Consider the following 144179-nt stretch of genomic DNA (forward strand, 5'->3'; position numbering starts at 1 on the left):
GTGGGGGTAGTTGTGGTAATAGTGGGGTAGTAGTGGTAATAGTGGGGGTAGTAGTGGTAATAGTGGGGGTAGTAGTGGTAATAGTGGGGGTAGTTGTGGTAATAGTGGGGTAATAGTGGTAATAGTGGGGTAGTAGTGGTAATAGTGGGGGTAGTAGTGGTAATAGTGGGGGTAGTTGTGGTAATAGTGGGGGGTAGTAGTGGTAATAGTGGGGGTAGTAGTGGTAATAGTGGTAATAGTGGGGTAGTTGTGGTAATAGTGGGGGTAATAGTGGGGGTAGTAGTGGTAATAGTGGGGTAGTAGTGGTAATAGTGGGGGTGGTAGTGGTAATCGTGGGGGTAGTTGTGGTAATAGTGGGGGTAGTAGTGGTAATAGTGGGGGTAGTAGTGGTAATAGTGGTAATAGTGGGGTAGTTGTGGTAATAGTGGGGGTAATAGTGGGGGTAGTAGTGGTAATAGTGGGGGTAGTAGTGGTAATAGTGGGGGTAGTAGTGGTAATAGTGGGGGTAGTTGTGGTAATAGTGGGGGTAGTAGTGGTAATAGTGGGGGTAGTAGTGGTAATAGTGGGGGTAGTTGTGGTAATAGTGGGGGTAGTTGTGGTAATAGTGGGGGTAGTAGTGGTAATAGTGGGGGTAGTAGTGGTAATAGTGGTAATAGTGGGGTAGTTGTGGTAATAGTGGGGGTAATAGTGGTAATAGTGGGGTAGTAGTGGTAATAGTGGGGGTAGTAGTGGTAATAGTGGGGGTAGTAGTGGTAATAGTGGTAATAGTGGGGTAGTTGTGGTAATAGTGGGGGTAATAGTGGGGGTAGTAGTGGTAATAGTGGGGGTAGTAGTGGTAATAGTGGGGGTAGTTGTGGTAATAGTGGGGGTAGTAGTGGTAATAGTGGGGTAGTAGTGGTAATAGTGGGGGTAGTAGTGGTGATAGTGGGGGTAGTAGTGGTGATAGTGGGGGTAGTAGTGGTAATAGTGGGGGTAGTAGTGGTAATAGTGGGGTAGTTGTGGTAATAGTGGGGGTAGTAGTGGTAATAGTGGGGGTAGTAGTGGTAATAGTGGGGGTAGTAGTGGTAATAGTGGGGGTAGTTGTGGTAATAGTGGGGGTAGTAGTGGTAATAGTGGGGGTAGTAGTGGTAATAGTGGGGTAGTTGTGGTAATAGTGGGGGTAACAGTGGGGGTAGTAGTGGTAATAGTGGGGTAGTTGTGATAGTGGGGGTAGTAGTGGTAATAGTGGGGGTAGTAGTGGTAATAGTGGGGGTAGTAGTGGTAATAGTGGGGGTAGTAGTGGTAATAGTGGGGGTAGTTGTGGTAATAGTGGGGTAGTAGTGGTAATAGTGGGGGTAGTAGTGGTAATAGTGGGGGTAGTTGTGGTAATAGTGGGGTAGTAGTGGTAATAGTGGGGGTAGTAGTGGTAATAGTGGGGGTAGTTGTGGTAATAGTGGGGTAGTAGTGGTAATAGTGGGGGTAGTAGTGGTAATAGTGGGGGTAGTTGTGGTAATAGTGGGGTAGTAGTGGTAATAGTGGGGGTAGTAGTGGTAATAGTGGGGGTAGTTGTGGTAATAGTGGGGTAGTAGTGGTAATAGTGGGGTAGTTGTGGTGATAGTGGGGGTAGTAGTGGTAATAGTGGGGGTAGTAGTGGTAATAGTGGGGTAGTAGTGGTAATAGTGGGGTAGTTGTGGTAATAGTGGGGGTAGTAGTGGTAATAGTGGGGTAGTAGTGGTAATAGTGGGGTAGTTGTGGTAATAGTGGGGGTAGTAGTGGTAATAGTGGGGGTAGTTGTGGTGATAGTGGGGGTAGTTGTGGTGATAGTGGGGGTAGATGTGGTAATAGTGGGGGTAGTTGTGGTGATAGTGGGGGTAGTTGTGGTGATAGTGGGGGTAGATGTGGTAATAGTGGGGGTAGTAGTGGTAATAGTGGGGTAGTAGTGGTAATAGTGGGGTAGTTGTGGTAATAGTGGGGGTAGTAGTGGTAATAGTGGGGGTAGTAGTGGTAACAGTGGGGGTAGTTGTGGGGGTAGATGTGGTAATAGTGGGGGTAGTAGTGGTAATAGTGGGGGTAGTAGTGGTAATAGTGGGGGTAGTTGTGGTAATAGTGGGGGTAGTAGTGGTAATAGTGGGGTAGTTGTGGTAATAGTGGGGGTAATAGTGGTAATAGTGGGGTAGTAGTGGTAATAGTGGGGTAGTAGTGGTAATAGTGGGGGTAGTTGTGGTAATAGTGGGGTAGTTGTGGTAATAGTGGGGGTAGTAGTGGTAATAGTGGGGTAGTTGTGGTAATAGTGGGGGTAGTAGTGGGGTAGTAGTGGTAATAGTGGGGGTAGTTGTGGTGATAGTGGGGTAGTTGTGGTAATAGTGGGGTAGTTGTGGTGATAGTGGGGGTAGTAGTGGTAATAGTGGGGGTAGTAGTGGTAATAGTGGGGGTAGTTGTGGTAATAGTGGGGGTAGTAGTGGTAATAGTGGGGGTAGTTGTGGTAATAGTGGGGGTAGTTGTGGTAATAGTGGGGGTAGTTGTGGTGATAGTGGGGTAGTAGTGGTAATAGTGGGGGTAGTAGTGGTAATAGTGGGGGTAGTAGTGGTAATAGTGGGGTAGTTGTGGTAATAGTGGGGTAGTAGTGGTAATAGTGGGGGTAGTAGTGGTAATAGTGGGGGTAGTAGTGGTAATAGTGGGGGTAGTAGTGGTAATAGTGGGGGTAGTTGTGGTGATAGTGGGGGTAGTAGTGGTAATAGTGGGGTAGTAGTGGTAATAGTGGGGGTAGTAGTGGTAATAGTGGGGGTAGTAGTGGTAATAGTGGGGGTAGTAGTGGTAATAGTGGGGTAGTTGTGGTAATAGTGGGGTAGTAGTGGTAATAGTGGGGGTAGTAGTGGTAATAGTGGGGGTAGTAGTGGGGTAGTAGTGGTAATAGTGGGGGTAGTTGTGGTAATAGTGGGGTAGTTGTGGTAATAGTGGGGTAGTAGTGGTAATAGTGGGGGTAGTAGTGGTAATAGTGAGGGTAGTAGTGGGGTAGTAGTGGTAATAGTGGGGGTAGTAGTGGGGTAGTAGTGGTAATAGTGGGGGTAGTAGTGGTAATAGTGAGGGTAGTTGTGGTAATAGTGGGGTAGTTGTGGTAATAGTGGGGGTAGTAGTGGGGTAGTAGTGGTGCTCTGCTGTGATGGGGGCGATGCTGTGCAATGATGGGGGCGATGCTCTGCAGTGATGGGGGCGATGCTCTGCTCTGTTGGGGGTGATGCTCTGCAGTGATGGGGGTGATGCTCTGCAGTGATGGGGTGATGCTCTGCAGTGATGGGGTGATGCTTTGCAGTGATGGGGGCGATGTTCTGCTCTGTTGGGGGTGATGCTCTGCAGTGATGGGGGCGATGCTCTGCAGTGATGGGGTGATACTCTGTTGGGGGCGATGCTCTGCAGTGATGGGGGCAATGCTCTGCAGTGATGGGGGCAATGCTCTGCAGTGATGGGGGCGATGCTCTGCAGTGATTGGGGCGATGCTCTGCAGTGTTGGGGGTGATGCTCTGCAGTGATGGGGGCGATGCTCTGCAGTGTTGGGGGCGATGCTCTGCAGTGTTGGGGGCGATGCTCTGCAGTGTTGGGGGCGATGCTCTGCAGTGATGGGGCGATGCTCTGCAGGGATGGGGGGCGATGCTCTGCAGGGATTGGGGGCGATGCTCTGCAGGGATGGGGGGCGATGCTCTGCAGTGATGGGGTGATGCTCTGCAGGGATTGGGGGCGATGCTCTGCAGGGATGGGGGGCGATGCTCTGCAGGGATGGGGGCGATGCTCTGCAGTGTTGGGGGCGATGCTCTGCAGGGATGGGGGCGATGCTCTGCAGTGATGGGGGCGATGCTCTGCAGGGATGGGGGCGATGCTCTGCAGTGTTGGGGGCGATGCTCTGCAGTGATGGGGTGATGCTCTGCAGGGATGGGGGCGATGCTCTGCAGTGATGGGGGCGATGCTCTGCAGGGATGGGGGCGATGCTCTGCAGTGATAGGGGGGCGATGCTCTGCAGGGATGGGGGCGATGCTCTGCAGGGATGGGGGCGATGCTCTGCAGTGTTGGGGGCGATGCTCTGCAGGGAGGGGGGCGATGCTCTGCAGGGATGGGGGCGATGCTCTGCAGGGATGGGGGCGATGCTCTGCAGGGATGGGGGCGATGCTCTGCAGTGTTGGGGGCGATGCTCTGCAGTGATTGGGGGCGATGCTCTGCAGTGTTGGGGGCGATGCTCTGCAGGGATGGGGCGATGCTCTGCAGGGATGGGGGCGATGCTCTGCAGTGTTGGGGGCGATGCTCTGCAGTGATGGGGGCGATGCTCTGCAGGGATTGGGGGCGATGCTCTGCAGGGATGGGGGCGATGCTCTGCAGTGATGGGGGCGATGCTCTGCAGGGATTGGGGCGATGCTCTGCAGTGTTGGGGGCGATGCTCTGCAGGGATGGGGGCGATGCTCTGCAGGGATGGGGGTGATGCTCTGCAGTGATAGGGGGGCGATGCTCTGCAGGGATGGGGGCGATGCTCTGCAGGGATGGGGGCGATGCTCTGCAGTGATAGGGGGGCGATGCTCTGCAGTGATAGGGGGCGATGCTCTGCAGGGATGGGGGCGATGCTCTGCAGTGTTGGGGGCGATGCTCTGCAGTGATTGGGGGCGATGCTCTGCAGGGATGGGGGCGATGCTCTGCAGGGATGGGGGCGATGCTCTGCAGTGATTGGGGGCGATGCTCTGCAGTGATGGGGGCGATGCTCTGCAGTGATGGGGGCGATGCTCTGCAGTGTTGGGGGCGATGCTCTGCAGTGATGGGGGCGATGCTCTGCAGTGTTGGGGGCGATGCTCTGCAGTGTTGGGGGCGATGCTCTGCAGTGTTGGGGGCGATGCTCTGCAGTGATGGGGCGATGCTCTGCAGTGTTGGGGGTGATGCTCTGCAGTGATGGGGGCGATGCTCTGCAGTGATAGGGGGCGATGCTCTGTAGTGTTGGGGGCGATGCTCTGCAGTGATGGGGGCGATGCTCTGCAGTGTTGGGGGCGATGCTCTGCAGTGTTGGGGGCGATGCTCTGCAGTGTTGGGGGCGATGCTCTGCAGTGATGGGGGTGATGCTCTGCAGGGATGGGGGCGATGCTCTGCAGTGATAGGGGGCGATGCTCTGTAGTGTTGGGGGCGATGCTCTGCAGTGATGGGGGTGATGCTCTGCAGTGATGGGGGTGATGCTCTGCAGTGATGGGGGCGATGCTCTGTAGTGTTGGGGGCGATGCTCTGCAGTGATGGGGGCGATGCTCTGCAGTGATGGGGGCGATGCTCTGCAGGGATGGGGGCGATGCTCTGCAGTGATAGGGGGCGATGCTCTGTAGTGTTGGGGGCGATGCTCTGCAGGGATGGGGGCGATGCTCTGCAGGGATGGGGGCGATGCTCTGCAGGGATGGGGGCGATGCTCTGCAGGGATTGGGGGCGATGCTCTGCAGGGATTGGGGGCGATGCTCTGCAGGGATTGGGGGCGATGCTCTGCAGGGATGGGGGCGATGCTCTGCAGTGATGGGGGCGATGCTCTGCAGGGATGGGGGCGATGCTCTGCAGGGATGGGGGCGATGCTCTGCAGGGATTGGGGCGATGCTCTGCAGTGTTGGGGGCGATGCTCTGCAGGGATTGGGGGCGATGCTCTGCAGTGTTGGGGGCGATGCTCTGCAGGGATGGGGGCGATGCTCTGCAGGGATGGGGGCGATGCTCTGCAGGGATGGGGGCGATGCTCTGCAGTGATGGGGGCGATGCTCTGCAGTGATGGGGGCGATGCTCTGCAGGGATGGGGGCGATGCTCTGCAGGGATGGGGGCGATGCTCTGCAGTGTTGGGGGCGATGCTCTGCAGTGATAGGGGCGATGCTCTGCAGGGATGGGGGCGATGCTCTGCAGTGTTGGGGGCGATGCTCTGCAGGGATGGGGGCGATGCTCTGCAGGGATTGGGGGCGATGCTCTGCAGTGTTGGGGGCGATGCTCTGCAGGGATGGGGGCGATGCTCTGCAGGGATGGGGGCGATGCTCTGCAGGGATGGGGGCGATGCTCTGCAGGGATGGGGGCGATGCTCTGCAGGGATGGGGGCGATGCTCTGCAGTGATGGGGGCGATGCTCTGCAGTGATTGGGGGCGATGCTCTGCAGTGATGGGGGCGATGCTGTGCAGGGATTGGGGGCGATGCTCTGCAGTGATAGGGGGGCGATGCTCTGCAGGGATGGGGGCGATGCTCTGCAGTGTTGGGGGCGATGCTCTGCAGTGTTGGGGGCGATGCTCTGCAGGGATTGGGGGCGATGCTCTGCAGTGTTGGGGGCGATGCTCTGCAGGGATGGGGGCGATGCTCTGCAGTGTTGGGGGCGATGCTCTGCAGTGATTGGGGGCGATGCTCTGCAGTGATAGGGGGGCGATGCTCTGCAGGGATGGGGGCGATGCTCTGCAGGGATGGGGGCGATGCTCTGCAGTGTTGGGGGCGATGCTCTGCAGTGTTGGGGGCGATGCTCTGCAGGGATGGGGGCGATGCTCTGCAGGGATGGGGGCGATGCTCTGCAGTGTTGGGGGCGATGCTCTGCAGTGATGGGGGCGATGCTCTGCAGGGATGGGGGCGATGCTCTGCAGTGTTGGGGGCGATGCTCTGCAGTGATAGGGGGGCGATGCTCTGCAGGGATGGGGGCGATGCTCTGCAGGGATTGGGGGGCGATGCTCTGCAGGGATGGGGGCGATGCTCTGCAGTGTTGGGGGCGATGCTCTGCAGTGATAGGGGGGCGATGCTCTGCAGGGATGGGGGCGATGCTCTGCAGTGTTGGGGGCGATGCTCTGCAGTGATAGGGGGGCGATGCTCTGCAGGGATGGGGGCGATGCTCTGCAGTGATAGGGGGGCGATGCTCTGCAGGGATGGGGGCGATGCTCTGCAGTGTTGGGGGCGATGCTCTGCAGTGTTGGGGGCGATGCTCTGCAGGGATGGGGGCGATGCTCTGCAGTGTTGGGGGCGATGCTCTGCAGTGATAGGGGGGCGATGCTCTGCAGGGATGGGGGCGATGCTCTGCAGTGTTGGGGGCGATGCTCTGCAGTGATAGGGGGGCGATGCTCTGCAGGGATGGGGGCGATGCTCTGCAGTGATAGGGGGGCGATGCTCTGCAGGGATGGGGGCGATGCTCTGCAGTGTTGGGGGCGATGCTCTGCAGTGTTGGGGGCGATGCTCTGCAGGGATGGGGGCGATGCTCTGCAGGGATGGGGGCGATGCTCTGCAGTGTTGGGGGCGATGCTCTGCAGGGATTGGGGGGCGATGCTCTGCAGGGATGGGGGCGATGCTCTGCAGTGTTGGGGGCGATGCTCTGCAGGGATGGGGGCGATGCTCTGCAGTGTTGGGGGCGATGCTCTGCAGTGATTGGGGGCGATGCTCTGCAGTGTTGGGGGCGATGCTCTGCAGTGTTGGGGGCGATGCTCTGCAGTGTTGGGGGCGATGCTCTGTAGATCCCTCCTCGGGCTCCGCCGCAGCCTCGGTGCTGGCTCCGCACATGCGCGGTGCGGCCGGTGATGAGGAGCTGCTCTCCCCGGCCTCCTCTTCCTCCTCCCGGCATGGCCTCCTCCTCCTGTCCCCAGTGCTCGGGCTCCGGGATGGGCCGGCACCTGCTGGAGGAGGGCGGGGCCGCGCTCACCTGTCCCAGGTATAGTCCGGAGCCCCCCGCCCCTCTCCCTCCGGAGCCGCCGCTCGTGTCCCCGGGGAACATGGGGGGGAAGCGGCTGCAGCGACTCCTGCACAACGTGCGCCGCCTGCCCCATAGATACCACCTGCTGGGGGGCAGCGAGCTGAAGGCGGAGGTGAGTGCGAGGAGGCTTCACCTGGGGGGTCACACCGGCACTGGTCACACCTGGGGGGTAGACACCGGCACTGGTCACACCTGGGGGGTACACACCGGCACTGGTCACACCTGGGGGGTACACACCGGGCACTGGTCACACCTGGGGGGTAGACACCGGCACTGGTCACACCTGGGGGGTAGACACCGGCACTGGTCACACCTGGGGGGTAGACACCGGCACTGGTCACACCTGGGGGGTACACACCGGCACTGGTCACACCTGGGGGGTAGACACCGGCACTGGTCACACCTGGGGGGTACACACCGGCACTGGTCACACCTGGGGGGTAGACACCGGCACTGGTCACACCTGGGGGGTCACACCGGCACTGGTCACACCTGGGGGGTAGACACCGGCACTGGTCACACCTGGGGGGTACACACCGGCACTGGTCACACCTGGGGGGTAGACACCGGCACTGGTCACACCTGGGGGGTAGACACCGGCACTGGTCACACCTGGGGGGTAGACACCGGCACTGGTCACACCTGGGGGGTACACACCGGCACTGGTCACACCTGGGGGGTAGACACCGGGCACTGGTCACACCTGGGGGGTAGACACCGGGCACTGGTCACACCTGGGGGGTAGACACCGGGCACTGGTCACACCTGGGGGGTAGACACCGGGCACTGGTCACACCTGGGGGGTAGACACCGGGCACTGGTCACACCTGGGGGGTAGACACCGGGCACTGGTCACACCTGGGGGGTACACACCGGCACTGGTCACACCTGGGGGGTACACACCGGCACTGGTCACACCTGGGGGGTACACACCGGCACTGGTCACACCTGGGGGGTACACACCGGCACTGGTCACACCTGGGGGGTACACACCGGCACTGGTCACACCTGGGGGGTACACACCGGCACTGGTCACACCTGGGGGGTAGACACCGGCACTGGTCACACCTGGGGGGTAGACACCGGCACTGGTCACACCTGGGGGGTAGACACCGGCACTGGTCACACCTGGGGGGTAGACACCGGCACTGGTCACACCTGGGGGGTAGACACCGGCACTGGTCACACCTGGGGGGTAGACACCGGCACTGGTCACACCTGGGGGGTAGACACCGGCACTGGTCACACCTGGGGGGTAGACACCGGCACTGGTCACACCTGGGGGGTAGACACCGGCACTGGTCACACCTGGGGGGTAGACACCGGCACTGGTCACACCTGGGGGGTAGACACCGGCACTGGTCACACCTGGGGGGTAGACACCGGCACTGGTCACACCTGGGGGGTAGACACCGGCACTGGTCACACCTGGGGGGTAGACACCGGGCACTGGTCACACCTGGGGGGTACACACCGGGCACTGGTCACACCTGGGGGGTACACACCGGCACTGATCACACCTGGGGGGTACACACCGGCACTGGTCACACCTGGGGGGTACACACCGGGCACTGGTCACACCTGGGGGGTACACACCGGCACTGGTCACACCTGGGGGGTACACACCGGCACTGGTCACACCTGGGGGGTACACACCGGGCACTGGTCACACCTGGGGGGTACACACCGGGCACTGGTCACACCTGGGGGGTACACACCGGGCACTGGTCACACCTGGGGGGTACACACCGGCACTGATCACACCTGGGGGGTACACACCGGCACTGGTCACACCTGGGGGGTACACACCGGGCACTGGTCACACCTGGGGGGTACACACCGGCACTGGTCACACCTGGGGGGTACACACCGGGCACTGGTCACACCTGGGGGGTACACACCGGCACTGGTCACACCTGGGGGGTACACACCGGCACTGATCACACCTATTACATACAGGACATGATGGTGATGCGTGGTATATGAGCAGGGTGTGTATATACACGTGTGTGTTGTGTTTGCGGCCCCCGATCTTGGCTCCACCCTCACCTGGGGGGATTGTATCATGTATAGTGAATGCAGTGCGTCCTGGGGCCGATCATAGAGACGAGGGGTCGGGGGGTCCTCATGGATGGCGGGGGGGGTCATCGGTGGATTATTTTTATTACACCCCATGATGATAAAGGATGTGAGTGTTGTTCATCCACCCAGCGCTTCACAGCACTGTCTTCACAGGGTCCGGGTAGTCTGCGCTGCCCCTCGCCCCCTGCGTCGTCGGCCCCAGAGTTGCCGGTGTTGCGTGCTGGTGGTTTGAGGTGTTTGGTGCCTCACTTCTCAGTGTGAGGAGCTGCTCAGCTGTCATGGTCAGTGGCTCGCTGGCAGGCAGCAGCAATTGTCAGGCTGTCATGTCCGCGGGCGCCAGCTGCGCTGTGTACATCTGCTGGATAATGAGATGTGGCAGGTGCTGCGTCCCCCCAGACCTCCCTGATTGGGTGTAAGTGGGGTGCAGTGTCCTCGTGGTTTGTCCTGCGGAGCGCTGCCATCACATGTGTTGGTGATATTACAGGGAGACGCGCAGCCGTGATGACCGGCACGAGCGCCACTTAGTCTCTGCGCAGTTCGCACCCAACAGATGGAGCCACCAGTCAGCGGCTCTGTGGTTTGTGCCACATCCGCTGCGAGTCTCTGCCCTCGGATAGCGCTTCTGTACAGGTGATGGATCTAATGTTACCTGTAATTACCTACTCATGTGAGGGTCCATTCATCCTGACCACTGAACCCCCCTCCTTCCATCTTGTGGCCCCGATCTAACGAGGTCAGATATCACAGGTCGTCCTGCTGCTGAATCTCAGACAATCACAGTACTGGAGTCACCAACTTCTGGCGAGCCCCGTATTTTCAGCAGGATATTTGTCCGAACCATGAGTCATTCTCTCATGCTTAGAAAGTCGGGCGACTGGGCCCCCCCCCCCGCTGGCCGGTGGAGTCGGGCGACTGGGCTCCCCCCCCCCCCCCCGCTGGCCGGTGGAGTCGGGCGACTGGGCTCCCCCCCCCCCCCACCGCTGGCCGGTGGAGTCGGGCGACTGGGCCCCCCCCCCCGCTGGCCGGTGGAGTCGGGCGACTGGGCCCCCCCCCCCGCTGGCCGGTGGAGTCGGGCGACTGGGCCCCCCCCCGCTGGCCGGTGGAGTCGGGCGGCTAGGCCTCTCTGGTGATGTTTTCATGCTACTGTGCTACAATGTGGGGCAGGCATGGATGGTTTGGCGCCGTATTCAGGGTAAGGGTCCTTGGCATGCAGAGGTTCTGTCCGGGGCACTGGTCTCCTCATTAGCAATCACACAGGTCACAGGCGTGGTGTCATGGGTTTGGGGTGATTGACACTTCTTCCCGGCTACGTATGACGGTTGCCGCTGTGTTTCGGCCTCGGTGGCGGAGCTTTTCTGGACGCCTCCTGCTCCTCCAGATAAACCTGTTCTTAAACATATAATCCAGCGAGATAAGTGAGCAGTCAGAGCACCGCGTCCGTCCTAGAAGCTTCTTGGTTGTGTCGTGTGGTCTGGGCGCCAGATAAGGGCCGACCCGGGGTCTGATAATATGGTGGAGTCTGGGCCCCTAGGTCCAATATCCTGATCGTCTGTCTGGAGGAGCCGGCGCGTCCTGCGTTGTACTGACCATTGAGATTAGTCCTCGTTACCCTTGATGCCCGCTGCCAGGTCGCCCCATGATTACAGCTGATCTTATGGGGCACAATCAGCCTGTGCAGCCCCCATACAGTATGTGACTGCACAGCTCGGGGGTCTTACTGTGTGGGGTCACCATCCTCCATCATGTGCTCCTGACCCTTTTAAAGCGAAGCCTTCGTGTAGAGAGCTTGCCGTGACCGGGGTGATTTTCAGGGGGGACAGTGCATTAGTGCAGCACTATGAGTTCAGCTCTGTATAAGTTAATGCTGCACCCGGAGAACCCGTGCCCGGACCGTGTCTAATTCTACATTGTGGTTTTGTGTTTTTGTGTTTGACTTCTGGGCGTTCAGATTCTGAGAATCGCCATCGTCCCACAGAACAATAGATTATTCTGACTGCGTGTCAGGGAAAGCAAATATCGGATTCTGTGTGAATGGACCGAACAGGAATACAGCCGCGAGAGCTCGGGCCGGCACTGTTACCGCTCACCATAGACCTCACAGGCTGTCACTAGACTTCGTCCTGGCGCCCTTATGCCCCCGGGCCTGTGTCCTGGCGCCCTTATGCCCCCGGGCCTGTGTCCTGGCGCCCTTATGCCCCCGGGCCTGTGTCCCGGCGCCCTTATGCCCCCGGGCCTGTGTCCCGGCGCCCTTATGCCCCCGGGCCTGTGTCCCGGCGCCCTTATGCCCCCGGGCCTGTGTCCCGGCGCCCTTATGCCCCCGGGCCTGTGTCCCGGCGCCCTTATGCCCCCGGGCCTGTGTCCCGGCGCCCTTATGCCCCCGGGCCTGTGTCCCGGCGCCCTTATGCCCCCGGGCCTGTGTCCCGGCGCCCTTATGCCCCCGGGCCTGTGTCCCGGCGCCCTTATGCCCCCGGGCCTGTGTCCTGGCGCCCTTATGCCCCCGGGCCTGTGTCCTGGCGCCCTTATGCCCCCGGGCCTGTGTCCTGGCGCCCTTATGCCCCCGGGCCTGTGTCCTGGCGCCCTTATGCCCCCGGGCCTGTGTCCTGGCGCCCTTATGCCCCCGGGCCTGTGTCCTGGCGCCCTTATGCCCCCGGGCCTGTGTCCTGGCGCCCTTATGCCCCCGGGCCTGTGTCCTGGCGCCCTTATGCCCCCGGGCCTGTGTCCTGGCGCCCTTATGCCCCCGGGCCTGTGTCCTGGCGCCCTTATGCCCCCGGGCCTGTGTCCTGGCGCCCTTATGCCCCCGGGCCTGTGTCCTGGCGCCCTTATGCCCCCGGGCCTGTGTCCTGGCGCCCTTATGCCCCCGGGCCTGTGTCCTGGCGCCCTTATGCCCCCCAACAGATGGCAGGCCTTTATCTTGGTTCTGTATACAGCCGTGTCCTCCCTGTATCCTGTTTCTACGCACCCAGTTCACCATACCCACCCACGCCCACTGACACCCATGTTGACCAGTTTTATGGCCCCTCATGTTGAAGTGATTATGCGGCTTTTATTATCTGTGTCAATACTGAGGATCCGGCCAGCTGAGTGATGGGTCCCTAGGACCAGAGTCGCGTCAGTGTTGTCATGTGCCCGTTGTAGAAGCACAGTGAATTCCCTTGGTGTGAGGCTGCGGTGAGTGGATGGAGCCCTGGTCGCTGCCCCGACATGGCGGATGGACCGACTCCTACATGACGCGCTGCTAGGGCCCGGCCATCAGATGGCCACCTCTCGTCATTACATGAGGGCCATGATTTGGGGTCCGCGCCTTCTCCTATCTTGTGGCCTGCCGCTGCCGTCTCGGGGGTCTTCAGCTTATCACAATGCTGTGAATGGGCTGCATTAAGGGTTAAGCCCATAATCCTCCTGTGCCAGGTCCAGGAGCTGCAGGAACAATGCCCGGTGTGTACCTGTGCCGCCACATTGGGGGAAGCGGTTATCCGCCTCAGCTGCTCACTGTTCCCCTTTTTTTCGGGAAAGTGAAGATTCCAGGTAGCAATGAATAGAGTGGCCGCGCTGGCTCCCCGCTGCTGGATTCTGGCAGAACTAGGTCACCGGGAGGAGGAGGCGGGTGATGGAAGCCGGACGGCTCATCGTCAGCCGCTGATGTCGAGCTGTACGGTCTCCATCTTTGTGGGATGTTAGGCCTGCTTCAAACTTCAGTCTTTTTGCATCAATCACAATCCGTTGCTGGATCCGTTTTTTTCTCATTGACTTGTATTAGCGAAGGATTGTGACGGATCCGTCGGAAAATCTGTGTCCATCGGCCAGAGACAACGTCCATAGGAACGTTTTTTGTCTCCGTTGAAAAGTCAGACAGCGACGGATCCGTCGTCTGCTAGAATGGACACCTATGGGTGACGGATCCATTGCCGTCCGTCATATGATGGAATCCAGCGACGGATTCCGTTTTTTCCATTCATTTATATTAACCCCAAAATCCTTTCTGCCACTGAAATCCAATCCAATCCTTTCCTTTCCTTTCCTTTCCTTTCCTTTCCTTTCCTTTCCTTTCCTTTCCTTTCCTTTCCTTTCCTTTCCTTTCCTTTCCTTTCCTTTCCTTTCCTTTCCTTTCCTTTCCTTTCCTTTCCTTTCCTTTCCTTTCCTTTCCTTTCCTTTCCTTTCCTTTCCTCTGGATCTGTCTTTTCACGGATTGTGACTGATGGCAAAGAGACAGAAGTGTGGAACAGGCCTTAGTAGATGCTTTTTCCAGTCCGGCATCCGCCATTTCAGCAGACAGTAGCGCGGCACTGCTGCATTCTGTGCGGCATTATTATCTGCATGTAGTAATGTGCAGGAATCAGTACACAGCTCAGCCTCCGACTGGACAGGAGGATGATTCCAATCACTCCAGCAAGCAGAGATGAGTAACTGACAGACAGAGGAGGACGGAGCGGAACGTCTCGCCATACACCAGGGACTGCGCCTGTATGAGGAATTGCTGGCAGATGGGGTGTGGGAGGACAAGTCCCAGCATTTCCCGTCATCCTGTGCTGACTCTTATCCCCCAGGATTGTAACTGTACGTGTGGCGCCGCTGATGGCTGACATCTGAGGCCTTGTCACCTGCAGGATGGAGCGGTCACTCTCTGCTGTCACTGGAGCTGTCGCTCAGGTGCGGCACATTGTGCTGTCACTGGAGCTGTCGCTCAGGTGCGGCACATTGTGCTGTCACTGGAGCGGTCGCTCAGGTGCGGCACATTCTGCTGTCACTGGAGCTGTCGCTCAGGTGCGGCACATTCTGCTGTCACTGGAGCTGTCGCTCAGGTGCGGCACATTCTGCTGTCACTGGAGCTGTCGCTCAGGTGCGGCACATTCTGCTGTCTCTGGAGCTGTCGCTCAGGTGCGGCACATTCTGCTGTCACTGGAGCTGTCGCTCAGGTGCGGCACATTCTGCTGTCACTGGAGCTGTCGCTCAGGTGCGGCACATTCTGCTGTCACTGGAGCTGTCGCTCAGGTGCGGCACATTCTGCTGTCACTGGAGCTGTCGCTCAGGTGCGGCACATTCTGCTGTCTCTGGAGCTGTCGCTCAGGTGCGGCACATTCTGCTGTCTCTGGAGCTGTCGCTCAGGTGCGGCACATTCTGCTGTCACTGGAGCTGTCGCTCAGGTGCGGCACATTCTGCTGTCACTGGAGCTGTCGCTCAGGTGCGGCACATTCTGCTGTCTCTGGAGCTGTCGCTCAGGTGCGGCACATTCTGCTGTCACTGGAGCTGTCGCTCAGGGGCGGCACATTCTGCTGTCACTGGAGCTGTCGCTCAGGGGCGGCACATTCTGCTGTCTCTGGAGCTGTCGCTCAGGTGCGGCACATTCTGCTGTCTCTGGAGCTGTCGCTCAGGTGCGGCACATTCTGCTGTCACTGGAGCTGTCGCTCAGGTGCGGCACATTCTGCTGTCTCTGGAGCTGTCGCTCAGGTGCGGCACATTCTGCTGTCTCTGGAGCTGTCGCTCAGGTGCGGCACATTCTGCTGTCTCTGGAGCTGTCGCTCAGGGGCGGCACATTCTGCTGTCTCTGGAGCTGTCGCTCAGGTGCGGCACATTCTGCTGTCACTGGAGCTGTCGCTCAGGTGCGGCACATTCTGCTGTCTCTGGAGCTGTCGCTCAGGGGCGGCACATTCTGCTGTCTCTGGAGCTGTCGCTCAGGTGCGGCACATTCTGCTGTCTCTGGAGCTGTCGCTCAGGTGCGGCACATTCTGCTGTCTCTGGAGCTGTCGCTCAGGGGCGGCACATTCTGCTGTCTCTGGAGCTGTCGCTCAGGTGCGGCACATTCTGCTGTCTCTGGAGCTGTCGCTCAGGTGCGGCACATTCTGCTGTCACTGGAGCTGTCGCTCAGGGGCGGCACATTCTGCTGTCACTGGAGCTGTCGCTCAGGGGCGGCACATTCTGCTGTCACTGGAGCTGTCGCTCAGGGGCGGCACATTCTGCTGTCACTGGAGCTGTCGCTCAGGTGCGGCACATTCTGCTGTCACTGGAGCTGTCGCTCAGGTGCGGCACATTCTGCTGTCACTGGAGCTGTCGCTCAGGTGCGGCACATTCTGCTGTCACTGGAGCTGTCGCTCAGGGGCGGCACATTCTGCTGTCACTGGAGCTGTCGCTCAGGGGCGGCACATTCTGCTGTCTCTGGAGCTGTCGCTCAGGTGCGGCACATTCTGCTGTCTCTGGAGCTGTCGCTCAGGTGCGGCACATTCTGCTGTCTCTGGAGCTGTCGCTCAGGTGCGGCACATTCTGCTGTCACTGGAGCTGTCGCTCAGGGGCGGCACATTCTGCTGTCACTGGAGCTGTCGCTCAGGGGCGGCACATTCTGCTGTCACTGGAGCTGTCGCTCAGGGGCGGCACATTCTGCTGTCACTGGAGCTGTCGCTCAGGGGCGGCACATTCTGCTGTCACTGGAGCTGTCGCTCAGGGGCGGCACATTCTGCTGTCACTTGTATTGCCATCTGGGCATTTCCTCTTAAAGGCACAGTACACCTATATCTTTCTCCTGATAGTCCTTGTGAGGGGCAGTACAGCATCAGTGGTCATTGCTGACATAGAGGTACCTCTGGTGGGTTCTTCAGTCTCCCCACCAAGACTGAATGGTCGCACCTTGTGGATTGTGCGCTGATTACTGTAGGGAAACTGAATGAGCCGTCCAACTTTCTCTGTTAGATCCCCGCTTTCTGTGAGTGATGGGATCCTTGCTGATCTCTAGAGGATGAGGACACATCTGCTTCTGAAGGGTGGTGACCATGCGGCAGAGGTGTGTGCCCTGAGGATCACCATCCACGGCTGCATGATCCGGTGGTGTCCTCGCCTCTGGATAGAATCACTTCTGGTCCTGATGATCCGACTTCAGTGACTGACCCCAGCACAGCGGCAGACCCCTCGCTCTGTGCCCATTATCCAGCTGGAGACCACCCGGCCCCTCACAGCTGCACCCTCCCTGCCTTTCTTGCTTGTCAGGTTCCTCCCCTACTTCAGTTCTTTATATAAACCTTTCACATTCCTGCATCACCTGAGATCTGACACCATTGATCCGCGCATGTCGTGACCTCAATGGAGGATTAATCACATATAGCTCAGAGCGCGTCACTACCTAAGGTGGGGCAGCACTGCGGCGGGCAACTAGGGCAGTCGCCCACAGCCCGAGGAAGAGGAGCCATGTAAGAAACTGCAGGAGCCAACAGATCTCTGGTCACTGTCCAGGATTCTGATACATTGTAACAACTGTGACATTTACATAGGATTAGAGCATTCTGTACTGGGAGTGGCGCTAATGAGAAGAACTACCATTCATGAACCTGTCAGGTGGCAACAATGACCTATATACACCCTGCAAGTACATGGACCCTACCCTCATAAAAAACACAAACCTATCAACTAAATATAACTACTATAATACTGCCCCATACACAAGAATATAACTACTATAATACTGCTCCCTATGTACAAGAATATAACTACTATAATACTGCTCCTATGTACAAGAATATAACTACTATAATACTGCCCCCTATGTACAAGAATATAACTACTATAATACTGCCCCCTATGTACAAGAATATAACTACTATAATACTGCTCCTATGTACAAGAATATAACTACTATAATACTGCTCCTATGTACAAGAATATAACTACTATAATACTGCTCCTATGTACAAGAATATAACTACTATAATACTGCCCCCTATGTACAAGAATATAACTACTATAATACTGCCTCCTATGTACAAGAATATAACCACTATAATACTGACCCCTATGTACAAGAATATAACTACTATAATACTGCCCCCTATGTACAAGAATATAACTACTATAATACTGCCCCCTATGTACAAGAATATAACTACTATAATACTGCCCCTATGTACAAGAATATAACTACTATAATACTGCTCCTATATACAAGAATATAACTACTATAATACTGCCCCTATGTACAAGAATATAACTACTATAATACTGCTCCTATATACAAGAATATAACTACTATAATACTGCCCCCTATGTACAAGAATATAACTACTATAATACTGCTCCTATGTACAAGAATATAACTACTATAATACTGCCCCTATGTACAAGAATATAACTACTATAATACTGCTCCTATGTACAAGAATATAACTACTATAATACTGCCCCCTATGTACAAGAATATAACTACTATAATACTGCTCCTATGTACAAGAATATAACTACTATAATACTGCTCCTATACACAAGAATATAACTACTATAATACTGCTCCTATACACAAGAATATAACTACTATAATACTGCTCCTATACACAAGAATATAACTACTATAATACTGCTCCTATGTACAAGAATATAACTACTATAATACTGCTCCTATACACAAGAATATAACTACTATAATACTGCTCCTATACACAAGAATATAACTACTATAATACTGCTCCTATACACAAGAATATAACTACTATAATACTGCTCCTATACACAAGAATATAACTACTATAATACTGCCCCTATACACAAGAATATAACTACTATAATACTGCCCCCTATGTACAAGAATATAACTACTATAATACTGCCCCCTATGTACAAGAATATAACTACTATAATACTGCTCCTATGTACAAGAATATAACTACTATAATACTGCCCCTATGTACAAGAATATATCTACTATAATACTGCCCCTATGTACAAGAATATAACTACTATAATACTGCCCCTATGTACAAGAATATAACTACTATAATACTGCCCCTATGTACAAGAATATAACTACTATAATACTGCCCCTATGTACAAGAATATAACTACTATAATACTGCCCCTATACACAAGAATATAACTACTATAATACTGCTCCTATACACAAGAATATAACTACTATAATACTGCCCCTATACACAAGAATATAACTACTATAATACTGCCCCCTATGTACAAGAATATAACTACTATAATACTGCCCCCTATGTACAAGAATATAACTACTATAATACTGCTCCTATGTACAAGAATATAACTACTATAATACTGCCCCTATGTACAAGAATATATCTACTATAATACTGCCCCTATGTACAAGAATATAACTACTATAATACTTCTCCTATGTACAAGAATATAACTACTATAATACTTCTCCTATGTACAAGAATATAACTACTATAATACTTCTCCTATGTACAAGAATATAACTACTATAATACTGCCCCTATGTACAAGAATATAACTACTATAATACTTCTCCTATGTACAAGAATATAACTACTATAATACTGCCCCCCATGTACAAGAATATAACTACTATAATACTGCTCCTATGTACAAGAATATAACTACTATAATACTGCCCCTATGTACAAGAATATAACTACTATAATACTGCTCCTATGTACAAGAATATAACTACTATAATACTGCTCCTATGTACAAGAATATAACTACTATAATACTGCCCCCCATGTACAAGAATATAACTACTATAATACTGCCCCCCATGTACAAGAATATAACTACTATAATACTGCTCCTATGTACAAGAATATAACTACTATAATACTGCTCCTATGTACAAGAATATAACTACTATAATACTGCCCCTATGTACAAGAATATAACTACTATAATACTGCTCCTATGTACAAGAATATAACTACTATAATACTGCTCCTATGTACAAGAATATAACTACTATAATACTGGTATGTACAAGAATATAACTACTATAATACTGCCCCCCATGTACAAGAATATAACTACTATAATACTGCTCCTATGTACAAGAATATAACTACTATAATACTGCTCCTATGTACAAGAATATAACTACTATAATACTGCTCCTATGTACAAGAATATAACTACTATAATACTGCTCCTATGTACAAGAATATAACTACTATAATACTGCTCCTATGTACAAGAATATAACTACTATAATACTGCTCCTATGTACAAGAATATAACTACTATAATACTGCCCCCCATGTACAAGAATATAACTACTATAATACTGCCCCTATGTACAAGAATATAACTACTATAATACTGCCCCTATGTACAAGAATATAACTACTATAATACTGCCCCTATGTACAAGAATATAACTACTATAATACTGCCCCTATGTACAAGAATATAACTACTATAATACTGCCCCTATACACAAGAATATAACTACTATAATACTGCTCCTATACACAAGAATATAACTACTATAATACTGCCCCTATACACAAGAATATAACTACTATAATACTGCCCCCTATGTACAAGAATATAACTACTATAATACTGCCCCCTATGTACAAGAATATAACTACTATAATACTGCTCCTATGTACAAGAATATAACTACTATAATACTGCCCCTATGTACAAGAATATATCTACTATAATACTGCCCCTATGTACAAGAATATAACTACTATAATACTTCTCCTATGTACAAGAATATAACTACTATAATACTTCTCCTATGTACAAGAATATAACTACTATAATACTTCTCCTATGTACAAGAATATAACTACTATAATACTGCCCCTATGTACAAGAATATAACTACTATAATACTTCTCCTATGTACAAGAATATAACTACTATAATACTGCCCCCCATGTACAAGAATATAACTACTATAATACTGCTCCTATGTACAAGAATATAACTACTATAATACTGCCCCTATGTACAAGAATATAACTACTATAATACTGCTCCTATGTACAAGAATATAACTACTATAATACTGCTCCTATGTACAAGAATATAACTACTATAATACTGCCCCCCATGTACAAGAATATAACTACTATAATACTGCCCCCCATGTACAAGAATATAACTACTATAATACTGCTCCTATGTACAAGAATATAACTACTATAATACTGCTCCTATGTACAAGAATATAACTACTATAATACTGCCCCTATGTACAAGAATATAACTACTATAATACTGCTCCTATGTACAAGAATATAACTACTATAATACTGCTCCTATGTACAAGAATATAACTACTATAATACTGGTATGTACAAGAATATATCTACTATAATACTGCCCCCCATGTACAAGAATATAACTACTATAATACTGCTCCTATGTACAAGAATATAACTACTATAATACTGCTCCTATGTACAAGAATATAACTACTATAATACTGCTCCTATGTACAAGAATATAACTACTATAATACTGCTCCTATGTACAAGAATATAACTACTATAATACTGCTCCTATGTACAAGAATATAACTACTATAATACTGCTCCTATGTACAAGAATATAACTACTATAATACTGCCCCCCATGTACAAGAATATAACTACTATAATACTGCCCCTATGTACAAGAATATAACTACTATAATACTGCTCCTATGTACAAGAATATAACTACTATAATACTGCTCCTATGTACAAGAATATAACTACTATAATACTGCTCCTATGTACAAGAATATAACTACTATAATACTGCCTCCTATGTACAAGAATATAACTACTATAATACTGCCTCTATGTACAAGAATATAACTACTATAATACTGCCCCTATGTACAAGAATATAACTACTATAATACTGCCTCTATGTACAAGAATATAACTACTATAATACTGCCCCCTATGTACAAGAATATAACTACTATAATACTGCCCCCTATGTACAAGAATATAACTACTATAATACTGCTCCTATGTACAAGAATATAACAACTATAATACTGCCCCCTATGTATAAGAATATAACTACTATAATACTGCCCCCATGTACAAGAATATAACTACTATAATACTGCTCCTATGTACAAGAATATAACAACTATAATACTGCCCCCTATGTACAAGAATATAACTACTATAATACTGCCCCCTATGTACAAGAATATATCTACTATAATACTGCCCCTATGTACAAGAATATATCTACTATAATACTGCTCCTATGTACAAGAATATAACTACTATAATACTGCTCCTATGTACAAGAATATAACTACTATAATACTGCCCCCTATGTACAAGAATATAACTAGTATAATACTGCTCCTATGTACAAGAATATAACTACTATAATACTGCCCCCTATGTACAAGAATATAACTACTATAATACTGCTCCTATGTACAAGAATATAACTACTATAATACTGACCCCTATGTACAAGAATATAACTACTATAATATTGCCCCTATGTACAAGAATATAACTACTATAATACTGACCCCTATGTACAAGAATATAACTACTATAATACTGACCCCTATGTACAAGAATATAACTACTATAATACTGCTCCTATATACAAGAATATAACTACTATAATACTGCCCCTATGTACAAGAATATAACTACTATAATACTGCTCCTATGTACAAGAATATAACTACTATAATACTGATCCTATGTACAAGAATATAACTACTATAATACTGACCCCTATGTACAAGAATATAACTACTATAATACTGCCCCTATGGACGTTTATGTTGGGGGCTTTAGCTGCGCGCTCTTCAGTGTGTCGTATGTTGGGGTTTGGCATTACTTTTCTCAGCTCGGGTAGGCGCTGAGCTCCCGATTGACATATATTAATGATGTCTTATTTCTGCAGGCGGATGATCAGTGTGAGCTAAAATCTGTGGGCCTGGAGGATGAAGTCATCCCGTTACCTGCAAAAGAAGCAAGTCGGCTGGAAGAGAGCGAGCTGCTGAAATATTTGCATGTGAGCGTTTCCTTCACGTTTTGGCGTCTGACCTCCTCTGATTTGCGTTTCCTGGAGCTGTTTATCCTGTTAGATATATTGTTCCATCTTGTCAGTTTTGTGTCCAATGTGACTGGAGCGTTACATAATGTATATGTGTACTAGTGTATATCATGTGCTCATGTTACACATAGAAACCAGAATGATGGCCTCTATTCTTTACACTGCAGGCGGTATCAACAAAACAAAGAAAAATGGAAAGGTTTATGTCATTGTTGCTTTATGACAATGGCTTAAACTGTGACAAGAATGAGGGCTATTAGTGATCGAGAGACTAAAGAAGTTCCTGTCAGCAGTCCCCACATTGCACTTGACCCTGTGCGCAGCCCCCTCTGGCACTCCTGGCGTGCAGTCGTCCCTGTGCGCAGCCCCCTCTGGCACTCCTGGCGTGCAGTCGTCCCTGTGCGCAGCCCCCTCTGGCACTCCTGGCGTGCAGTCGTCCCTGTGCGCAGCCCCCTCTGGCACTCCTGGCGTGCAGTCGTCCCTGTGCGCAGCCCCCTCTGGCACTCCTGGCGTGCAGTCGTCCCTGTGCGCAGCCCCCTCTGGCACTCCTGGCGTGCAGTCGTCCCTGTGCGCAGCCCCCTCTGGCACTCCTGGCGTGCAGTCGTCCCTGTGCGCAGCCCCCTCTGGCACTCCTGGCGTGCAGTCGTCCCTGTGCGCAGCCCCCTCTGGCACTCCTGGCGTGCAGTCGTCCCTGTGCGCAGCCCCCTCTGGCACTCCTGGCGTGCAGTCGGTCTCTGCATGCAGTGCCCTCTGGCAGTCCTTGCGTGCAGCGCCTCTGGCAGTCTGTGTTTCCTTGACTTTTCCGTGACATTTTGTTGCAGGCCGTGTTACCTGAGCGTCCCCGCGCCCTCCCTCTGTACCCGGCACATTCTTCTCGCTATTGTCTTTGTTGTGTGGGAATGTGTCTCGTCCGTGGGGCGTCTTCACCTCCACCATTGTGTTATCGGACTTTACAGCTATCAGCTGTTAGGAACAAGATATAGAGGCGGGGGGCCCCGGACGTGACCCCGTAATGGCTGGATGTTCTAACCCGCTCTAATGTTCCTCTCCCGCCAGGTGGATGTGGACTCCGGGCTGTCCGAATGCGCCGTGCTCCAGCGCCGCCACCGACATGGCTGGAATGAGTTTCAGGTGGAAAATTCAGATCCCATCTGGAAGAAATACCTGGGACAGGTACGAGCCTCCTACCTAGTGTCACCCTGGTACGGTCTGGCTGAGCGGTATGCCAGCCTTTGTTCCCTGTTATCAGCCGCTCCAGTACATGGTCTCCTGTACTGATCGGCTTGTCACACCATACTGATGGAAATGTTGGTGTCTTTTTTACATTTGTGGTACCCCAGTTCACAAACCCCCTCATCCTGCTGCTGCTGGGCTCCGCTCTGGTCAGTGTTGCAACCAAGGAATACGAGGACGCTGTCAGCATCACCGTGGTAAGATACAGGGCGGAGGATGCCACGCCGCGGGCTGTGATAGTGTCTGGTTCTTTAAATGTCTGATTTCATATCCCCGCAGGCGATTTTAATCGTGGTGACCGTGGCTTTCGTGCAGGTAGGAACTGTCAGCCGTCACCTGAGGGTGGGGAAGCAATGAAGGGCACCGCCAGCTATTGACACCGCCATCCTAGCACACACTGTCCTACTATCTCGTGCCAGCACGTTGTAGATTACGCCACAAACCCTTGTCACTCCTCCCTGGGGTGTCCTGCACCTTGTGCCCTACTCAGGGGCCCACAGAGCCAAATCATCCCCCGGGCCCTCCATCTCTTCACCCCACAGACCCCAGCGTCCCTGATGAGCACCCTGTAATAATATTACTGGTTACTGAGAAGCTGATGACCTCAGAACCTACGTAATGATGACCTCATAACCCACCCTGCTGAAGAGTGAAAGTCAGAAAAGATACCTGTGCATTACTCATTTGGGGGATAACTGCAGAGCACGGTTGTGGTGAATGGGCCATGGGTGCAGGAGATTGTGGGGGTGAATGGGCCATGGGTGCAGGAGATTGTGGGGGTGAATGGGCCTCAGGTGCAGGAGATTGTGGGGGTGAATGGGCCTCAGGTGCAGGAGATTGTGGGGGTGAATGGGCCTCAGGTGCAGGAGATTGTGGGGGTGAATGGGCTTCAGGTGCAGGAGATTGTGGGGGTGAATGGGCCTCAGGTGCAGGAGATTGTGGGGGTGTATGGGCCTCAGGTGCAGGAGATTGTGGGGGTGTATGGGCCTCAGGTGCAGGAGATTGTGGGGGTGAACGGGCCTCAGGTGCAGGAGATTGTGGGGGTGAACGGGCCTCAGGTGCAGGAGATTGTGGGGGTGAACGGGCCTCAGGTGCAGGAGATTGTGGGGGTGTACGGGCCTCAGGTGCAGGAGATTGTGGGGGTGTACGGGCCTCAGGTGCAGGAGATTGTGGGGGTGAACGGGCCTCAGGTGCAGGAGATTGTGGGGGTGAACGGGCCTCAGGTGCAGGAGATTGTGGGGGTGAACGGGCCTCAGGTGCAGGAGATTGTGGGGGTGAACGGGCCTCAGGTGCAGGAGATTGTGGGGGTGAACGGGCCTCAGGTGCAGGAGATTGTGGGGGTGAACGGGCCTCAGGTGCAGGAGATTGTGGGGGTGAACGGGCCTCAGGTGCAGGAGATTGTGGGGGTGAACGGGCCTCAGGTGCAGGAGATTGTGGGGGTGAACGGGCCTCAGGTGCAGGAGATTGTGGGGGTGAACGGGCCTCAGGTGCAGGAGATTGTGGGGGTGAATGGGCCTCAGGTGCAGGAGATTGTGGGGGTGAATGGGCCTCAGGTGCAGGGGATTGCGGCGGGCCGTCGGTGCACCGGATTGCAGCGGATCATTTGCCGTAGCTGCAGATCTAATCCTGATCTCATTCTTTTATATCTTCAGGAATATCGCTCAGAAAAATCTCTCGAGGAGTTAAATAAACTGGTTCCCCCTGAATGTAACTGGTGAGTAATCCAATAATCCTGACAAAAACCCTAAATTCTCTCTGTGGTCATGTGACCGGGTCCATTGTGTTTTGTTTTATGAGCGGTCATAGATACATGTGTAGATATTAACAAGATCACCGCTTGCTGCCTGTGAACGAGCGTAGAGGTTGAAGCCCGAGTACTTGCAGACTCCTGTGCTGTGCTCTGCGGCGGTCCTGTGCACGGCGCCTTTGCTCTGCGGCGGTCCTGTGCACGGCGCCTTTGCTCTGCGGCGGTCCTGTGCACGGCGCCTTTGCTCTGCGACGGTCCTGTGCACGGCGCCTTTGCTCTGCGACGGTCCTGTGCACGGCGCCTTTGCTCTGCGACGGTCCTGTGCACGGCGCCTTTGCTCTGCGACGGTCCTGTGCACGGCGCCTTTGCTCTGCGGCGGTCCTGTGCACGGCGCCTTTGCTCTGCGGCGGTCCTGTGCACGGCGCCTTTGCTCTGCGGCGGTCCTGTGCACGGCGCCTTTGCTCTGCGGCGGTCCTGTGCACGGCGCCTTTGCTCTGCGGCGGTCCTGTGCACGGCGCCTTTGCTCTGCGGCGGTCCTGTGCACGGCGCCTTTGCTCTGCGGCGGTCCTGTGCACGGCGCCTTTGCTCTGCGGCGGTCCTGTGCACGGCGCCTTTGCTCTGCGGCGGTCCTGTGCACGGCGCCTTTGTGCGCAAGATATTGCTTCTGCGACACATTCACCCTTGTTTCATCGTTTGCAGTGTCCGTGATGGGAAGCTTCAGCACCTTCTTGCTCGAGATCTGGTCCCTGGAGACGTGGTTTGCCTGACGGTCGGTGACCGGGTCCCTGCCGACATCAGACTGATAGAGGTAGTTGTCAGTGTGCAGCGATACATGGTATTAAAGAGGTTCTGCAGCAGTGTGACAATAAGGGAACAGGGTGCTGGTATAATGCCCATGTCCTGATGCCCCGGTGGATTTTCCTCTTGGCTAGGAGACTTGTGAGAAGAGTCACCTATACTTGCCACCCCCACAGCCAAACCCAGTCATCTCTAAACTGGTTCCCAGCAGGTTTCCACCAGTGCCGCTGACCATCCCCCGGTAGAGGAGCAGTATTGTGTGCATTGTTCCTGGTATGACAGTGACGTGTAATCGCAGACAGCAGCGTCCGGGTCGTGTGACGGGGTGCTCCTGTACCCCGTCAGCTGCTGATGTAATAGGTGGCCCTGTGCAGTCACTCTTCCACCGCTACTATTCGCTGGGTGGAGCAGCGTGGCGCGGCCTGTTGAGTATTGTGCTCACTACATCCCTTATGTAATGGCCTTCACATGATCAGGGTGGTAGTCATCACCCCCCATCCTGCACATGATCAGGGTGGTAGTCATCACCCCCCATCCTGCACATGATCAGGGTGGTAGTCATCACCCCCGTCCTGCACATGATCAGGGTGGTAGTCATCACCCCCCGTCCTGCACATGATCAGGGTGGTAGTCATCACCCCCCGTCCTGCACATGATCAGGGTGGTAGTCATCACCCCCCGTCCTGCACATGATCAGGGTGGTAGTCATCACCCCCCGTCCTGCACATGATCAGGGTGGTAGTCATCACCCCCCGTCCTGCACATGATCAGGGTGGTAGTCATCACCCCCCGTCCTGCACATGATCAGGGTGGTAGTCATCACCCCCCGTCCTGCACATGATCAGGGTGGTAGTCATCACCCCCCGTCCTGCACTTGATCAGGGTGGTAGTCATCACCCCCCCGTCCTGCACATGATCAGGGTGGTAGTCATCACCCCCCAATGTGGCTGAGTCTACAAGCGAACAGCAGACAGCTTTACCCGTGTGTTATCCCCACATACTGGCGAACCGCAAGTCCCAGCGATGCTTGAAGCATGTCAGCTGCTAATAGTTATTCTCTGGGCCCGACACACCTGCTATCAGGCTTTATCAGGACGTCAGAGGCAGTGGGAGAGCTGCAGAGGACAGGGGCAGAGGACAGGGACAGCTCAGGAGGAGCCTGAGAGCTCCGAGGACAGGGGCAGCTCAGGAGGAGTGGGAGAGCTCCAGAGGACGGGGACAGCTCAGGAGGAGCCGGAGAGCTCCAGAGGACGGGGACAGCTCAGGAGGAGCCGGAGAGCTCCAGAGGACGGGGACAGCTCAGGAGGAGCCGGAGAGCTCCAGAGGACGGGGACAGCTCAGGAGGAGCCGGAGAGCTCCAGAGGACGGGGACAGCTCAGGAGGAGCCGGAGAGCTCCAGAGGACGGGGACAGCTCAGGAGGAGCCGGAGAGCTTCAGAGGACGGGGACAGCTCAGGAGGAGCCGGAGAGCTCCAGAGGACGGGGACAGCTCAAGAGGAGCCGGAGAGCTCCAGAGGACGGGGACAGCTCAGGAGGAGTGGGAGAGCTCCAGAGGACAGGGGCAGCTCAGGAGGAGCCGGAGAGCTTCAGAGGAAGGGGAGCCGGGGACAGCTCAGGATGAGTGGGAGAGCTCCAGAGGACAGGGACAGCTCAGGATGAGTGGGAGAGCTCCAGAGGACAGGGGCAGCTCAGGAGGAGTGGGAGAGCTCCAGAGGACAGGGGCAGCTCAGGAGGAGCCGGAGAGCTCCAGAGGACGGGGACAGCTCAGGAGGAGCCGGAGAGCTCCAGAGGACGGGGACAGCTCAGGAGGAGCCGGAGAGCTCCAGAGGACGGGGACAGCTCAGGAGGAGCCGGAGAGCTCCAGAGGACGGGGACAGCTCAGGAGGAGCCGGAGAGCTCCAGAGGACGGGGACAGCTCAGGAGGAGCCGGAGAGCTCCAGAGGACGGGGACAGCTCAGGAGGAGCCGGAGAGCTCCAGAGGACGGGGACAGCTCAGGAGGAGCCGGAGAGCTCCAGAGGACGGGGACAGCTCAGGAGGAGCCGGAGAGCTCCAGAGGACGGGGACAGCTCAGGAGGAGCCGGAGAGCTCCAGAGGACGGGGACAGCTCAGGAGGAGCCGGAGAGCTCCAGAGGACGGGGACAGCTCAGGAGGAGCCGGAGAGCTCCAGAGGACGGGGACAGCTCAGGAGGAGCCGGAGAGCTCCAGAGGACGGGGACAGCTCAGGAGGAGCCGGAGAGCTCCAGAGGACGGGGACAGCTCAGGAGGAGCCGGAGAGCTCCAGAGGACGGGGACAGCTCAGGAGGAGCCGGAGAGCTCCAGAGGACGGGGACAGCTCAGGAGGAGCCGGAGAGCTCCAGAGGACGGGGACAGCTCAGGAGGAGCCGGAGAGCTCCAGAGGACAGGGGACAGCTCAGGAGGAGCCGGAGAGCTCCAGAGGACAGGGGGCAGCTCAAGAGGAGCGGGAGAGCTCCAGAGGACAGGGGGCAGCTCAAGAGGAGCGGGAGAGCTCCAGAGGACAGGGGGCAGCTCAAGAGGAGTGGGAGAGCTCCAGAGGACAGGGGGCAGCTCAAGAGGAGTGGGAGAGCTGCAGAGGACGGGGGGGCAGCTCGGAAGAAGCTGGAGAGCTCCAGAGGAGGGGGGGGTATAGATTGGGAGAAGCTGGAGAGGCTGGGGGGGGGGAGGTGGGGTGGTAGCTCAGGAGGAGCGAGAGAGCTGCAGAGGACGGGGCACCTAGTGAGGAGTCCTGTGATCATATATGGAGGTGTATATAAAGCCACTGACGCCATCACAAGACTCATCAGATCTTTATCTCATTATTACATGGTGTCCTGTTAGCCCGGGACGTTGTATTACAGTACAGGACATTATATTTTTTCTGATTGGCCCAATGATCCCAACCCCAGAGTTCTGTAATGGTTGCCTGTTCTGGCCGCCACGTTCAGGACGCACGTGGTCAAGGTCATGGCTGTTTGCGTCCGCCCGAGTCTCGGTGCCACATGAAGGTATTTGTAGCCGTCCCTCCCCCCGTGTCAATAAGGGAAAGCAAATAATAGAACATAAATTGAGTTTTACCTGCAGTGTGAGCGGAGAGCGGAAGCTCCCGGACTGTCGCCATCTGCCCTCTCCCCGCAGCGCTGGTTTGCTGAAGTCAGGACATCCTAGCGGTTATCAGCACCTCAGTCCCCAATCATCATAATAAACTGTACAGAATCCGACCTCATAATCCTGATCAGAACTGCAGCCTTGTGGAATGGGGGGGACTACAAAGCCCACAATAACCCGACCTGCGACCCCCCCATGCTGCAGACTTTTAACACTTCCTTTCTCTCATCAGACGACTGATCTTCTAGTGGATGAATCCAGTTTTACTGGCGAGACAGAACCATGCAGCAAAACGCACGGATCCGTGGACGTAGCGAGCGGCCTCAGCACCCTGAGCAACATCGTCTTCATGGGCACGCTGGTCCGATACGGGAAAGGGAAGGTAAGAGTGTCATGAAATGGGGTTTGAGGTTGCCCCCTAGTTGTCAGGGATTTATTATATCCCACTTTGTAGTTCCGATTTCAGAACTTGCTGCTCTCTGGCGCCCCCCCCTTACCCTCAGGTCAGTCTGGGAACTACACCTAGGATAAGTAGTCACCAGAAAGGCTGCCTTGCCGTGTACTGGCTATTGGGCCCTCTCCAGTGAGGGTGGTATGTATGTCCCCAGACCCAGGGCGGGTAACACACACACAAAACCTCCTTTCCCTTCACTGCCAGACTCTCCCAAATCCCCACAACATTTTGCTGCGATCAGCTCCTCATTCTAGAGTAAAATCAATATTGGGTCAGGAGCCAACCCAAATGGTAGCGTAAATTTAGCACGGAGGACGTGACTGTACGTTACAGAGCAAGGAAAACGAAACTAGTAAATTTTTACAGATTTACTCCAGAAAATATAGGCAGTGTTTACAAAAATATAAAAGATGTTACAAACGACACAAGATACAGTATATACAAATAATTAGAAAATAACATGGATTAAAATATGAAACTTACAGATCTCAGTCAATGGCATGCCATGTGGAGGAGGGGGCAGGGGCACCTTCCCCAAGGGAAAATGGTCTATCCGCACAGCTTCCTAGCTGGCACCCCGGGCAAATGACACCGCTTTGTCTGGGTCTACGAGCTTTATACCTTTTGCCCAAAACTAAGGGTCTTCTGTTATGATTCGGTCACCGAGGAGGATTACTGGGGAATTGGCTAAGCAACCAGGAAACCAGAAAGGTTGGCAACTGAGCGGATTGCAGACCCCTAAACCTGACAACACAACTAGCATTAGCCGTGGGATGTGCCTATGATGCCCTAGACGCCTCGACACAACCAAAGAGTTAACTAAGCCTAAAGCAAGAAAAGGGAAAGCTAAACTGCCCCGGAGTAGAACCCCAAAGGAATAGATAGCCCCCAAAAATATATTGCTGGTGAGACAAGAAGAGGCACAAACACAGGCAGAAAATAGAGTAAGCAAATGATGGGGCCCACACTGTCTAGACAGGATAGGAAAGGAAAGACAATGTCTGCAATCACGCAAAAACCCTAAAAAATCCAACATGTCTGATAAACAAAAAAAACACTGAGGTCTCACGACCTCTCCCCCACTAGATCAGCATTCTGGTGTGAACTGGAAGCAAAACAAAAGATACTGATATAACAGGGAATTAGCAATACTGAACAGAATGACATAAGCTGTGACATATGAGCGGGGTCCAGCACAAATCCCAGCATGGAATAATGCTGAACCCACACAGCAAAGCAGAAAGCAGAGAAAGGCAAAAGATTCCAGCAAAGAAATAACTTATCTGAAAGATGCAAGACCAAGGAGGGGAAAAAGCAGACTTCTCGATTCACAGGAAGACAAACAAATCACCAGCAGCAACTGAAGTAAGCTTACTCACTTAAATCCTCCCAGTCTGTAACCCCTGACTTCCAATCATCGTCTTCAGGTGATAGATTTCCATCAACACGGCCAGCTCCAGTACCCACAGCGACCACCAGAGGGAGCCCCGACTCAGAAGTCAGATAAAGAGAGTTCACAACAGTCTTCACCCTGGTTACGCCCCTTTTAGAAAGTTATTAAGAAACTACTATTTGTCATAACTCTGGGTGGAAACCTCGCAAATGAGACGACAGGGTTATTTTTCTTAGTGCAAAATTACCTTTCTTTTGACACCAAACATGGCATATCTATGTATCACTGGGAGACAGGTACCCGTTTCTTAGATTCTGGTGAGCGTGGAGAATAGCTTTAATGATGTAGATCTCAAAAAATATAAGATTCCTGCTTCAACGATTATTCTGTGTTATTATATTCGTGTTTGAATAGACAAAGGAAAATGTGCTTCTAACCTTGTACTTCCGGCTTGAGCTGGTCATACCAGGGTCTCACGTTACACAAAGCTGGAGTAGCTAGAGTGAGAGGGTGAAGAGAGTGCAGCTGCGAGAAGAGAGTGCAGCATGAGGGGTTCAGTGTTAACTGCACAACCTAATGGGGGATGGGGCAGCATGTCAAACCCAGTAGATGCAGCGGAAAGTCCTGGAGGGGTAATCGAAACCATGGAAAATGGTTCATAATTTCCTGACAAAGAGGCAACCACACTACCCCTTCACCAGAGATCAGCGGTGACATCACTGAGAATGCCTCCTATCCATCACCAGAGATCAGCAGTGACATCACTGAGAATGTCTCCTATCCATCATCAGAGATCAGAGGTGACATCACTGAGAATATCTCCTATCCATCACCAGAGATCAGAGGTGACATCACTGAGAATGCCTCCTCTCCATCACTAGAGATCAGCAGTGACATCACTGAGAATGTCTCCTATCCATCACCAGAGATCAGAGGTGACATCACTGAGAATGTCTCCTATCCATCACCAGAGATCAGAGGTGACATCACTGAGAATGTCTCCTATCCATCACTAGAGATCAGAGGTGACATCACTGAGAATGCCTCCTATCCATCACCAGAGATCAGAGGTGACATCACTGAGAATGTCTCCTATCCATCACCAGAGATCAGAGGTGACATCACTGAGAATGTCTCCTATCCATCACTAGAGATCAGAGGTGACATCACTGAGAATGCCTCCTATCACTAGAGGTCAGCGGTGACATCACTGAGAATGTCTCCTCTCCATCACTAGAGATCAGCAGTGACATCACTGAGAATGTCTCCTATCCATCACCAGAGATCAGAGGTGACATCACTGAGAATGTCTCCTATCCATCACCAGAGATCAGAGGTGACATCACTGAGAATGTCTCCTATCCATCACTAGAGATCAGAGGTGACATCACTGAGAATGCCTCCTATCACTAGAGGTCAGCGGTGACATCACTGAGAATGCCTCCTATCCATCACTAGAGATCAGCGGTGACATCACTGAGAATGCCTCCTATCCATCACTAGAGATCAGAGGTGACATCACTGAGAATGCCTCCTATCCATCACTAGAGATCAGCGGTGACATCACTGAGAATGTCTCCTATCACTAGAGGTCAGCGGTGACATCACTGAGAATGCCTCCTATCCATCACTAGAGATCAGAGGTGACATCACTGAGAATGTCTCCTATCCATCACTAGAGATCAGCGGTGACATCAGAGAATGTCTCCTATCCATCACTAGAGATCAGCGGTGACATCAGAGAATGCCTCCTATCCATCACTAGAGATCAGCGGTGACATCACTGAGAATGCCTCCTATCCATCACTAGAGATCAGAGGTGACATCACTGAGAATGCCTCCTATCCATCACCAGAGATCAGAGGTGACATCACTGAGAATGCCTCCTATCCATCACTAGAGATCAGAGGTGACATCACTGAGAATGTCTCTTATCACTAGAGATCAGCGGTGACATCAGAGAATGCCTCCTATCCATCACTAGAGATCAGAGGTGACATCACTGAGAATGTCTCCTATCCATCACTAGAGATCAGAGGTGACATCACTGAGAATGTCTCCTATCCATCACCAGAGATCAGAGGTGACATCACTGAGAATGTCTCCTATCACTAGAGATCAGAGGTGACATCACTGAGAATGTCTCCTATCCATCACTAGAGATCAGAGGTGACATCACTGAGAATGCCTCCTATCCATCACTAGAGATCAGAGGTGACATCACTGAGAATGCCTCCTATCCATCACTAGAGATCAGAGGTGACATCACTGAGAATGTCTCCTATCACTAGAGATCAGCGGTGACATCACTGAGAATGCCTCCTATCCATCACTAGAGATCAGAGGTGACATCACTGAGAATGTCTCCTATCCATCACTAGAGATCAGAGGTGACATCACTGAGAATGCCTCCTATCCATCACTAGAGATCAGAGGTGACATCACTGAGAATGCCTCCTATCCATCACTAGAGATCAGAGGTGACATCACTGAGAATGTCTCCTATCACTAGAGATCAGCGGTGACATCACTGAGAATGCCTCCTATCCATCACTAGAGATCAGCGGTGACATCACTGAGAATGTCTCCTATCCATCACTAGAGATCAGAGGTGACATCACTGAGAATGCCTCCTATCCATCACTAGAGATCAGCGGTGACATCACTGAGAATGCCTCCTATCCATCACCAGAGATCAGAGGTGACATCACTGAGAATGTCTCCTATCCATCACCAGAGATCAGAGGTGACATCACTGAGAATGTCTCCTATCCATCACTAGAGATCAGAGGTGACATCACTGAGAATGCCTCCTATCACTAGAGGTCAGCGGTGACATCACTGAGAATGCCTCCTCTCCATCACTAGAGATCAGCAGTGACATCACTGAGAATGTCTCCTATCCATCACCAGAGATCAGAGGTGACATCACTGAGAATGTCTCCTATCCATCACCAGAGATCAGAGGTGACATCACTGAGAATGTCTCCTATCCATCACTAGAGATCAGAGGTGACATCACTGAGAATGCCTCCTATCCATCACCAGAGATCAGAGGTGACATCACTGAGAATGTCTCCTATCCATCACCAGAGATCAGAGGTGACATCACTGAGAATGTCTCCTATCCATCACTAGAGATCAGAGGTGACATCACTGAGAATGCCTCCTATCACTAGAGGTCAGCGGTGACATCACTGAGAATGTCTCCTCTCCATCACTAGAGATCAGCAGTGACATCACTGAGAATGTCTCCTATCCATCACCAGAGATCAGAGGTGACATCACTGAGAATGTCTCCTATCCATCACCAGAGATCAGAGGTGACATCACTGAGAATGTCTCCTATCCATCACTAGAGATCAGAGGTGACATCACTGAGAATGCCTCCTATCACTAGAGGTCAGCGGTGACATCACTGAGAATGCCTCCTATCCATCACTAGAGATCAGCGGTGACATCACTGAGAATGCCTCCTATCCATCACTAGAGATCAGAGGTGACATCACTGAGAATGCCTCCTATCCATCACTAGAGATCAGCGGTGACATCACTGAGAATGTCTCCTATCACTAGAGGTCAGCGGTGACATCACTGAGAATGCCTCCTATCCATCACTAGAGATCAGAGGTGACATCACTGAGAATGTCTCCTATCCATCACTAGAGATCAGCGGTGACATCAGAGAATGTCTCCTATCCATCACTAGAGATCAGCGGTGACATCAGAGAATGCCTCCTATCCATCACTAGAGATCAGCGGTGACATCACTGAGAATGCCTCCTATCCATCACTAGAGATCAGAGGTGACATCACTGAGAATGCCTCCTATCCATCACCAGAGATCAGAGGTGACATCACTGAGAATGCCTCCTATCCATCACTAGAGATCAGAGGTGACATCACTGAGAATGTCTCTTATCACTAGAGATCAGCGGTGACATCAGAGAATGCCTCCTATCCATCACTAGAGATCAGAGGTGACATCACTGAGAATGTCTCCTATCCATCACTAGAGATCAGAGGTGACATCACTGAGAATGTCTCCTATCCATCACCAGAGATCAGAGGTGACATCACTGAGAATGTCTCCTATCACTAGAGATCAGCGGTGACATCACTGAGAATGTCTCCTATCCATCACTAGAGATCAGAGGTGACATCACTGAGAATGTCTCCTATCCATCACTAGAGATCAGAGGTGACATCACTGAGAATGTCTCCTATCACTAGAGATCAGCGGTGACATCACTGAGAATGCCTCCTATCCATCACTAGAGATCAGAGGTGACATCACTGAGAATGTCTCCTATCCATCACTAGAGATCAGAGGTGACATCACTGAGAATGCCTCCTATCCATCACTAGAGATCAGAGGTGACATCACTGAGAATGCCTCCTATCCATCACTAGAGATCAGAGGTGACATCACTGAGAATGTCTCCTATCCATCACTAGAGATCAGAGGTGACATCACTGAGAATGTCTCCTATCACTAGAGATCAGAGGTGACATCACTGAGAATGTCTCCTATCCATCACTAGAGATCAGAGGTGACATCACTGAGAATGTCTCCTATCCATCACTAGAGATCAGAGGTGACATCACTGAGAATGCCTCCTATCCATCACTAGAGATCAGAGGTGACATCACTGAGAATGCCTCCTATCCATCACTAGAGATCAGAGGTGACATCACTGAGAATGTCTCCTATCACTAGAGATCAGCGGTGACATCACTGAGAATGTCTCCTATCCATCACTAGAGATCAGAGGTGACATCACTGAGAATGCCTCCTATCCATCACTAGAGATCAGCGGTGACATCACTGAGAATGTCTCCTATCCATCACTAGAGATCAGAGGTGACATCACTGAGAGTGCCTCCTATCCATCACCAGAGATCAGAGGTGACATCACTGAGAATGCCTCCTATCCATCACTAGAGATCAGAGGTGACATCACTGAGAATGCCTCCTATCCATCACTAGAGATCAGAGGTGACATCACTGAGAATGTCTCCTATCCATCACTAGAGATCAGCGGTGACATCACTGAGAATGCCTCCTATCCATCACTAGAGATCAGAGGTGACATCACTGAGAATGCCTCCTATCCATCACTAGAGATCAGAGGTGACATCACTGAGAATGCCTCCTATCCATCACTAGAGATCAGAGGTGACATCACTGAGAATGTCTCCTATCCATCACCAGAGATCAGAGGTGACATCACTGAGAATGCCTCCTATCCATCACTAGAGATCAGAGGTGACATCACTGAGAATGCCTCCTATCCATCACTAGAGATCAGCGGTGACATCACTGAGAATGCCTCCTATCCATCACTAGAGATCAGAGGTGACATCACTGAGAATGCCTCCTATCCATCACTAGAGATCAGAGGTGACATCACTGAGAATGCCTCCTATCCATCACTAGAGATCAGCGGTGACATCACTGAGAATGTCTCCTATCCATCACTAGAGATCAGAGGTGACATCACTGAGAATGCCTCCTATCCATCACTAGAGATCAGCGGTGACATCACTGAGAATGTCTCCTATCCATCACTAGAGATCAGAGGTGACATCACTGAGAATGCCTCCTATCCATCACTAGAGATCAGAGGTGACATCACTGAGAATGTCTCCTATCCATCACTAGAGATCAGCGGTGACATCACTGAGAATGCCTCCTATCCATCACTAGAGATCAGAGGTGACATCACTGAGAATGCCTCCTATCCATCACTAGAGATCAGAGGTGACATCACTGAGAATGCCTCCTATCCATCACTAGAGATCAGAGGTGACATCACTGAGAATGTCTCCTATCCATCACCAGAGATCAGAGGTGACATCACTGAGAATGCCTCCTATCCATCACTAGAGATCAGAGGTGACATCACTGAGAATGCCTCCTATCCATCACCAGAGGTGACATCACTGAGAATGTCTCCTATCCATCACTAGAGATCAGCGGTGACATCACTGAGAATGTCTCCTATCCATCACTAGAGATCAGAGGTGACATCACTGAGAATGCCTCCTATCCATCACTAGAGATCAGAGGTGACATCACTGAGAATGCCTCCTATCCATCTCCAGAGATCAGAGGTGACATCACTGAGAATGCCTCCTATCCATCACTAGAGATCAGCGGTGACATCACTGAGAATGCCTCCTATCCATCACTAGAGATCAGAGGTGACATCACTGAGAATGTCTCCTATCCATCACTAGAGATCAGCGGTGACATCACTGAGAATGTCTCCTATCCATCACTAGAGATCAGAGGTGACATCACTGAGAATGCCTCCTATCCATCACTAGAGATCAGCGGTGACATCACTGAGAATGTCTCCTATCCATCACTAGAGATCAGAGGTGACATCACTGAGAATGCCTCCTATCCATCACTAGAGATCAGCGGTGACATCACTGAGAATGTCTCCTATCCATCACTAGAGATCAGAGGTGACATCACTGAGAATGCCTCCTATCCATCACTAGAGATCAGAGGTGACATCACTGAGAATGCCTCCTATCCATCACTAGAGATCAGAGGTGACATCACTGAGAATGTCTCCTATCCATCACTAGAGATCAGAGGTGACATCACTGAGAATGCCTCCTATCCATCACCAGAGATCAGCGGTGACATCACTGAGAATGTCTCCTATCCATCACTAGAGATCAGAGGTGACATCACTGAGAATGTCTCCTATCCATCACCAGAGATCAGAGGTGACATCACTGAGAATGCCTCCTATCCATCACTAGAGATCAGAGGTGACATCACTGAGAATGTCTCCTATCCATCACCAGAGATCAGAGGTGACATCACTGAGAATGCCTCCTATCCATCACTAGAGATCAGAGGTGACATCACTGAGAATGTCTCCTATCCATCACCAGAGATCAGAGGTGACATCACTGAGAATGCCTCCTATCCATCACTAGAGATCAGAGGTGACATCACTGAGAATGCCTCCTATCCATCACCAGAGATCAGAGGTGACATCACTGAGAATGCCTCCTATCCTTCACCAGAGATCAGAGGTGACATCACTGAGAATGCCTCCTATCCATCACTAGAGATCAGAGGTGACATCACTGAGAATGCCTCCTATCCATCACTAGAGATCAGCGGTGACATCACTGAGAATGTCTCCTATCCATCACTAGAGATCAGAGGTGACATCACTGAGAATGTCTCCTATCCATCACTAGAGATCAGAGGTGACATCACTGAGAATGCCTCCTATCCATCACTAGAGATCAGAGGTGACATCACTGAGAATGCCTCCTATCCATCACTAGAGATCAGAGGTGACATCACTGAGAATGTCTCCTATCCATCACCAGAGATCAGAGGTGACATCACTGAGAATGCCTCCTATCCATCACTAGAGATCAGAGGTGACATCACTGAGAATGCCTCCTATCCATCACCAGAGATCAGAGGTGACATCACTGAGAATGCCTCCTATCCTTCACCAGAGATCAGAGGTGACATCACTGAGAATGCCTCCTATCCATCACTAGAGATCAGAGGTGACATCACTGAGAATGCCTCCTATCCATCACTAGAGATCAGCGGTGACATCACTGAGAATGTCTCCTATCCATCACTAGAGATCAGAGGTGACATCACTGAGAATGTCTCCTATCCATCACTAGAGATCAGAGGTGACATCACTGAGAATGCCTCCTATCCATCACTAGAGATCAGCGGTGACATCACTGAGAATGTCTCCTATCCATCACTAGAGATCAGAGGTGACATCACTGAGAATGCCTCCTATCCATCACCAGAGATCAGCGGTGACATCACTGAGAATGTCTCCTATCCATCACTAGAGATCAGAGGTGACATCACTGAGAATGTCTCCTATCCATCATTAGAGATCAGAGGTGACATCACTGAGAATGCCTCCTAGCCATCATTAGAGATCAGAGGTGACATCACTGAGAATGCCTCCTAGCCATCACCAGAGATCAGAGGTGACATCACTGAGAATGCCTCCTAGCCATCACCAGAGATCAGAGGTGACATCACTGAGAATGCCTCCTAGCCATCACTAGAGATCAGAGGTGACATCACTGAGAATGTCTCCTATCCATCATTAGAGATCAGAGGTGACATCACTGAGAATGTCTCCTATCCATCATTAGAGATCAGAGGTGACATCACTGAGAATGCCTCCTAGCCATCACCAGAGATCAGAGGTGACATCACTGAGAATGCCTCCTAGCCATCACCAGAGATCAGAGGTGACATCACTGAGAATGCCTCCTAGCCATCACTAGAGATCAGAGGTGACATCGTGGATATTAATGTCGGATCTTCGTAGATTTCTCACTTTTCTCATTTCTTGATCTTCCTTTTCAGGGAATCGTCATTTGTGTCGGGGAGAAGTCTCAGTTCGGTGAAGTGTTTAAGATGATGCAGGCGGAGGAGGTTTGTGCAGATTTTCTTGCTTCTTAATGCCTTTTAAGAATACAGGGATTCCTGAGATATGATGCAGGAACAGACAATCTCGCAGCAGAGCTTGTGCCGTAGTGTGGGGTATGTAGTGAACCGTTTGTGGCTGCACATAATGTTGCGCCTGTGCTGTAGGTGTCTCATGTATTGTTGTCCCCCTGTAGTACCTGACGTTCACCATGTATTGGGGAAGATGGTCGGGGTACACCTGGCTCCTCCAGGTTTCCTTATCTCGGGGTTCGATCATCCCGCTGTCTGGTTGCAGATAACACTGTAACAATGTTTTGCCTGATACAAGTCTCATCGTTTATTGTCGATGTCTCGTACTCTCCATTCTACCGTCCCGTCATTGTTCCAGGCTGACGGTCTGCTCAGTACATGGTAGATGTCAGGTACTACGAGGGACACATTGTTACCTACAGCGCAGTCACGCCATTATGTGCAGCCACAAGCTGCACACCACATACCCCCCCTTTCGGCACAAGCTCTGCGCCGTCTGTTCCTCCGGCTTCTCTGTAGTTATTACTGTTTTTATGTCTTTTAGTCAATAAATCTTGAGCGTATAATCTTTGTTTCTTGGAGGATCCTCTTCTTCTGTAGGTCTCTCTACAATCACGGTCCTCCGTGTTACTCTTTAGGGCATTTTATGATGTCATCTGATTATTGCACCCGTGACATCATCATTAACCCTTCACGTAGCAGCTGCCCCTCAGTGCTGCTAGTGATCAGTGTTGTGGGGGTTTATGTTCATCCTCTACTCCAGGATCCCGGGGGGACGTTCCTCCTTGTGAAGCCTGACATGCCGAGGTGAGGAGACTTTTATGCCGCAATGCTCCTCTGGGAAATATACAAATTGTCTCTTTAGAGAGGAAGAAACTAGAACTCCAGCGCCCCCTATTGGAAGTGGCAATGCTAAAAGTCAATATCAGCCCTCTAACGATAGGACTGCGGGTAAAAGCCAAAACCAAAATTTCAATTTGCAAACACTGAAATTAAGATTTTGGTTTTGGAGTTTATCCTATGATTTCTGCCTCTAGGGCATATGACCTGATGTAACAGCAGAATAGTGACTGCAGCTCTGGAGGTGACTGGAGGGTAAGACACGATGTAACAGCAGAATAGTGACTGCAGCTCTGGAGGTGACTGGAGGGTAAGACACAATGTAACAGCAGAATAGTGACTGCAGCTCTGGAGGTGACTGGAGGGTAAGACACAATGTAACAGCAGAATAGTGACTGCAGCTCTGGAGGTGACTGGAGGGTAAGACACAATGTAACAGCAGAATAGTGACTGCAGCTCTGGAGGTGACTGGAGGGTAAGACACAATGTAACAGCAGAATAGTGAGTGCAGCTCTGGAGGTGACTGGAGGATAAGACACGATGTAACAACAGAATAGTGACTGCAGCTCTGGAGGTGACTGGAGGATAAGACATGTAACAGGAGAATAGTGAGTGCAGCTGTGGAGGTGACTGGAGGATGAGACACAATGTAACAGCAGAATAGTGAGTGCAGCTCTGGAGGTGACTGGAGGATAAGACACGATGTAACAGCAGAATAGCGACTGCAGATCTGGAGGTGACTGGAGGATAAGACACGATGTAACAGCAGAATAGTGAGTGCAGCTCTGGAGGTGACTGGAGGATAAGACATGATGTAACAGGAGAATAGTGAGTGCAGCTGTGGAGGTGACTGGAGGATGAGACACAATGTAACAGAATAGTGAGTGCAGCTCTGGAGGTGACTGGAGGATAAGACATGATGTAACAGGAGAATAGTGAGTGCAGCTGTGGAGGTGACTGGATGATAAGACATGATGTAACAGGAGAACAGTGACTAAAGCTCTGGAGGTGACTGGAGGATAAGACAATGTAACAGCAGAATAGTGAGTGCAGCTCTGGAGGTGACTGGAGGATAAGACACGATGTAACAGCAGAATAGTGAGTGCAGCTCTGGAGGTGACTGGAGGGTAAGACACGATGTAACAGCAGAATAGTGACTGCAGCTCTGGAGGTGACTGGAGGATGAGACACGATGTAACAGGAGAATAGTGACTGCAGCTCTGGAGGTGACTGGAGGGTAAGACACAATGTAACAGCAGAATAGTGACTGCAGCTCTGGAGGTGACTGGAGGGTAAGACACAATGTAACAGCAGAATAGTGACTGCAGCTCTGGAGGTGACTGGAGGGTAAGACACAATGTAACAGCAGAGTAGTGAGTGCAGCTCTGGAGGTGACTGGAGGGTAAGACACAATGTAACAGCAGAATAGTGAGTGCAGCTCTGGAGGTGACTGGAGGATAAGACATGATGTAACAGGAGAACAGTGACTAAAGCTCTGGAGGTGACTGGAGGATAAGACAATGTAACAGCAGAATAGTGAGTGCAGCTCTGGAGGTGACTGGAGGATAAGACGATGTAACAGCAGAATAGTGAGTGCAGCTCTGGAGGTGACTGGAGGGTAAGACACGATGTAACAGCAGAATAGTGACTGCAGCTCTGGAGGTGACTGGAGGATGAGACACGATGTAACAGCAGAATAGTGAGTGCAGCTCTGGAGGTGACTGGAGGATAAGACACGATGTAACAGCAGAATAGTGACTGCAGCTCTGGAGGTGACTGGAGGATAAGACGATGTAACAGCAGAATAGTGACTGCAGCTCTGGAGGTGACTGGAGGATAAGACGATGTAACAGCAGAATAGCGAGTGCAGCTCTGGAGGTGACTGGAGGATAAGACACGATGTAACAGCAGAATAGTGACTGCAACTCTGGAGGTGACTGGAGGATAAGACACGATGTAACAGCAGAATAGCGACTGCAGATCTGGAGGTGACTGGAGAATGAGACATGATGTAACAGGAGAATAGTGAGTGCAGCTCTGGAGGATGAGACAATGTAACAGGAGAATAGTGAGTGCAGCTGTGGAGGTGACTGGAGGATGAGACACAATGTAACAGGAGGATAGGGAGTGCAGCTCTGGAGGTGACTGGAGGATGAGACACGATGTAACAGCAGAATAGTGACTGCAGCTCTGGAGGTGACTGGAGGATGAGACACGATGCAACAGCAGAATAGCGACTGCAGCTCTGGAGGTGACTGGAGGATAAGACACAATGTAACAGCAGAATAGCGACTGCAGATCTGGAGGTGACTGGAGGATAAGACACGATGTAACAGCAGAATAGTGAGTGCAGCTCTGGAGGTGACTGGAGGATAAGACATGATGTAACAGGAGAATAGTGAGTGCAGCTGTGGAGGTGACTGGAGGATGAGACACAATGTAACAGAATAGTGAGTGCAGCTCTGGAGGTGACTGGAGGATGAGACGCAATGTAACAGGAGGATAGTGAGTGTAGCTGTGGAGGTGACTGGAGGATGAGACACAATGTAACAGAATAGTGAGTGCAGCTGTGGAGGTGACTGGAGGATGACACACAATGTAACAGCAGAATAGCGACTGCAGATCTGGAGGTTACTGGAGGATATTAAATTAGAAAATGGTAGCACACCAAATATGAAATAGGAATAGCAAAATGGCTTTAGTAATCTAGAAAAACATATGAGATACTTAGCACAAAATTTGGCCAAAAGATGTGATCCCATTCACCAGCGACAAGGTGATCTCAGATTGAATGGGTCCCTATACTGACTGCCTGGTGTGAACGGACCTCTGGCTATAAAGCCTGTGTATATAGGACGATAGGAACCAAACATGTGATTGAAGGCTTTATCATGTTACTAGCCAGAGGTCCGTTCACACCAGGCAGTCAGCATAGGGACCCATTCAATCTGAGATCACCTTGTCGCTGGTGAATGGGATCACATCTTTTGGCCAAATTTTGTGCTAAGTATCTCGTATGTTTTTCTAGATTACTAAAGCCATTTTGCTATTCCTATTTCATATTTGGTGTGCTACCATTTTCTAATTTAATATGTAAGTTGCCTTTTGGTATGCACCTATTCAGACTAGTTCTAGATGTGCCGTCAGTTTTTTCTATAACTTGGTTACTGGATGATGACACACAATGTAACAGGAGAATAGTGACTGCAGCTCTGGAGGTGACTGGAGAATAAGACATGATGTAACAGGAGAATAGTGACTGCAGCTCTGGAGGTGACTGGAGAATAAGACATGATGTAACAGGAGAATAGTGACTGCAGCTCTGGAGGTGACTGGAGGATAAGACATGATGTAACAGGAGAATAGTGACTGCAGCTCTGGAGGTGACTGGAGAATAAGACATGATGTAACAGGAGAATAGTGACTGCAGTGGTCGTTTTTACAGCACAGGTGGAATTCCTGATGTGGGGGCTCAGTGCTGGGAGCATCACACCAAACCCCCCCGATCTGATTCCTGCTTGTGCCCCTAAAGTCAAACCTCTCCCAGTATAGCCCAGTGATAAAATGGTCGCCTGCTGGGAGCCGACCTCCCCAGGTTTATCACCTGTCACCAGGACGTTGGGTGGTGGTGGCGCTGGCGCCGTTTCTTACCGCTCCCAGACGCCATTTCTCATCACTTTCTCTTGTATTTCAGACGCCTAAAACGCCTCTACAGAAAAGTATGGACAGGCTGGGGAAGCAGCTGTCCCTCTGCTCATTCGGGATAATCGGTGAGCCCATCCGCAATATCAACCATCCCCCCGATCACAGACGCTCTGTCGTCACGGCCAGAAAAAATAGTGGGGTGCTGTGGCGTATCAGGGGTATGGTGGGGGCGGCGTGTGTGGGGTATGATGGGGTTTGTGTGGAGTAAGATAAGGTCTGTGTGGAGTAAGATAAGGTCTGTGTGGAGTAAGTTGGGGTCTGTGTGGGGTACAGCGGGGGCAGCATGTGTGGAGTAAGATGGGGTCTGTGTGGGGTATGGCGGGGGCGGCATCTGTGGAGTAAGATGGGGTTTGTGTGGTGTGTCACTATTTTGGATGCTGCTGGTTCTCTTGGGGGTACAAAGAGTACATAGATCATGAGGCACTGCTCTTATTGGAGAGGGGCTGTCTCCCCCGACCTTCTGACCTTTGCCCATCTCGCCCCGTCCTTCTGACCGTTGCCCGTCTCGCCCCGTCCTTCTGACCGTTGCCCGTCTCGCCCCGTCCTTCTGACCGTTGCCCGTCTCGCCCCGTCCTTCTGACCGTTGCCCGTCTCGCCCCGTCCTTCTGACCATTGCCCGTCTCGCCCCGTCCTTCTGACCGTTGTCTATCTCTCCCTCACAGGGCTCATCATGCTGATTGGCTGGCTCCAGGGGAAGCCTCTGCTCAGTATGTTCACCATCGGAGTCAGGTAAGTTCCTCAGATCTCGGATGATGGGGGTTTCCCACCTCAGGTCCTGAGCTCTCGTCTTTGCTTTCAGTTTGGCCGTTGCCGCTATTCCTGAAGGTCTGCCCATCGTGGTCACAGTAACGCTGGCGCTCGGGGTGATGAGAATGGCCAACAAGCGGGTGATTGTCAAGAAGCTGCCAATCGTAGAGACGCTGGGTGAGTGTGAGCGCCAGCTGACCAGGGTGGAAAGTGCCAGCATTGCCAATGCCAACCTCACCCACAGCCCTTCAACAACGCCAACCTGGCTCACAGCCCCTCAACAACGTCAACCTTGCCCAGATCCCCTCAACAAAGCCAACCTTGCCCAGGTCCCCTCAACAAAGCCAACCTTGCCCAGGTCCCCTCAACAAAGCCAACCTTGCCCAGGTCCCCTCAACAACGCCAACCTTGCCCAGATCCCCTCAACAACGCCAACCTTGCCCAGATCCCCTCAAAAACGCCAACCTTGCCCAGATCCCCTCAACAAAGCCAACCTTGCCCAGATCCCCTCAACAAAGCCAACCTTGCCCAGGTCCCCTCAACAAAGCCAACCTTGCCCAGGTCCCCTCAACAAAGCCAACCTTGCCCAGATCCCCTCAACAACGCCAACCTTGCCCAGATCCCCTCAAAAACGCCAACCTTGCCCAGATCCCCTCAAAAACGCCAACCTTGCCCAGATCCCTTCAACAAAGCCATCCTTGCCCAGATCCCTTCAACAAAGCCATCCTTGCCCAGATCCCTTCAACAAAGCCATCCTTGCCCAGATCCCTTCAACAAAGCCATCCTTGCCCAGATCCCTTCAACAAAGCCATCCTTGCCCAGATCCCTTCAACAAAGCCATCCTTGCCCAGATCCCTTCAACAAAGCCATCCTTGCCCAGATCCCTTCAACAAAGCCATCCTTGCCCAGATCCCTTCAACAAAGCCATCCTTGCCCAGATCCCTTCAACAAAGCCATCCTTGCCCAGATCCCTTCAACAAAGCCATCCTTGCCCAGATCCCTTCAACAAAGCCATCCTTGCCCAGATCCCTTCAACAAAGCCATCCTTGCCCAGATCCCCGCAACAGCGCCAACCTTGCCCAGATCCCCGCAACAGCGCCAACCTTGCCCAGATCCCCGCAACAGCGCCAACCTTGCCCAGATCCCCGCAACAGCGCCAACCTTGCCCAGATCCCCGCAACAGCGCCAACCTTGCCCAGATCCCCGCAACAGCGCCAACCTTGCCCAGATCCCCGCAACAGCGCCAACCTTGCCCAGAGTCCTGACAACACCGCATTTTATTTCCCAGCTTTCAGTTGTCATTGTGGTGTGGGGGCCACAGAGGCCCCTCCAGTCACTGACCTGTGTCACCATGTCACTGCAGCGGCTCACTAACTCTTGCTTGTTCTTCGCTGTCAGGTTGCTGTAACGTCATCTGCTCCGATAAGACCGGCACTCTGACCGCCAATGAGATGACGGCCACCAGATTAGTGACGTCGGACGGGCTGCACGCAGAGGTAACGAGCTGCCATTCCTATATAATGACCCATCAAGCTCCCCCTCTGCTTCTTTTTATATTTCCCTCTGCTCCCTCAGGTCACCGGCGTCGGCTACGATGGGAAAGGATCCGTCAACTTACTGCCAGCAAATGAGGCGGTGCGGGAATTCTCCAACATCTCCGTAGGAAAACTGGTGGAGGTGAGACATCCGAGGGAGAGCGGCCAACAGCAGCACAGAGTATTACAGCTCTTTAGGTTATTCAGCATTTGTACATTGGGAGGATCCTGGTGAATTCCCCCAGCAGCACAGAGTATTTTTTGGGAGGGTTCCTCTGATGTCATTGATCCGCTCTCTTGTCTGCTTAGGCCGGCTGTGTCGCCAACAATGCCATCATCCGGGGGGACACGCTCATGGGTCAGCCAACAGAGGGCGCCCTACTGGTCCTGGCGAAAAAGGTAAGAGGTTAGTGGTCACAGACCAGAGATGGAGGGTCGCCAGACATGAAGCGGTTAACGTGCACCAGATACATGTCACACAAACCAGTTTGCTGCTTGTTAGTGGAAACAGTCAGCAAGATTGAAGACGATGCCCCACAGCTTAGCCTGGCACTGTAATGTGGGGGGGATTCTCCTCCATCAGAGGCTGGTATAAAGAGGACACTTCCCAGAATGCAATTCATCAAACCATGTTCTGTGCAGCAGTATGAGTGCAGCTCTGGAGTTGCCTGTGAGCTGTATAATCTGTGCCCTCCCTACCCCATAGCAATATCATGTAGGCTGGGGGTCTGCACGCACCGCTGTGAGCGTGGAATGTAGAACAAGAGACTGCAGTCTATTACTCCCTGTTATCAGACATTTCAGTCACTACTTTCCCACAATTCCCTGTAGTACGTGTTGGAGGATAGCATAGGATTGGCGCCGTGCTTGTGCCGCACCTTCACTCAGGACCCTTTCGTCTGATAAGTGATCCTACGCGGCCGTTATCTGCACTGTATATTACAGACACCTGTTCTCGTAGTGGCGCTGTACGCGGTGATCCCCATTCTCGTAGTGGCGCTGTACGCGGTGATCCCCATTCCCGTACTGGCGCTATACGTGGTGATCCCCGTTCTCGTAGTGGCGCTGTACGTGGTGATCCCCGTTCTCGTAGTGGCGCTGTACGTGGTGATCCTCGTTCTCGTAGTGGCTCTGTACGTGGTGATCCCCATTCTCGTAGTGGCGCTGTACGCGGTGATCCCCGTTCTCGTAGTGGCGCTGTACGCGGTGATCCCCGTTCTCGTAGAGGCGCTGTACACGGTGATCTCCGTTCTCGTAGAGGCGCTGTACGTGGTGATCGCTGTTCTCGTAGTGGCGCTGTACGTGGTGATCCCCGTTCTCGTAGTGGCGCTATACGTGGTGATCCCCGTTCTCGTAGTGGCGCTGTACGTGGTGATCCCCGTTCTCGTAGTGGCGCTGTACGTGGTGATCCCCGTTCTCGTAGTGGCGCTGTACGTGGTGATCCCCGTTCTCGTAGTGGCGCTGTACGTGGTGATCCCCGTTCTCGTAGTGGCGCTGTACGTGGTGATCCCCGTTCTCGTAGTGGCTCTGGAAGTGGTGATCCCCGTTCTCGTAGTGGCGCTGTACGCGGTGATCCCCGTTCTCGTAGTGGCGCTGTACGCGGTGATCCCCGTTCTCGTAGTGGCGCTGTACGCGGTGATCTCCGTTCTCGTAGAGGCGCTGTACGCGGTGATCTCCGTTCTCGTAGAGGCGCTGTACGCGGTGATCTCCGTTCTCGTAGAGGCGCTGTACGTGGTGATCGCTGTTCTCGTAGTGGCGCTGTACGCGGTGATCCCCGTTCTCGTAGAGGCGCTGTACGTGGTGATCGCTGTTCTCGTAGTGGCGCTGTACGTGGTGATCCCCATTCTCGTAGTGGCGCTGTGCACTGTGGTCTCCGGATGCCTGTTGTCGCAGTGGCGCCGTACACAGTAGTCTCCGGACGCCACTTGTTGTAGTGGCCCCGTACACGGTGGTCTCCGGACTCCTGTTGTCGCAATGGCGCCGTACACGGTGGTCTCCGGATGCCTGTTGTTGTAGTGGCACCGTACACGGTGGTCTCCGGACGCTTGTTGTTGTAGTGGCACCGTACACGGTGGTCTCCGGACGCCTGTTGTTGTAGTGGCACCGTATACGGTGGTCTCCGGACGCTTGTTGTAGTGGCGCCGTACACGGTGGTCTCTGGACGCCTGCTGTTGTAGTGGCACCGTACACGGTGGTGTCCGGACGCCTGTTGTTGTAGTGGCCCCGTACACGGTGGTCTCCGGACGCCTGTTGTCGTAGTGGCCCCGTACACGGTCTCCGGACGCCTGTTGTTGTGACCCCGTATACGGCGGTCGTCTGCGGACGCCTGTTGTCTCAGTGGCACGTATCTGCTGTTCTTCTTTGCGCCGTTCACTTTATTCTCCATTTCCAGATGGGCCTCGGAAACGCCGGCGAGAATTACATCCGCAAGAAGGAGATTCCCTTCAGCTCGGAGCAGCGGTGGATGGCCGTGAAGTGCGCAGACAAGATGGAGGTAAAGTACGCTGCCTCCCCAGCTAATCCTCTCCCCCCCCCCCCCCCTGGTGATTGGCCGCCCACACATCCCCCTCCCCCAGCTAATTGTCGTCCGCCTCGCCCCAGGTGATCGGTCGTCCACCCCCCCCCCCCCCCCCGTAGCTGACCGTCCACCCCCTTCCCCAGCTGTTCGGCCGCCATCCGTTACTGACGCGCTTTCTTCCAGGGCCGGGAGGAGGAGTACTTCATGAAGGGCGCGTACGAGGAGGTGGTCCAGTACTGCACCACCTATAACAGCGGCGGGATGGCCCTGCCTCTGACCCCACAGCAGAGGGCGCTGTACCTGCAGGAGGAGAAGACCATGGGGAGTCAGGGCCTGAGAGGTACAAGCCCCCCAACCCGGGATCCGATCACCACTGACACATTGTAACAGACCTCCAGCACAGGAGGCAGACTGATGCCGCGGGGAATGATGGGAGTTGTAGTGCTATAATGGCATCTCCCATCTTCCAGTCTTGGCTTTGGCCTCCGGTGCGGAGCTGGGGAAGCTCACCTTCCTGGGACTGATCGGGATCATAGACCCCCCACGTAGCGGAGTGAGCGACGCCGTGCAGACCCTGCTGGACTCTGGGGTCGCAGTGAAGATGATCACAGGGGATGCGCTGGAGACAGCACAGGCCATCGGTGAGCTGCGGACCCCCAGAATGGCCGACTATAAACTGCACCTCCATGGAGTCACAAATCCAACGCTCCAGTCACATCCAGAGCTGCAACCAAACCTCTGCTGGTCTACTGTTATCAGACTGCAGGAGTACAATTCAGTACGGGCACAGCAGAATAGTGAGTGCAGCTCTGGAGGTAACTGGAGGATAAGACACGATGTAACAGCAGAATAGTGACTGCAGCTCTGGAGATGACTGGAGGATGAGACATGATGTAACAGCAGAATAGTGAGTGCAGCTCTGGAGGATAAGACATGATGTAACAGCAGAATAGTGACTGCAGCTCTGGAGGATAAGCTATGATGTAACAGCAGAATAGTGAGTGCAGCTCTGGAGGATAAGACACGATGTAACAGCAGAATAGTGACTGCAGCTCTGGAGGTGACGAGGATAAGACACGATGTAACAGCAGAATAGTGACTGCAGCTCTGGAGGTGACTGGAGGATAAGCTATGATGTAACAGCAGAATAGTGAGTGCAGCTCTGGAGGATAAGACACGATGTAACAGCAGAATAGTGACTGCAGCTCTGGAGGTGACGAGGATAAGACACGATGTAACAGCAGAATAGTGACTGCAGCTCTGGAGGTGACTGGAGGATAAGCTATGATGTAACAGCAGAATAGTGAGTGCAGCTCTGGAGGATAAGACACGATGTAACAGCAGAATAGTGACTGCAGCTCTGGAGGTGATTGGAGGATAAGACACGATGTAGCAGCAGAATAGTGACTGCAGCTCTGGAGGTGACTGGAGGATAAGCTATGATGTAACAGCAGAATAGTGAGTGCAGCTCTGGAGGATAAGACACGATGTAACAGCAGAATAGTGACTGCAGCTCTGGAGGTGACTGGAGGATAAGACACGATGTAACAGCAGAATAGTGACTGCTCTGGAGGTGATTGGAGGTTAGCAGTGAGGGCTCCCCCTGGGTAGAGTGCCCCTCTAGACTGCCCCCCGCACTCACGCCCCGTGTCTCTCAGGCAGGAGCATCGGTCTGACTAACGGACACCTGACGGCGATCTCTGGGGAGGAGCTGGACGCCCTGGAGGAGTTGGCGCTGCCGTCGGTGGTCACTAAGGTCCGCTTCTGTCTTCTTTCGGGGGGGCTGTGGCCGGTGGGGGATTCGGGTTCTGACCTCTGGTTTTGGATCTTCTAGGTGTCCGTGTTCTACAGAACCAGCCCCAAGCACAAGCTGAAGATCATCAAGGTAACGCGGCTCCTGCGCTGACCCTCTGGGGGCCGCGGTCACCCCCATCTGTCCGTCTGTGTAGTAACTCTGCTGCTTGTCCCTGGCGCACCCCTCCAGGCCCTGCAGCGCACCGGAGCCATTGTGGGGATGACGGGGGACGGTGTCAATGACGCAGTCGCTCTCAAGTCGGCCGACATTGGCGTTGCGATGGGAAAAACCGGCACGGACGTCAGTAAGGAGGCGGCGGACATGATCCTGGTGGACGACGACTTCTCTACTATCATGTGAGTAGATAACCCAGGAGCCTGACACATTGTCACAACACTTCAGCTCTGAACATAGGATGGCGTTCAGTCTATCACTGACAGCAAGCAGAGATCTGGAGACCAACTCCGTGAAGTCCATGAAAAGCTTCAGAACTTTCCAGATTCTGCTGATCACTTTCCGTATAAGAGGGGCCTGGCCCTATAGTCAGAGATGATGGGGGTAGTCATCCTGCAGTGATTGCTGTCAGCGCCTGACACTTGTAACGTTTCTGCACCATTAGGCCACATTAGTGGCAGCAGCGGATGTGTGTAGCGGGTGACTGAGCGCAGCGCCCCCCACGTCCCGCGCTGCCAAGTCTGTATGTACAGAGATAACGAGCGGATCCTGCTGTCTCCTGGCAAATAGCCGCCGGTCACAGGTGACATTACCGCTGCCCCGGCCCCCTGCCACCCTGTGTGTCACCGGATCCTTCACCACCACCAGTCCAGCTCCACTGCAAAGGTGTCTGAGCCAGCTGACCTGCAGTGTAAAGCATGGAGGACAGAGCCGCAGCCTGATAGGGCAGAAGCATCACACTCCACAGATGAGTAGTAACAAAGCAGAACCGGGTGCACAATGTACGGCGTCACGGAGAGGGGTGCATTGCATGACACATAGCGTAGACCGAGCCGTGGGTGCACTGCGCAGGGCAAACTGAGCTGTGGGTGCGGGGCGCGCTGTGCAGGGTAGATGGGTCAGGGTCTCTGTCCTGCCACATTCAAGGTCTTTGCCCTGCTGCTGCCACGTTCAGGGTCTCTGCCCCACCGCCGCCTTGTTCAGGGTCTCTGCCCCACCGCCGCCTCATTCAGGGTCTCTGACCCGCCACGTTCAGGGTCTCTGCCCCGCCGCCTCGTTCAGGGTGTCTGCCCCGCCGCCGCCTCGTTCAGGGTCTCTGCCCTACCGCCATCATGTTCAGGGTCTCTGCCCCGCCGCCGCCTCGTTCACGGTCTCTGCCCCGCCGCCGCCGCGTTCACGGTCTCTGCCCCGCCGCCGCCTCGTTCAGGGTCTCTGCCCCGCCGCCGCCTCGTTCAGGGTCTCTGCCCCGCCGCCGCCTCGTTCAGGGTCTCTGCCCCGCCGCCGCCTCGTTCAGGGTCTCTGCCCCGCCGCCGCCTCGTTCAGGGTCTCTGCCCCGCCGCCGCCTCGTTCACGGTCTCTGCCCCGCCGCCGCCTCGTTCTGGGTCTCTGCCCCGCCGCCGCCTCGTTCTGGGTCTCTGCCCCGCCGCCGCCTCGTTCTGGGTCTCTGCCCCGCCGCCGCATTGTACAGGGTCTCTGCCCCGCCGCCTCGTTCAGGGTGTCTGCCCCGCCGCCGCCTCGTTCAGGGTCTCTGCCCTACCGCCATCATGTTCAGGGTCTCTGCCCCGCCGCCGCCTCGTTCACGGTCTCTGCCCCGCCGCCGCCTCGTTCTGGGTCTCTGCCCCGCCGCCGCCTCGTTCACGGTTTCTGCCCCGCCGCCGCCTCGTTCTGGGTCTCTGCCCCGCCGCCGCATTGTACAGGGTCTCTGCCCCGCCGCCTCGTTCAGGGTGTCTGCCCCGCCGCCGCCTCGTTCAGGGTCTCTGCCCTACCGCCATCATGTTCAGGGTCTCTGCCCCGCCGCCGCCTCGTTCACGGTCTCTGCCCCGCCGCCGCCTCGTTCTGGGTCTCTGCCCCGCCGCCGCCTCGTTCACGGTTTCTGCCCCGCCGCCGCCTCGTTCTGGGTCTCTGCCCCGCCGCCGCCTCGTTCTGGGTCTCTGCCCCGCCGCCGCATTGTACAGGGTCTCTGCCCCGCCGCCTCGTTCAGGGTGTCTGCCCCGCCGCCGCCTCGTTCAGGGTCTCTGCCCTACCGCCATCATGTTCAGGGTCTCTGCCCCGCCGCCGCCTCGTTCACGGTCTCTGCCCCGCCGCCGCCTCGTTCAGGGTCTCTGCCCCGCCGCCGCCTCGTTCAGGGTCTCTGCCCCGCCGCCGCCTCGTTCAGGGTCTCTGCCCCGCCGCCGCCTCGTTCAGGGTCTCTGCCCCGCCGCCGCCTCGTTCAGGGTCTCTGCCCCGCCGCCGCCTCGTTCACGGTCTCTGCCCCGCCGCCGCCTCGTTCACGGTCTCTGCCCCGCCGCCGCCTCGTTCTGGGTCTCTGCCCCGCCGCCGCCTCGTTCTGGGTCTCTGCCCCGCCGCCGCCTAGTTCACGGTCTGTGCCCCGCCGCCGCCTCGTTCAGGGTCTCTGCCCCGCCGCCGCCTCGTTCAGGGTCTCTGCCCCGCCGCCGCCTCGTTCACGGTCTCTGCCCCGCCGCCGCCTCGTTCAGGGTCTCTGCCCCGCCGCCGCCTCGTTCAGGGTCTCTGCCCCGCCGCCGCCTCGTTCAGGGTCTCTGCCCCGCTGCCGCCTCGTTCAGGGTCTCTGCCCCGCCGCCGCCTCGTTCAGGGTCTCTGCCCCGCCGCCGCCTCGTTCAGGGTCTCTGCCCCGCCGCCGCCTCGTTCAGGGTCTCTGCCCCGCCGCCGCCTCGTTCAGGGTCTGTGCCCCGCCGCCGCCTCGTTCAGGGTCTGTGCCCCGCCGCCGCCTCGTTCAGGGTCTGTGCCCCGCCGCCGCCTCGTTCAGGGTCTCTGCCCCGCCGCCGCCTCGTTCAGGGTCTCTGCCCCGCCGCCGCCTCGTTCAGGGTCTCTGCCCCGCCGCCGCCTCGTTCAGGGTCTCTGCCCCGCCGCCGCCTCGTTCAGGGTCTCTGCCCCGCCGCCGCCTCGTTCAGGGTCTCTGCCCCGCCGCCGCCTCGTTCAGGGTCTCTGCCCCGCCGCCGCCTCGTTCAGGGTCTCTGCCCCGCCGCCGCCTCGTTCAGGGTCTCTGCCCCGCCGCCGCCTCGTTCAGGGTCTCTGCCCCGCCGCCGCCTCGTTCAGGGTCTCTGCTGTCCATAGACTGATATTTCCGTGTCTTTCAGGAACGCCATCGAGGAGGGGAAAGGAATCTTCTACAACATCAAGAACTTCGTCCGCTTCCAGCTCAGCACGTAGGTGTCAGCGTTGTCGCCCGCCGACGCTTCTAAGCTTAACGTGCGTCGGCCGCCATATTGCCACAGGGCTGTGACGCCGCTCAGAGTCCTGTTATAGACATGTGCAGCATCATATCTCTTACTCCAGTCACACCCAGAGCTGCAGACCAGGGCAGCGCCACCAGCCCTCGCTGGGCTCCTGTCATGTGCGGCACTCGACAGCATTGCATTGTGGGAGAGATGGTATTTACAGAAGATTGAAACCACATCTCCCACAATGCTCTGTGGCAGATCACGCTCCGACCCTGAGCAAGCGCCAGCACAATGCCAGCCTGGATGTAGGTGCAGCTCTAGGTGTGACTGGAGGAATCCCGCAGAGATGATGGGGGTCATCCTGTTTGCTCCTGATCTCTTGTTGTATTATCCGCGCAGCCTTTCTTAGTAATCCCCCGGTGTATTGAGCGTTTATAGTCGGGGGAAACGTACGTCTGACCGCTGCGTCCTCCCCCCAGGAGCATCTCCGCCCTGAGTCTCATCACATTGTCCACCATCATGAATCTCCCCAACCCCCTGAACGCCATGCAGATACTGTGGATCAACATCATCATGGACGGACCCCCAGCCCAGAGGTAACGCCACCAGCAGAACAGTGAGTGCAGCTCTGGAGGAAAATGAATGTACACAGTGACTGCACCAGCAGAATAGTGAGTGCAGCTCTGGAGTATAATACAGGATGTAACTCAGGGTCAGTAATGTAATGTATGTACACAGTGACTGCACCAGCAGAATAGTGAGTGCAGCTCTGGAGTATAATACAGGATGTAACTCAGGATCAGTAATGTAATGTATGTACACAGTGACTGCACGAGCAGAATAGTGAGTGCAGCTCTGGAGTATAATACAGGATGTAACTCAGGGTCAGTAATGTAATGTATGTACACAGTGACTGCACCAGCAGAATAGTGAGTGCAGCTCTGAAGTATAATACAGGAGGTAACTCAGGATCAGTAATGTAATGTATGTACACAGTGACTGCACCAGCAGAATAGTGAGTGCAGCTCTGGAGTATAATACAGGAGGTAACTCAGGATCAGTAATGTAATGTATGTACACAGTGACTGCACTAGCAGAATAGTGAGTGCAGCTCTGGGGTATAATACAGGATGTAACTCAGGATCAGTAATGTAATGTATGTACACAGTAACTGCACCAGCAGAATAGTGAGTGCAGCTCTGGAGTATAATACCGGATGTAACTCAGGATCAGTAATGTAATGTATGTACACAGTGACTGCACCAGCAGAATAGTGAGTGCAGCTCTGGGGTATAATACAGGATGTAACTCAGGATCAGTAATGTAATGTATGTACACAGTGACTGCACCAGCAGAATAGTGAGTGCAGCTCTGGAGTATAATACAGGAGGTAACTCAGGATCAGTAATGTAATGTATGTACACAGTGACTGCACCAGCAGAATAGTGAGTGCAGCTCTGGAGTATAATACAGGAGGTAACTCAGGATCAGTAATGTATGTAAACAGTGACTGCACCAGCAGAATAGTGAGTGCAGCTCTGGAGTATAATACAGGATGTAACTCAGGATCAGTAATGTAATGTATGTACACAGTGACTGCACCAGCAGAATAGTGAGTGCAGCTCCGGGGTATAATACAGGATGTAACTCAGGATCAGTAATGTAATGTATGTACACAGTGACTGCACCAGCAGAATAGTGAGTGCAGCTCTGGAGTATAATACAGGATGTAACTCAGGATCAGTAATGTAATGTATGTACACAGTGACTGCACCAGCAGAATAGTGAGTGCAGCTCTGGAGTATAATACAGGAGGTAACTCAGGATCAGTAATGTAATGTATGTACACAGTGACTGCACCAGCAGAATAGTGAGTGCAGCTCTGGAGTATAATACAGGAGGTAACTCAGGATCAGTAATGTAATGTATGTACACAGTGACTGCACCAGCAGAATAGTGAGTGCAGCTCTGGAGTATAATACAGGAGGTAACTCAGGATCAGTAATGTAATGTATGTACACAGTGACTGCACCAGCAGAATAGTGAGTGCAGCTCTGGAGTATAATAGAGGATGTAACTCAGGATCAGTAATGTAATGTATGTACACAGTGACTGCACCAGCAGAATAGTGAGTGCAGCTCTGGAGTATAATACAGGAGGTAACTCAGGATCAGTAATGTAATGTATGTACACAGTGACTGCACCAGCAGAATAGTGAGTGCAGCTCTGGAGTATAATAGAGGATGTAACTCAGGATCAGTAATGTAATGTATGTACACAGTGACTGCACCAGCAGAATAGTGAGTGCAGCTCTGGAGTATAATACAGGATGTAACTCAGGATCAGTAATGTAATGTATGTACACAGTGACTGCACCAGCAGAATAGTGAGTGCAGCTCTGGAGTATAATACAGGATGTAACTCAGGATCAGTAATGTAATGTATGTACACAGTGACTGCACCAGCAGAATAGTGAGTGCAGCTCTGGGGTATAATACAGAATGTAACTCAGGATCAGTAATGTATGTACACAGTGACTGCACCAGCAGAATAGTGAGTGCAGCTCTGGAGTATAATACAGGAGGTAACTCAGGATCAGTAATGTAATGTATGTACACAGTGACTGCACCAGCAGAATAGTGCGTGCAGCTCTGGAGTATAATAGAGGATGTATACAGTGACGGCGCCAGGCATCCCTTTATCTGCTGCTGAACATAATGAGTCCCTTTAATTAACCCTGTTTTGTCTAGTTTGGGGGTGGAGCCTGTGGATAAAGACGCCATTAAGCAGCCCCCCAGAAATGCCAAGGAAGCGATCCTCAGTAAAGCGTTGCTCCTGAAGATCCTGCTCTCGGCCGCCATCATCATCAGCGGGACGCTCTTCGTCTTCTGGAAGGAGGTTAGATGACTGTAATTGTGGGATAATTGGCAGTGAGTGGAGATGTGGGGGCCCGGGGCTGATGGGGGGGCCGGGACGGGCGTAGTCGCTAATTGCTGGTTGTTTCCTGCACTGACTAATTTGCACAGTGAGGGGAGATGGCGGCGCCGATCATTAACTTATTAGCGGCAGCCATTTGTACGCATTAGAGCCTGAATCATGTGCGGAGGAGATGGGGCGAGTCGCTGCTTCCCGGGCGGTCCTGCACTACAACCCCAGCAACCTCACACTGCTGATGTTTGCTCTGCCCATTGTTGGATTTCGTTTGGAGGGGGCTCTTGAAGTGAACCCCCCATATCTGTGTCACATGACCTCGCAGTTTATTCTTGACTGTCAGATTCCAGATGGGAAAGTGACTCCGAGAACGACAACCATGACCTTCACCTGCTTCGTGTTTTTCGACATGTTCAATGCCTTGTCCTGCCGTTCCCTGGTGAGTGCACGCACCTTCCTGCTGGGGATCCTGCACGGCCTCCATTCCTGCGCCGGCCCTTTAACACTTTGCTCTTTTCCAGAATAAAACCATCTTTGAGATCGGCCTCTTCAGGAACCGGATGTTCTGGTTATCGGTGGTGGGCTCCATCCTCGGGCAGATGGCCGTCATCTACATTCCTCCCCTGCAGAAAGTGTTCCTGACGCAAAACCTGCACGCACTGGGTGAGTCGGCAGGGACGATGGGATTGATGGTCTGTCATTAGTACGCGACTGCAGGGCAATGAGGAGAGTCAGACCACGGCGTCCAGTGACAATGGTGCAGGTGAGAAAGGTGGGTGCTGAACCAGGACCTGTGCTCTTGGGGTTATCCCCTCCTGGGAAAGCTGAGGGGCTCCCAGCGCGGCGTCCACCTCCGGTCTCGTGGGCTCCCAGCGCGGCGTCCACCTCCGGTCTCGTGGGCTCCCAGCGCGGCGTCCACCTCCGGTCTCGTGGGCTCCCAGCGCGGCGTCCACCTCCGGTCTCGTGGGCTCCCAGCGCGGCGTCCACCTCCGGTCTCGTCGGCTCCCAGCGCGGCGTCCACCTCCGGTCTCGTGGGCTCCCAGCGCGGCGTCCACCTCCGGTCTCGTCGGCTCTGCACAGTACATCTTATGTGGCCATAAAGCTCCGCTCATATGGAGGGGAAAGCTGGGAGACATCCTCGCTGTTCAGGTTAGTAGGCACCCAACTTTCCCCTTGATCTCAGCATTTCCAGCAGGACTGTCCACAGCGACACTCATCTGCTCAATGGGGAACAGGAAGATTGACTATCAGGACCCTGGGAAAGCTGGGTAACAGCAGATTTGACTCCCACCTTTCCCAGAAATCTGAAAAGATTACATTCCCGTTTCTCTGGGGATCGGTAGTGGCAGCGATGTTGGTGGGCTCCAGTCTGACCACGTCTCTTCCCGCAGATCTGCTCTTCCTCACCGGTTTGGCATCCTCCGTCTTCGTGGTGTCGGAGCTGATGAAGTTCTGTGAGCAGGTCTGCTGCCGGAAGAGGACGGTGACCGTCCTGGAGGAAGAAATCTGAGGCTCGCCACCCTGCGCCCCGTCCTCCGCCCCCACCCGTGCACCGCGCCGGCCGCTGCATCACCTATTTATGCCGAGATTTATGGGAGGAAAAATTACCAGAAAGAGTAAACCGAGATATCGGCGGCGCCGCCACCAGGAACAACCACCCCCAGCGGATACTGTTTTTTTTTTTTTTTTTTTAATTTACTGATTTTAATTTACAATTAAAGACGAATGTTTTATTTTTTAAATAATGAGAAATAACGAGTCTGACAATGTGTAGAGGGCGCTCCCCCCGCAGAGCATTGCACCCGGGAGACGGCGCAGGCCCCCCTTGCAGAGCATTGCACCCGGGAGACGGTGCGGCCCCCTGCAGAGCATTGCACATGGGAGACAGCGCCACCCCCCTGCAGAGCGTCACACCAGGGAAACAACAGCTCTGTCTGTGTAGCGCGGCCCCCTGCTCACATCTTACACCTGGGAAGTGTAGTAGTCTCCAGAAACTGCGGATGACACGGGGTGAGCGGAGCCATCGGAAGAGGAACGTGACGCCCCCATCCACCGACCTCGCAATATCCACCGCTGCAGGGACAGTCCTGACTCTGTATACAGCAGAGATTGCGCTATATACGGTCTGTGCTGCCACTCGCTGTATATGGCTTGTACGGCATATGCAGACCCCTGCTGTATACGGCCTACAGTGTAATCACAGCAGCTTTCTGGAATAAACTGAATCTTTCAAAGTCCCCAAAAGAAGGAGTCTGAGGCAGTGCCCGGTGTGGTCTGTAGTTGGGGCCTGGTGAGGTCCATAGTCAGGGGCCCAGCGTGGTCTGTGCCTGGTGAGGTCTGTGGTCGGGGCCCGGCATGGTCTGTGTCTGGTGAGGTCTGTAGTTGGGGCCGGGTGAGGTCCATAGTCAGGGGCCCGGCGTGGTCTGTGCCTGGTGAGGTCTGTGGTCGGGGCCCGGCGTGGTCTGTGCCTGGTGAGGTCTGTGGTCGGGGCCCGGCATGGTCTGTGTCTGGTGAGGTCTGTAGTTGGGGCCTGGTGAGGTCCATAGTCAGGGGCCCGGCGTGGTCTGTGCCTGGTGAGGTCTGTGGTCGGGGCCCGGCGTGGTCTGGGCCTGATGAGGTCTGTGGTCGGGGCCCAGCGTGGTCTGTGCCTGCTGAGGTCTGTAGTTGGGGCCTGGTGAGGTCCATAGCCAGGGGCCCGGCGTGGTCTGTGCCTGATGAGGTCTGTGGTCGGGGCCCGGCGTGGTCTGTGCCTGCTGAGGTCTGTAGTTGGGGCCTGGTGAGGTCCATAGCCAGGGGCCCGGCGTGGTCTGTGCCTGATGAGGTCTGTGGTCGGGGCCCGGCGTGGTCTGTGCCTGCTGAGGTCTGTAGTTGGGGCCTGGTGAGGTCCATAGCCAGGGGCCCGGCGTTGTCTGTGCCTGATGAGGTCTGTGGTCGGGGCCCGGCATGGTCTGGGCCTGGGGAGGTCTGTGGCACGCAGGAGAGGACGGTGCTGGAGGACTGGGGATGGGACGGCAGTGCCGCAGCTCACAGCGGAGAGAATAGCAGGCAGCGGACGAAGCCTTTATCCTGCTGCCATCTTGTGGTGATCACAGGTAGCTGCAGACCCACAGCTGAGTTATAACCAATAACCATAGTGGATGAGGCAGATGCGCCCCCCCCCGTATAACACCCATCATCCGCAGTCAGCCCTTGTACCGACCACCTCCCGGCCGCTCCTACTACGTTTCATCATCCTCCTTATCTCTCAGGCCATCGCTCTGCCGCATCCGTCCCGTCATCTCCAGCAGCGCCTGCGCCTCGGGGTCGGCATCCAGGATGCTCCTCTTGTTCTTAATCTGGACAGAAGAGGCGACTGTAACATGGGACTGCACACAGGAAAATATCACAAGCGGAGCTGCAGCCACCGCCGCACCTCAGCCGGTATATACAGAGACGGGGGAGGGGGGTGCGGTATATACAGAGACGGGGGAGGGGGGTGCGGTATATACAGAGACGGGGGAGGGGGGTGCGGTATATACAGAGACCGGGGAGGGGGGTGCGGTATATACAGGGATGGGGGGTTTTCCCCTCCGCGCCCCCTGTAGGTCACCCACCTGCAGCTCCTCGCACAGCTCGCCCAGCCCCCACACCTCCAGGGCGTCTATACAGAAGTCCTCGGTGGCGGACAGTTGCGGGCTGTTATACGTCGTACATCGCGGCTTCGCTTTGCTGTGGCCTTTTCCGAAATTGCTGTCGATCCAAAGTCCAAAATAGTCGTGTTGCCCCCCCATACCCTGAGAAAAAAAGGGGGCGGGTTACCAATGCAGGAGGTCATCACACCCCATCCCATCCCCATCCCTATGTTCTCCTGTGCTTCTCTGCTGCCATCTTGTGGCAAACACAGATAACTTCATTTTGGAGGGGGGGGTTGGTGTCTGGATGAGATTTAACCCTTGCCGCCTCATTAATTATAAGCCCCCATCCAGGTGTGGCCGGCAGTGACTGGCACTCAACCCCGGGGGGCGCTTACCAGTCCGTTGGGCATGGTCTGCTGGCTGTGGTTCAGGTACATGTAGTGGTCGTTGTATCCGGTATACGTGAAGATGTCCAAACGCGGAGACACGGTGAACAGGAAGCATCGGCTGTCACCTGGGGACGAGACACCACAATGCAGGGGGCGTCACAGCAGCACAGAGTGACGGAGCACAGCCGGCTCCCCCGGCGGTCCCACTAGAGGTGGGACATGGCTGACGGCACGAGGAAACGCTGCTGGGCTCGTGCCATTAGGGCTCAATAACTAAGATCTGTGTCAGGGGGCTCGGTGCTACGTGTCGGCGGAGGGGCGGCTCGGTGCTACGTGTCGGCGGAGGGGCGGCTCGGTGCTACGTGTCGGCGGAGGGGCGGCTCGGTGCTACGTGTCGGCGGAGGGGCGGCTCGGTGCTATGTGTCGGGAGGGGTGCAGTACCACGTGTAGGCGGTTGGGCGGCTCGGTGCCACGTGTCGGCGGAGGGGCGGCTCGGTGCCACGTGTCGGGAGGGGTGCAGTACCACGTGTCGGCGGAGGGGCGGCTCGGTGCCACGTGTCGGCGGAGGGGCTGCTCGGTGCTACGTGTCGGGAGGGGTGCAGTACCACATGTAGGCGGTGGGGCGGCTCGGTGCCACGTGTCGGCGGAGGGGCGGCTCGGTGCCACGTGTCGGCGGAGGGGCGGCTCGGTGCCACGTGTCGGCGGAGGGGCGGCTCGGTGCCACGTGCCGGCGGAGGGGCGGCTCGGTGCCACGTGCCGATGCATTCGCAGATCAGCCGTGTAACAGTCGGGGAGGTTTTGCTTCTGATGTAAATTCACTGACAGCAGAGATGTGATGGGGGTACACCACCTCCCCCGACTCACCCCGAAACTGCGGCTTCACCTCCCAGTTCTGTGCTGCGAATCCCCCGAAGATGAATCCACCGTCGTCCCTCAGCACCAGCAGGCTGGGTCCCTGGTCCACCACGTGGCCGCACAGCTGGGAGAAGCTCTCACCGTGGACCCTGGTAGAGAAGAGCAGCCTCCATTTGTGCTGCATCTCGGAGGGCAGGTGTGCGTTCAGGTACATGATGGCGGGCAGGTCCAGGAGGCTGACGAAGGACGGCGCCCTCCCCAGGCGGCAGCGCGGCACCAGGCAGCCGACATCTCCATTCTGCCGCAGGACAGAGAAACCCAACGTCACGACCACTCTCAGGAGCGCAGAGACCATGGGGACCTTGTAGAGCCAGTCCTCGATGGCCGCCCTGGAGAAGGAGGAGGAAAGCTCCGCACTGACCAGCGGGGGCCCACCTGCAACAAAAGGGCGACAGCCGGAGTCAGCGCCGCAGCGGGCGACAGCCGGAGTCAGCGCCGCAGCGGGCGACAGATGGAGTCAGCGCCGAAGCGACACAGCGGGCGACAACCGGGGCCAGCACAGTTATGTCCTACCCTCCATCCATTTTTGGGTGGTCTCAGCCCCTGGGACCCCTGATTCCGCAGTCATCCCTATAGGATCTGACACCCCCTCCCCCACTCAGGACAGCTGAATCCAGTGCAGGAGATGTCCCCTGTAACCCCGACTTTCCTACATACACAGCGGGGGGGCAATATCAGGGATGTCACATGACCTGGGGGATAACACGTTGCGGCTCTCACGTTTGTCAGGTATAATTAACCCTTTGCCCTCTGGGCTCGTTACCGCTGGGCTCCTGTAACTGTGAAATCAGCTGCTCCGCCAGCGTGCGGACCCCGGAGTCGCAGTCCCGCGTATTTTCCAGGCTCCATCCGGAGAGCGCGTTCTGCTGACGTAGGACGTGGACCGCTGCGCCGATCACATCCGCCAGGAACTGGAAGAAAACAGAAGTCGAAGGTGAGACTCGCCGACATCCGGTGAAATGCACCGGAGTCACCGGAAGCGTGCACCCCTCCCCCATCATTATTACTGCGCACATTCACCTGCTCCACTCGCTGCCCCGTTACTTTCCCGCTGTTGTCCGCTCCGATCATCGGCGCTATGAGCGCGCTCTTCTCCTCGGCCGTCCCGCGCAGGAGCTCAATGATGAACACTGTGTGCTGCTCGCGGGTCACCTCCGGGGCGGCGGGGGCACCGCTGACGTCCACGCTCTGTATCCCATGAAAGATGCGCAGAGACATGGAGGCCGGGAGCGAGGACGCGAGAGAGTCCTGGAGGAAGAAGCAGACGATGGGGGCAGTAGTGCAACGGCCACGGAAAAATGAGGAGACACAGCACCTGACCATGCCGCCCGACGTCACTGACGGATGCGGCCAGACCCCCACGTCCCGAGGTTATGGCCGGATCGCTGCACTGGGGGGGTTGTTTCTCTTGTTTCTTGCTGTCAGTGAATAGAAACCCTTATCTCCAGAATCTGACACCTGCTTCTCACAGCTGAGGGTCCGTGACATTGTATCCGGCGATGCTCTGCAGGCGCCTGCTGTGAACACTGATGGTTCCATTCATCGACAGCAGAGACCAGGGTCAGGTATCAATCACCGGACAAATCGTTACTCGATTTCTCACCCGCCTGCAGCCTCCGCTGGCTGACAACAGAGAGAAGTGGCGGCTGTGCCCGCACCGCAGACCCTCAGAGAGGGAATCTGCTCACCTGGAACCTCGGCAGTCCCACACATTTCTTGCTCGGGTTTCTTGACAAATTGTCAAAGCTCCTCTCTATCTGTGCCCGCTGCTCCGGGGGCACCCGTGCCGCTCGTCTCTGGTAACCGCTGCTCTCCACATTCCCCATCACCGGAGACCCTGCGACGTGTAAAACACAGCAGTGAGCAAAGAGGAGGGCAGAGAGGGGGGAGGGCAGAGGGCAAGCGGAGAGAGCGGCAGGGGCAAGTGGAGAGGGTGGCTGAGAGGGGAGGGGGCAAGCAGAGAAGGTTGCAGAGCGGCGGAGAGGGCAGGGGGCAAGCGGAGAGGGCGGCAGAGAGAGCAAGGGGCAAGCGGAGAGGGCGGCAGAGAGGGCAGGGGGCAAGCGGAGAGGGAGGCAGAGAGCGCAGGGGGCAAGCGGAGAAGGTTGCAGAGCGGCGGAGAGGGCAGGGGGCAAGTGGAGAGAGCGGCAGAGAGGGCAGGGGACAAGCGGAGAAGGTTGCAGAGCGGCGGAGAGGGCAGGGGGCAAGCGGAGAGGGCGGCAGAGAGGGCAGGGGGTAAGCGGAGAGGGCGGCTGAGAGGGGAGGGGGCAGTGGAGAGGGCGGCATAGCGGCAGGTGGCAAGCAGAGAGGGCGGCAGGGGGCAAACAAAGGGTGACAGAGGGCAGGGGGCAGCGGAGAAGGCGGCATAGCGGCAGGTGGCAAGCGGAGAGGGCGGCAGGGGGCAGCGGAGAAGGCGGCATAGCGGCAGGTGGCAAGCGGAGAGGGCGGCAGGGGGCAAACAAAGGGGGGCAGGGGGCAGCGGAGAAGGCGGCATAGCGGCAGGTGGCAGCGGAGAAGGCGGCAGAGCGGTGGAGAGAGCACGTGGCAAGCAGAGAGGGCAGGCAGTAAGCGGAGAGAGCGGCGGAGAGGGCAGGAAGCAAGCAGAGGGTGGCAGAGAGGTGGAGAGGGCAGGGGGTAAGCGGAGAGGGCAGGAAGCAAGCAAAGGGCGGCAGAGAGGGCAGGCGGTAAGCGGAGAGAGCGGCGGAGAGGGCAGGAAGCAAGCAGAGGGTGGCAGAGCGGTGGAGAGGGCAGGAAGCAAGCAAAGGGCGGCAGAGAGGGCAGGGGGCAAGTGGAGAAGGCGGCGGAGAGGGCAGAGGCTGGAGAGGAGTGGCCCGACAGGTGGCGGAGGTATAAGCCCCATGGGAGAGGGGCGGCACAGAAATACACAGACATCAATGCTATCCACCCAGACTGCTCAGGACAGAGGCTGCGTCACCAGCCTCATGTCTCCAATCACCTCCAGAGCTGCAACCAAATCTGTCACTTGTCTGCAGTATAATGTGGAAGCTCAGGACAGTATCAGAGTATTTCAGCAGAACAGTGAGCGCAGCTCTGGAGGTGACAGAGTGGGGCAGTGAGTTCTGATGTTTCCACTATAAATATTATGAACAATCACATGTTATTATTAAGCTTAACCCCATGCCTGCCGGAGAGGAAGACATTATATAGTTCAGCCCTAGAGATATACATCCCCCGCGTCACGGCCCTAGAGATATACATCCCCCGCGTCACGGCCCTAGAGATATACACCCCCCGCGTCACGGCCCTAGAGATATACACCCCCCGCGTCACGGCCCTAGAGATATACACCCCCCGCGTCACGGCCCTAGAGATATACACCCCCCGCGTCACGGCCCTAGAGATATACACCCCCCGCGTCACGGCCCTAGAGATATACATCCCCCGCGTCACGGCCCTAGAGATATACACCCCCCGCGTCACGGCCCTAGAGATATACACCCCCCGCGTCACAGCCCTAGAGATATACATCCCCCGCGTCACGGCCCTAGAGATATACACCCCCCGCGTCACGGCCCTAGAGATATACACCCCCCGCGTCACGGCCCTAGAGATATACATCCCCCGCGTCACGGCCCTAGAGATATACACCCCCCGCGTCACGGCCCTAGAGATATACACCCTTCACGTCACAGCCCTAGAGATATACACCCTTCACGTCACGGCCCTAGAGATATACACCCCCCGCGTCACGGCCCTAGAGATATACACCGTCCATGTCTCACCCGCTGCATTCTTTACCTTCTCCTTCTGCGACTTTCTACGCTCCGCCCACCCGTGACGTCAGCTGTTCTCTCCTTTCCCCGCCCTGTGAGGGTTGGATGAATGACAGATTTGTCCGATCAGTTTTGCAGCAGTGGGCGGAGACAACACCAGGGCGGAATGCGGCCGCTCGTCGCCATCTTTGTGACTGGCGGATGAGCCGGGTCCTAGTGCCGGCGGCCAGGCCTCCTCTGTGCAGTAATGAGCAGAGACACCAGGGGCAGCAGCGAGCTCCTGTCTCCATGGTGACCGCAGTGATGGGCGCAGACACCGATTTGTGGACGGTGAGAAGTCGGTTTCTTATTCTTCTTTCTGTAATCATTTTTTTTTTTACAAGTTTGAAAGCAAAAATAAAAAGTCAGAATAATAAATGAAAACCAGGAAATAATAATAATAAATGTTATTTCTATAGCGCCGACATATTCCGCAGCACTTTACATTTCAGAGGGGATTTGTACAGACAATAGACATTACAGCATAACAATAATCACATAGATTATAACAAATAACAAGAGGAGTGAGGGCCCTGCTCGCAAGCTTACAGTCTATGAGGAAAGAGGGAGACACGAAAGGTGGGTGGTAACAGTTGCCCTGATTGTATGGACCAGCCATAATGTTAAGTGTGTAACAGTACAGACACAGAGGGCTAATGGATGCATAAAGCATGTGGGAACATGATGCTGGGAACCTGGTTATGGTAAAATTTTTGGCTCTGCCACACAGGGATAGATTAGGTTAATGTGTTGAGGCGATAGGCCAGTCTGAATAAATGTGTTTTCAGGGCACGCTTAAAATCGTAGGGATTGTGGATTAATCAAATTATCCTGGGAAGTGCATTCCAAAGAATTGGCGCGGCACGTGTAAAGTCTTGGAGACGGGAGTGGGAGGTTCTGACTATTGAGGATGCTAACCTCAGGTCATCAGCAGAACGGAGGGCGCGGGTAGGATGGTATACTGAAACAAGGGAGGAGATGTAGGGTGGTGCTGAGCCATGGAGGGCTTTGTGGGTGAGGGTAATAAGTTTGTACTGAATTCTGGAGTGGATGGGTAGCCAGTGTAATGACTGGCACAAGGTAGAGGCATCGGTGTAACGATTGGCGAGGAATATGATCCTGGCTGCAGCATTCAAGACAGATTGGAGAGGGGAGAGTTTGGTAAGAGGGAGACCGATTAGAAGAGAGTTACAATAGTCGAGACGAGAATGAATAAGAGAAACAGTAAGAGTTTTTGCAGAGTCAAAGGTAAGAAAAGGTCGAATTCTAGAAATGTTTTTGAGGTGCAGATGACAAGAGCGAGCCAGTGATCGAATGTGGGGGGCAAAGGAAAGCTCGGAATCAAGTATGACCCCAAGACAGCGGGCATGTTGCTGGGGAGTAATAGTGGAACCACACACAGAAATGGCAATGTCGGGTATAGGTACATTAGTAGAGGGAGGAAACACCAGGAGTTCAGTCTTTGACAGGTTCAGTTTCAGATATAGTGAGGACATGATGTTAGACGCAGCGTTTAGACAATCGCCGGTGTTTTCTAGAAAGGCTGGCGTGATGTCAGGAGAAGAAGCGTATAATTGGGTGTCATCAGCATAGAGATGGTACTGGAAACCAAATCTACTGATTGTCTGACCAATAGGGGCAGTGTACAAGGAGAAGAGGAGGGGGCCTAGAACCGATCCTTGGGGGACCCCAACAGTAAGGGGAAGATGAGAGGAGGAACTGGTAAAAGATACAGTAAAGGAGCGGTCGGAGAGATAGGAGGAGAACCAGAAGAGAACGGTGTCCTTGAGGCCAATGGAGCGGAGCATAGTGAGGAGGAGCTGATGATCCACAGTGTCGAATGCTGCAGAGATCCAAGAGAATTAGCATGGAGTAATGACCATTAGATTTAGCTGTTAGCAGATCATTAGAGACTTTAGTGAGGGCAGTTTCAGTAGAATGTAAAGAGCGGAAACCGGATTGGAGAGGGTCGAGAAGAGAGTTATCAGAGAGATAGCGGATCAGACAGGAGTGGACCAGGCGTTCCGGGAGTTTATAGATGAAGGGAAGATTAGAGACAGGTCTATAGTTAGCGGCACAGTTTTGGTCGAGGGATGGTTTTTTAAGTAGTGGATGTATGATGGCATGCTTAAATGAGGAGGGAAAGATACCAGAAGAGAGAGAGGTTAAATATTTTAGTTAGGTTTGGGGTGACAGCAGGGGAAAGGGACTGGAGGAGATGTGACGGAAATGGGTCACTGGTGCAAGTAGTTGGGCGAGAAGATGCAAGGAGCCTGCTTACTACTTCTGTGACTGGTTCAAAATCAGAGAGTGAGTTAGATGCAGTGGGGGAGGGAGGACAGTGCATGGTATGAGGGGATTTGGAGATAATTTCCTGTAGAATCTGGTCAATTTTTTCTTTGAAGTAATTGGCCAGATCGTCAGCTCGGAGCTCCGTGGTTGGGGCCTGTACTCTTGGATTGAGTAGAGAATGAAAAGTGTCAAAGAGACGTTTCGGGTTATTGGACAGTGAGGTGATGAGGGTGGTGAAATAGGTTTGTTTGGAGAGGTGAAGGGCAGTGTTGTATGTTCTGAGCATAAACTTATAATGGATGAAATCTTCGGGTAGGTTGGATTTTCTCCACAGACGTTCGGCGCACCTGGAGCACCGCTGCAGGAAACGTGTTTGCACCGTGTGCCAGGGTTGTCGCCGTCTGCGTTGTGGTGTTCTATGTATAGGAGGAGCAAATTCATCCAGGGCACTTTGAAGTGTTTCATTGTAATGCTTCAGTGCAGAATCAGGACATGAGAGGGAGGAGATAGGGGCCAATGAAGACTGCAAGTTCTTCATAAGTTTCTGGGTGTTAATGGCCTGTATGTTTCTATAAGTCCGGACACTGGGGGTGACCTGAGCAGCCTGGCAGTTCTTGATAGAGAATGAAAGAAGGTTGTGATCAGAGAGCGGGAGAGGGGAGTTTGTGAAATCATCCACTGCACAAAGCCGAGATAAGACCAAGTCGAGGGAGTTCCCGTCTTCATGCGTTGGAGAATTAGTAAGCTGCAAAAGGCCAAATGAGGAGGTTAGAGATAAAAGGTGAGTAGCAGATGGTGAGAGGGGAAGAGCAATGGGGATGTTGAAATCTCCCCCAGATGAGGGTGGGGATGTCACAGGAGAGAAAATGTGGAAGCCAAGTGGCAAAATGATCCAGGAACTGATGGGAGGGGCCGGGAGGACGATATACCACCGCCACTCACATGGAGAAGGGGGTGTAGAGTCTGACGGCATGGACCTCAAAAGAAGGGAAGACTAGGGAGGGTAGTGGAGGGATAACCTGAAAGGTACATTTTGATGATAGGAGCAGACCAACGCCTCCACCTGCTCTATTGTCTGATCTTGGGGTATGAGAGAAGTGTAGCCCCCCGTATGAAAGAGCAGCAGCAGAAGCAGTGTCTGACTGCTGGATCCAGGTTTCAGTAAGAGCCAAGAGGTTAAGAGAGTTAGAAAGGAAGAAGTCATGGATGAAGTAGAGTTTGTTACACACTGAGCGAGAATTCCAAAGGGCACAATTAAGAGAGACAGATGGCATGCAGGGAATATTAATAAGATTAGAGGGGTTTCTGAGTGTAGCAGTTGGGGGGTTTGACTTTCTATAACATGGGGGACCAGGGTTGGGAGCAAATGTCTCCTGCCACTGATAAAACTGGCAAATGATAAAACTGGCACAAAAAGGGGCATCAAAGTGGGCAAACAGCCAAAAACACCAATTACCCAATCAGAATGGGAGATTTGGCCACTTTCATGCCCAGAACCTCCAGTGACTGGATGTGAGCGGCCTCACTGTGCGCGGTGACATCAGCGGCCTCACTGTGCACGGTGACATCAGCGGCCTCACTGTGCGCGGTGACATCAGCGGCCTCACTGTGCGCGGTGATATCAGCGGCCTCACTGTGCGCAGTGACATCAACGGCCTCACTGTGCGCAGTGACATCAGCAGCCTCACTATGTATGGTGACATCAGCGGCCTCACTGTGCGCTGTGACATCAGCGGCCTCCCTATGTATGGTGACATCAGCGGCCTCACTGTGCGCTGTGACATCAGCGGCCTCCCTATGTATGGTGACATCAGCGGCCTCACTGTGCGCGGTGACATCAGCGGCCTCACTGTGCACGGTGACATCAGCGGCCTCACTGTGCACGGTGACATCGGCGGCCTCACTATGGACGGTGACATCCGCGGCCTCACTATGTACGGTGACATCAGCAGCCTCACTGTGCGCGGTGACATCAGTGGCCTCACTGTGCACGGTGACATCAGCGGCCTCACTGTGCACGGTGACATCAGCGGCCTCACTATGTATGGTGACATCAGCGGCCTCACTGTGCGCTGTGACATCAGCGGCCTCCCTATGTATGGTGACATCAGCGGCCTCACTGTGCGCTGTGACATCAGCGGCCTCCCTATGTATGGTGACATCAGCGGCCTCACTGTGCGCGGTGACATCAGCGGCCTCACTGTGCACGGTGACATCGGCGGCCTCACTGTGCATGGTGACATCGGCGGCCTCACTATGGACGGTGACATCGGCGGCCTCACTATGTACGGTGACATCAGCAGCCTCACTGTGCGCGGTGACATCAGTGGCCTCACTGTGCACGGTGACATCAGCGGCCTCACTATGTATGGTGACATCAGCAGCCTCACTGTGCACGGTGACATCAGGGGCCTCAGTATGTTGGGTGATCAGTGGCACAAGCTCATTTAACCCTTTCTATAACGCGCTTCTGTGTCCACTATGATGCCCGCTATTTGTGCCAGTTTTATAATTCTGTAGCTGTTTTCGCTGTGTTCACACTAGGCTCCTCGCTGCAGTGGATTTTATTATTCTGACATTTTATTTTAGATGTTAAACCTGGAAAAAATGCTGAATAAGAAAAAAACTTCAGCCTTGTAGAGACGCGTGTGGCAGCAACGGCCTCACCTGTTCCTTTTGTATTTGCACAGGCCTCATGTACAGCACACCTAGTCTCTGTCTATCACCTACCCGTCCTCTCCACAGTGCTGCACCGCCCTACATCTCCTCATCTCTGTCTACCACCTACCCGTCCTCCCCACAGTGCTGCACCGCCCTACATCTCCTCCTCATCTCTGTCTACCATCTACCCATCCTCTCCACAGTGCTGCACCGCCCTACATCTCCTCCTCATCTGTCTACCACCTACCCTTCCTCTCCACAGTGCTGCACCACTCTACATCTCCTCCTCATCTCTGTCTACCATCTACCCGTCCTCCCCACAGTGCTGCACCACCCTACATCTCCTCATCTCTGTCTACCACCTACCCGTCCTCTCCACAGTGCTGCACCACCCTACATCTCCTCATCTCTGTCTACCACCTACCCGTCCTCTCCACAGTGCTGCCCCACCCTACATCTCCTCATCTGTCTATCACCTACCCGTCCTCTCCACCGTGCTACACCACCCTACATCTCCTCCTCATCTCTGTCTACCACCTACCCGTCCTCTCCACAGTGCTGCACCGCCCTACATCTCCTCCTCATCTCTGTCTACCCCCTACCCGTCCTCTCCACAGTGCTGCACCGCCCTACATCTCCTCCTCATCTGTCTACCCTCTACCCGTCCTCTCCACAGTGCTGCACCACCCTACATCTCCTCCTCATCTCTATCTACCACCTACCCGTCCTCTCCACAGTGCTGCACTGCCTTACATCTCCTCCTCATCTCTGTCTACCCCCTACCCATCCTCTCCACAGTGCTGCACCGCCCTACATCTCCTCCTCATCTCTATCTACCACCTACCCATCCTCTCCACAGTGCTGCACCACCCTACATCTTCTCATCTCTGTCTACCACCTACCCGTCCTCTCCACAGTGCTGCACCGCCCTACATCTCCTCCTCATCTCTATCTACCACCTACCCATCCTCTCCACAGTGCTGCACCACCCTACATCTCCTCATCTCTGTCTACCACCTACCCGTCCTCTCCACAGTGCTGCACCGCCCTACATCTCCTCATCTCTGTCTACCACCTACCCGTCCTCCCCACAGTGCTGCACCGCCCTACATCTCCTCATCTCTGTCTACCACCTACCCGTCCTCTCCACAGTGCTGCACCGCCCTACATCTTCTCATCTCTATCTACCACCTACCCGTCCTCTCCACAGTGCTGCACCGCCCTACATCTCCTCCTCATCTCTGTCTAACACCTACCCATCCTCTCCACAGTGCTGCACCACCCTACATCTCCTCCTCATCTCTGTCTACCCCCTACCCATCCTCTCCACAGTGCTGCACCACCCTACATCTCCTCCTCATCTCTGTCTACCACCTACCCATCCTCTCCACAGTGCTGCACCACCCTACATCTCCTCCTCATCTCTGTCTACCACCTACCCATCCTCTCCACAGTGCTGCACCACCCTACATCTCCTCCTCATCTCTGTCTACCACCTACCCATCCTCTCCACAGTGCTGCACCACCCTACATCTCCTCCTCATCTCTGTCTACCACCTACCCGTCCTCTCCACAGTGCTGCACCGCCCTACATCTCCTCCTCATCTCTGTCTACCCCCTACCCGTCCTCTCCACAGTGCTGCACCGCCCTACATCTCCTCCTCATCTGTCTACCCCCTACCCGTCCTCTCCACAGTGCTGCACCACCCTACATCTCCTCCTCATCTCTATCTACCACCTACCCGTCCTCTCCACAGTGCTGCACTGCCTTACATCTCCTCCTCATCTCTGTCTACCCCCTACCCATCCTCTCCACAGTGCTGCACCGCCCTACATCTCCTCCTCATCTCTATCTACCACCTACCCATCCTCTCCACAGTGCTGCACCACCCTACATCTTCTCCTCATCTCTGTCTACCACCTACCCGTCCTCTCCACAGTGCTGCACCGCCCTACATCTCCTCCTCATCTCTATCTACCACCTACCCATCCTCTCCACAGTGCTGCACCACCCTACATCTCCTCATCTCTGTCTACCACCTACCCGTCCTCTCCACAGTGCTGCACCGCCCTACATCTCCTCATCTCTGTCTACCACCTACCCGTCCTCCCCACAGTGCTGCACCGCCCTACATCTCCTCATCTCTGTCTACCACCTACCCGTCCTCTCCACAGTGCTGCACCGCCCTACATCTTCTCATCTCTATCTACCACCTACCCGTCCTCTCCACAGTGCTGCACCGCCCTACATCTCCTCCTCATCTCTGTCTACCCCCTACCCATCCTCTCCACAGTGCTGCACCACCCTACATCTCCTCCTCATCTCTGTCTACCCCCTACCCATCCTCTCCACAGTGCTGCACCACCCTACATCTCCTCCTCATCTCTGTCTACCACCTACCCATCCTCTCCACAGTGCTGCACCACCCTACATCTCCTCCTCATCTCTGTCTACCACCTACCCATCCTCTCCACAGTGCTGCACCACCCTACATCTCCTCCTCATCTCTGTCTACCACCTACCCATCCTCTCCACAGTGCTGCACCACCCTACATCTCCTCCTCATCTCTGTCTACCACCTACCCGTCCTCTCCACAGTGATGCACCGCCCGGCACCCTACATCTTCTATCACCTTACATATGGTCTTGGTTCTGCTAGTAATGTAAGACTTGCATCTTCCTCTCTTGTTTCCAGGACATTTCTGTGTCGTCTCATGCATTTCTACTACCCCTGACAACCAGTTGATTTCTTGTGTCTGTAGATTGAGATGTTACTCTTTAATGTCTGAGTGTTCTTGTTTTTCCTGAATTGTGCAGTGCTGGAGAATGTGCTGATTATATACAGAGATTATAATTATTATAGGGGATGCTGTTGTCTCGCAGGTGTCACTTTTTCGTTCAGTGTAATATTATTTCTCATCACTAGATGTCAGCATTGTGACTAGTTCATTACAGTGACCCTTCTGTGCGCTGGTTTTTATCTGCCCTGGATCCAAGGGTTAATTATCCCAGTGTCACTATGTGCCAGAGTATATTACTAGGATGTGTGCACTGTATATAATAGCAGTATTACATGCCAGCTCCTACTGAACCCATGCTCCAGCGCAAACATTTGTGCACACTATGGCAGTACTATGTGAGTACCGCATGGCACTATTCATGTATGCTCACAATCAGGTGGAATAATGTAGGCACACTCAGGGGATATAATATTGCCACCGGACAGCGATATTCTGTAGACATTACATGTTGGTACGGTGTGGACACTATTTGGCGGTAATATGTGGACACTATATGCTGTGCTTGTGTAGGCATTAGGCAGTGTTCACACAGGCAATGCGGTTTGGTCCAAGCAGGTGCAGTTTCATTGCTTTCATAAACCTCAGATGGATTCAAAACCCAAAACAGCCTCTTCTGGGCACAAAGGTATCGCGGCTAATCTTCAGCTCATTCAGCAGCGCATATGTCAGTGCGGCTCCCCCCAAAGCAAACTTCACAGAAGAGGCCGATTCCCCGACCACCACCACCAGTCTCGGTGTCACCTTCAGCTCCAGCAGCTTTCAGCGCCAAACAGAAGTGTTCATCTCCAGGCACAGTTCACACTGAACAAGGCTGCAGCTTGCACTCATCACTCTGCAGCTCCAGCACACAGACTGCTCAGCTTTCCTAGCTGCCCCGTGCAGTCTCCATTCATAGAGACCCCGGCACGTCTCTCTCCATCTACAGCTCACATATTGGCTGGTCACTCGCCAGCAGCACACTCCACTCTGCTCCATCCAGCAGACTGACCTCTAGTGACCACAGACCCTGGTGATAGTAAAAAGCTCATCAGGTGCATCTAATCAGGACCTGCAGAGCTAGTACTTAACCCTGTCCTACCTGGCTTTGCTATAGATGGTATTATGTTGATTCTATGTGGCTGTATTATGTGGACACTATTTGGCGCTATTATGTGGACACTATTTAGCGGTATTAGGTGAATACTGTATAGCGGTATTAAGTGAATACTGTATAGCGGTATTAGGTGGATGCTATATGGCGGTATTAGGTGGATGCTATATGGCGGTATTAGGTGGATGCTATATGGCGATATCCCCACGGTTTGGTACCTTGTCACCACTGAGTGTGCTCTGATCTGCAGGCACTAGCACAATGGCTACCAGCCATATTGCCCGGGAGTGTGGCTGCCAGTGGTGGCGGATGACAGCGGCTCCGGCATTGTCAGATGTTGGGGGATGATAGGTCTCTGGTCACACTGGTGTCATGGCGTCCGTGCTGCTTCTTGTTCTCTGGAAGGATTTTTTTCGCCATATTAGGTAGCGGCAGCTTGGATGGTGAAGTCACATCCTGCAGGTTTGGTTCTTTTATGTTCCGCAGTTGCAGTTAACCCTTTGTGTCGGCGGCAGCAGCCGTGAAATCTCCATAAAAGGGAATAAGAAGTTCCATGATTCAGCGTCTTCCGTGTCCCCAGGAAACATGTGAGCTACAGTTACGACACGGGGTACGGCCGCAGCGCCGAGCACACCGGGGGCAGGGGGTATGAGGCTACCGAGCAACCGGGGGCAGGGGGTATGAGGCTACCGAGCAACCGGGGGCAGGGGGTATGAGGCTGCCGCAGCACCGAGCACACCGGGGGGCAGGGGGTATGAGGCTACCACAGCACTGAACACACCGGGGGCAGGGGGTATGAGGCTACCACAGCACTGAACACACCGGGGGCAGGGGGTATGAGGCTACCACAGCACTGAACACACCGGGGGCAGGGGGTATGAGGCTACCGAGCAACCGGGGGCAGGGGGTATGAGGCTACCGCAGCACCGAGCACACCGGGGGCAGGGGGTATGAGGCTACCACAGCACTGAACACACCGGGGGCAGGGGGTATGAGGCTACCGAGCAACCGGGGGCAGGGGGTATGAGGCTACCGCAGCACCGAGCACACCGGGGGCAGGGGGTATGAGGCTACCACAGCACTGAACACACCGGGGGCAGGGGGTATGAGGCTACCACAGCACTGAACACACCGGGGGCAGGGGGTATGAGGCTACCGAGCAACCGGGGGCAGGGGGTATGAGGCTACCGCAGCACCGAGCACACCGGGGGCAGGGGGTATGAGGCTACCACAGCACTGAACACACCGGGGGCAGGGGGTATGAGGCTACCGAGCAACCGGGGGCAGGGGGTATGAGGCTACCACAGCACCGAGCACACCGGGGGCAGGGGGTATGAGGCTACCACAGCACTGAACACACCGGGGGCAGGGGGTATGAGGCTACCACAGCACTGAACACACCGGGGGCAGGGGGTATGAGGCTACCGCAGCACCGAGCACACCGGGGGCAGGGGGTATGAGGCTACCGCAGCACCAAGCACACCGGGGGCAGGGGGTATGAGGCTACCACAGCACTGAACACACCGGGGGCAGGGGGTATGAGGCTACCGAGCACACTGGGGGCAGGGGGTATGAGGCTACCGCAGCACCGAGCACACCGGGGGCAGGGGGTATGAGGCTACCACAGCACTGAACACACCGGGGGCAGGGGGTATGAGGCTACCGAGCACACCGGGGGCAGGGGGTATGTGGCTACCACAGCACTGAACACACCGGGGGCAGGGGGGTATGAGGCTACCGAGCAACCGGGGGCAGGGGGTAAGAGGCTGCCGCAGCACCGAGCACACCGGGGGCAGGGGGTATGAGGCTACCACAGCACTGAACACACCGGGGGGCAGGGGGTATGAGGCTACCGAGCACACCGGGGGCAGGGGGTATGAGGCTACCGAGCACACCGGGGGCAGGGGGTATGAGGCTACCACAGCACTGAACACACCGGGGGCAGGGGGTATGAGGCTACCGCAGCACCGAGCACACCGGGGGCAGGGGGTATGAGGCTACCGCAGCACCGAGCACACCGGGGGCAGGGGGTATGAGGCTACCACAGCACTGAACACACCGGGGGCAGGGGGTATGAGGCTACCACAGCACTGAACACACCGGGGGCAGGGGGTATGAGGCTACCGAGCACACTGGGGGCAGGGGGTATGAGGCTACCGCAGCACCGAGCACACCGGGGGCAGGGGGTATGAGGCTACCACAGCACTGAACACACCGGGGGCAGGGGGTATGAGGCTACCGAGCACACCGGGGGCAGGGGGTATGAGGCTACCACAGCACTGAACACACCGGGGGCAGGGGGGTATGAGGCTACCGAGCAACCGGGGGCAGGGGGTATGAGGCTACCGCAGCACCGAGCACACCGGGGGCAGGGGGTATGAGGCTACCGAGCACACTGGGGGCAGGGGGTATGAGGCTACCGCAGCACCGAGCACACCGGGGGCAGGGGGTATGAGGCTACCGAGCACACTGGGGGCAGGGGGTATGAGGCTACCGCAGCACCGAGCACACCGGGGGCAGGGGGTATGAGGCTACCACAGCACTGAACACACCGGGGGCAGGGGGTATGAGGCTACCGAGCACACTGGGGGCAGGGGGTATGAGGCTACCGCAGCACCGAGCACACCGGGGGCAGGGGGTATGAGGCTACCACAGCACTGAACACACCGGGGGGCAGGGGGTATGAGGCTACCGAGCACACCGGGGGCAGGGGGTATGAGGCTACCGAGCACACCGGGGGCAGGGGGTATGAGGCTACCACAGCACTGAACACACCGGGGGCAGGGGGTATGAGGCTACCACAGCACCGAGCACACCGGAGGCAGGGGGTATGAGGCTACCGCAGCACCGAGCACACCGGAGGCAGGGGGTATGAGGCTACCGCAGCACACCGGGGGCAGGGGGTATGAGGCTACCACAGCACTGAACACACCGGGGGCAGGGGGTATGAGGCTACCGAGCACACCGGGGGCAGAGGGTATGAGGCTACCGCAGCACCGAGCACACCGGGGGCAGGGGGTATGAGGCTACCGAGCACACCGGGGGCAGGGGGTATGAGGCTACAGAGCACACCGGGGGGCAGGGGGTATGAGGCTGCCGCGGCACCGAGCACACCGGGGGCAGGGGGTATGAGGCTACCGAGCAACCGGGGGCAGGGGGTATGAGGCTACAGAGCACACCGGGGGCAGGGGGTATGAGGCTGCCGCGGCACCGAGCACACCGGGGGCAGGGGGTATGAGGCTACCGCGGCACTGAGCACACCGGGGGCAGGGGGTATGAGGCTACCGCGGCACCGAGCACACCGGGGGCAGGGGGTATGAGGCTACCGAGCACATCGGGGGCAGGGGGTATGAGGCTGCCGCAGCACCGAGCACACCGGGGGCAGGGGGGTATGAGGCTGCCGCAGCACCGAGCACACCGGGGGCAGGGGGTATGAGGCTACCGCAGCACCGAGCACACCGGGGGCAGGGGGTATGAGGCTACCACAGCACTGAACACACCGGGGGCAGGGGGTATGAGGCTACCGAGCACACTGGGGGCAGGGGGTATGAGGCTACCGCAGCACCGAGCACACCGGGGGCAGGGGGTATGAGGCTACCACAGCACTGAACACACCGGGGGGCAGGGGGTATGAGGCTACCGAGCACACCGGGGGCAGGGGGTATGAGGCTACCGAGCACACCGGGGGCAGGGGGTATGAGGCTACCACAGCACTGAACACACCGGGGGCAGGGGGTATGAGGCTACCACAGCACCGAGCACACCGGAGGCAGGGGGTATGAGGCTACCGCAGCACCGAGCACACCGGAGGCAGGGGGTATGAGGCTACCGCAGCACCGAGCACACCGGAGGCAGGGGGTATGAGGCTACCACAGCACTGAACACACCGGGGGCAGGGGGTATGAGGCTACCGCAGCACCGAGCACACCGGGGGCAGGGGGTATGAGGCTACCGAGCACACCGGGGGCAGGGGGTATTAGGCTACCGAGCACACCGGGGGCAGGGGGTATGAGGCTACAGAGCACACCGGGGGGCAGGGGGTATGAGGCTGCCGCGGCACCGAGCACACCGGGGGCAGGGGGTATGAGGCTACCGAGCAACCGGGGGCAGGGGGTATGAGGCTACAGAGCACACCGGGGGCAGGGGGTATGAGGCTGCCGCGGCACCGAGCACACCGGGGGCAGGGGGTATGAGGCTACCGCGGCACTGAGCACACCGGGGGCAGGGGGTATGAGGCTACAGAGCACACCGGGGGCAGGGGGTATGAGGCTACAGAGCACACCGGGGGCAGGGGGTATGAGGCTACCGCAGCACCGAGCACACCGGGGGCAGGGGGTATGAGGCTACCGCAGCACCGAGCACACCGGGGGCAGGGGGTATGAGGCTACCGAGCACACCGGGGGCAGGGGGGTATGAGGCTACCGAGCACACCGGGGGCATGAGGCTACCGCAGCACACCGGGGGCAGGGGGTATGAGGCTACCGAGCACACCGGGGGCAGGGGGGTATGAGGCTGCAGTAATGCTTCCTCTATCAGCGGTCACATACAGACCCCTGAGACAGATTAGCCCCAATAGTATCTGCCATGTTCTGTATCATTCAGGAGCCTGAGAAAGCTGGGTGCCTCTGCCCGGGTCTGTGGCAGTCAATGTGGCGATGATTTCTCCGCAGTGTGGAATTTCCTGCGGAGCCGAGTTCGGACCCCAATGATATCCGTGGTGCGGAGCCGGAGGACGGGGTCCTTCATTTATCGCTGCGGACGATATCACCAGAAATAACCGTAATCTCCAGGAAATCCTGGCTCCACAGGACGGATGAGTCTTCGCCGTGCGCCATTTATCAGCTCTCTGCGTCCTCCATTATTTCTGCCCCCAAACTATAATCCTGTTCATCCTGAGCCTCCTGCTTCATGAGCAGAATGCCAGATCCGCTGTGACCACTGACACACACCTTCACCTTAGGCACAGGCGGTGGAAGTTGCTTTAAGTGTTTAGCCCTTTACATTTTTCGCCCTCTCTTGAGAGATCGTTGCTGTGGATTTCCTCAGTTTAGGAGTGGCGCCCCCATGAGTCCAGGACTGGCGCTCACACCCCAGCGCATTCTTCTGGTCTGATGCACAACGCTCAGGGTCCAGGGTCTACGCCTGCGTCCGCCCTGTGATGGGGGATTCCTGCCAGAGAGGAACTGAGGTCAGTTTGATACAAAAACATATGCCCAAGAACAGGCGGCAACACATGCCCCTCCACCATATCTGTGCAGCAACACATGCCCCTCCACCAGATCTGTGCAGCAACACATGCCCCTCCACCAGATCTGTGCAGCAACACATGCCCCTCCACCAGATCTGTGCAGCAACCCAGGCCCCTCCACCATATCTGTGCAGCAACACATGCCCCTCCACCAGATCTATGCAGCAACACAGGCCCCTCCACCAGATCAGAGCGGCAACACAGGCCCCTCCACCAGATCTGTGCAGCAACACAGGCCCCTCCACCAGATCAGAGCGGCAACACAGGCCCCTCCACCAGATCTGTGCGGCAACACATGCCCTTCCACCATATCTGTGCAGCAACACATGCCCCTCCACCAGATCTGTGCGGCAACACATGCCCCTCCACCAGATCAGAGCGGCAACACAGGCCCCTCCACCAGATCAGAGCGGCAACACAGGTTCCTCCACCAGATCTGTGCGGCAACACAGGCCCCTCTACCAGATCTGTGCAACACATGCCCCTCCACCAGATCTGTGCGGCAACACATGCCCCTCCACCAGATCAGAGCGGCAACACAGGCCCCTCCACCAGATCTGTGCGGCAACACATGCCCCTCCACCAGATCAGAGCGGCAACACAGGCCCCTCCACCAGATCTGTGCGGCAACACATGCCCCTCCACCAGATCAGAGCGGCAACACAGGCCCCACCACCAGATCTGTGCAGCAACACATGCCCCTCCACCAGATCAGAGCGGCAACACAGGTTCCTCCACCAGATCCGTGTGGCAACACAGGCCCCTCCACCAGATCTGTGCAGCAACACAGGCCCCTCCACCAGATCAGAGCGGCAACACAGGTTCCTCCACCAGATCTGTGCGGCAACACAGGCCCCTCTACCAGATCTGTGCAACACATGCCCCTCCACCAGATCTGTGCGGCAACACATGCCCCTCCACCAGATCAGAGCGGCAACACAGGCCCCTCCACCAGATCTGTGCGGCAACACATGCCCCTCCACCAGATCAGAGCGGCAACACAGGCCCCTCCACCAGATCTGTGCGGCAACACATGCCCCTCCACCAGATCAGAGCGGCAACACAGGCCCCTCCACCAGATCTGTGCGGCAACACATGCCCCTCCACCAGATCAGAGCGGCAACACAGGTTCCTCCACCAGATCCGTGTGGCAACACAGGCCCCTCCACCAGATCTGTGTGGCAACAGGGTACGGACTGTGGCTGAGATTCAGTCCTGGCATCTGAAATCCCACATGACCCAGATGGGAGATATCACTAATGTTACCCTGGATGGAGGAAAGCAAGATTTACTACAAGACCAATATTTCCAATGATACCTGCTGGGGTAAGAGACGGCGGCAGCGACTTATTGCTCCATCACAACTCTTAGCAGTATGGCTGTCATGAGAACAACGAAGCAGACAAGGCGGCCCACGACCAGACAGGCCCTTCCGGCATTTGCCAGAATTACCAGATGGCCAGTCCGGACCTGTTTTCCACCTCACATTGAACAGATTGGTTAGATGTGTCGGGCAGCTATGTCTATTTTTCCTGACCTTCCCATAGGTGGCGGGAGTCATATTGATGACTTACCCAGAGGTCAGTGCTCAGGCAGCACGAGGGCCCAGTGGTTAGCACTGATGCTGTCTGATGATCGTGTCCTGGGTTCACCTCTGACTGAGGTCAATGAGATTCCTCCTCTCAGGTGTATTTTAGAAATTGTAGTCAGTGATTGTAATGGGACCTGCACTAGTTTTCTGACCTTCCCATAACTGCTGAGAGTCCTACTGATGATCTGGCCCGAAGTAAACTCTCAGGCAGCACAGTGGCTCAGTGGATAACTCGATCACCTTTCACTGCTTGGGTTCTTGGTTCTACTCTGACTGAGGTCGGAGTAATTCCTCCTCTCAGGTCTTCTTTAGGGATTGCACATGGAGCTGCTCTAGTTTTTCCTGATCTTCCCATTGGAGCTGCGAGTCATCAATGATTTTGCCGGTGGTTCTCTTGTGAGCAGCACGGTGGCTCAGTGGAAAGTGCTGGTGATCTGCAGCATGGGAGTCCAGGGTTCAAATCCCACCATGGATGACATCTGCAAGGAGCTTGTATGTTCCACCTGACTGAGCTGCCACCTGTGCTCCAAAGACCTACAGTGGTGGTGTTACCTGTATTCTGAGGGTTGGGGGAACATTTGCATCTATGGACATGAGGGGGCCAAAATTTTACTAAGTCCAAAAACTCCTTTTCACAGCTCAGGCACCGCTGAGCCGCATATATACAAGACAATTTCTTGTATCAGGACATTCATCCAATAAGGACTGACACCACTCAGGCTACTTGCCCAATGAAGGGGGCAGGCAAGCAGCCCTCCTGGATGCTGCACAGGTAACACCACCACTGTATGTCTTTGGAGCATGGGTGGCAGCTCAGTCAGGGAGAACATACAAGCTCCTTGCAGATGTCATCCATGGTGGGATTTGAACCCTGGACTCCCATGCTGCAGATCACCAGCACTTTCCACTGAGCCACCGTGCTGCTCACAAGAGAACCACTGGCAAAATCATTGATGACTCGCAGCTCCAATGGGAAGATCAGGAAAAACTAGAGGAGGTCCATGTGCAACTTCTAAAGAAGACCTGAGAGGAGGAATTACTCCGACCTCCGTCAGAGTAGAACTAAGGACCCAAGCGTTAAAAGGTAATCGAGCCACCGTGCTACCTGGGTGTTATGTGATGGCTAGGTCATTAATAGCCAGAACAGAACTAAGGACCCACTCAGCTCAGTGGTTAGCTCCCTTACCTTTTAACGCTTGGGTCCTTGGTTCTACTCTGACTGAGGTCGGAGTAATTCCTCCTCTCTGTTGTTCTTTAGAAATTGCACATGGAGCTGCTCTAGTTTTTCCTGATCTTCCCATTGGAGCTGCGAGTCATCAATGATTTTGCCGGTGGTTCTCTTGTGAGCAGCACGGTGGCTCAGTGGAAAGTGCTGGTGATCTGCAGCATGGGAGTCCAGGGTTCAAACCCCACCATGGATGACATCTGCAAGGAGCTTGTATGTTCTCCCTGACTGAGCTGCCACCCATGCTCCAAAGACATACAGTGGTGGTGTTACCTGTGCAGCATCCAGGAGGGCTGCTTGCCTGCCCCCTTCATTGGGCAAGTAGCCTGAGTGGTGCCAGTCCTTATTGGATGGATGTCCTGATACAAGAAATTGTCTTGTATTTATGCGGCTCAGCGGTGCCTGAGCTGTGAAAAAGAGTTTTTGGACTTAGTAAAATTTTGGCCCCCTCATGTCCATAGATGCAAATGTTCCCCCAACCCTCAGAATACAGGTAACACCACCACTGGCCCCTACCTGTATGTCTATGGAGCATGGGTGGCAGCTCAGTTAGGGAGAACATACAAGCTCCTTGCAGATGTCATCCATGGTGGGATTTGAACTGTGGACTCCCATGCTGCAGATCACCAGCACTTTCCACTGAGCCACCGTGCTGCTCACAAGAGAAGCACCGGCAAAATCATTGATGACTCACAGCTCCAATGGGAAGATCAGGAAAAACTAGAGCAGCTCCATCTGCAATTTCTAAAGAAGACCTGAGAGGAGGAATTACTCCGACCTCCGTCAGAGTAGAACTAAGGACCCAAGCATTAAAAGGTGATCGAGCTAACCACTGAGCCACCACAGCATTACCTGATGGCCAGGTCATCAATAGCCAAAACAAAACTAAGGACCCACTCAGCTCAGTGGTAAGCTCAATCACCTTTTAATGCTTGGGTCCTTAGTTCTACTCTGACTGAGGTCGGAGTAATTCCTCCTCTCAGGTCTTCTTTAGAAATTGCACATGGACCTCCTCTAGTTTTTCCTGATCTTCCCATTGGAGCTGTGAGTCATCAATGATTTTGCCGGTGGTTCTCTCGTGAGCAGCACGGTGGCTCAGTGGAAAGTGCTGGTGATCTGCAGCATGGGAGTCCAGGGTTCAAATCCCACCATGGACGACATCTGCAAGGAGCTTGTATGTTCTCCCTGACTGAGCTGCCACCCATGCTCCATAGACATACAGTGGTGGTGTTACCTGTGCAGCATCCAGGAGGGCTGCTTGCCTGCCCCCTTTATAGGGCAAGTAGCCTGAGTGGTGTCAGTCCTTATTGGATGAGTGTCCTGATACAAGAAGTTGTCTTGTATATATGCGGCTCAGCGGTGCCTGAGCTGTGAAAAGGAGTTAGTAAAATTTTGGCCCCCTCATGTCCATAGATGCAAATGTTCCTCCAACCCTCAGAATACAGGTAACACCACCACTGTATGTCTATGGAGCAAGGGGGGGAGCTCAGTCAGGGAGAACATACAGGCTCCTTGCAGATGTCATCCATGGTGGGATTTGAACCCTGGACTCCCATGCTGCAGATCACCAGCACTTTACACTGAGCCACCGTGCTGCTCACAAGGGACCCACCGGCAAAGTCATTGATGACTCGCAGCTCCAATGGGAAGATCAGGAAAAACTAGAGCAGCTCCATGTGCAATTTCTAAAGAAGACCTGAGAGGAGGAATTACTCCGACCTCAGTCAGAGTAGAACTAAGGACCCAAGCGTTAAAAGGTAATCGAGCTATCCACTGAGCCACCATAGCATTACCTGATGGCCAGGTCATCAATACGTCTATCAGTGCCCACCGACAGGTCATGAGAAGGAAGAGCAGGTTCCCTTGTGGTCAATGATTTCATTTTCGGAGATGGGTCTGAGAGGAGGAATCTCATTGTTCTTGGTCAGAGCTGAAAGTCCCAGTGTCACCATGCTGCCCCACGGGAGCTTCACCACCAGCACCAGCAGGCTGTGCACTGATCTATGGGATGGGACCAAAAAGCTTTTAGTCTCTGAGTCCTCAGACAAGAGACCGGCGAGGGCGGCCGTTCACTGTGTGACATTTCTGACCCGTCCACGTACTAGAAAACATCAGGTAATAATCTCCATGACACGGTCTCCAGAGCTCAGTGCACAAGTGTCCTAGACCCATCCCATTCTTGAATGGAGCAGAGGTGCGCAGGCTTATCCTCCACTGCATTCATTGTCTATGGGACTGTCTGACAATAATGGAGCTCTGCGTTCTCAGCTCCACCTCCAAAGACATACTGATAGGATGTGAGTCCTGACAGGGCAATAATGTCTGCAAAGTGAGACCGTTCTTATGAAGCAGAATAAATAAGCATATTGACTTTACAGCACTTTATAGACATCACTGCACCCATCAGGGGTCGTATCTCCTACCGGTCTGTCTTCAGAGCATGGGAGGAAACCCGCACAGTCACACAAAATCAGGGCTGTGCAGTCGGTAAGCCAAACCTCCGACTCCCTCATACAGGGCTCATGTTTAAGTGATAAATGTACTATAGTAAAATGGTGACATCATGTTTTTTATTATGATGCAATAATGAAGCCATTTAGATAGAACATAAAATACATTTATTGGAATACAACTTTACAACAAAAAAATTTAGCACATTTATAACTTACTAGCTGAAGAGCCCGGCGCTGCCCGGGCATAGTAACTAACTGTGGTTAGTTATAACAAATTATAATTATCCTCCATCCCATAGTCCCGTGCCCATATACCCATCATACATATCCACCATCCCATAGTCCCGTGCCCATATACCCATCATACATATCCTCCATCCCATAGTCCCGTGCCCATATACCCATCACACATATCCTCCATCCCATAGTCCTGTGCCCATATACCATCACACATCCTCCATCCCATAGTCCCGTGCCCATATACCATCACACATCCTCCATCCCATAGTCCTGTGCCCATATACCCATCATACATATCCTCCATCCCATAGTCCCGTGCCCATATACCCATCATACATATCCTCCATCCCATAGTCCTGTGCCCATATACCATCACACATCCTCCATCCCATAGTCCCGTGCCCATATACCCATCATACATATCCTCCATCCCATAGTCCTGTGCCCATATACCATCACACATCCTCCATCCCATAGTCCCGTGCCCATATACCCATCATACATATCCTCCATCCCATAGTCCAGTGCCCATATACCCATCATACATATCCTCCATCCCATAGTCCCGTGCCCATATACCCATCACACATATCCTCCATCCCATAGTCCTGTGCCCATATACCATCACACATCCTCCATCCCATAGTCCCGTGCCCATATACCATCACACATCCTCCATCCCATAGTCCTGTGCCCATATACCCATCATACATATCCTCCATCCCATAGTCCCGTGCCCATATACCCATCATACATATCCTCCATCCCATAGTCCTGTGCCCATATACCATCACACATCCTCCATCCCATAGTCCCGTGCCCATATACCCATCATACATATCCTCCATCCCATAGTCCCGTGCCCATATACCCATCATACATATCCTCCATCCCATAGTCCCGTGCCCATATACCCGTCATACATATCCTCCATCCCACAGTTCCGTGCCCATATACCCATCATACATATCCTCCATCCCATAGTCCCGTGCCCATATACCCATCATACATATCCTCCATCCCATAGTCCCGTGCCCATATACCCATCATACATATCCTCCATCCCATAGTCCCGTGCCCATATACCCATCATACATATCCTCCATCTCATAGTCCCGTGCCCATATACCCATCATACATATCCTCCATCCCATAGTCCCGTGCCCATACACCCATCATACATATCCTCCATCCCATAGTCCCGTGCCCATATACCCGTCATACACATCCTCCATCCCATAGTCCCGTGCCCATATACCCGTCATACACATCCTCCATCCCATAGTCCTGTGCCCATATACCCGTCATACACATCCTCCATCCCATAGTCCCGTGCTCATATACCCATCATACATATCCTCCATCCCATAGTCCAGTGCCCATATACCCATCATACATATCCACCATCCCATAGTCCCGTGCCCTTATACCCATCATACATATCCTCCATCCCATAGTCCCGTGCCCATATACCCATCATACATATCCTCCATCCCATAGTCCCGTGCCCATATACCCATCACACATCCTCCATCCCATAGTCCTGTGCCCATATACCCATCACACATCCTCCATCCCATAGTCCTGTGCCCATATACCCATCACACATCCTCCATCCCATAGTCCCGTGCCCATATACCCATCATACATATTCTCCATCCCATAGTCCAGTGCCCATATACCCATCATACATATCCACCATCCCATAGTCCCGTGCCCATATACCCATCATACATATCCTCCATCCCATAGTCCCGTGCCCATATACCCATCATACATATCCTCCATCCCATAGTCCCGTGCCCATATACCCATCACACATCCTCCATCCCATAGTCCTGTGCCCATATACCCATCATACACATCCTCCATCCCATAGTCCCATGCCCATATACCCATCATACATATCCTCCATCCCATAGTCCCGTGCCCATATACCCATCACACATCCTCCATCCCATAGTCCTGTGCCCATATACCCATCACACATCCTCCATCCCATAGTCCTGTGCCCATATACCCATCACACATCCTCCATCCCATAGTCCCGTGCCCATATACCCATCACACATCCTCCATCCCATAGTCCTGTGCCCATATACCCATCATACATATCCTCCATCCCATAGGCCCGTGCCCATATACCCATCATACATATCCTCCATCCCATAGGCCCGTGCCCATATACCCATCATACATATCCACCATCCCATAGTCCCGTGCCCATATACCCATCATACATATCCTCCATCCCATAGTCCAGTGCCCATATACCCATCACACATCCTCCATCCCATAGTCCTGTGCCCATATACCCATCATACATATTCTCCATCCCATAGGCCCGTGCCCATATACCCATCATACATATCCACCATCCCATAGTCCCGTGCCCATATACCCATCATACATATCCACCATCCCATAGTCCAGTGCCCATATACCCATCACACATACTCCATCCCATAGGCCCGTGCCCATATACCCATCATACACATCCTCCATCCCATAGTCCCGTGCCCATATACCCATCATACATATCCACCATCCCATAGTCCAGTGCCCATATACCCATCATACATATCCACCATCCCATAGTCCAGTGCCCATATACCCATCACACATACTCCATCCCATAGGCCCGTGCCCATATACCCATCATACACATCCTCCATCCCATAGTCCCGTGCCCATATACCCATCATACATATTCTCCATCCCATAGGCCCGTGCCCATATACCCATCATACATATCCACCATCCCATAGTCCTGTACCCATATACCCATCATACATATCCACCATCCCATAGTCCAGTGCCCATATACCCATCATACATACTCCATCCCATAGTCCCGTGCCCATATACCCATCATACATATCCACCATCCCATAGTCCAGTGCCCATATACCCATCACACATACTCCATCCCATAGGCCCGTGCCCATATACCCATCATACATATCCACCATCCCATAGTCCCGTGCCCATATACCCATCATACATATCCTCCATCCCATAGTCCAGTGCCCATATACCCGTCATACATATCCTCCATCCCATAGTCCAGTGCACATATACCCGTCATACATATCCTCCATCCCATAGTCCAGTGCACATATACCCGTCATACATATCCTCCATCCCATAGTCCAGTGCACATATACCCGTCATACATATCCTCCATCCCATAGTCCAGTGCACATATACCCGTCATACATATCCTCCATCCCATAGTCCCGTGCCCATATACCCATCATACATATCCTCCATCCCATAGTCCAGTGCACATATACCCGTCATACATATCCTCCATCCCATAGTCCCGTGCCCATATACCCATCATACACATCCTCCATCCCATAGTCCCGTGCCCATATACCCATCATACATATCCTCCATCCCATAGTCCAGTGCACATATACCCGTCATACATATCCTCCATCCCATAGTCCCGTGCCCATATACCCGTCATACATATCCTCCATCCCATAGTCCCGTGCCCATATACCCATCATACATATCCTCCATCCCATAGTGCAGTGCACATATACCCGTCATACATATCCTCCATCCCATAGTCCCGTGCCCATATACCCGTCATACATATCCTCCATCCCATAGGCCCGTGCCCATATACCCATCACACATCCTCCATCCCATAGTCCCGTGCCCATATACCCGTCATACATATCCTCCATCCCATAGTCCCATGCCCATATACCCGTCATACATATCCTCCATCCCATAGTCCAGTGCACATATACCCGTCATACATATCCTCCATCCCATAGTCCAGTGCACATATACCCATCACAAATCCTCCATCCCATAGTCCCATGCCCATATACCCATCATACACATCCTCCATCCCATAGTCCCGTGCCCATATACCCGTCATACATATCCTCCATCCCATAGGCCCGTGCCCATATACCCATCACACATCCTCCATCCCATAGTCCCGTGCCCATATACCCGTCATACATATCCTCCATCCCATAGTCCCATGCCCATATACCCGTCATACATATCCTCCATCCCATAGTCCAGTGCCCATATACCCATCACACATCCTCCATCCCATAGTCCCGTGCCCATATACCCGTCATACATATCCTCCATCCCATAGTCCCATGCCCATATACCCGTCATACATATCCTCCATCCCATAGTCCAGTGCACATATACCCGTCATACACATCCTCCATCCCATAGTCCCGTGCCCATATACCCGTCATACATATCCTCCATCCCATAGTCCAGTGCACATATACCCGTCATACATATCCTCCATCCCATAGTCCAGTGCACATATACCGGTCATACATATCCTCCATCCCATAGTCCCGGGCCCATATACCCATCATACATATCCTCCATCCCATAGTCCCGGGCCCATATACCCATCACACATCCTCCATCCCATAGTCCAGTGCACATATACCGGTCATACATATCCTCCATCCCATAGTCCCGTGCCCATATACCCATCATACATATCCTCCATCCCATAGTCCAGTGCACATATACCCGTCATACATATCCTCCATCCCATAGTCCCGGGCCCATATACACATCATACATACAGTCATGGCCAAAAGTATTGACACCCCTGCAATTCTGTCAGATAATACTCAGTTTCTTCCTGAAGATGATTGCAAACACAAATTCTTTGGTATTATTATCTTCATTTAATTTGTCTTAAATGAAAAAACACAAAAGAGAATGAAGCAAAAAGCAAAACATTGATCATTTCACACAAAACTCCCAAAATGGGCCGGACAAAAGTATTGGCACCCTCAGCCTAATACTTGGTTGCACAACCTTTAGCCAAAATAACTGCGACCAACCGCTTCCGGTAACCATCAATGAGTTTCTTACAATGCTCTGCTGGAATTTTAGACCATTCTTCTTTGGCAAACGGCTCCAGGTCCCTGATATTTGAAGGGTGCCTTCTCCAAACTGCCATTTTTAGATCTCTCCACAGGTGTTCTATGGGATTCAGGTCTGGACTCATTGCTGGCCACCTTAGAAGTCTCCAGTGCTTTCTCTCAAACCATTTTCTAGTGCTTTTTGAAGTGTGTTTTGGGTTATTGTCCTGCTGGAAGACCCATGACCTCTGAGGGAGACCCAGCTTTCTCACACTGGGCCCTACATTATGCTGCAAAATTTGTTGGTAGTCTTCAGACTTCATAATGTCATGTACACGGTCAAGCAGTCCAGTGCCAGAGGCAGCAAAGCAACCCCAAAACATCAGGGAACCTCCGCCATGTTTGACTGTAGGGACCGTGTACTTTTCTTTGAATGCCTGTTTTTTTCTCCTGTAAACTCTATGTTGATGCCTTTGCCCAAAAAGCTCTACTTTTGTCTCATCTGACCGGAGAACATTCTTCCAAAACATTTTAGGCTTTTTCAGGTAAGTTTTGGCAAACTCCAGCCTGGCTTTTTTATGTCTCGGGGTAAGAAGTGGGGTCTTCCTGGGTCTCCTACCATACAGTCCCTTTTCATTCAGACGTTGACGGATAGTACGGGTTGACACTGTTGTACCCTCGGACTGCAGGGCAGCTTGAACTTGTTTGGATGTTAGTCGAGGTTCTTTATTCAACATCCGCACAATCTTGCGTTGAAATCTCTTGTCAATTTTTCTTTTCCGGCCACATCTAGGGAGGTTAGCCACAGTGCCGTGGGCTTTACACTTCTTGATGACACTGCGCACGGTAGACACAGGAACATTCAGGTCTTTGGAGATGGACTTGTAGCCTTGAGATTGCTCATGCTTCCTCACAATTTGGTTTCTCAAGTCCTCAGACAGTTCTTTGGTCTTCTTTCTTTTCTCCATGCTCAATGTGGTCCACACAAGGACACAGGACAGAGGCTGAGTCAACTTTAATCCATGTCACCTGGCTGCAAGTGTGATTTAGTTATTGCCAACACCTGTTAGGTGCCACAGGTAAGTTACAGGTGCTGTTAATTACACAAATTAGAGAAGCATCACATGATTTTTCGAACAGTGCCAATACTTTTTTCCACCCTCTTTTTTATGTTTGTTATGGAATTATATCCAATTTGGCTTTAGGACAATTCTTTTTGTGTTTTTTCATTTAAGACAAATTAAATGAAGATAATAATAACAAAGAATTTGTGTTTGCAATTATTTTCAGTAAGAAACTGAGTATTATCTGACAGAATTGCAGGGGGGTCAATACTTTTGGCCATGACTATATCCTCTATCCCATAGTCCCGTGCACATATACCCATCATACATATCCTCCATCCCATAGTCCAGTGCCCATATACCCGTCATACATATCCTCCATCCCACAGTCCCGGGCCCATATACCCGTCATACATATCCTCCATCCCACAGTCCCGGGCCCATATACCCGTCATACATATCCTCCATCCCACAGTCCCGGGCCCATATACCCGTCATACATATCCTCCATCCCACAGTCCCGGGCCCATATACCCGTCATACATATCCTCCATCCCACAGTCCCGTGCCCATATACCCGTCATACATATCCACCATCCCACAGTCCCGTGCCCATATACCCATCATACATATCCTCCATCCCATAGTCCCGTGCCCATATACCCATCATACATATCCTCCATCCCACAGTCCCGGGCCCATATACCCGTCATACATATCCTCCATCCCACAGTCCCGTGCCCATATACCCGTCATACATATCCACCATCCCACAGTCCCGTGCCCATATACCCATCATACATATCCTCCATCCCATAGTCCCGTGCCCATATACCCATCATACATATCCTCCATCCCATAGTCCCGTGCCCATATACCCGTCATACATATCCTCCATCCCATAGTCCCGTGCCCATATACCCATCATACATATCCTCCATCCCATAGTCCCGTGCCCATATACCCATCATACATATCCTCCATCTCATAGTCCCGTGCCCATACACCCATCATACATATCCTCCATCCCATAGTCCCGTGCCCATACACCCATCATACATATCCTCCATCCCATAGTCCCGTGCCCATATACCCATCACACATCCTCCATCCCATAGTCCTGTGCCCATATACCCATCACACATCCTCCATCCCATAGTCCTGTGCCCATATACCCATCACACATCCTCCATCCCATAGTCCCGTGCCCATATACCCATCATACATATTCTCCATCCCATAGTCCAGTGCCCATATACCCATCATACATATCCACCATCCCATAGTCCCGTGCCCATATACCCATCATACATATCCTCCATCCCATAGTCCCGTGCCCATATACCCATCATACATATCCTCCATCCCATAGTCCCGTGCCCATATACCCATCACACATCCTCCATCCCATAGTCCTGTGCCCATATACCCATCATACACATCCTCCATCCCATAGTCCCATGCCCATATACCCATCATACATATCCTCCATCCCATAGTCCCGTGCCCATATACCCATCACACATCCTCCATCCCATAGTCCTGTGCCCATATACCCATCACACATCCTCCATCCCATAGTCCTGTGCCCATATACCCATCACACATCCTCCATCCCATAGTCCCGTGCCCATATACCCATCACACATCCTCCATCCCATAGTCCTGTGCCCATATACCCATCATACATATCCTCCATCCCATAGGCCCGTGCCCATATACCCATCATACATATCCTCCATCCCATAGGCCCGTGCCCATATACCCATCATACATATCCACCATCCCATAGTCCCGTGCCCATATACCCATCATACATATCCTCCATCCCATAGTCCAGTGCCCATATACCCATCACACATCCTCCATCCCATAGTCCTGTGCCCATATACCCATCATACATATTCTCCATCCCATAGGCCCGTGCCCATATACCCATCATACATATCCACCATCCCATAGTCCCGTGCCCATATACCCATCATACATATCCACCATCCCATAGTCCAGTGCCCATATACCCATCACACATACTCCATCCCATAGGCCCGTGCCCATATACCCATCATACACATCCTCCATCCCATAGTCCCGTGCCCATATACCCATCATACATATCCACCATCCCATAGTCCAGTGCCCATATACCCATCATACATATCCACCATCCCATAGTCCAGTGCCCATATACCCATCACACATACTCCATCCCATAGTCCCGTGCCCATATACCCATCACACATCCTCCATCCCATAGTCCTGTGCCCATATACCCATCATACATATCCTCCATCCCATAGTCCTGTGCCCATATACCATCACACATCCTCCATCCCATAGTCCCGTGCCCATATACCCATCATACATATCCTCCATCCCATAGTCCTGTGCCCATATACCATCACACATCCTCCATCCCATAGTCCCGTGCCCATATACCCATCATACATATCCTCCATCCCATAGTCCAGTGCCCATATACCCATCATACATATCCTCCATCCCATAGTCCCGTGCCCATATACCCATCACACATATCCTCCATCCCATAGTCCTGTGCCCATATACCATCACACATCCTCCATCCCATAGTCCCGTGCCCATATACCATCACACATCCTCCATCCCATAGTCCTGTGCCCATATACCCATCATACATATCCTCCATCCCATAGTCCCGTGCCCATATACCCATCATACATATCCTCCATCTCATAGTCCCGTGCCCATATACCCATCATACATATCCTCCATCCCATAGTCCCGTGCCCATATACCCATCATACATATCCTCCATCCCATAGTCCCGTGCCCATATACCCATCATACATATCCTCCATCTCATAGTCCCGTGCCCATATACCCATCATACATATCCTCCATCCCATAGTCCCGTGCACATATACCCATCATACATATCCTCCATCCCATAGTCCCGTGCACATATACCCATCATACACATCCTCCATCCCATAGTCCCGTGCACATATACCCATCATACATATCCTCCATCCCATAGTCCCGTGCCCATATACCCATCATACATATCCTCCATCTCATAGTCCCGTGCCCATATACCCATCATACATATCCTCCATCCCATAGTCCCGTGCCCATATACCCGTCATACACATCCTCCATCCCATAGTCCCGTGCCCATATACCCGTCATACACATCCTCCATCCCATAGTCCCGTGCCCATATACCCGTCATACACATCCTCCATCCCATAGTCCCGTGCTCATATACCCATCATACATATTCTCCATCCCATAGTCCAGTGCCCATATACCCATCATACATATCCACCATCCCATAGTCCCGTGCCCTTATACCCATCATACATATCCTCCATCCCATAGTCCCGTGCCCATATACCCATCATACATATCCTCCATCCCATAGTCCCGTGCCCATATACCCATCACACATCCTCCATCCCATAGTCCTGTGCCCATATACCCATCATACACATCCTCCATCCCATAGTCCCATGCCCATATACCCATCATACATATACTCCATCCCATAGTCCCGTGCCCATATACCCATCACACATCCTCCATCCCATAGTCCTGTGCCCATATACCCATCACACATCCTCCATCCCATAGTCCTGTGCCCATATACCCATCACACATCCTCCATCCCATAGTCCCGTGCCCATATACCCATCACACATCCTCCATCCCATAGTCCCGTGCCCATATACCCATCATACATATTCTCCATCCCATAGGCCCGTGCCCATATACCCATCATACATATCCACCATCCCATAGTCCCGTGCCCATATACCCATCATACATATCCTCCATCCCATAGTCCAGTGCCCATATACCCATCATACATATTCTCCATCCCATAGGCCCGTGCCCATATACCCATCATACATATCCACCATACCATAGTCCCGTGCCCATATACCCATCATACATATCCACCATCCCATAGTCCAGTGCCCATATACCCATCATACATACTCCATCCCATAGTCCCGTGCCCATATACCCATCATACATATCCACCATCCCATAGTCCAGTGCCCATATACCCATCACACATACTCCATCCCATAGGCCCGTGCCCATATACCCATCATACACATCCTCCATCCCATAGTCCCGTGCCCATATACCCATCATACATATCCACCATCCCATAGTCCAGTGCCCATATACCCATCATACATATCCTCCATCCCATAGTCCCGTGCCCATATACCCATCACACATCCTCCATCCCATAGTCCCGTGCCCATATACCCATCATACATATCCTCCATCCCATAGTCCCGTGCCCGTATACCCATCATACATATCTGCCATCCCATAGTCCCGTGCCCATATACCCATCACACATCCTCCATCCCATAGTCAACCATTGTGACATCATAATGAGGGGCGGGGCTTGACGCGCACACACTTTTTCCCCAGTATGTAGATAGGGGCAAAATTGTTTGGTGAATTGGAACGCGCGGGGTTAAAATTTCGCCTCACAACATAGCTTAGGATGCTCTCGGGGTCCAGACGTGTGACTGTGCCAAATGTTGTGGCTGTAGCTGCGACGGTGCGGATGTCAAGCCGCACTGTGCTCTGTAACATGGATGGCTGATAGATGATGGAGATGGGTGATGGAAGCATTATGGATAGATAGGATTGAAGCAGAGATTATAGAAGAAAGCTACCGAACTTTTGATATCACAATAATTACATGATTACATGGGTATTCCTTCCCAGTTTACCATTTTTACCATATTTATGTCAAGTAATCCAGTCCTGCAAACGCATATGTATGATGCCATATACAAAGCGCCGCCTGTCACGATATGTAGCGACCCCACAGGGGGTAGCTCCGCAGACTGCATGACATACACACAACGGGATGGAAATGGGGAGAGGAAGGCCCTACTGATAGGGATATGAGGGATGGACACCTCCTGCTCAAACCTGAGACTGACCTTGCACTCCCCTAACGCCCTAAGTGGGTCCTTTCCCCCACCGCCGTCAGGAACCTCGCCCATCGCTGTCACCTAGCACTGCCCTGGATAATGCTCTGGCCAGCAAGGGTGCTAGCTTCATCACTGCAGATGGAACGACACAGAGAACAGTGACAAACACGAGACAGACGAGGACAAAGACACCAAACTTAGCTTAACAGCCTTCTCTGCTGCAAAGCACCGCACAGCAGAAGAAAAGCACCCAGACCACAAAACCAGCTGAGACACCACAGCAGCCAGAGAGCTCCTTCCTCCAGGCTTGGTCACTATAGAATGCTCTATCACCGACAGCCAGCTGATGCATCAGGTGACTATGGAAAGGATGGTGGAGCGGTCACCACTTACATCAGCTGACCTAGACACTCTGCAGTTGCAGCAGGGTTCCAGCAGGGGAAAATGACATCAACCCCCACTGGTCCTGAAAGGGAAAAAAGCTCCATTTAAATAAAAGTGGAACCCGAGCTGCCACAAATCCAAAAATGGATGGTGACACCGCCTTATCCTGGCACTGGGTCAGTGGACGGTTCACCACCGGGTCCGGCCGGTCCCATATCTTTATTCTCCAGTGCAGGTTTGTATGTGAGCTGCGGTTATATACTACATATTGTTATAGTAGATAATTTTCTGGACTGCAGGAGAGTTTAGATCTCGACCTCATATAAATATCATACCTCAAAAAAAAAAATTGTCTACATTTAGATTGTTGATAATTGTTATCATTGTGCAAAGAGGAGACGATCACATCAGCTGCATGACCGGCTCCAGGATGAGCATAAACTACAGAGAAGAAAAATCAGAAGATCCACCATGCTCGACCAGTATGGGGAGGTACAAACAACGAGCCGCAATGTAGCTTCATTCTTCACTCAGGGTTATTGTCACTAATGGATGAACATCCAGCCAGAAAGAGGAGAACACCAAATGTCAGTGTCACTATCATATATCCCAAGAATCAATGTGTAATTATTCTGTTCCGTAATTGTCAGCATCATTACTCCCTATTGAAGGTATCAGTGTCATTACCCTGTACCCAAAGTGTTAGTGTCATTATGCTGTAACCCAAGTGTCAGTGTCATTATCTACTATATGGAGGAGGGAAAATGAAGCATACAATGAAAGGAACACCCTGCCTACAGTGAAGCATGGCGAGGAGCTTAGGGAAGTCTACAGTGAAGCATAACGGGCGCTTATTAATTCCTACAGTGTGCATGGTGGTGGCTTGGCGATGCTAGTGTAGCACAGTGGCAGTTGCCGGGTAATACAGTGGCTGTGGACAGCTAGTATAGTGGCTCAGTGGTTAGCACTGGAGTGGTTGGTTCAACTCTGACCAACAATAATGAGATTACACCTCTCAGGTACACTTCAGAAATTAAAATCAATTAACTGATTTGATGTGCGGCAACACACGCTCCTCCACCAGATCTGTGCGGCAACACACGCTCCTCCACCAGATCTGTGCGGCAACACACGCTCCTCCACCAGATCTGTGCGGCAACACACGCTCCTCCACCAGATCTGTGCGGCAACACAGGCCCCTCCACCAGATCTGTGCGGCAACACAGGCCCCTCCACCAGATCTGTGCGGCAACACATCGATATCCACTAGGGTGACCGGATCTCATATGGGGGGGAAAAAAAATGTCAGAATCTTGTTCGTCTGGACCCCACAAAACGATTCCCCTTTCCAGATATTGAGATAGCCAAAATTTGAGCTCGATCAAACGACGTTAACCCGTGCCGCTCGTCGCTCAAAGTTTGAAAAAAATCCAAATTGAGGTATTTTAAGATTTAGGTATTTTGCATAACAAATGCCGACAATGATACAAATACAAATGGAATCAAGAAACCAAAAGTCACAATATTCTTTATTGAAATGTATCAGATAAAACAAGAAAAAAATCTGTAACACTGTAACGCCTCCCTGCTGTACTAGTGACAAGAAGAATAAGAGGCATTGCCTGCACCTGGGCCCAGGGACATGCACAGTACCACTTCTCAGTATCGTGCCGGGGGGTCTCACGGCCTCAGATCTGGGGGTCTCCCGGCTGTGGGCGCTTCTATATGACGTATTGTGGCTCTGAGGACGGACAGATAGATCCCCACCAGTCACTGTAGCACTGATGACCGCAGCTCCGGCCGCCATGTTCTCTGTCTTTATTAATGTTCATTTTAATTTCAGCAAGTGACAGAGTAGAAAGATAATTACAGGAGCGACGTCCGTCACCGCAGCGTTCTGCCTGCTATTGTCGGCAGGATGCAGCCAGCACAGTGTCAGTGATACAATGTATCAATGTGAATATGTGACACTGAGCCAGGCATAGAAGAGACTGATGAGTGCTTTATGGCTTTTTATAGGGGCCCACAATGCCAACTTTCCATCCTCAGCCCCCATCTCCCACCCCCAGACCCTCATCTTCCCATCCCTGACTCTCCATCTCCCCACCCTCGATTCCCCATCCCCAATCCACCATCTCACTGATCCCCCATCCACCATCTCCCCATCCCCGGACCCTTGTCTCCCCCATCCCCGATGCCCCATCTCTCCGGACGCTCATCCCCCATCTCTCCGATGCCCCATCTCCCCACCCCCGAACCCTCGTCTCCCCATCCTTCCCCCAATCCTTTTTCGAATTTTTGAACCCCTCTCCATAATCTTTGAAAATTCTTGGAGAACAGGAGAAGTCCCAGAAGACTGGAGAAGAGCAAATGTTGTTCCTATCTTCAAAAAGGGGAAGAACCTGGACCCAGGCAACTATAGGCCGGTGAGTCTGACTTCTATACCAGGAAAGATCTTTGAGCAAATTATTAAACAACATGTATGTCAGTACCTGGATAAGAATGAAGTGATTAAACAGAGTCAGCATGGGTTTGTAACTAATAAGTCATGTCAGACTAACTTAATTTCCTTCTATGACGGTATCACTGATTGGGTGGATCAAGGAAATGCTGTAGATATAGTATATCTTGACTTCAGCAAAGCATTTGACAAAGTCTCTCATACAATCCTTATTGAAAAAATGACTAAGTATGGAATGGACAAGGCAACTGTTAGGTGGATTCATAACTGGCTTAGTGATCGGACCCAAAGAGTGGTCGTAAATGGCTGCACATCCAGTTGGAAGAATGTCTCAAGTGGGGTACCACAGGGCTCTGTCCTGGGCCCTGTATTGTTCAACATCTTTATCAACGATTTAGATGAAGGAATTGAGGGTAAACTGATTAAATTTGCTGATGACACAAAGCTAGGAGGGATAGCTAATACTAGAGAAGAGAGAGAGAGGATTCAAAAAGATTTAAATAAACTGGAGAAGTGGGCAGCAACTAACAGAATGGTTTTTAACAGGGAAAAATGCAAAGTACTACATCTGGGCAATAAAAATGAAAAAAGCATATACAGAATGGGAGGAATAGGGCTAAGTGACAGCACAGGTGAAAAAGACTTGGGTATACTAATAGATCACAGACTGAATATGAGTCAACAGTGTGATGCAGCAGCAAAAAAGGCAAATGCAATTCTAGGATGTATTAACAGAAGCATACAGTCTAGATCACGTGAAGTCATTATTTCCCTCTACTCCTCTTTGGTCAGACCTCATCTGGAATATTGTGTCCAGTTTTGGGCGCCACATTTTAAAAAAGACAACAAACTGGAGCAAGTTCAGAAAAGAGCGACCAGAATGGTGACCGGTCTGCAAACCCTGTCTTATGAGGAAAGGTTGCAGGATTTGGGAATGTTTAGTTTGCAAAAGAGAAGACTGAGAGGAGACTTAATAGCTGTCTACAAATATCTCAAGGGCTGTCACATTGTAGAAGGATCAACTTTATTCTCATTTGCACAAGGAAAGACTAGAAGCAATGGGATGAAACTGAATGGGAGGAGACACAGATTAGATATTAGAAAAACTTTTTGACAGTTAGAGTGATCAATGAGTGGAACAGGCTGCCACGAGAAGTGGTGAGTTCTCCTTCAATGGAAGTCTTCAAACAGAGGCTGGACAGACATCTGACTGGGATGATTTAGAGAATCCTGCTTTGAGCAGGGGGTTGGACCAGATGACCCATGAGGTCCCTTCCAACTCTACCATTTTATGATTCTTCCACTTGCGACCCCCCGCACGTCATGTCTCTGTAAGTTATTGGCATCCATCACTCCGGCTCCAGGTCAGCGCTCACATCGCATCCGGCGACATTTACCTTCTAAGTAAAATTCCATTTTTATAGCGGCAATAAGGCGATGGCGAGGAGCAATGGCAGACACTGACCCTGCATGTTAACCCACTCCTTGCTGTGCGGTGATGAAGCAGCCGCTGCGTATGACAATTCACAAGCTGCTGCAGTCATGGAAGGGTTAACTCGCAATATCTGGTGACATTTCTGCCGCTGCCATAAAACCCGCTGACATTTCAGGCTCACAGTAATGGTCGTGGCGACGGGTCAGGCTATGGATGCGGTTTTGGACAATTGATGACGGATGTGTCATCGGTAACGACCTGAAAACGGCGCGGTGACAGAGGGGTCACAATTAAAGGGGAAGGAACTGAGTGAGGAGGGACGACGACTCCAGGAACAGAGAAGTTACAGAAAAGGGCACAGCGATATGAGGAATCCATGAAATGAGTCAGCGGCCGACGAGGCCACCACAGAAGACATGCCGCCCGGTGATACCGGGATCTCCTGCAGCCGCAGGGAATGCAGAGCCGCAAAATCAGACGGCTCTCATGGAAAATGCCGGAGCAGTAATGGCGGTAATATTGGTTGTCGCCAGGTGCTAAGTGTTCCCATTCACTGACAGCAAGCAGAGCTCCGGCGAGGAAGTCACAAAGTACTGAACGTCTATAGCCAAGGTCCGTTCACTGGACCCCCAACCCTTACGTCTTCGCTGTGTCATCATCTCTCGCTGATCCCCATCTTTCACTCCCGCACAGACCACCGGACAGGAAAATTACCCTGTGGGACTCTGCTGCTCCTCCTGTCACCACAGCGGCTCAGTGATTACAGGGGAAGCCATTGTCGCCTCCTCACCCTGCTCCTCCAGCTGGACGATCTGCTCCTCTGTACACCATGTGACTATGACTCCGGCTGAGGGGGCCACCAAACACCAGACCAGAGGGAGGAGGAAGGGGAACGACCTGGAGCCAGGAGTCTACTACAATGGTGTGAAAAAGTGTTAACCCCCTTCCTGATTTCCTATTCTTTCTCATGTTTGTCACTTCAATGCTTCCGATCACCAAACAAATATAAATATTAGACAAAGATAACACAATAATCACAAAATGCAGTTTATAAATGAAGGTCTTTATTATTAAGGGAAAAAGAAATCCAAACCTACAGGGTCATGTGTGAAAAAGTGATTACCCCCCGTCTCGCTTAAAACATAGAGTAACTGTGGTTTATCACATCTTTGGGATGCTGAGGTCACATTCCCTAGCCACACTTATGTCTGATTAATGCCACACCTGTTGTCAAACAAGAAATCACTTAAATAGGACCTGCTTGACAAAGACTGAAAACTCCTCAAAAGCTAGACATCAGGCTGCAATCAAAAGAAATTCTGAAACAAATGAGAAACAAAGTACCGGTAATTGAGATCTATCAGTCTGGAAAAGGTGATAAAGTCATTACTAAATCTTCAGGACTCCAGCGAACCCAATGGTGAGAGCCATTATCCACAAATGATGAAAGCCTCGAACAGTGGTGAACCTTCCCAGGAGGCGCAGGCCTACCAAAATTACCCCAAGAACGCAGCGGCAACTCATCTAAGAGGTAAAAAAAAAAAGTCACAACAACATGCAAAGAACTGCAGGCCTCACTTGCCTCAGTTAAGGTAAGTGTTTATGACTCCACCATAAGAATGAGACGGTGCAAAAATGGCCAGCATGGGAGAGAGCCAAGATGAAAACCACTGCTGAGCAATAAGAATATACAGGCTCCTCTCATTTTTACCAGAAAACATCTTGATGATCTTCCCCAAGACTTTTGGGAGAATACTCTGTGGACTGATGAGACAAAAGTTGAACTTTTTGGAAGGTGTATGTCCCATTATATCTGGGGTAGCAGACACATAGCATTTCAGAAAAGGAACATCATACCAACAGTAAAATATGGTGGTGGTAGTGTGATGCTCTGGGGCTGTTTTGCTGCTTCAGGATCTGAAAGACAAACTGTGGTAAATGGAACCATGATTTCTGTTCTCTACCAAAAAATCCTGAAGGAGAATGTCCGACCGTCTGTTCCCTGACCACAAGTTGAAGCGCACTTGGGGTATGCAGCAGCACAATGATCCAAAACACACCAGCAAGTCCACTGAATGGCTCAAGAAAAACAAAATTAAGACTTTGGAGTGACCTAGTCAAAGTCCTGACCTTAATCCCATTGAGATGCTGTAATAACCTTAAAAAGGCAGCTCATGCTCGGAATCTCTCCAACGTGGCTGAATTACAGCAATTCTGCAGAGATGAGCGGCCAAAATTCCTCCAGAACGTTGGAAAAGACTCATTGCCAGTTTCACAAACGCTTAATTGCAGTTCCTGCTGCTACGGGCAGCCCAACCAGTTATTAGGTTTAGGGGACAATCACTTTTTTTTTTTTTTTTTTTTTTTTTTACACAGGACCCTGTAGGTTAGGATTTCTTTTTCCCTTAATAATAAAGACATTCATTTATAGACTGCATTTTGTGATTATTGCGTGAGCTTTGTCTAATATTTACATTTGTTTGGTGATCGGAAGCATTCAAGTGACAAACATCGAAAAGAATAAGAAATCAGGAAGGGGGTGAACACTTTTTCACACAAGTGTATAAAGGGTTCAGAGATAGACGCATGAGGGGAGGGCTCTGTCAGATAAGAAGACATCCAGAATTATAAGTGACACACTGTAGGGGGTCTATGGCGCAGACTGCATATTGGGGTCCAGGAGTTACATGTACCGTGAGACTGGGGCAAAAGACCACCGGATGGCAAGCACCAGGGCCAGAACTGCTCCGTCTGGGTGTGTGCTGTGCTGTGCATGACATGAGTCTCCAGAGCCGCCCTCTGCCATCAGCCGCAGGTCGTCCGCCATGTACCAGTCACCCCAGATACAGTCACTAATATTTACCATCGTCCAGGAGCCGCCTCATCTAATCACATTATCGGCAGCTCGGATCAGACCTGACGCCCTGAATCACAAACCTCCCACATAACGAGTGGCCTCACACCTCCAGAGCTGCAGTCACTGTTCTGCTATTACATCATGTCTTATCCTCCAGTCACCTCCAGAGCTGCACTCACTATTCTGCTATTAGATCATGTCTTATCCTCCAGTCACCTCCAGAGCTGCACTCACTATTCTGCTGTTACATCATGTCTTATCCTCCAGTCACCTCCAGAGCTGCAGTCACTGTTCTGCTATTACATCATGTCTTATCCTCCAGAGCTGCAGTCACTATTCTGCTGTTAAATCGTGTCTTATCCTCCAGTCACCTCCAGAGCTGCACTCACTATTCTGCTGTTACATCGTGTCTTATCCTCCAGTCACCTCCAGAGCTGCACTCACTATTCTGCTGTTACTTCGTGTCTTATCCTCCAGTCACCTCCAGAGCTGCACTCACTATTCTGCTGTTACATCGTGTCTTATCCTCCAGTCACCTCCAGAGCTGCACTCACTATTCTGCTGTTACATCGTGTCTTATCCTCCAGTCACCTCCAGAGCTGCACTCACTATTCTGCTGTTACATCATGTCTTATCCTCCAGAGCTGCACTCACTATTCTGCTATTACATCATGTCTTATCCTCCAGTCACCTCCAGAGCTGCACTCACTATTCTGCTGTTACATCATGTCTTATCCTCCAGAGCTGCAGTCACTATTCTGCTGTTACTTCTGTCTTATCCTCCAGTCAATTTCAGAGCTGCAGGAAACACACTTTACTAAAGTTACAGCCTTGTATGTGACTGGAGCGGATGGCACAAGGTAACTCTCGATTAGCAGCCACCAGAGGGATTGTGCGGAGAAGTTCTTGGATAAGTAGGTTAATTATTTCAGAATTGTCTGAATTCCCATCATCCTGGACCCTGATCCCCCTGGGCTGAGGCTCACAGAAGAGCTGGCCTCTCATCATCCCTCCAGGTCATTTCTTTTGGAGGTTGCAGCCTCCTAGGAACGAAAGGGGGAGACCCGGAAAGGGGGAGACCCGGAAAGGGGGAGACCCGGAAAGGGGGAGACCCGGAAAGGGGGAGACCCGGAAAGGGGGAGACCGGGCGCTTCCAATGCGTAGGTCTGTATGGAAAGTAGATGAGTGCACAGCAAGTGTTAGGCTCACCTGACAGGGTTGTGAGAGTCACAACACCTATAATCGCATAAAACAGCGGCAGCAGTCTGCACGAGGTCCAAGGACTTGGTACAAAGAGAAGGCTGGTAGTGCAATAAGAGACTGCGCTGCTGTGGAATTCTACCGCAGCAGCGCAGTCTCTTATTGCACTACCAGCCTTCTCAATGTTTACTAACAGGGAGGAATATTTATCTAAGATTCCCGAATGGAGCACCAGGTTACAATCCTCATTCTGCTTCAGGGCATGTTGTAGCCTCACAGGTACCCCTCACAGGACTGGCACTGCCCTCCCCCATACAGCTACCCCCTCACAGGACTGGCACTGCCCTCCCCCATACAGCTACCCCCTCACAGGACTGGCACTGCCCTCCCCCATACAGCTACCCCCCTCACAGGACTGCCCCCTACAGCTACCCCCTCACAGCACTGCCCCCCCATACCGCTACCCCTCACAAGACTGCCCCCCCCCCCCCACAGCTACCCCCTCACAGCACTGCCCCCCCATACCGCTACCCCTCACAAGACTGCCCCCCCCCCCCCTACAGCTACCCCCTCGCCTCTCATAGCTTCCAGCAGTAGGGGGGAGTGACTTGGGGTAAAGCGGGGTCCCTAACCTGTGGCTCTGCATTAGAATCACACCTAGCACACAGCTGTGAAGATTTGGTCTCCAGCCAGTGACTTCTCCACGTCACCCCACATTTCTAGGAGAAGATTTGGAAGTGCACAGACTGGGGGGTGCAGAGAGGAGGACGCTGCACATAGAGGGGGCTTGAAGTTGGGACAGGTGTGAGAATAGTGTGGGTAAGGTGGGACGTTGTGGATGTAAGTAAACTATGGAGAAGGGGGCACAAGGTCTCGCCCTGAGTTCTGGTGGGACACTGGGTGTTATAGCTTGGGGGGCTCTGGATGTGGCTCACAACCATCTCAGAGGTAAGAAGATTGGGACCACTGGGGTAGAACACTTTCCCCGTCACTAACCGTGCATCAGTTGTGTTGGGGACGGAGCCCCTCATCGTGTCTGAGCCGATAGGCCACTACTGCCCCCATCATCCCACAGGGACGTTGTCTGTCCGGCCTGCGGCAGACACACCACATCGCACAGATCGCCCATTGTCTGGCTCCCGGGTCGTTCCCGCTCCTGTCTGACCCCCTGAATTCTTCTGTATCAGTGGGGGACGCTCCCATGTTTGGGATTTTTTCAATGTAAATTCACATATTTGGTTCAGTGTGTAGGAAGAAAGACCCCTGACCGGACCCCCGAGAGGCTCTGACCCCCACTGCAATAACGCACTGGATGTCTATAGGCTTACCCTACAGTACAGCAATGACTGACCCCTCTGACAGCCCGCCTGTACGTCACGTGTAAGCGGTTGTCAGGCCGCCCACCCAATACACACAAAGCAACACATCATGGGAAAAAAAAACAGTTTTATTCCTGGCGCTTTTTTCTGACCGTTTCTCCGTCCAGTCCACAAAGATTCAGGTTTCCGTCTCCCAGATCATTCACATTTTGGGATTAGGAAATAAAAAGGAATAAAAAAACCTAAAACATTTCATATCAGTAATAAACGTCATTCCTGTAAGCGATAAATGGCGCCAGCCCCCCAGAGAGTGGCGCCCCCCAGAGAGCGGCGGATTCCAGTTTATTTCACAAGCAGAGCCCCCCATAACCTGGGATATGACAGGCTGACCAGGGGCCGTGAGATGGAGTGCAGTGGAGGCACAGGGGTCTCCGCTGATCACAGGAGATCACTGCTGGAATGTATAAAAAGAAAAAAATCCCCCCATAATAAAAAGTGATGAGGATGGATGATTGACATCTCCAGTCACATTGGATACCACGCCATAACATGGGCTTTACTTCACCCATAGCACAGAAAGCAAGATTCTGGGGTGGTGGGCGGAGCTTATTCATCTAAGCCCCACCCCTTATGAGTGGGGGAAGAGAGGCGACAACTGCTGCCCCCTGTGGCTGGATGGAGCAGTCACATGTGGCTGGAGTTGTGTGGTTATACGGGGGCTCTACTGCACATTAAGGAGCCCCCTCGCCGCACCATTGTAGGAGAGAATCCCGAGCTCCGGCATCGTATACGGTTCCCATCTTTCCTGCTGCCAATCTGAAAAGATGACAAACATGGAGGATGAAGCTGGGGGAGTGGCTCTGGAGGAGACCCTCTGCAGTGCAGACCCCGGAGGTGCCGTCCATGGCATCCTGAAGGAAGTGGAGCAGTGAGCGGTGCTGTGACTGCCTGAAGATGGCACATGCCTGCGGAGCAACCAGCAGGGCGGCGTCACTGAGGGACGAGGGAACGGGGAGAGAAGAGTAGAGATCAGAAATAACAGTTTTATCAGCGTCTCCCCGGAGCGGCGCAGAGGGGCCATTATTCCGTCTGGGCGTCGTAGTTGGCACCGCCGGCCTTCTTCAGCTCCCCCCGGATGTAGTTTTCCTCCAGATCCTTGCAGTCAGTGATCACCAGCTCTTTGGCAAAATTCTTAAAAGGAAACAAAAAAAAATAAATAAAAATAATATTTGAAAACATTGCGGAGCCATTATCCAGCAATGAAGCAGCGGAGGGTCCGGGGTCCACGGGACGGGACCCCAATACTCCGAATCTCGTGACCCCAGCAGCCCCATCTACGGGAGATTTAGCCGGAGAGTAAGGGGGGCTGCAACATATATACACAGAGAGTCCACCCTGTCCCCCGATCCCGGGATCATCCGAGAGGAAGAGCTCAACATCGAGGCAACACGAAACACAGCTACATAATAGGGCACAGACCCCCCCCCCCCCCATATCTGCCCCCTTTGGCCACTAATGATATTCCCTGTACAGAGGGTCTCATTATGAATCCCCCCCACACACACCCAGTGTGACCTGCGGCTCAGCTGCCAGGCTGCAGTGCACCATATGGCGATCTCACGGCTTAGTGCTCCTCACTAGGATAAAGCAGGAGCTCCCAGAAGCCGAGACCCGGAGGTGGCGCTCACTGCCCAGCATATGGGGGGGCTCTTCTGGACCCCCCACCACAAGAGAACATTGTGCAGCCGTTATACATGGCTGCTCCGCTGACAGCGCCAGCACACCGCCCAGACGACGCAGGGGGCGCTCCCGAGCTGCCTACCTGGACCACATCCTTCACCAGGGTCTTGTCGGTGCCAATCTTGGCTCGCTGCAGGCCGCTGACATCTTCGCCGATCCAAGTGATTAAGGCGAATTTCACCCTCTTGCTGAGAGCATCGCCGGTGGTGAATCTGATGTAGGCGAACTGCCGAACGTCGTCTGTAGCGGGAGAAGATGGGGAGACCATCAGGTGCACAGCGATCACAGCACACAGGAGTTGTCAGTAAATCTGCCCATTACAATGTATCACTGGTCAGCAGGCGAATCGGAATGGAAGGGCTGAGTGACAAACATGGCCGGCAGGATCGCCCCGTACCAGAAGCTGCGGCAGACGACATATCGGATGGCACCCCGTGGAGGGGAGACCCCAGTATCTATAATATACAGTCCGGTCTCATGACTGAGCAAATGACGGGTCACCCCGACCACCAGTATTGTACAGCCATCACAAGTCTGCACGTGACATCGCATGGGCGCCATTACTTCCACAGCTGCTTGTATCACCTCAGAAATATCTCACAAGTCACATAATAAACATTTCTAATAGGCTGCGGGCACAATCCTGGAGTAAAAGATCTAAAAATGTTGCTAAAAGTTTCCCAAACAGGATGTTACTATTTATCTCTGTATACAAGGAGCTCCCTCTAGTGGTGGCTGCAGACAGGATCTTATCATGTATCTCTGTATACAGGGAGCTCCCCCTAGTGGTGGCTGCAGACAGGATCTTATTTACAGTTGTGGTCAAAAGTATTGACACCCCTGCAATTCTGTCAGATAATACTCAGTTTCTTCCTGAAAATGATTGCAGACACAAATTTTTTGGTATTATCTTCATTTAATTTGTCTTAAATGAAAAAACACAAAAAGAATTGTCCTAAAGCCAAATTGGATATAATTCCACACCAAACATAAAAAAAGAGGGTGGACAAAAGTATTGGCACTGTTCGAAAAATCATGTGATGCTTCTTTAATTTGTGTAATTAACAGCACCTGTAACTTACCTGTGGCACCTAACAGGTGTTGGCAATAACTAAATCACACTTGCAGCCAGGTGACATGGATTAAAGTTGACTCCACCTCTGTCCTGTGTCCTTGTGTGCACCACATTGAGCATGGAGAAAAGAAAGAAGACCAAAGAACTGTCTGAGGACTTGAGAAACCAAATTGTGAGGAAGCATGAGCAATCTCAAGGCTACAAGTCCATCTCCAAAGACCTGAATGTTCCTGTGTCTACCGTGCGCAGTGTCATCCAGAAGTGTAAAGCCCACGGCACTGTGGCTAACCTCCCTAGATGTGGCCGGAAAAGAGAAATTGACAAGAGATTTCAACGCAAGATTGTGCAGATGTTGGATAAAGATCCTCGACTAACATCCAAACAAGTTCAAGCTGCCCTGCAGTCTGAGGGTACAACAGTGTCAACCCGTACTATCCGTCAGCGCCTGAATGAAAAGGGACTGTATGGTAGGAGACCCAGGAAGACCCCACTTCTTACCCCGAGACAAAAAAAGCCAGGCTGGAGTTTGCCAAAACTTACCTGAAAAAGCGTAGAACATTTTGGAAGAATGTTCTCTGGTCAGATGAGACAGAAGTAGAGCTTTTTGGGCAAAGGCATCAATATAGAGTTTACAGGAGAAAAAAAAAAAACAGGCATTCAAAGAAAAAAAAAAAAAAAACCACAGTCCCTACAGTCAAACATGGCGGAGGTTCCCTGATGTTTTGGGGTTGCTTTGCTGCCTCTGGCACTGGACTGCTTGACCGTGTGCATGGCATTATGAAGTCTGAAGACTACCAACAAATTCTGCAGCATAATGTAGGACCCAGTGGGAGAAAGCTGGGTCTCCCTCAGAGGTCATGGGTCTTCCAGCAGGACAGTGACCCAAAACACTTCAAAAAGCACTAGAAAATGGTTTGAGAGAAAGCACTGGAGACTTCTAAGGTGGCCAGCAATGAGTCCAGACCTGAATCCCACAGAACACCTGTGGAGAGATCTAAAAATGGCAGTTTGGAGAAGGCACCCTTCTAATATCAGGGACCTGGAGCAGTTTGCCAAAGAAGAATGGTCTAAAATTCCAGCAGAGCATTGTAAGAAACTCATTGATGGTTACCGGAAGCGGTTGGTCGCAGTTATTTTGGCTAAAGGTTGTGCAACCAAGTATTAGGCTGACGGTGCCAATACTTTTGTTTGGCCCATTTTTGGAGTTTTGTGTGAAATGATCAATGTTTTGCTTTTTGCTTCATTCTCTTTTGTGTTTTTTCATTTAAGACAAATTAAATGAAGATAATAATACCAAAGAATTTGTGTTTGCAATCATTTTCAGGAAGAAACTGAGTATTATCTGACAGAATTGCAGGGGTGTCAATACTTTTGGCCACAACTGTATCTCTGTATACAGGGAGCACCCCCAAGTGATGGCTTCAGACAGGATCTTATCATGTATCTCTGCATACAGGGAGCTCCCCCTAGTGGTGGCTGCAGACAGGATCTTATCATGTATCTCTGTATACAGGGAGCTCCCCCTAGTGGTAACTGCAGACAGGATCTTTTTATGTATCTCTGTATACAGGGAGCTCCCACTAGTGGTGGCTGCAGACAGGATCATTTGATGTATCTGTGTATACAGGGAGCTCCCACTAGTGGTGGCTGCAGACAGGATCTTATGTATCTCTGTATACAGGGAGCTCCCACTAGTGGTGGCTGCAAACAGGATCATTTGATGTATCTGTGTATACAGGGAGCTCCCACTAGTGGTGGCTGCAGACAGGATCTTATGTATCTCTGTATACAGGGAGCTCCCACTAGTGGTGGCTGCAGACAGGATCATTTGATGTATCTGTGTATACAGGGAGCTCCCACTAGTGGTGGCTGCAGACAGGATCTTATGTATCTCTGTATACAGGGAGCTCCCCCTAGTGGTAACTGCAGACAGGATCTTTTTATGTATCTCTGTATACAGGGAGCTCCCACTAGTGGTGGCTGCAAACAGGATCATTTGATGTATCTGTGTATACAGGGAGCTCCCACTAGTGGTGGCTGCAGACAGGATCTTATGTATCTCTGTATACAGGGAGCTCCCACTAGTGGTGGCTGCAAACAGGATCTTATGTATCTCTGTATACAGGGAGCTCCCACTAGTGGTGGCTGGAGGCAGGAAGCGTTTTACCGTCTGTCCCTACAGGGGATTTGGAGCTCTGCATCAGAAAGATGCTGTTATTAAGTTAATACAAAAAGAAAACTTAGCCTCAGGTTTGTGGCTTCCCCTCTGGTGTAATGAATATTTATAGATCGGGTCGATGATTTAACAGAACAGATCATCAGCAGGGAATCTTCCGCATTCTTCAATAGATAAGAGACAATGACCCAGGTTGTTCTATTCGCGGAGTTAATGTCCGTCTGCAGATAGAAATTCACTGGCGGTGCCAGGAAGTGTCAGCAGAAAAACCAGCGACTCCGACAGAATATTTGGGGAAGGTAAATATTGTTACAACACATTCTGCTGTTCTGTACATGGATCTAGAGAGGAAATGCGGATCCGCTGCTGGGACGTGACACAACGAGGAGCGGAAGAGACGCACGTCTGCTCGCGGGGCTGTATCCACAGCTGTAGGGTCTGATGGAGGGCGCTGTTCACACATTGCACCTGCAGAATTAGGGCGATTGTGCGACTCATCCTCCGTACACAACCTATAGGAATGGAATATAACCACTCCCCTCTAAATGTCTTTCAACCAATCAGAAGAGCAGAGAGAGCAGACGATTCTTAGGCCCTGATGTCTTCTGGCCCCCAGCTTGGCCCTGCGGAGAATCATTTTCTGGGCACCTTTTGGCCCCTAGTTGACTTTTGGTAGGAGGTTTCCTACATGCCGTTATTTTAAGGATTTTGACTTTCCCTTTAAGTTTGTGTCTTCACCTTGTACCATCACGTCTGAGCCTCCGCTGGATGAGGAATGTCAGGGGCGGCCGGTGTGGGCCAGGACATGTCAGCGTCCGTCACCCACAGCCACTGCCAATAGTGACGTACAAGGAGTACATTGGGAGGGGATGTGATGCTGGGAGTTGTAGTCTCAGGCCCGGGGCAGAGTCGCAGGTCGCGGCCCCATATTTAACCTCTTGTGATCGATCCCTCGTCCTGACTCTACAAACATCAGCAGCAAAGTCCAAATATCATCGAGAAATCCCATTGTTTCCCATCAGTAAAGGTCAAAGAATCAGGACGGAGCCGCGGCCGGAGGACAATGGACACAGAGGGTGAGGAGCAGGTAACGGATGTGCACAAACACGGCAGGTAAACAGCTGAAAGCTGCTGTCACCGCGCTCAGCTGCGCTCCTCGGGGACCCCACAATTACACCGCCACATAATTACACCCCACACTCAGCGCCGGCGTGTCACAACAGAATCAGCGCGGAGCCGACCAGGAACAAATGGAGAGAACACCAAGTAAAAAGATTAACCAATGGGGTGGAAACTGTCAGCACCATGCTGACTGATGGTCCCCTCACTGCTCTACTATGTGGCCATCAGCCATGGCATTACATCCCGCCGCCTGAGAGCTAACAGTCTGGCTGTAAATTCAGCCCTCAGCCGAATGCTCCTGCTTACTGACGGTCTCCTCAGAGGTAATCTCCTGTCATATTATGAATGTGTCTCTTCCTGCAGGGTCATCTCACCGGAGCGCAGCTCTGCTCCTCTATGGCTGCCATTAATGCTGGTGGTCACTAGTGACATACGCGAGGCGTGTCTGTTCTCAGATAGGAGATAATTGGGCACAATACGCTGTATACAGCGGACGGGCAGCACCCCCTCCCCCAGCGGCGCACACAGCGGACGGGCAGCACCCCCTCCCCCAGCGGCGCACACAGCGGACGGGCAGCACCCCCTCCCCCAGCGGCGCACACAGCGGACGGGCAGCACACAGCGGACGGGCAGAATCCCCCTCCCCCAGCGGCGCACACAGCGGACGGGCAGCACCCCCTCCCCCAGCGGCGCACACAGCGGACGGGCAGCACACAGCGGACGGGCAGCACCACCTTCCCCAGCAACGCACACAGTGGACGGGCAGCACCCCATGACGCACACAGCGAACGGGCAGAATCCCCCTCCCCCAGCGGCGCACACAGCAGATGGGCAGAATCCCCCTCCCCCAGCAGCACACACAGTGGACGGGCAGCACCCTGCGGCGCACACAGCGGACGGACAGCACCCCCTCCCCCAGCGGCGCACACAGTGGACGGGCAGCACCCCGCGGCGCACACAGCGGACGGACAGCACCCCCTCCCCCAGCGGCGCACACAGTGGACGGGCAGCACCCCGCGGCGCACACAGCGGACGGACAGCACCCCCTCCCCCAGCGGCGCACACAGCGGACGGGCAGCACCACGCGGCGCACACAGTGGACGGGCAGCACCCCGCGGCGCACACAGCGGACGGACAGCACCCCCTCCCCCAGCGGCGCACACAGTGGACGGGCAGCACCCCGCGGCGCACACAGCGGACGGACAGCACCCCCTCCCCCAGCGGCGCACACAGCGGACGGGCAGCACCACGCGGCGCACACAGCGGACAGGCAGAATCCCCCTCCCCCAGCGGCGCGGACAGCACCCCGCAGCCCACACAGGGGTGGCTGGGATCCATTTGCTGATCCTCGGTGCAGTCAGGACGGGCCTGAACACGTCCCCCACAATACCATCTCTCCACATTCCACATTCTTGGCCCCGGGGGAGATTTCCTCATTGCCTGCAAGATGCAGTGCAGAGGAGGCGGAGGACCCCTTACCTGTGCAGGTGTTCACAAACTCCTCGTAGCTCGACCCCTGCTCACCTGGGACGATCGTGGATCCCTCATATTTAAATGTGACCCTAAAATGTAGAGAGAAGAGAAATATGAGTGATCAATAGAAGCAGAAACACCAGCGAATATCACCTGCACATATAAGAGCAGCGTACATCACAGGAATCCCAGCAAACGTTATCTGCAAATATCTCCATACTAGCTGAAGAGCCCGGCGCTGCCCGGCCATAGTAACTACGGTTAGTTATAACAAATTATAATGATTATCCTCCATCCCATAGTCCAGTGCCCATATACCCGTCATACATATCCTCCATCCCATAGTCCAGTGCCCATATACCCATCCTCCATCCCATAGTCCAGTGCCCATATACCCATCCTCCATCCCATAGTCCCGTGCCCATATACCCATCCTCCATCCCATAGTCCCGTGCCCATATACCCATCCTCCATCCCATAGTCCAGTGCCCATATACCCATCATACATCCTCCATCCCATAGTCCATATACCCATCATACACATCCACCATCCCATAGTCCTGTGCCCATATACCCATCACACATCCTCCATCCCATGCCCATATACCCTCCATCCCATGCCCATATACCCATCACACATCCTCCATCCCATGTCCATATACCCATCATACATCCTCCATCCCATAGTCCATATACCCATCATACACATCCACCATCCCATAGTCCAGTGCCCATATACCCATCATACATCCTCCACCATCCCATAGTCCTGTGTCCATATACCCATCATACATCCTCCATCCCATGTCCATATACCCATCATACATCCTCCATCCCATGTCCATATACCCATCATACATCCTCCATCCCATGTCCATATACCCATCATACATCCTCCATCCCATGTCCATATACCCATCATACATCCTCCATCCCATGTCCATATACCCATCATACATCCTCCATCCCATGTCCATATACCCATCATACATCCTCCATCCCATGTCCATATACCCATCATACATATCCTCCATCCCATGTCCATATACCCATCATACATATCCTCCATCCCATGTCCATATACCCATCATACATATCCTCCATCCCATGTCCATATACCCATCATACACATCCTCCATCCCATAGTCCCATGCCCATATACCAATCATACATCGAATCCCTGTCATGGCCGCCCAATCTCCAGACCTGAACCCCACTGAGAACCTCTGGAATGTAATCAGGAGGAAGATGGAGAGTCACAAGCCATCACACAAAGAAGAACTGCTGACATTTGTGTATCAGGAGCGGCATAAGGTCACCCAAAAGCCGTGTGAGAGACTGGAGGAAAGCAGCCAAGACGCAGGAAAGCTGGGGTTAACAATCATGGGGATTCCACAGAATACTGATCTCTGAACTCTTCCAGAGGTAAAACATTAGTATTGTTGTGTCTAAATGATTATGACCTTGTTTCTTGGCATTGAGGTCTACAAGCACTCGGCATTTTTTTGTTCTTTTGACCATTTCTCATTTTCACAAAATAAAATTTAGTGCTTGGAGATTCGGAGACATGATGTCAGGAGTTTATAGAATAAAAGAGCAATTTACATTTTACTCAAAAACATAAAGAGAAAAATCAGAGAAACTGAACATTGTGCAGCGGGCTCTTAATGTTTGCCAGAGGTGTGTGTATACACACACACACACACACACACACACACACACACACACAATACAAGCGTATTATATCACACCCATACATCCCATCAGTATATGCTATATATAGAGCAGCAGCGTATATCAGTATATACTATATATAGAGCAGCAGCGTATATCAGTATATGCTATATATAGAGCAGCAGCGTATATCAGTATATGCTATATATAGAGCAGCAGCGTATATCAGTATATGCTATATATAGAGCAGCAGCGTATATCAGTATATGCTATATATAGAGCAGCAGCGTATATCAGTATATGCTATATATAGAGCAGCAGCGTATATCAGTATATGCTATATATAGAGCAGCAGCGTATATCAGTATATACTATATATAGAGCAGCGTATATCAGTATACACTATATATAGAGCAGCAGCGTATATCACACCCAGACATCCCATCAGTATATACTATATATAGAGCAGCAGCGTATATCAGTATATCCCATATATAGAGCAGCAGCGTATATCACACCCATACATCCCATCAGTATATACTATATATATATAGCAGCGTATATCACACCCATACATCCCATCAGTGTATACTATATATAGAGCAGCAGCGTATATCACACCCATACATCCCATCAGTATATCCTATATATAGAGCAGCAGTGTATATCAGTATATACTATATATATAGAGCAGCAGCGTATATCAGTATATACTATATATAGAGCAGCAGCGTATATCACACCCATACATCCCATCAGTATATACTATATATAGAGCAGCAGCGTATATCAGTATATCCCATATATAGAGCAGCAGCGTATATCAGTATATCCCATATATAGAGCAGCAGCGTATATCAGTATATCCCATATATAGAGCAGCAGCGTATATCACCCATACATCCCATCAGTATATGCTATATATAGAGCAGCAGTGTATATCACACCCATACATCCCATCAGTATATACTATATATAGAGCAGCAGCGTATATCACACCCATACATCCCATCAGTATATACTATATATAGAGCAGCAGCGTATATCACACCCATACATCCCATCAGTATATACTATATATATATAGAGCAGCAGCGTATATCACACCCATACATCCCATCAGTATATACTATATATAGAGCAGCAGCGTATATCACACCCATACATCCCATCAGTATATACTATATATAGAGCAGCAGCGTATATCACACCCATACATCCCATCTGTATATCCTATATATAGAGCAGCAGCGTATATCACACCCATACATCCCATCAGTATATCCTATATATAGAGCAGCAGCGTATATCACATCCATACATCCCATCAGTATATACTATATATAGAGCAGCAGTGTATATCACACCCATACATCCCATCAGTATATACTATATATTGAGCAGCAGCGTATATCAGTATATACTATATATAGAGCAGCAGTGTATATCACACCCATACATCCCATCAGTATATCCTATATATAGAGCAGCAGTGTATATCACACCCATACATCCCATCAGTATATACTATATATAGAGCAGCAGTGTATATCACACCCATACATCCCATCAGTATATACTATATATAGAGCAGCAGCGTATATCAGTATATACTATATATAGAGCAGCAGTGTATATCACACCCATACATCCCATCAGTATAATCTATATACACACTGTACACATACTTACACAATGTATCATACACATGACATTATAGCAGCAGATAGCGCTGTACACCGCATCATACACACAGCGCAGAGCCGGCTCTCCCCAGGACTGCACAACACACCCTGCAGTGAGCACTGCACGCAGAGTGTCAGCTCTTGAGGCCACATGTCACTCCTGTGTAGTTGGTAGGATGGAAGAGTTACAGGCGGGTTGTCAGTGGGAAGTTGTCGGGTCGGGGGGAGGGGGCGGCCGCGGGGACAGGCCCCTGGTGTCAGACCGCCACTCACCAGCTGATGCCATTAGTGTCGTCTCGGACCAGGTTGTAAGCTTCTCGGCAAGACTCCTTCTCGATCTTAGTCGCCATCCTGGGGTTGCTGCAAGTCACAGGAGAGAGGAGCAGCGAGTGCGGGACACGGGAGCCCTGGGCAGGTGGAGCAGTCCTCGGTGCAGCAGTGCTCGGTGCAGGTGGAGCAGTCCTCGGTGCAGCAGTGCTCGGTGCAGGTGGAGCAGTCCTCGGTGCAGCAGTGCTCGGTGCAGGTGGAGCAGTCGCTTATCCCCCGGCCGGCAGCTGACACTGGGCTGGAGCTGCTCATTCCTTTTCTTCAGTAGCATACATGGGAGGAGCCTCCGGTGGGTGGCCACGCCCCAGTCCCCGCCCACCGCGGCTGTTCTCCTTCCTGTGCGATGCATCCCTGGGACTTCCTGCAGAGCTGCTGCCCCGGCCCCCACTGCACCGCCCGGCACCGCCAGCCTGCTAGTCCGGAACATGCCTGTGCCAGCTGCCGGAGTGCAGCACGTGTCCTGGCAGAGGGGCCTGCAGGCGCTGGATGAGCAGACGGGACCCCCGAGCTGCAGGTAGGACCCCAGCAGGTGGGAGTGAACTGTGCAGGCCAGAGACGGCAGATCCCACACGGATCCCATGCAGAATACACAGGGATCACACACTGATCACACACGGGGATCACACACTGATCACACACGGGGATCACACACTGATCACACAGGAATCACATACAGATCACATACAAATCACATGGGGATCACATACAGATCACACACGGGATCACATACAGATCACACACGGGGATCACATACAGATCACACACGGGGATCACATACCGATGACACACGGGGATTACATACAGATCACACCTGGGGATCACATACTGATCACACAGGAATCACATACAGATCACATACAAATCACATGGGGATCACATACAGATCACACACGGGGATCACATACAGATCACACACGGGGATCACACACTGATCACACAGGAATCACATACAGATCACATACAAATCACATGGGGATCACATACAGATCACACACGAGGATCACATACTGATCACACACGAGGATCACATACAGATCACACACGGGGATCACATACAGATCACACATGGGGATCACACACTGATCACACAGGAATCACATACAGATCACATACAAATCACATGGGGATCACATACAGATCACACACGGGATCACATACAGATCACACACGGGGATCACATACAGATCACACACGGGGATCACATACCGATGACACACGGGGATTACATACAGATCACACCTGGGGATCACATACTGATCACACAGGAATCACATACAGATCACATACAAATCACATGGGGATCACATACAGATCACACACGGGGATCACATACAGATCACACACGGGGATCACACACTGATCACACAGGAATCACATACAGATCACATACAAATCACATGGGGATCACATACAGATCACACACGAGGATCACATACAGATCACACACGGGGATCACATACATACCGATGACACACGGGGATCACATACCGATGACACACGGGATTACATACAGATCACACCTGGGGATCACATACTGATGACACACGGGGATCACATACTGATGACACACGGGGATCACATACTGATGACACACGGGGATCACATACTGATGACACACGGGGATCACATACTGATGACACACGGGGATCACATACTGATCACACACGGGGATCACATACTGATCACACACGGGGATCACATACTGATCACACACGGGGATCACATACTGATCACACACGGGGATCACATACTGATCACACACGGGGATCACATACTGATCACACAGGAATCACATACAGATCACATACAAATCACATGGGGATCACATACAGATCACACACGGGGATCACATACAGATCACACACGGGGATCACATACATACCGATGACACACGGGGATCACATACCGATGACACACGGGGATTACATACAGATCACACCTGGGGATCACATACTGATCACACACAGGGATCACATACTGATGACACACGGGGATCACATACTGATCACACACGGGGATCACATACTAATAACATACAGATCACATACAGATCACACACAGGAATCACATACAGCTCACACACGGAGATCACACACTGATCACATACAGGGATTTCATACTGATCACACAATCACACATGGGGATCACATAAAGATCACACAGGGATCACATACAAATCACACGGGGATCACACACTGATCACACAGGAATCACATACAGATCACATACAAATCACACGGGGATCACATACAGATCACACACGGGGATCACATACTGATGACACACGGGGATCACATACTGATGACACACGGGGATCACATACTGATGACACACGGGGATCACATACTGATGACACACGGGGATCACATACTGATGACACACGGGGATCACATACTGATGACACACGGGGATCACATACTGATGACACACGGGGATCACATACTGATGACACACGGGGATCACACACTAATAAAATAAAGATCACATACAGATCACACACAGAGATCACACACTGATCACATACAGGGATTTCATACTGATCACACAATCACACATGGGGATCACATACAGATCACACAGGGATCACATACAGATCACATACAAATCACACGGGGATCACACACTGATCACACACGGGGATCACATACAGATCACACACAGGGATCACATACTGGTGACACACGGGGATCACACACTAATAACATACAGATCACACACTGATCACATACTGATCAAACACGGGGATCACATACAGATCACACACGGGGATGGATCACATACTGATGACACACGGGGATGGATCACATACTGATGACACACGGGGATGGATCACATACTGATGACACACGGGGATCACATACTGATGACACACGGGGATCACATACTGATGACACACGGGGATCACATACTGATGACACACGGGGATCACATACTGATGACACACGGGGATCACATACTGATGACACACGGGGATCACATACTGATGACACACGGGGATCACATACTGATGACACACGGGGATCACATACTGATGACACACGGGGATCACATACTGATGACACACGGGGATCACATACTGATGACACACGGGGATCACATACTGATGACACACGGGGATCACATACTGATGACACACGGGGATCACATACTGATGACACACGGGGATCACATACTGATGACACACGGGGATCACATACTGATGACACACGGGGATCACATACTGATGACACACGGGGATCACATACTGATGACACACGGGGATCACATACTGATGACACACGGGGATCACATACTGATGACACACGGGGATCACATACTGATGACACACGGGGATCACATACTGATGACACACGGGGATCACATACTGATGACACACGGGGATCACATACTGATGACACACGGGGATCACATACTGATCACACACGGGGATCACACACTAATAACATACAGATCACATAAAGATCACACACAGGGATCACATACAGATCACACACAGGAATCACATACAGCTCACACACGGGGATCACACACTGATCACATAGAGATCACACACTGATCACATACAGGGATTTCATACTGATCACACAATCACACATGGGGATCACATACAGATCACACAGGGATCACATACAGATCACATACAAATCACACGGGGATCACATACAGATCACACACTGATCACACAGGAATCACATACAGATCACATACAAATCACACGGGGATCACATACTGATGACACACGGGGATCACATACTGATGACACACGGGGATCACATACTGATGACACACGGGGATCACACACTAATAACATACAGATCACACACTGATCACATACTGATCACATACTGATCACACACGGGGATCACATACAGATCACACACGGGGATCACATACTGGTGACACACGGGGATCACATACTGATCACACACGGGGATCACACACTAATAACATACAGATCACACACTGATCACATACTGATCACATACTGATCACACACGGGGATCACATACTAATCACACACGGGGATCACACACTAATAACATACAGATCACACACTGATCACATAGAGATCACACACTGATCACATACTGATCACACACGGGGATCACATACTGATCACACACGGGGATCACACACTGATCACATACAGATCACACATGGGGATCAAATACAGATCACATACCGATCACACACTGATCAAATACACATCACACATGGGGATTACATACAGATCACACACAATCACACACGGGGATCACATACAGATCACACACGGGGATCACAAAGATCACACATGGGGATCACATACTGATCACATACAGATCACACATGGGGATCACATACAGATCACACACGGGGATCACATACAGATCACACACGGGGATCACATACAGATCACACACGGGGATCACATACAGATCACACACGGGGATCACATACAGATCACACACGGGGATTACATACAGATCACACACGGGGATTACATACAGATCACACACGGGGATCACATACTGATCACACACGGGGATCACATACTGATCACACAATCACACACGGGGATCACATACAGATCACACACGGGGATCACATACTGATCACACAATCACACATGGGGATCACACACTGATCACACACTGATCACACACTGATCACACACTGATCACACACTGATCACACACTGATTACACACTGATTACACACTGATTACACACTGATCACAGACTGATCACACACGGGGATCACATACAGATCACACACTGATCACACAGGGATCACATACAGATCACACACTGATCACACATGGGGATCACGTACTGATCACATACAGATCACACACTGATCACACAGGGATCACATACAGATCACACACAGATCACACACGGGGATCACATACAGATCAGACACTGATCACACGGGGATCACATACAGATCACACACAGATCACACACGGGGATCACACACTGATCACACGGGGATCACACACTGATCACATACAAATCACACACGGGGATCACATACAGATCACACACGGGGATCACGCACTGATCACACACTGGTCACATACAGATCACACACGGGGATCACATACAGATCACACATGGGGATCACACACTGATCACATACAGATCACAGACTGATCACACACAGGGAACACATACAGATGACATGGGGATCACATACTGATCACACACGGGGATCACATACTGATCACACACGGGGATCACATACTGATCACACAATCACACACGGGGATCACATGCTGATCACACACGGGGATCACAGACTGATCACACACAGGGAACACATACAGATCACATACTGATCACATACAGATCACACAGAGATCACATACAGATCACACACTGATCACATACAAATCACACACGGGGATCACATACAGATCACACACGGGGATCACACACTGATCACATACAGATCACACACGGGGATCACACACTGATCACACAGGGATCACATACAGATCACACACTGATCACACACGGGGATCACATACTGATTACACACTGATCACATACAGATCACAGACTGATCACACACGGGGATCACATACAGATCACATACTGATCACATACAGATCACACTGATCACACAGGGATCACATACAGATCACATACAGATCACACACGGGGATCACATACAAGATCACACGGGGATCACATACAGATCACACACTGATCACACACGGGGATCACATACTGATTACACACTGATCACAGACTGATCACACACGGGGATCACATACAGATCACATACTGATCACATACAGATCACACTGATCACACAGGGATCACATACAGATCACATACAGATCACACACGGGGATCACATACAAGATCACACGGGGATCACATACAGATCACACACGGGAATCACACACTGATCACATACAAATCACACACGGGGATCACATACAGATCACACACGGGGATCACATACAGATCACACACGGGGATCACATACAGATCACACACGGGGATCACATACTGATCACATGCAGATCACATGGGGATCACCACATACAGATCACACACAGGGATCACATACTGATCAAACTGATCACATACTGATGACACAGGAATTACATACTGATCACATACAGATCACATGGGGATCACATACTGATCACACGGGGATTGCATACTGATCACATACTGATTACACGTGGATCACGCACTGATTACACGGGGATCACACATTGATTACACGGGGATCACATACTGATCACATACAGATCACACAGGAATTACATACTGATCACATACAGATCACACACGGGGATCACAAACTGATCACACACGGGGATCATATACTGATCACACAGGAATCACACACTGATCACATACTGATTACACACAGGGATCACACACGGGTCGCATACTGATCACATGGGAATTACATACTGATCACATACTGATCACACGGAGATCACACGGGGATCACATACAGATCACATACTGATCACATACCGATCACATGGGGATCACATACAGATCACACGGGGATCACATACAGATGACATACAGATCACACGGGGATCACATACTGATCACCTACAGATCACACACGGGGATCACATACAGATCACACACTGATCACATACAGATCAGACATAGCTCATATGTGGATCCTATACCAATCAAACACACACAGATCTCATTAAAAAAACACATACAGATCACATACATACAGATCATACACAGTGCATGGCAGGGTCTTCGCAGCACATCACTGGGGTATCCGGGGGGCACGGGAGGGTCTGGGACCCCCAGAGCTGCTGCTGCCTTGTTCACACTCTGCACAAGGATGCATTATACACAACACCAGACGGCTCCTATCTATTACAAGTGTCAGTGGCGGCATCTGCTGGACAGGTGCAGGAACTGCACAAATAACCACAAAATGCAAATTAACAACAAAACAGCAGTAACACTCGGAATATAATAAACTGACAGGCATAAGAAGTGACATAATATTGTTCTGAGTGTAATATAGTAATAGGAGCTGTAATAATATAATGTGACAGTCCTGGAGGTCACATAGCAGCAAATAACACCACACCTAATGATGAGGATAACCGTAGAATAAAGCTGCGATTACACAACAGTAACATAAACACTGCATGTTACATGCCGCCTTACCGCACCATCACCGGGCTGCACAGCCACCCTCAGAGCAGCACTCTTTGTTCACACACACAGGGGGTTCCTCCGGTATCCAGGGGGCATATATTAGAGGGAACAGAGGGAGTTACTGATGCTGATTGAACCAGAGAGGAACCTGGAGAAAGTGACAATCGCTACGTCCTGAGCGTCAGAAAACCTTATAATGTCACGTGTCTGCTGCGAGACAGCGGGAGCAAACGGCCGCACACCCAGCTCTGAGGACGGAAGAAATCACATCTATTCCAAGCCCCTGTACGCAACATGGCGGCTCTGACAATCAGAACTCTGCAAGCTGAAGATCCCCAGGTTATACCGGCTGTTCATATATAATTATATACAGGAGATGCCCAGGTTATACCAGCTGTACATATATAATTATATACAGGAGATGTCCAGGTTATACCAGCTGTACATATATAATTATATACAGGAGATGTCCAGGTTATACCAGCTGTACATATATAATTATATACAGGAGATGCCCAGGTTATACCAGCTGTACATATATAATTATATACAGGAGATGTCCAGGTTATACCAGCTGTACATATATAATTATATACAGGAGATACTCAGGTTATACCAGCTGCACATATATAATTATATACAGGAGATGCCCAGGTTATACCGCCTGTACATATATAATTATATACAGGAGATGTCCAGGTTATACCAGCTGTACATATATAATTATATACAGGAGATGTCCAGGTTATACCAGCTGTACATATATAATTATATACAGGAGATGCCCAGGTTATACCGGCTGTACATATATAATTATATACAGGAGATGCCCAGGTTATACCGGCTGTACATATATAATTATATACAGGAGATGTCCAGGTTATACCAGCTGTACATATATAATTATATACAGGAGATGCCCAGGTTATACCGGCTGTACATATATAATTATATACAGGAGATGCCCAGGTTATACCAGCTGTACATATATAATTATATACAGGAGATGCCCAGGTTATACCGGCTGTACATATATAATTATATACAGGAGATGTCCAGGTTATACCAGCTGTACATATATAATTATATACAGGAGATGCCCAGGTTATACCGGCTGTACATATATAATTATATACAGGAGATGCCCAGGTTATACCAGCTGTACATATATAATTATATACAGGAGATGCCCAGGTTATACCGGCTGTACATATATAATTATATACAGGAGATGTCCAGGTTATACCAGCTGTACATATATAATTATATACAGGAGATGCCCAGGTTATACCGCCTGTACATATATAATTATATACAGGAGATGCCCAGGTTATACCAGCTGTACATATATAATTATATACAGGAGATGCCCAGGTTATACCGGCTGTACATATATAATTATATACAGGAGATGTCCAGGTTATACCAGCTGTACATATATAATTATATACAGGAGATGCCCAGGTTATACCGGCTGTACATATATAATTATATATAGGAGATGTCCAGGTTATACCAGCTGTACATATATAATTATATACAGGAGATGCCCAGGTGATACCGGCTGTACATATATAATTATATACAGGAGATGTCCAGGTTATACCAGCTGTACATATATAATTATATACAGGAGATGCCCAGGTTATACCGGCTGTACATATATAATTATATACAGGAGATGCCCAGGTTATACCAGCTGCACATATATAATTATATACAGGAGATGCCCAGGTTATACCAGCTGTACATATATAATTATATACAGGAGATGCACAGGTTATACCGGCTGTACATATATAGTTATATACAGGAGATGCCCAGGTTATACCGGCTGTACATATATAATTATATACAGGAGATGCCCAGGTTATACCGGCTGTACATATATAATTATATACAGGAGATGCCCAGGTTATACTGGCTGTACATATATAGTTATATACAGGAGATGCCCAGGTTATACCGGCTGTACATATATAGTTATATACAGGAGATGCCCAGGTTATACCGGCTGTACATATATAATTATATACAGGAGATGCCCAGGTTATACCGGCTGTACATATATAATTATATACAGGAGATGCCCAGGTTATACTGGCTGTACATATATAGTTATATACAGGAGATGCCCAGGTTATACCGGCTGTACATATATAGTTATATACAGGAGATGCCCAGGTTATACCGGCTGTACATATATAATTATATACAGGAGATGCCCAGGTTATACCGGCTGTACATATATAATTATATACAGGAGATGCCCAGGTTATACCGGCTGTACATATATAGTTATATACAGGAGATGCCCAGGTTATACCGGCTGTACATATATAGTTATATACAGGAGATGCCCAGGTTATACCGGCTGTACATATATAATTATATACAGGAGATGCCCAGGTTATACCGGCTGTACATATATAGTTATATACAGGACATACTCTGGGTTACAGCATCATGTCACCTATCCCCTTATACCTGAGCTGTGATGTTATGCTGCCACCTACTGTGCGGTGTAATGTACTGTAGACATTAGTGAGATCCCAGTAAGGAAGGGTATGTGCACACGATCAGGAATGGCTCAGTATTTGATCAGAATTTGACGCAGGTGAAATCTGCACCAAACCTGCATCTGAGGTCACTGGAAGGTCACCTGCGTTTTTGATGCGTTTTTTGTCACTTGAAATAAAGCTAATTGAAAGTTGGCTTCTGGGAAGGAAATAAAGTGATTTCCTGTTTGCAGATATATTGGGGTATGTTCCCACGGTCAGTAAACGCTGTGGGCTGGACGCTCCTTACATCCGCAGTGTCCAGCTGTTACAGTGTAGTGGAGGGGATTTCAAGGAATCCCATTCCCTCTATGTGTGCAGCGATGCCCGCGGCTCACCCGCAGAGACGGACAAGCGGCGCATGTCTCCAGACCGCAACATGTCAGTTTATGTATATGAGACGCTCCGTCTCCGCTGCGGAAATTACCCATACACTATCATTAGATGCGATAAAACCACATTTTCTTCCTAGTCACATGTGTATTAAGTGCGGGAACGCAGCTCACTACATGGTGTACTAATTTACATAATGGTGACACAGCCGGACGTACATGACACAAAGTGGAGGAAAGCACAGAGACAAATAAAAATTTTAAAAAAATGGCGTGGGGTCCCGGTCCCCCTATATTTGTTAACCAGCCAGAATAAAGCAGACAGCTGGGACTGGTATTTCAGGCTGGTAAGGATCCAATATCCATCAACCTTTCCAGCCTGATAATACCAGGCCGCAGCAGTCTGCTTACCTTGGATGGTTAGCAAAAATAGTGAGATTCCCTAGCGTGGGGTCTCCCTATGTTTGCTAACCAGCCACAGTAAAGCAGACTACTGGGACTGGTATTTCAGGCTGGTAAGGATCCAATATCCATGAGACCCATGGATTTTGGTCCTCACCAGCCTAGAAATAGCAGCCTGCAGCCGCCCCACAATTGGAGCATCCAAAGATGCACCAATTGTGGCACTCTACCTGGCTCTTCCCACTTCCCCCGGTAGCGATGGCAAGTGGGGTAATATTTGTGGAGTTGATGTCACCTTTGTATTGTCCGGTGACATCAAGCCCACGGCTTAGTAATGGAGAGACGACTATAAGACACCCATTCATTACTAATCAAATAGTTACATGGTAAATAAAGACACGTATTGACGGTGCGACGACCGCAACAAAATCCAACACTTTGCGTTAAGCGCAGGTCGCCGCACCGTCAAAACTACGCATGCGGAGGTATCCGCATACATCAGCATGGCCTGGGTACCCAATGCTAAAGATCGGGTACGCAGGCCGCATGCCGAGGTAGGTGGAGCTGAACGGAGGAGGTGTGGCAGGGGCAAAGCTTCACGGAGGAAGTCCACATCCCTCTGCAGCTCCTCCATACACTAGTGTGAAACTAGCTTTAAAGAACTATTTTATTTCAACCCCAAATTCATGCTGGAGTTAGGTGGAATGAAATGTGCCTCTAAATGTGGACAACTCCTTTAATGATTTTCTTTTTCTCCCTAAAGGTAAGCTTCTAAATAGAAATGGAGGGCACAAAGCAGACCAGAGTTTCTCGACCGCACAAGATCAGCGAGTCTTCCAAGGTACGGCTGCTGATACAGCTGCTCCCCCCGAATCGTCCGTAGAAGCCCCCCATTATCACACAGTATCGTGAGTGTCCGCACATCTCTGCCTGATGTGCAGAGCCCTCCGCTCTTCCTCGAGGCGTCTCTGTCCCTCTCCAGGCGTCTCTGCCCCCCCTTCCTCCAGGCGTCTCTGTCCCTCTACAGGCGTCTCTGCCCCCCCTTCCTCCAGGCGTCTCTGTCCCTCTCCAGGCGTCTCTGCCCCCCCTTCCTCCAGGCGTCTCTGCCCCCCCTTCCTCCAGGCGTCTCTGTCCCTCTACAGGCGTCTCTGCCCCCCCTTCCTCCAGGCGTCTCTGCCCCCCCTTCCTCCAGGCGTCTCTGTCCCTCTACAGGCGTCTCTGCCCCCCCCCATCCTCCAGGCGTCTCTGTCCCTCTACAGGCGACTCTGCACCCCCATCCTCCAGGCGTCTCTGTCCCTCTACAGGCGTCTCTGCCCCCCCTTCCTCCAGGCGTCTCTGCCCCCCCCCATCCTCCAGGCGTCTCTGTCCCTCTCCTGTCGTCTCTGCCCCCCCCCATCCTCCAGATGTTTGTCCCTCCTTCCCACCCTTCTTCCAGGCGCCCCCCCCCCCATATATTTCGGCTCCCCGCCCCCCTCTGTTTACAGACACCTCTGACAGCGAGTCATCTGCTGGCGGAGCTGAAGTATTGGGCATGTTAACATTCCACATGCTCAGTCCTTTGTTTTTCCCTTATACACATTATCTGGTCGCCCCCTCCTGGTGGGATCCGTGGGGTCATGGTGTGTGACATGTGTATAGCCGCCCTCTAGGGGTCTCAGACATTTATGGCGTTTGCACAGGATATACCATAAATGATTGACAGGCGGGGGACTCCTCTCTGGGACATGTACTCCTCTCATGAGGAGGGGTCCTGCATGTCAGTCTGCCATTAATGTCTGAGATGGTGGGAGTCCCGGCAGTCCGCAGTGATGGCGTAGCAATGACTCTGGTGGAAAGCTCCTCCAGTCAGTAACACGTCCTCTCCTTCACAGCTGTACCGGTGGAGCGACCTTTCTTGCCTGGTCCTGCAGAGACTCAGTGAGCAGAGGCAGAAGGGGCATTTCTGCGATGTGGTCCTGGTGGCCGACGATCAGCGAGTGCCGGCTCACAGGAACTACCTGTCCGCCTGCAGCGACTACTTCAACTCCATGTTCACCATCGGAATGAAAGAGGCGCACCAGAAGGAGGTGGAGCTGGTCGGTGCATCCTTCATCGGCCTGAAAGCCGCGGTGGACTTCCTGTACAGCGGTGACCTGACGCTGGACGGAGGGAACATTGACTACGTCCTGGAAACCGCCCACCTTCTGCAGATCTGGAAAGTGGTGGACTTCTGCTGCGAGTACCTGGAGAACGAGGTGAATGAGGAGAACTATCTGTACCTGCAGGAGCTGGCCTCCATCTACAGCCTGGAGCGGCTGGGCGCTTACATTGACTCGTTCGTTTTGCGCAGTTACAGCTCCCTGTGCTTCACCAGCGCCTTCCTGCAGGACATCCCTCTGCAGAAGCTGTGCCTGTATCTGATGAGCAGCCATGTGCAGCACGGCAGTGAGCATGACCTCCTGCAGTCCGCGCTCCAGTGGGCGACTCACTGTCCGCAGCGCGAGGCTCAGGCCTATCAGCTGCTGCAGAACATCCGCTTCCAGCTGATCTCAAAGAGCGAACTCCTGCACCGGGTGAAGCCCGCCGTATGTTCTCTGCTCCCGAAAGAGTCCAACTGTGAGAGCCTGGTGGAGGAAGCCATCTACTACCACAGCAACGTGGCGGCACAGCCCCTGCTGCAGAACATTCGGAGCACTCTCCGTAGGGGGTCGGAGCGCCTGCTCTTCGTGGGTGGAGAGGTTTCTGAACACTGTCTGGAGCTCAGCGACGACGTCTACAGTTTGGACATTGAGAAGGAGCAGTGGATGTCAGAGACGCAGCTCCCCGCGAGGAGGAGTCACCACTGTGTCACCGCTCTGGGCAACTTTATCTATGTGGCCGGAGGAAGCTTCTCCCGGGACAATGGCGGGGATGCTGCATCCAACCTGCTCTACAGGTACGATCCCCGCTGGAGTCTGTGGATTCAGGTGAGACACATCACGTGGATATAGCTGTGCCTCTGTCTGCCGCCGGTCGTAGTGGAATAAAAATGGTGCATTTGTTACAGGGGATTTTTAGAAGGAAAGGATCACATGGTGGTAATAGAATATCAGCATCAGAGTACCAAAGGGGCTGCGCTACAGGGGTATGGGCGGAAATGTCACCGCTCGATGCTCGGCGGTCCCGGGGAGCATCTCCTGCGAGGGCCGCTTGGACGATGATATTTTAGTCTCCCACCATGGATGTCTGAACGTGATTAAGTCTTTAGGGAGATGGAAGCCTGATAGATACACATTACTTGCACTGATACATTGTATCTATATGGAATGGTTAGAGGATTGGCTAGACTGGATATAACTTGTACAAACCCTCAGCTGTGAAAAGCGTGGGGTCTGTAGAGTTTTTCAGCCTCTGGGTATAACTAAAAATGTCTTCACCTACTGACAGCATGTAAAGACGTATCAGAAAGCTGTAGACCGTCTCATTCCAGTGTTTAAGACTGCAGCGGCCCTACATGTACCGCCTCCCCTGAATGTCACGTTTGCCGTTCACAGGTGGCCTCCATGAATCAGCATCGCGTGGATTTTTATTTAGGGGCTGTGACTGATAAACTTGTCGCAGTCGGTGGAAGGAATGAAAATGGTGCCCTGTCCTCAGTGGAAGTCTACTGCCCTCAGCTCGATCTTTGGAGCTACATGTCTGAGCTGCCGAGGTGAATCCGATGATGACTTTATTTCTGACATGCCGGCGAGTGACCCCTCACCACTGACGTGTAGATCTGCCCTCCTCCTCCTACCTGCCGTCATTCTCCTGATCAGTCGGCCGGCACGATGTCGTTTGTGTGTGTGCGCGCGTCCCGCCACAATGATGATACAAATCAGAAGAGGCCCCAGAGAAGCCGACAAGTAGGAGGAGGTCTGCGGCCTGTCTGTTCATCGATACAAAAGCCATCTACAGGTGTTATCTCCCTCATCGGCCCGATCCCCGGAATAACTGTATCACACAAAATCTGCTGCTTGAGGAAACAAAAAATCACAAACGGAAAAGCAAAACCCAAAAGTTGTGGAATTGTTGTGTTGTGACTTTCTTGACTGATTGTCCGAGAGCAATCTCATCCATTATAATGACCGGCGGCTTCATTTCTTTGCAGATGTTAATCTCTCCGCTTGCTGTTAACATTCAAAGCCTAAAAATCTTCTCGATCCAAGGGTTTGTTCACACTGCATCTTATTGAAGACATTTTGGAGCAGAAACTGAGCAAAAACTGTCCAAACCCTCCTTAAAAACTCTTAAAAAACCTTGCGTTTTGATCCGTTTCTGCCCCAAGAAAAATCGGCAAAAAGACCCAGTGTGCACATACCCACCAGTCGTGGCCAAAAGTTTTGAGACGGACATAAATTTTGGGTTTTACACATTGTTGCTTCTGTTTTCATAGTGGAAATTTTCATTAATGCTAGATCTAGAACAGTGATCAGAAGAATTGAAAATTAATCCCTTGCTATAAAAACTAATCATCACAAAAACCCCATTTCCTCTGACTTTTTCACTGCTGCCATAAAACGACCTCTTGCATAAATCCATTGATTTTCTCGTTGGCTCAGAAAGTGTTAACGAGGACAAGGCAGCTGATGTCGCTCTGTCATGGTGATGGAGTTATAAGAGCAGAATGGGGGCTGCAAAACCTGTGCAGTCATCATTGCTTTGCATCAAAAAGGCTTTACAGGCAAGGACATGGCTGCTTGTAAGATTGCCCTTGATTCAACCATTTATCAGATCCTCAAGAACATCAAAAGAAAATGGTTCTGAAAATAGTCAAGCAAGTACTAAGTCCGGCTCCTAAAGGTGCTTCAGCCACGGGATCGATTATGACCTATTGCTAAGCTTGCTCAGGAACGGCAGCAGGCAGGTGTCAGTGCATCTGCACACAGTGAGGTCATGGCTTATGGAGGCAGACGGATGTCAAGAAGGGCAGCAAAAAAGCCAACTATCACCAAGAAAACATCAAGGACCAGCTGACATTGTGCAGCGACTGGTCTGCAGAGGATGGGGAAAGTTATTTTCTCTGATGAAGACCCTTCACACTGTTTTCGTCTCCGGACGTTGATTCTTCCAGGTGACGCAGCCATGAGTCCTGCGTCTGCCTGCAGTAAGGGTCCATTTACAAGGACCATTAAACTATTGACGCTTTACAGAAACTTCATCTATTTGTAAATAATAGTGTAAAAATTTATGGGATGTTTTACAATTGTCAGTCAGTAACCATAGAAACATCAGACTAAAAGGGCAAAAGCACTGAAGCTGCAAAATGTATAACCCAAAGTTTGTGTCACTCTCAAAATATTCTGCCACAGTCGTCACACCTCTCACAGCTGAGGGTTTGGTACAGTTTTTGTGTCTAGATAATCAACCATTGGTTAAATACCTCAGCGGAGCAGATCTCCCCACGTCTGATTCCTTCACATTTATCTCTGGGTTCAAGAATAGTCACTGACATTGTGGAGACACTGTCTGCCACTGGGGGGTCTTTACCAGAAACTGCACTGCCAGCCAAGGGGGGGGGGGACAGTCGTGACGGAGGAGGACAGTCGTGACGGAGGAGGACAGTCGTGACGGAGGAGGACAGTCGTGACTGAGGAGGACAGTCGTGACGGAGGAGGACAGTCGTGACGGAGGAGAACAGTCGTGACGGAGGAGAACAGTCGTGACGGAGGAGGACAGTCGTGACGGAGGATGACAGTCGGGACGGAGGAGGACAGTCGTGATGGAGGACAGTCGTGACGGAGGAGGACAGTCGGGACGGAGGAGGACAGTCGGGACGGAGGAGGACAGTCGTGATGGAGGATGACAGTCGGGACGGAGGAGGACAGTGAGGAGGGAGGAGGGCAGTGAGGAGGGAGGAGGGCAGTGAGGAGGGAGGAGGACAGTCGGGACAGAGGAAGTGGACTGTCTGGATGGAAGGGAGGGAGGGCAAGGCCGGAGGAGGTGGACAGTCGGGACAAAAGAATTGGTGTTTACCATGATGTGTAAGGGGATCTATGGTTCGGGCTCCTGATATGCAGGTAATATCTAAGGCTGGTTTCACATTTGCATCTGTGTGCGCAGCGTTTCATCCTCATAGATCCGCATGCATCATGTGTACCTATCTTTAACGTGGTGCATGCAGGGGCATGCGTTTGCATCAGTTCGCATGTGTCGTTTTTCGGTGTGCGGCGGGGTCCGGCGAGCGCATCATGTTGCATATTTGCAAGCTGCAAAAATCTGTCAAATATGCGCAGTCATGCGCATGAGTGCGTCAAAAAACGCATTACTGTCTATGGGAACGCATGCGTACGCAAGGAAATGCGTATACATGTGTTTGATACGCATGTGTTCTTCAAAATGTAAATAGAAATTCCATCAGACGCCCATTTTTGTCTGGTGTCATACTGAACGCATGCAAACGCAGCGGTTTTTTTTGCTGTCATGCGGATAAAAAACTCCGCGTTTTCAGATGCGGATGATACGCTGCGGACTCAAACGCTAATATAAACCTAGCCTCAATGTAATGACGCTGCTTCTCTATTTCAGATTCACATACGGACATGCTGGGTCCGTACACAAGGACTATGTCTACATCTCTGGAGGCCACGATTACCAGATTGGCCCCTACAGGAAGAACCTGTTGTGCTACGACCCACGAGCTGACGCTTGGGAGGAGAGGAGACCCATGACCATCGCCCGCGGCTGGCACAGTATGTGCACACTCGATGACAGTATATATGCTATAGGGGGCAGCGATGACAACCTGGAGTCCATGGAGCGTTTTGATATCCTCGCGGTGGAGTGCTACAGCCCCCAGTGCGATCAGTGGACGCGGGTCGCTCCACTACTTCAGCCAAACAGTGAGTCCGGGGCAGCTGTTCTAGACAATAAGATTTTTATCCTGGGCGGCTACAGCTGGGAGAACACGGCTTTCTCTAGGACTGTACAAATCTATGATAAAGAAAGGAAGAAGTGGGTGAAAGGAACGGACCTGCCGAAGACAGTGGCTGGGGTGTCTGCCTGTGTGTGTGTGCTGAAAAACCGGAGCTACGACAAAGCCAAGAAAACAAAAACAAAGAGACCGGCAGACAGGGGTCGATGATCGTCTGCCCAAACATGACACCGAGTCCTGCACCCAGCTGGGTCCTGACGCCGGCTCCTCCATCATTGCTGCTTTCCAAGCCACAGCTAAAGTAGCCGGTTGGGGACACATCCTGTGCCGACACATAGGGCTCGCCGGGTAATAGAGAATAACCCCTAAGGCTGGAATAACGTGCGGATTTATGGCCAAACACAGGTGTGGATCTGAACCGAAGGAACGACGTGTAGGGCGAAGACGAACAAATGTCCTATTCACTCCTGTGATTGTCTGAGGGTGGACGCCACCCAAAGCAGACGGTATCGGCCTTTACTGGTGGGATTTGTCATATCCGGGGTCATAGTGAAGGTTTCCAGCAACGTTATTGCACATGAAGAATAGAGAACATAAAAATGGCCCTGAAACGTCTGTGTGAACTGTGCAGACTCATCCCTTGTACTACAGCTGGCTCCATCCCGGCTGCCACCAGGGTTTGCACTTTTCTCGTCTTATGGTTCAGTCTACACGTAATGTCCTGTAACCATGTACATCTTTTGCTTTAAAGGGAGTTCCATCATAATGCACTGCTCTCTGGAAACCGAAATCCAGAATTGTGAGCGCAGCTCTCGCTGTGACTGGAGTATGGATTGTTGGTCATCTTTATGATCGGGAAGATGAAGGATTTATAGTCTTTGTTATTTTCGCTGTTACATTCTGTCGTAAGTTGCGCATGCTATTGAGACCATACATGGGTGTCGCGACTCGAGCTGTTACGCTAGGCTTAGACCACTGCCTCGATCACATTTAGGGGCAGACCATTAGCTGTGACATTCAGTAAGAATTTGCAATGAATGCCACTTGAAGGGGTTGTTGCAAAAATTGCAAAGTGCATGTAAAACCTTAAGAGGGTTACAATATTGTTGACTGTGAAATGAGGTAACTGAGAATCCGTCAGTGACCTCATTCTGACAGGAGAGTTTGTAATTCTGATCTGTCTGTTCACTGCCCCTCGCCGCTGACTTATGAGCACGGACCACATCAAAAGAGATCTGAGCTTTGATGTGATCATAAATCTGCCCTGAAAAACAGATAAAAGAGGGACAAACTTGGCAGTTCTGAATCTAGCGACAGCCCATGCAACATGGAGGTGATGGAAAGCAAATGTTTTAATGAAATTTAATTGCAACATTTATTTTTATACATTCGAGTACAAAAAGGAAGAAAAATTGTCCTCTGAAGTCCATATCCCTCAACAAGGCACTTTTTAAACTTTATTTTTTTTTTAACATCCAAAAATGCCCCCTCTTCACAGGAGAAGGTGAATCTGGGCGGCAGTGGCCTGGACAATGGAGCCTGGGTGGACAGTGCAGCCTGAGCGGTGATGACCTGGGCGGACAGTGCAGCCTGAGCGGTGATGACCCGGGCGGACAGTTCAGCCTGAGCGGTGATGGCCCGGGCGGACAGTTCAGCCTGAGCGGTGATGGCCCGGGCGGACAGTTCAGCCTGAGCGGTGATGGCCCGGGCGGACAGTTCAGCCTGAGCGGTGATGGCCCGGGCGGACAGTTCAGCCTGAGCGGTGATGGCCCGGGCGGACAGTTCAGCCTGAGCGGTGATGGCCCGGGCGGACAGTTCAGCCTGAGCGGTGATGGCCCGGGCGGACAGTGCAGCCTCGGCGGTGGTGGCCTGGGCGGACAGTGCAGCCTGGGCGGTGGTGATTGCAGCGTGTGCGGACATTGCAGCCTGGGCGAACAGTGCAGCCTGGGCAGTGGTGATTGAAGCGTGGGTGGACATTGTGGCCTTGGGCGGTGGTGGCATGAGCGGACAGTGCAGCGTGGGTGGACATTGCAGCCTTGGACGGTGGTGGCCTTGGCGGACAGTGCAGCGTGGGTGGTGGTGGCCTGGGCGGACAGTGCAGCCTGGGTGGTGGTGATTGCAGCCTGGGCGGTGGTGATTGAAGCGTGTGCAGACATTGCAGCCTGGGCGGACAGTGCAGCCTGGGCGGTGGTGATTGAAGCGTGGGTGGACATTGCAGCCTTGGACGGTGGTGGCCTGGGCGGACAGTGCAGTGTGGGTGGACATTGCAGCTGCGGACAGTGCAGCGTGGGCGGTGGTGGCCTGGGCGGACAGTGCAGCCTGGGTGGTGGTGGTCTGGGCGGACAGTGCAGCCTGGGCGGTGGTGATTGCAGCGTGTGCGGACATTGCAGCCTGGGCGAACAGTGCAGCCTGGGCAGTGGTGATTGAAGCGTGGGTGGACATTGTGGCCTTGGGCGGTGGTGGCATGGGCGGACAGTGCAGCGTGGGTGAACATTGCAGCCTTGGACGGTGGTGGCCTGGGTGGACAGTGAAGCATGGGTGGACATTGCTGCCTTGGGCGGTGGTGGCTTGGGTGGACAGTGCAGCGTGGGATATCTTTTTTTGCACGCGGTAAAGTGGTGGATCAGCTGCCCTCATCATTTCAGCAGACAGTGAAAAATCCAAAGTGGCCCCTTTACAATTGGCAGTTCCCCTTGTACCAGTGATCGCTGTGGGTCCTAGCTATCAGCCCCTCTGGGTTCCAGGTGGGACGTGATAGCTTAGGGTACCGTTACACCTAGCGACTCACCAGCGATATGACGTGGTCAGGATCGCTGGTACATCGCTAGGTGGTCGCTAGTGAGCTGCCACACAGGCAGATCTCACCAGCGACATCGCTGGGGACAGGGATCGCTACTTACCTGTCAGACGAGGCTATCCTGCGTCCTCCCGCCCGGCTCCACGCGTCGCTCGTCGGCGCCACAGGAAGCACCGCAGGAAGTGGCCGACGAGGAATGAGCCAGGAGCTTCTCGCACGATCAGCGATAACCAGCGTGGGAGCCGGTCGGAGGTAAGTATCACATGCAGCGATATCGCTAGCAATATCGCTGTAATGTCACAAAATCGGTGACTTTACAGCGATATTGCTAGCGATATCGCAGTGTGTAACGGGGGCTTTAGTGTGGCCTCCTGCACGGGGGAATTAGGGTCGTACAGGTACAATCCCCCTGTTATCGCCCCGGCTGCACTTCTTCCTGGCGGTGTCCTCATTTTATTGATCTTCCACACTGGTTTTATATCCTGATGTTGTTTGTTCACTTTTAGATATTTTATGGCAGAGTCATAAAAACACTGAAACCTCAAAATGTGCCGTTGTCTATTTGTGCAAAAGAGATGTGAGGGTGGAGGTTGTAATTGGGATGAAATTGCTTGAATAGCAACTGCTCTGCATAATCCTAAGTACAGAAGGGCTCTACAAGCTGCAGTGTCTGATGGTGAAACCTGGAAATAACTCAGGATCAGTAATGTAATGTATGTACACAGTGACTGCACCAGCAGAATAGTGAGTGCAGCTCTGGAGTATAATACAGGATGTAACTCAGGATCAGTAATGTAATGTATGTACACAGTGACTGCACCAGCAGAATAGTGAGTGCAGCTCTGGGGTATAATACAGGATGTAACTCAGGATCAGTAATGTAATGTATGTACACAGTGACTGCACCAGCAGAATAGTGAGTGCAGCTCTGGGGTATAATACAGGATGTAACTCAGGATCAGTAATGTATGTACACAGTGACTGCACCAGCAGAATAGTGAGTGCAGCTCTGGAGTATAATACAGGATGTAACTCAGGATCAGTAATGTAATGTATGTACACAGTGACTGCACCAGCAGAATAGTGAGTGCAGCTCTGGGGTATAATACAGGAGGTAACTCAGGATCCGTAATGTAATGTATGTACACAGTGACTGCACCAGCAGAATAGTGAGTGCAGCTCTGGGGTATAATACAGGAGGTAACTCAGGATCCGTAATGTAATGTATGTACACAGTGACTGCACCAGCAGAATAGTGAGTGCAGCTCTGGAGTATAATGCAGGATGTAACTCAGGATCAGTAATGTAATATATGTACACAGTGATTGCACCATCAGAATAGTGAGTGCAGCTCTGGGGTATAATACAGGATGTAACTCAGGATCCGTAATGTATGTACACAGTGACTGCACCAGCAGAATAGTGAGTGCAGCTCTGGGGTATAATACAGGAGGTAACTCAGGATCCGTAATGTAATGTATGTACACAGTGACTGCACCAGCAGAATAGTGAGTGCAGCTCTGGAGTATAATGCAGGATGTAACTCAGGATCAGTAATGTAATGTATGTACACAGTGATTGCACCAGCAGAATAGTGAGTGCAGCTCTGGAGTATAATACAGGATGTAACTCAGGATCCGTAATGTAATGTATGTACACAGTGACTGCACCAGCAGAATAGTGAGTGCAGCTCTGGGGTATAATACAGGAGGTAACTCAGGATCCGTAATGTAATGTATGTACACAGTGACTGCACCAGCAGAATAGTGAGTGCAGCTCTGGAGTATAATACAGGATGTAACTCAGGATCAGTAATGTATGTACACAGTGACTGCACCAGCAGAATAGTGAGTGCAGCTCTGGGGTATAATACAGGAGGTAACTCAGGATCAGTAATGTAATGTATGTACACAGTGACTGCACCAGCAGAATAGTGAGTGCAGCTCTGGGGTATAATAGAGGAGGTAACTCAGGATCAGTAATGTAATGTATGTACACAGTGACTGCACCAGCAGAATAGTGAGTGCAGCTCTGGAGTATAATACAGGAGGTAACTCAGGATCAGTAATGTAATGTATGTACACAGTGACTGCACCAGCAGAATAGTGAGTGCAGCTCTGGGGTATAATACAGGAGGTAACTCAGGATCCGGATCCGTAATGTAATGTATGTACACAGTGACTGCACCAGCAGAATAGTGAGTGCAGCTCTGGAGTATAATGCAGGATGTAACTCAGGATCAGTAATGTAATATATGTACACAGTGATTGCACCAGCAGAATAGTGAGTGCAGCTCTGGGGTATAATACAGGAGGTAACTCAGGATCAGTAATGTAATGTATGTACACAGTGACTGCACCAGCAGAATAGTGAGTGCAGCTCTGGAGTATAATACAGGATGTAACTCAGGATCAGTAATGTAATGTATGTACACAGTGACTGCACCAGCAGAATAGTGAGTGCAGCTCTGGAGTATAACACAGGATGTAACTCAGGATCAGTAATGTAATGTATGTACACAGTGACTGCACCAGCAGAATAGTGAGTGCAGCTCTGGAGTATAACACAGGATGTAACTCAGGATCAGTAATGTAATGTATGTACACAGTGACTGCACCAGCAGAATAGTGAGTGCAGCTCTGGAGTATAACACAGGATGTAACTCAGGATCAGTAATGTAATGTATGTACACAGTGCCTGTGTAGGGAAGGTGACCTGACAGACGGACAGACTTGTCAGGATAGAGAAAGGAGGGTTTGCACAGTTTAGACAGGTGTCAGTTACTACAGTGGGGAAACAGCTGAGAAAGTGTAGTGGATGTGCAGTACCTTGGGTTGACCATTAGAGGGCAGGGAGGAGTGTGAGCAAAGGACTTGACATCAGCTTAGGGCTTAGGAAACCGTTGGTCATGGGGGGCGGAGTTACAGAGAACCGGGAATGATATAAATTTGACAGGAGGGTTCCAGAAAGTGCCAGTCCCCAGAGGGAGCTCTAGTGACAGGAGGACTACGACAGTTTGTGCACTATGAGGAAAACCGAACCAGGGGGACTGAGGTGAAAGGAAGTCAGGAGGGTGGTCCTGACACCAGAGTACCGCAGTGTAGACGAGGCACCGAGGTAACGCATACCGTATTGAGAGAGAGACGACTGATCAGGAAAAGTGCTGTTGGTTTACGGGCCTAAGGCGGCCACAGTGACGGATCTGACAGGAGCGTCGAAGAGTGAAGAGGGGGACGGTGCGTAAAGGTACGTCCCCGGTGTAAAGTACGGTGCGCGGGAAGCGGCCCTGGAAACGGGGGGCCGATAAGTGAAGTGAAGCAAAGTGAATTGAAGTGCGGTGTACTGCGGAGGCCGTCAGGTGGACGGCAAGAGAATAAACTTGGACCTGTTGTACCCGAAACTTGCCTCATCGTGTGTCTGTACGTCACTGCGCGGTATATCGAGGGACCACCCCCCAGCTCGGCCCACCGACCCTACACTTGGCGTAGTCGGCAGGATCTACGCCGCTAATACCATATCTTCTGCGGCAGGCCTGCCTCTGAGGAGTGGAAAAGGATTTGGACTACTCTGGATTATAAACACCTGTGGAATACAAATTACCCACCTGTGGATTACAAATTGGGAGCGCTGTGGCGTATCTGCGTTACCAGCAGAAGGTCCGAGGAGGTACCAGGACTGGTGCAAGATGGCGGTGCTACTCCAGCGCAGAAGAGAGTTCCAGGTGTTTGCTGTTGTTCCCAATAGACTGGGGCCCCCTCCTACGTATCCCTGGAGCCAGCGATATGTACCAGGAGGCCGGCGCTCCCATGTGCTGGACCCTGACAAGTGGGTGGAAAGGTCTGCCATCACCCCACCCAGCAGAGGGAGTGGCCCAGGGAAAAAGTTTGGCTGCGGCTGTCTGGCGCCATTCGAGTGCTGCCCATCGGACGATATGAGACGCTGTGGATGTCTGGGCATCGGGCGCCTAGAGTGGCGGTGACACCGGGAGATCGTGTCACGCCAGGAAACGTTCCCCTCAGGGCCACGGGCAGGCAGCTGGATGTTGAGTGAAGGAGCGGAGCTTGTGCGGAACCACCGGGGGCGGCCACCTAAGTTACCAGCGGAGAGTCTCCCTGCGGAGCCCCTGATCCTCGTGGCTAGCCCCGCCGGAAGGAGGGATGAAGAGCGGAGACTGCGGGAGGAGCCGCGTGATGAGACGGAGGCCACGGCGCCGGGGAAGGTGAGAGTTCCCCCGGCCCCGACAGTGGCTCCGCAAGCGGCCTCTACCATTCGGCCGCAGCGCGCGGCATCCTGTGTCCCCGAGAGCCCGGCCAAGGAAGGCCCTACCATATATGCGGAACTGAGCAGGGCCTCCGCTCCTGAACCACTCCACCCAGTGGCGCCACGCCCGTTGTCGCCGGTGTGGAGTCTGACCGTAGGTGACACTGTTGCATCCCTTCTGCCGCTAGCGACCGCATCTTCAAAGGCGGCCGCTACCCCGGTTCTGGATGAAATTTCAGTTGCGCCCTACCCTGCGGCTGCTATGCCGGCACTGGAATCGACTGCGGCCTGTGTGACAGGCCCTGTGGTCCAATCTCCTCTAAGGACACGGCTGCTCCCATCTGCCACCCGACCCCAGTGGCTGCTGGGCCACCAACATCATTGGCCACCTCTGTCCCGCTCCCTTCATCGGCGGAGTCCCGCCCACCGGACTCCCGAGCCTGTAGTGTGCCCTCTGTTTGGGTCGCAGAGGTTATAAGGAAGAAGAAGGCCCGGGAGCGGGAAATATGGAACCAGCTCCACGCAGGGGGGAGAGGCTGGAATGGCGGCTAAGAGGTCTAAGGGGCGGCTGGTGTATACCAACATCGCTCAAGGATACGGCTTTATTCGGGATGAGACTGGCCAGAAAGTTTACGTAAATGTGGCTTCCATTCGTCACGGCCGGGCTTTGAAAGAAGGAGACTATGTGTCTTACTACAAAGAGTACTGTCCCCTCGGTTATTATGCGGTGGCCGTACTGGCGGAGCCTGAAGGATGGGAACCCCCATAAAGAGGACTTGTGTGGACACCCTCGGTATTCTAGGAGCTCCACGGCTGTGGAGCCCCTCACAACTGAGCGCTAGGAGGCGGAGTGAACTGTCAGGAGTTCGTGGCACCGTTGTGCAGGTTATAAGGACAGTTGTATCTACTGTATGTAGAGGAAATTTTCTTTTGTTTATCTGTTGTTTTTTTTTTATTTTCTTTTTTTTCCTTCTCCGTTCTGTGTACCTTTTCTAGGAAAGTATACGTAGATATGTTTACTTGAAAGAGCGGGGATACAAAGAAACGAGGGAGTGTCCATGTCCAAGGAAGGGGGGGGGGAGAAGATATGCAATGTTATATTGTTATACGGTATGTTGGTTTTAAAAGCAAAGGAAAATGAAAAAAAAAATTTATAAAAAAATGGGGTACTTGTGATATTGTAAAGTTGTGTTGATGTATAATATGCACAAGTAAATGCAACAGGTCCGGGTAAGAGAAGGTGTGAGGGACCAAAGGGAAGTGTGAGATCCGACAGGGGTCTATGTGTAGAGAAGGTCTGGGAGACCGAGACGCCGACCATGACATGTAACTGAAAGAAAGGCAAAAGAGGTGGAAGATGTGAGAAAGACAGCCGTCCTAGGTCAGGTCCCCGACACCACGGACACCCCTGGAGGAAGGTGGACGCCGGCAATGATCTGGTAGGTGTTTGGCCTCGATCATGGCGTACCGGACAGTGGAAGGTAACAGAAGGGGAGAGTAGGGGAAGGTACACACCATAGAGAGAAAATGGGTGTGCCTAGCCCAATTTGAAAGATGTCATGTGGCGTGCGCGCTGGTGAGTAGCAGTAGGCTGCTCAGAGCATGGTGCTCCCAGTATGGTTCGGCCCCCCGCAGGTAGTGGGTTTGGCCCAACAACTGGTCCGACAACAGAGTGTAGGTGAAGCTTCAGAATGACGAAGGCAGGGATTACGATTGTCGAGGATGACAATAGACAAAGTAAGGGGGAGTGTAGGGAAGGTGACCTGACAGACGGACAGACTTGTCAGGATAGAGAAAGGAAGGTTTGCACAGTTTAGACAGGTGTCAGTTACTACAGTGGGGAAACAGCTGAGAAAGTGTAGTGGACATGCAGTACCTTGGGTTGACCATTAGAGGGCAGGGAGGAGTGTGAGCAAAGGACTTGACATCAGCTTAGGGCTTAGGAAACCGTTGGTCATGGGGGGCGGAGTTACAGAGAACCGGGAATGATATAAATTTGACAGGAGGGTTCCAGAAAGTGCCAGTCCCCAGAGGGAGCTCTAGTGACAGGAGGACTACGACAGTTTGTGCACTGGGAGGAAAACCGAACCAGGGGGACTGAGGTGAAAGGAAGTCAGGAGGGTGGTCCTGACACCAGAGTACCGCAGTGTAGACGAGGCACCGAGGTAACGCATACCGTATTGAGAGAGAGACGACTGATCAGGAAAAGTGCTGTTGGTTTACGGGCCTAAGGCGGCCACAGTGACGGATCTGACAGGAGCGTCGAAGAGTGAAGAGGGGGACGGTGCATAAAGGTACGTCCCCGGTGTAAAGTACGGTGCGCGGGAAGCGGCCCTGGAAACGGGGGGCCGATAAGTGAAGTGAAGCAAAGTGAATTGAAGTGCGGTGTACTGCGGAGGCCGTCAGGCGGACGGCAAGAGAATAAACTTGGACCTGTTGTACCCGAAACTTGCCTCATCGTGTGTCTGTACGTCACTGCGCGGTATATCGAGGGACCACCCCCCAGCTCGGCCCACCGACCCT

The 144179-nt window shown here is 52.1% G+C and overlaps 4 protein-coding genes across 5 annotated transcripts; 2 read left to right on the plus strand and 2 right to left on the minus strand.

The window, feature by feature from the left end:
• The first annotated feature begins 7472 nt into the window (after positions 1-7472).
• Positions 7473-58836, plus strand: ATP2C2 (ATPase secretory pathway Ca2+ transporting 2). The gene is made up of 27 exons (XM_073554863.1): positions 7473-7791; positions 22386-22496; positions 23595-23711; positions 23879-23968; positions 24051-24086; positions 25424-25485; positions 26218-26326; positions 29651-29800; positions 39661-39729; positions 44288-44363; positions 44961-45027; positions 45098-45222; positions 46444-46541; positions 46621-46722; positions 46890-46979; positions 48973-49074; positions 49282-49438; positions 49569-49739; positions 50757-50854; positions 50933-50983; positions 51083-51249; positions 54163-54231; positions 54726-54842; positions 56997-57144; positions 57521-57616; positions 57699-57840; positions 58569-58836. The coding sequence occupies exons 1-27, from the start codon at positions 7507-7509 to the stop codon at positions 58685-58687; spliced, it is 3024 nt and encodes a 1007-aa protein (XP_073410964.1). The 5' UTR covers positions 7473-7506; the 3' UTR covers positions 58688-58836.
• A 56-nt stretch (positions 58837-58892) lies between these two features.
• MEAK7 (MTOR associated protein, eak-7 homolog) lies at positions 58893-66121 on the minus strand. Of its 2 annotated transcripts, none has more exons than XM_073554865.1 (8): positions 65852-66121; positions 63784-63932; positions 63116-63343; positions 62859-63006; positions 62045-62470; positions 61187-61305; positions 60771-60950; positions 58893-60512 (listed from the first exon to the last, which is right to left on the minus strand). In XM_073554865.1, the coding sequence occupies exons 2-8, from the start codon at positions 63919-63921 to the stop codon at positions 60396-60398; spliced, it is 1356 nt and encodes a 451-aa protein (XP_073410966.1). In that variant the 5' UTR covers positions 63922-63932; positions 65852-66121; the 3' UTR covers positions 58893-60395. The 2 variants fall into 2 exon arrangements, with proteins under 2 accessions (XP_073410966.1, XP_073410965.1); XM_073554864.1 differs by having other exon boundaries at positions 65836-66121.
• A 40002-nt stretch (positions 66122-106123) lies between these two features.
• On the minus strand, positions 106124-117533 carry COTL1 (coactosin like F-actin binding protein 1). Its single transcript, XM_073554867.1, has 4 exons — positions 117232-117533; positions 113606-113688; positions 107836-107993; positions 106124-107204 (listed from the first exon to the last, which is right to left on the minus strand). Exons 1-4 carry the CDS (start codon positions 117306-117308, stop codon positions 107094-107096), a joined length of 429 nt encoding a protein of 142 aa, XP_073410968.1. The 5' UTR covers positions 117309-117533; the 3' UTR covers positions 106124-107093.
• Positions 117534-117580: 47 nt separating this feature from the next.
• KLHL36 (kelch like family member 36) lies at positions 117581-137943 on the plus strand. Its single transcript, XM_073554866.1, has 5 exons — positions 117581-117799; positions 128492-128569; positions 129600-130673; positions 131241-131398; positions 134254-137943. The coding sequence occupies exons 2-5, from the start codon at positions 128510-128512 to the stop codon at positions 134807-134809; spliced, it is 1848 nt and encodes a 615-aa protein (XP_073410967.1). The 5' UTR covers positions 117581-117799; positions 128492-128509; the 3' UTR covers positions 134810-137943.
• The last annotated feature ends 6236 nt before the right edge of the window (positions 137944-144179 follow it).

Source organism: Dendrobates tinctorius, unplaced genomic scaffold (genome assembly GCF_039654945.1).
Source record: "Dendrobates tinctorius isolate UK_male_01 unplaced genomic scaffold, ASM3965494v1 ptg000214l, whole genome shotgun sequence".
Lineage (NCBI taxonomy): Eukaryota > Metazoa > Chordata > Amphibia > Anura > Dendrobatidae > Dendrobates > Dendrobates tinctorius.

Excerpts from the sequence above, each read along its gene's own strand:
- ATP2C2 (XM_073554863.1), top strand. The coding sequence starts at position 7,507 with ATGAGGAGCTGCTCTCCCCGGCCTCCTCTTCCTCCTCCCGGCATGGCC. Across the intron at positions 39,730-44,287 it reads AGATGATGCAGGCGGAGGAG|ACGCCTAAAACGCCTCTACA; the intron begins GTTTGTGCAGAT and ends CTTGTATTTCAG. Across the intron at positions 54,843-56,996 it reads GACGGACCCCCAGCCCAGAG|TTTGGGGGTGGAGCCTGTGG; the intron begins GTAACGCCACCA and ends TGTTTTGTCTAG.
- MEAK7 (XM_073554865.1), bottom strand. The coding sequence starts at position 63,921 with ATGGGGAATGTGGAGAGCAGCGGTTACCAGAGACGAGCGGCACGGGTG. Across the intron at positions 63,007-63,115 it reads CGGGGCAGCGAGTGGAGCAG|TTCCTGGCGGATGTGATCGG; the intron begins GTGAATGTGCGC and ends GTTTTCTTCCAG. Across the intron at positions 62,471-62,858 it reads ACAGTTACAGGAGCCCAGCG|GTGGGCCCCCGCTGGTCAGT; the intron begins GTAACGAGCCCA and ends CTTTTGTTGCAG.
- COTL1 (XM_073554867.1), bottom strand. The coding sequence starts at position 117,308 with ATGGCGACTAAGATCGAGAAGGAGTCTTGCCGAGAAGCTTACAACCTG. Across the intron at positions 113,689-117,231 it reads GACACTAATGGCATCAGCTG|GGTCACATTTAAATATGAGG; the intron begins GTGAGTGGCGGT and ends TCTACATTTTAG. Across the intron at positions 107,994-113,605 it reads GTTTGTGAACACCTGCACAG|ACGACGTTCGGCAGTTCGCC; the intron begins GTAAGGGGTCCT and ends CTCCCGCTACAG.
- KLHL36 (XM_073554866.1), top strand. The coding sequence starts at position 128,510 with ATGGAGGGCACAAAGCAGACCAGAGTTTCTCGACCGCACAAGATCAGC. Across the intron at positions 130,674-131,240 it reads GCTGGAGTCTGTGGATTCAG|GTGGCCTCCATGAATCAGCA; the intron begins GTGAGACACATC and ends TGCCGTTCACAG. Across the intron at positions 131,399-134,253 it reads TACATGTCTGAGCTGCCGAG|ATTCACATACGGACATGCTG; the intron begins GTGAATCCGATG and ends TCTCTATTTCAG.